Source organism: Chenopodium quinoa, unplaced genomic scaffold (genome assembly GCF_001683475.1).
Source record: "Chenopodium quinoa cultivar QQ74 unplaced genomic scaffold, ASM168347v1, whole genome shotgun sequence".
Taxonomy (NCBI): Eukaryota; Viridiplantae; Streptophyta; class Magnoliopsida; order Caryophyllales; family Amaranthaceae; genus Chenopodium; species Chenopodium quinoa.
The window spans coordinates 6,736,303-6,856,802 of NW_018744239.1; the positions used below are offsets into that span (position 1 = coordinate 6,736,303).

The 120,500-nt window shown below is 37.0% G+C and overlaps 8 protein-coding genes and 1 long non-coding RNA gene across 10 annotated transcripts; 7 read left to right on the forward strand and 2 right to left on the reverse strand.

The window, feature by feature from the left end:
- The first annotated feature begins 47,274 nt into the window (after positions 1-47,274).
- On the forward strand, positions 47,275-62,523 carry LOC110694405 (putative clathrin assembly protein At2g01600). The gene is made up of 15 exons (XM_021871577.1): positions 47,275-47,556; positions 47,655-47,724; positions 47,831-47,928; positions 51,202-51,340; positions 51,464-51,591; positions 54,173-54,265; positions 54,346-54,396; positions 55,618-55,683; positions 55,766-55,831; positions 56,228-56,308; positions 56,413-56,493; positions 56,594-56,779; positions 58,584-58,659; positions 58,759-58,877; positions 61,763-62,523. The coding sequence occupies exons 1-15, from the start codon at positions 47,470-47,472 to the stop codon at positions 62,120-62,122; spliced, it is 1,701 nt and encodes a 566-aa protein (XP_021727269.1). The 5' UTR covers positions 47,275-47,469; the 3' UTR covers positions 62,123-62,523.
- Positions 62,524-63,515: 992 nt separating this feature from the next.
- Positions 63,516-70,754, forward strand: LOC110694408 (putative receptor-like protein kinase At4g00960). Of its 2 annotated transcripts, none has more exons than XM_021871579.1 (6): positions 63,516-63,876; positions 64,030-64,166; positions 64,421-64,631; positions 67,745-67,979; positions 68,064-68,214; positions 70,002-70,754. In XM_021871579.1, exons 1-6 carry the CDS (start codon positions 63,816-63,818, stop codon positions 70,407-70,409), a joined length of 1,203 nt encoding a protein of 400 aa, XP_021727271.1. In that variant the 5' UTR covers positions 63,516-63,815; the 3' UTR covers positions 70,410-70,754. The 2 variants fall into 2 exon arrangements, with proteins under 2 accessions (XP_021727271.1, XP_021727270.1); XM_021871578.1 differs by having other exon boundaries at positions 63,519-63,876; positions 64,027-64,166.
- Positions 70,755-74,697: 3,943 nt separating this feature from the next.
- Positions 74,698-79,886, reverse strand: LOC110694409 (protein mago nashi homolog 2). The gene is made up of 3 exons (XM_021871580.1): positions 79,570-79,886; positions 78,584-78,760; positions 74,698-75,064 (listed from the first exon to the last, which is right to left on the reverse strand). Exons 1-3 carry the CDS (start codon positions 79,783-79,785, stop codon positions 75,005-75,007), a joined length of 453 nt encoding a protein of 150 aa, XP_021727272.1. The 5' UTR covers positions 79,786-79,886; the 3' UTR covers positions 74,698-75,004.
- Positions 79,887-86,774: 6,888 nt separating this feature from the next.
- On the forward strand, positions 86,775-87,494 carry LOC110694330. The gene is made up of 2 exons (XM_021871505.1): positions 86,775-87,095; positions 87,216-87,494. The coding sequence occupies exons 1-2, from the start codon at positions 86,775-86,777 to the stop codon at positions 87,492-87,494; spliced, it is 600 nt and encodes a 199-aa protein (XP_021727197.1).
- A 7,693-nt stretch (positions 87,495-95,187) lies between these two features.
- LOC110694331 lies at positions 95,188-95,907 on the forward strand. Its single transcript, XM_021871507.1, has 2 exons — positions 95,188-95,508; positions 95,629-95,907. Exons 1-2 carry the CDS (start codon positions 95,188-95,190, stop codon positions 95,905-95,907), a joined length of 600 nt encoding a protein of 199 aa, XP_021727199.1.
- Positions 95,908-102,860: 6,953 nt separating this feature from the next.
- LOC110694332 lies at positions 102,861-103,721 on the reverse strand. Its single transcript, XM_021871508.1, has 2 exons — positions 103,406-103,721; positions 102,861-103,342 (listed from the first exon to the last, which is right to left on the reverse strand). Exons 1-2 carry the CDS (start codon positions 103,719-103,721, stop codon positions 102,861-102,863), a joined length of 798 nt encoding a protein of 265 aa, XP_021727200.1.
- Positions 103,722-107,609: 3,888 nt separating this feature from the next.
- LOC110694333 lies at positions 107,610-108,017 on the forward strand. Its single transcript, XM_021871509.1, has one exon. It carries the CDS (start codon positions 107,610-107,612, stop codon positions 108,015-108,017), a length of 408 nt encoding a protein of 135 aa, XP_021727201.1.
- A 304-nt stretch (positions 108,018-108,321) lies between these two features.
- LOC110694410 lies at positions 108,322-111,788 on the forward strand. Its single transcript, XR_002505824.1, has 3 exons — positions 108,322-108,744; positions 109,834-109,895; positions 110,985-111,788. It is a non-coding gene; the product is annotated as an uncharacterized LOC110694410 (long non-coding RNA).
- A 4,500-nt stretch (positions 111,789-116,288) lies between these two features.
- LOC110694334 lies at positions 116,289-118,806 on the forward strand. The gene is made up of 4 exons (XM_021871510.1): positions 116,289-116,384; positions 116,532-116,768; positions 116,822-118,661; positions 118,750-118,806. Exons 1-3 carry the CDS (start codon positions 116,289-116,291, stop codon positions 117,707-117,709), a joined length of 1,221 nt encoding a protein of 406 aa, XP_021727202.1. The 3' UTR covers positions 117,710-118,661; positions 118,750-118,806.
- The last annotated feature ends 1,694 nt before the right edge of the window (positions 118,807-120,500 follow it).

The window sequence follows — 120,500 nt, forward strand, 5'->3', positions numbered from 1 at the left end:
GAACCTAAAAGGTTTGAGTCGTCCGCCTGTTTTTAACAAACAGGGGCACTCAAACCCCTATTCCTACTAGGTAACCTATTGAGTTAATAGCCAACAAACATTGGCAAATCAAGGGGATCAGCCGGCCTCCGCCGCCTGGTACCTCTACTACTCAATCTAGATTGTGACGGAGACTAAGTAACTCCTATGTTAACTTAATAGTCACTCAAACTTAGTATGGAGCCTAAAAGGTATGAGTCGTCCGCCTGTTTTTAATAAACAGGGGCTCTCAACCACTACTCTTGCTAGGTTAACAAATTATGAGTTAAAAGCAACAACATTGGCAATAAAGGGAAACAACCGGTACCCGCCGCTTGTTATCTTTACTACTCAATTCCTTGGCGACTAGGTAATACTCTATTTACTTGGTCAGACCACTTTCCTACTTGGTTAAAATTACAAAAAGACAGGCACGCCTGCCTAAAAAGGATCCAGACAAAATAGTTCGAATACCGATTGAATAAATGGCCGACTGATCGTCTATCCTGGAAACAGGCAACCAGTCGTCCAGGGGCATAGGCGGCGTACTAACTATCCGTACCTGTCTGCAACGTTCGGCCATGTACAACAGTCGGTCTAGTAAACAATGGGATATTAGATATGGAATACTTGGACAAAATTCATTGCAAACAAAAATTCATTAAAAATAAGCCGGTCATTAAAGACCAGCAAAATATTCAAAGCCCCGGCCCCCTGGCCGGGTAAATCCAAAGCAAACGGCACGCAGGCCGTGGAAAGAATACATTAAGCTTAAGAAGGGGGCAGTTCAGTATTAGCAGCTGCCGCCTGGTCAACACTCTTCTTGCTGGACTCGGCTTCAGCTGCATCCTTTTTTGATGCCTTACCCCCAAGTGGCACAAGCGCCACAACCGGCTCCTCCTCCTCCTCCAACGCTTCTCCCAACGCCTCTTCTTCAGCAGCCGTCAGGATCTCTTGATTATATGTTTCCGAACACTGGCGGTACGTTCTTTCCCAAGAGGCAAAGTCGGCATTGGGGAACAGGCGGCCCCAGGTCATGCGCTGGATTTGAGCGGAGTCTTCCATCATCTCCCGGACGAGCTCTTTCTTCTCTTGCTCGGCCTTTTCCGAGAGCTCTTGGGTAAGACTCTTCTCTTGGCTCACCAGGCGTTCTTTTACGCTTGCCAAGGATTTCTCCATGGCTTCGTAAGAGTACATTTTTAGGCGAAGAGGTTTCAGCTCGGCCTTAAGATTTGTGATGGTCGCCTCCAGCTCGTCATTCTTCTTCTGGGCCGCCTCTAACTGAGCCCGAACAGCGGCGGTAGCCTGCGCCTGATAATAAAGAATATCAATGGTCAGTACTTCATTTTGGGCAATTTGAAACATTGCCTTATCACAGTCAGAGGCAGCCATAGCTTTTGCAGCCTTTACCTCCTTGTTCTTCCGATCAAGCGGCTTGCGAAGGCCGTTAACTCGGAGCAGGGCCTAAGTACAAAAAAAAAAATAGGCGTCAGTTTCCAAACAAAAAAGATAACAGGCGTCCTGGAATTCAAATACTCAAAAAGTATACCTCAGCAAGGACCCCTGCAATCCCATCAAGGTCAAGGGTGCCGACACCCCTGACCGCCTCCCTTTCAGATGGAGGAACTACTTTGATCATGGACTTGGCTACCTCTACCAAGTCAGGCCCCTGAGGGCCGGCTGCATCAAGCGTAAAAAAGCAAGTTAGACCTAGTCAAGAAGGAAGCAAGTGTAAAAGTTTTTACAAGTAATTGTCCATACTTCTAGGCGGCCCCGCCGGAGTTTTAGAAGAAGTGGCCGGCTGCTTCTCAGCCGCCACTGTTTTCCTGGAAGACCCAGGAGAGCTTGCAACAGTCGTCCTCCGGGCCTTGGGGTCCGGCTGTTGCGAGGAAGAAGCTCTTGGAGTGCCCGACTGAAAAAAAAAAAAAAAAAAAAAAAAGAGAGTTAGTATATGCATAAGACAACTCCTAAAAGAGGAAGAGTTTCGAAGCCTACCAAGGGTGCCCCCTTGTTGGGGGAGTCGGTACAAGACTGTTGCATGAGAGAGGCCCGCAACATGGCCGCCGCAGTCTTGGATGCTGTTATTTTACTCATGGCGTCAGCTGCAAAAAATAAACAGCAAAGTTAGTAAAAATCCCAAGTAAACAAGGCGTGAAAAAACAGAGTATTTGTCAGGCCGGCTACCTCTAGAGCACCGACTGCTGAGGCCACAGGCGGCCAAAAAGTACTCGTCATAGAGCCACTTGAAGCTCGGGATGCAGTTTAGGGGTACTTGCTCTCGTACCCCTGAAGTAGAGTTCACCCTAGTCTCTACTTTGAAGAGTCCTTTGTCTAGGATCTCTTTTTTAGCCTTTGGGGGAACAGGCGGCATGCTGCGGCCGCCTGCGAGAAGAGGCGGATCCCTATTCCACTTGTTAAAGCGTTTGTTCAGCTCCGTGTCTGAACCCTCGATGATAAGGAAGGTGTTCCGCCAATCCTTCCATTTGTTCGCCTTACCTCTCGTCATGAGGTAGCCCCTATGGCTTGTTAATTGATACCAGCCGGTACCTCCCGACTTAGGGGTCCGGCTGAGATAGTTCATATGGGCGAAAGCCTCAAAGCTTGGCTCCACCCCGTACATTTCGCACCCGGCCACATAGCCGAGTACGTTTACCCAAGAGTTGGGGGCTAACTGCCATAACCCCAAATCATACCCATCTAAAATCCGCTGAACAGCCGGATGTAATGGGAAGCGCAGTCCAGCTTTGATGGCCGCCACATAGCAGCCAAAGCAGCTGTCATCATAGCTGGTACCAGCCGGCCAGACGACAGTGTCTTCTGGATCCGGCACGAACAATAAAAATCCGGGGCCCATTCTGTGGTTAGCTATAAAGCTCTCCACTTTGTCTTGCATGGCTGCGATCCGGCCCCGGGGTACCGTGCAGTAGTAGGGGGTGTTTTCCTCTCTGTAAGAGGCGGACGGCTCCGCCCAATTGCCCCCCTTCTCAACTGCATGAGAGCCTCGCCTCTTGTAGGCGGCTGTTTCTTTCTTCTGAGCCTGGAGAAGCGTGGCCAGAAGAGCTGGACTCGGACATGTCCTCTGACGAGTCCGAAGAGGACGACTCCTCCCCTCTCCCAGAGGGGCCCGCCTCCTCTCCCTTAGAAGGAGCAGGAGGAAAATTAGACATATCAACGGTGAAATGGGAAGGGACCACCTTGACCCCTCCCTCAGAACTGTCGGCTTGGCAGCCGCCTCGTTTCACTTCTACATCTAGCGCCTGGTCAGATGTTTCACTAATGAGCACCCTTTGGGAGGAGCCGTCCGAGTTTGAGATCATAGCAGTCTTTTTTGTTCTGGCCATCACGTTCTGCATAGACACAGATACAGTCGGACTTTGTATAAAGGGCAAAGATGGGTCCAGAAAAGGGCAGGCGGCACTCCTAGTCCTAGATTCAGCCGTCCCCGGTGACCGGCTGATCACTAACTTAGGTCGTGTCGTGTGCTTCCGTGGTGCCATTTCAAAAAATAAAAAGAAAAATTAAGAGTAAGAGAACTGACAGTTACCTGAACGAGTGACGGTTGATGAAGTTCTGAAAATCCTGTGCAGTCGGCTTGTCAGAACAGGCGGTAGGCAGAAAAGGTCCGAAATGTCAGAGCAAGTTCAGGGGTCCGAATGTTCTCGCAAAGTTCTCAAATGTGAAAATGACCGAAGTCATCACTTCCTTATATAGGCAAAGTGAGAAGGCGAAGGGTCGCTTCCAAATTCAAAATTTGGGCGGGAAAATCTCTCGGCCATTTGCAAGGTGACACCTGTAGCAGGCCGTCGCCTGTCACCGTGCGGCACCTGTCACAGGTGACACGTGACCAGTCACGTGCCACCTGTGAGGGGCAAATGATTAGGGGATTTTTATCCACCAATCACCGTCTAACAAGTGGACCAACCAGGTTCCGCCACGTGTCCTCCACGTAGGCCAATAGGAGCCTGCCACGTGTCAATCACAGATACGTCCTCTACGGACCAATTGAGACACGCCACGTGTCCACCCATGCCAAATGGGAAAACCGGCCACCCAGGCCCAACTTCCGAGGGAAGCCCAATCGGCCCTAGGTTTACCTAAACCTAGGATGGGCACGTTTCCCAAGGTTATAAATACCTCCCTTAATCCTCATTAAGGGGGGGGACAGAACAGAAACATTACGGAACACACTAATAACCGGCTGATCTCGCTAACAAAGCAGATTACCTACATTAAACACTCTCACCTAGAGAGACCTTATTACTTTAATTTCCGCGTTAATTACTCCTTAATCAGGTACTAACTTGACCGTTGGAGGCGGAGCTCCCAGGAGTCTCCGTTATTTTGCAGGTACAGGCGTCCGGTTCCAGTCTCGGAATTGTAACTCTCCCGCAGGACATCAGAAAACCCCGAAACAATAATGATAATAATAATAATAATAATAATAATAATAATAATAATAATAATAATAATAATAATAATAATAATAATAATAATAATAATAAATTAACAAAATTGGCAGATATATATTTCACGATCGCTGCCCCCAATCTCATGAAGAAATTGGCAGATATATATTTCACGAAGGTCACTGCATCTATAGAATCCACTTTCTCCTTATCTCCGCGTCAGGTCGCCTTATGGAAGTCCCAGCAGGGGGATCACACATCTGCCTGGTTGCGAGCGGTCTCGATATCAGGTTTGGGTCAGACTATGAATGGTAAGACTTACCGTTGTGTTCTTTGCTACCGGTTGGGTGTTCCCTTGTTCTCCGTTTCGACTTCGTGTTCTACTTGCTCTAGGGTTTTTGATGGGGATATATATGGAGATCATGCAGTGTCTTGTGCTCGGATGGTGGGTATTAAACATCGGCACAACGTTGTTCGTGATACTCTTGTTGATATTTGTTTCCGCTCTGGGATTTCTGCAAGGAAGGAGGTTAACGTTGGGTTGACTGGGGGGAACGACGAGGCTCTTCGACCAACAGATGTGTTGCTTTATTCCTGGGATAGAGGTCTTGATGTATGTGTTAACTTGACGGGGTCTTCTCCTTTGACTCAATCTGGGTTGTCTAACTTTGTTCCTGGTCGTGTTGTGTCGACTGCGGCTCAGCATTGTTGGCTTAACAACTGCATTCACTCACCCCCTTTCACTTACTAAGACACTAGGCAATGCTCTACAGGCTAGCGTACTACAATGCTTTTAAGGTTTATAGACCTGTAAAGTCACTCTGTAGGAGTACGGATAATAGATAGTTTGTTCACGAGCCGTAAAGGTATAGTAAGTAGCTAGGACCAGCGGAACAATGTGAAGGAAGGCTGTTTGCAGCTCTTCTTGCTCCAAGACAAAGGCATAGAGCTGACTGAGTCAAAGATTCAAAGGAGGTCCTCGTGGAAGCGGGACAAGTATGGGGCGCGTTGCAGGGCAATTGGCTATGGTTTTCTTCCTTTCTCCTTTTCTTCATTAGGGGAATTAGAGAAGGATGTTGTTGCGTTGCTGAAGCGGGTTCAGGCGTTTTCTAGGACTCAAGATATTGGTGCTCGTGCAGCTGCTCATATCTTCAACAGGATCGGGTTTGCTATAGCTAGAGGTGTGGGGGCCCAGATTGTATCTCGGCTCCTCACTAATTTCTTGTAAATCAATTGACTTTGTAGGTTTTTGTTATTTTTATAATAATAATAATAATAGTAGTAGTAGTAGTAGTAGTAGTAGTAGTAGTAGTAGTAGTAGTAGTAGTAGTAGTAGTAGTAGTAGTAGTAGTAGTAGTAGTAGTAGTAATAATAATAATAATAGTAATAGTAATAATAATATAACAATAATAATAATATTAATAATAATAATAACAATAATATTATAATAATAATAATATTAATAATAATATCATTAATAATAATAATAATAATATTAATAGTAATAGTAATAATATTAATAATAATATTAATAATAATATTATTATTATTATTAATAGTAATAATAATATTAATATAATAATAATAACAACAACAACAACAACAACAACAACAATATTAATAACAATAATAATATTCATAATAACAATAACAATAACAACAACAACAACAACAAAAACAATAACAACAACAATAATAACAATAAGGAAATTTTGACTTTTACTACAAAAAAATCATGAAATTGTTTTATACCACCAAAATTTCTCAAAAATTTATTTTACCACTAAAAAAAATTCGAAAAATTGTTTTTACCACCTGCCGACTGCCATCAAAAAAACCGTTAAATCTAACGATTTTTACAAAAAATTCTTCGATTTTCGTGCCAAAAACATGTTCTTTAGAGGTTTCGGGGGTCACTTGGGTCTCATGGGTTTGATTTGAGGTCAGAATCAACAAAAATTTATCGTAAATGCCTCGTTTAGCATGTTTTACACAAATCGGGGTATTTTTTTAGTAGGCAAAACGAGGCATTTATGATAATTTTTTGTCAATAATGACCTCAAATTGGATCCAAAAGGCCAAAATGACCCTCAAAACCATTAAAGAGCATGTGTTTGACACAAAAATCGAATTTTTTTTAAATTCCGTTAGATTTAATGGTTTTTTTTTACGGCAGTGGTGATTTTTACAATTTTTTTTGTTGGTAAACTAAAATTTTAAGAAGTTTTGGTAGTAAAAAACAATTTCGTGATTTAAGTTTTTGTGATAAAAGTCAAATTTTCCTAATAATAATTGTCAACCCAATAAAACAATGACGCGTGTCCATATAACACGTTAAACAGGTTACCAACCGGTCATAATTTATTTTAAGCGGATACCCTCTAAAAATTGTATTATTCAGAAATAATTCAAAAGTTGATTTGTTTTTTACGGACCGCACAGGGTTTATTATTCTTTATAATTTTTTGGTGTCGAAATCATTGGGAAGAATGGAGATCCTACTCTTAGCGTAGGTGTGATTCATTGTTTGCATTTTTTTATTGTGCATTTTGTTCATGACTTCTAGCTTTGATTTTTTTTTTATTATTCTGAATTAGTTGTCGTTGTGACATTTAGCATCATTTGATGTTTGTATGTATAAATATGTAATAGTTGGAAAACTAGGATGTTGACTAACCTCCTAAAAATGAAACAAATTTATACAAATATATCCTAAATAAAACCCTAAATGAGTAGTAAGTAAAGGGTTAAACCAGAAGAACGATCAAAACACTATCAAGCTATGCCAACAATGATGATTGTCATTTATAACACTCATAGGGTAGCATTTTAGCTTTATTTCACACCTTTTTGTGGCTTCCTTTCTTAATGATTGCTTAGTTTTGTTCCTTTGTATATAAGTTTCTTTAATTTATTCTTGCTTATTTCGTGTATACGTTCATTTTTATGGTTATTTTCGTCTTTTCTCTTTCACCTGTGTGCTCTTCTCTCATTATTTAGAGGGTCAAAGCGAGGCTCGAGATTTGATATTGATGATTTTTCGGGGTTAGCTTTTAGTTCAACCTCACAAGTACTGGATAATTCAAGAAGCGAAGAGAAAGCAAAATTTCAACTTTTAACTCTTTCACCCCCATGATGCGCTCGATCTCACAGCCTAATTAATGCACCCACATATTGTGCAACTTTTTGGCAAAACATTATGTTAAGCCCCATCGCGCCTAGCACGCGCGAGCAGGCACTCGATGAGCGCACATCCTACAACAAGCTTCAGCGTGCACCAAGTAACCAACATCATCCATGTGCCCAGCAGCACGCTCACAAGAGGAAAGTACAACCCCCGTCTGTGCGCGCGAGACTAGCTGGTGCGTGCGCACGGCGCTATACACCCCTCTTTATTTTGTGCTTTTTTTCTCCTTCTATATATAGGCCTGCCTAACTTTGGGACTAAGTAGATTTTAAGTACAATTTTGGCTTCCTATTTTTAGAGAGAGAAAGTGTCATTCAACATTAATTCTTTAATTTTCAATCAAATTCAAGCTTGAATTTTAAGATCTTCATTTCTAGCGCTCTTTGATAGTAAGATTTCACTTATTTGCTTTAATTTCAGCTATAGCATAATATTTTAGACAATTTTCTATTGATTTGAATTATGAACATGTCATTGATTGAATTTGTGATTGAACTTAGCTTTGGCATGATTATTGAGTACAAATCTTGCTAGGGAAATGGGAAATCATGATTGATAGTGGTTTGATGTAGAATTTTGGATGTTTAATCAATATTTACTATGTGATTAAATGTGATTGGGTGAGGTTTGCTTGTTGATTGTTGGACTAGGATTAGCTATCTTAATTGATGATCATAATAACATGTTAATCTTTGTTTGACATTGTTACACCCAAAAATCAGATTTTTGACTTTTAATTGGCTTTCTTGATTTTGACTAAGTGGGGAAGTTCTAGAGTTAGTGAAGGGTTTTTGGGTTAGTTTGATTAAAACATAACAACCATTAGGTTGATATCACACTAAGGCCCAATTACATTTAGACCGGATTAGAAGGCTAATGGATGATTTCAATTTCAAAGTAGAGTTGGCGCCAAGAAGCATAACCGCATAACAGTTATGGGAGTTAACCATAATCGCTCTATTTTGCCTATAAATAGAAGTGTAGGGATCAAAAGAAGATATCAGCAAATAACTCAACAACAAGCATTTCATTTCTTTTAAGCTTTCTTCTTAGCTTTCGTAGTTTCCCTTGGCTTAGTAGCCAATCGATTGTTTAGTTTATCACATAGCATATATTGAAGATCGTTCTTCTTTTCCAATTGTATGACCATGGAGGTAACCTCTCCTTCAACTTGTACAATTGTAGACCTGACTTTATCTCTTTAATGGAGTGCATTTGTATCTTTTGTCATATGTTCATCTACTCGTTTCTTTGAGCAATCTAACTTGTTTTACTTCTTTTGGAAAAGCTTCCTTATTTGTTTATTTTACGTTAGCAAGGTTATCAATCTTTGAAACCGGTAACTCGAGGGGTAGCCCCCTAATACTTTAGAACAAGATAGAGTATTTAACTTGTTGGTATAGAGCAATATTTACCTCAACAAGTTTTTTGGAGACCAGTGGGAGAATACTAGACTTAATCCATTTAACTCTTGTTAATTTGGAAGTTTTTTCCCATGGCTCCTAAGCGTTCAGCACGTAAAGGAAATAATCAGGAAGATGTTAATTCATCTGAACTCAATCCTGAAACCATTTTAGAGGATCAAACAGATCTAGATAATAGAGAGCATTTTGATAACTACTATTGTGTCATGATGGAAGAAACCGCTAGAGTGGTAACTGTCGAGTTAAGGATTATAAGGTAGATAGGATTATCAATATATTTATGATACTCTGAACGTTACTAACGTGACATTATCAAAAACTGTAGCAACCGAAGTGGTTACAAGGCTTGAACCTTTAGTGGAGAAGCATAACCAAGTTAGTGAAAAGTTGATGAATGTTTTAACCGCTTTAGATAGTGGGAATACTGAAGCAAATCAAAGGGATAACGTCTCTCTAGGACACCCTAGAGTAGAAAATATGACAAGATCTCATGCAAATTCGCCCCCTTTGTCAGGTCCAAGAAACATCTCTCTTATTGGTTCTGATGAGGGGTATAGGAGTCAAGAAAGAATTAATGGTTTAGAGCCAAGTTATGAGTCAGGCTATAACCATAATGGTCATCAGGGTCCATCTTCTTCTTCTTTGCCTTCACCGGTTACCACACACCAATTAACCTCTTAAATGAGTAACATACCTCCTTTAGGAGCAAAGATTGGTGTTAGTTATGCCAACTATGGTATTGGAAATCTGACAAATCCAGCATGCCACACACAAGCTGTTGTATTTGCACAAAAGATGTCCTCTCAACCTATTGGCGTGAATGGTCAACAATCATCCACACAACCTGGGAATTATAATTAGTATCCACATGGATACTCAAACCCTGTCCACCTTACACAAGGTTCCTCATGGAATCAGGGTCAGGCAGTGGTCCATATGGAGATAGGTATCCAGCGATTTCTCAACCAAATCCTAATACTTTAGGAGGGACAAGCGCTGGATATAGGGGTTTCCACAATCCTCAAGGGAATCAATATAATCCTTTTCATATGTAAGATGCACCGGTCCAACAACCTAATGGTCCAATGCCAGGTCAACCTCCACAAATGGGACAGGAACCCCTGCTTAGAAAAGTGGAGGAGATGATCCAGAGGGCTATGGGTCAAAATGGTGGATATGCTAGAAGGAGAACCTGCATTCCATACCCTGAATGGATTGACAGGATGTATCCTTTCCCAAGGGGGTTCAAAGTTCCTGAATTCTCACCTCTCTTCTCTAGCGACTGTACAATGTCTATTGAGGAACACTTGGTTAGATTCAACTGCCAGTGTAGAGAGGCGACAGATAATGAATTCCTTAAGCTTAGAATGTTCTCCAGTTCTCTTACTAGTACTGCCTTTTCTTGGTTTAGCCACTTACCACCAAATTCAATTTAAAATTGGCAAGATATGCAAACACAATTTCTTCGCCATTTCACTACAATTGAAGCAAGGGTCACTATAGGTGATTTAGCCAAGATAGTGCAAGAAAAAGGAGAATCTGTAGGGGATTACATTCACAGATTTAAGAATGCTATGATTAGATGTCACTTAAATATACCTGAGTTAGAATTCGTGTCTATCGCTCAAAAGGGTTTGTCTTTTACTTTTAGGAAAAAGTTTGGAGGACAATATTTCCCTGATTTTGTTGCTTAATCTAGAACTGTAATGGCTTATGAAAGATGTTTAGAAGAAGAGTCTAGATCTAAACATAAATATTATGCTAGTATGGCTGAAAAGTGTAATCAAGAAGATGATATGTATGAGGGGGCGATAACTGAGTTTGTATAGGGTCCTTCGTTTAAGTGTCCTGCTTTAACTAACAAAAAGTTCACTTATCAGAAATATTTGAGATCTGATCAAAAGAGAAAATACACCTTCGATATTAGGAGATGTGATGAAATCTTTGATTGGCTTCTAAGTCATAAAAAGATTAAGTTAACAGGGACGCATAAAACAAGAAGTCCTGATGAGTTTAAAGGAAAAAATTACTGTAAATGGCATGACGCTTTTATTCATAAAACTAGCGATTTCATAATATTTAGTAGAGGTAGGCATGGGTCGTGCTGGCCCACGGGCGGCACGAGCATGGCACGACCCGACACGAGCCCGCCAGCGGCACGACACGACATGGTGACCGAGGAGTGGGCTATGGACCGAGGAGTGGGTTGTGGACCGTGCCGTGAACACAATTTTTAAAAATCGACATGGGCACGGTGGGCGACACAGTAATTTGGTCCGTAGAATGGCCCGCAAGCACGGTACGCGGCACGCGAGGCACGGCCAGGCACGCACGGCCCGTGCAAAACGGCTATATTTCGCTGCTTCTAACAGCCATAAAACGACTATAATAATAAATTAATAATAAAATTAACATAAATAATAATAAAGAGTAAAAGAACTATAATAATAAAAATAAGAATAGTAAAAAGAACAATAATAATATAATAATACAAAAACATAAACATAAATTAATAAAATTATTTAAATATACTCATTTTAAAAGTTGTTCAAAAAAAATAAATATCGATTTTTTTTTAAAAAAAAAATTAAAAATTCTGGGCGGCCCGCTGCCCGGCCCGACACGCCAGGTACGTGGGCCGTGTCGTGCCGTGGGCTGGGGTGTGCCAAATGGTGGCCTGGCACGGCATGGCCCGCCAAGTTGCAGGCACGGCATGGCCCGGCACGAGTCACCACCAGGCACGGCCCGCGGTGGCCCGGTACGGCACGCTGCCACCTCTAATATTTAGGAATAAGATTCAGGATGAGATTGACAAGAAACACATAAATTTCCCTGATGAAAAAGTTAGCTCTTGTGAAGTACAGTCAGAGTCTGCCTTAGAGTCTGAAGTCTATGAAATGAATTGTTTTATGGTAAGTGCTGACATGGATATTGTGCAGGATGCATGAAATATAAAGATTGAAAGAAGTTACTGTTGCAGTTAGGTTGTATGATAGGCTAGTCAAGGAAGGAGTAATTATTTCACCTCAAAGCCAAGACGATGACTATGAAGATATGATGATATGTAGATGGCACTTTAGTTCTACTCATGTTACCAGTGAATGTTTGGCCTTCAAAGGGTTTCTGAATAAAAAGATCAAAACAAATGTAGTGATTGTTTCAGAATAGGAATATCAGGCGATGAAACTTGCTGAATTCAATCCTTAAGGGAAGAAGGACAAAGCTAAGCCCGTTGGGAATGGTAAAAAGACTAATAAGTCACCTGACAAGATGAATAATCACAAACAAAAGGCACATTCTTGCAAAGAAGAAATTCAATTATTTCCCTTACAAATCAAAGCAGTAGAGGGACTTAAGAATTTGAGACACAATCTTTGTCATTCTTGTGCTGTTTTGTTGCATTTTGAATTGGTTAGGACTGAGACCATTCCAAATGATCCCAATTGGATACCTAGACACCAAAGAACTCGCCATAAGAAGAAGACAAAAATCAACAATCTGACTTCTTCTATAAAAAACAAGTTGAGTTTCCCATAAGGTAAATGAAGGAAGGGAAAACTTTTTACCTACAACCAAAAAGGACAACTACGTGAGCATGAAAAAGAGAACAAAAGGAGTGTTGAAAGATAGGGTGACAAAGAATGATAATGTGAAGCTCAAGGAAAAAAGGAAATCCATAAAAAAAGGTAAAATCAGTTAGAAGAAGTTTAAGCAGCCAGATTCAAGCGATGACAGTTTAACTGGATGAAGATGCTTTGAAGAGAGGTGTCCTTAGAACTATTCCATCACAAATTGTCCAACCTAGAGTTGACACAGTGATTGGACAATCAATGGATGGTGAAAAATCTATCGAACTGCCTAGCAATGATATTCAGAATCATCCTATAGTGAAGGAGCTGATGGGAAGCATTCCGGAAAAGGACCTAACTCTGGAATATCATAAGGAAGAAAGCTTAGGTGAGGATCTGATGGCCACAGATCAACCGACATCTGACTTAGTAGACTATGACCTAGAGGGTCTTGATTTGGAAGTTTCAAGATTAGATCTGGAATTTCTTTTAAAGTATTCAGAGGAGGATTGTGAGGCAGATTGCAGTACCGTGAGTTTAACAGTGGAGTTTAGAGCTCAAGTGATGAAGTCTGGTACCAGTTCACGGGTAGATGAAATGGATCAGGCAAAAGCTGCAGGTAAGTATAAACTCTCTACTATATCTGCTAAATTGAATAAAGCAACATCTAGTTCACCTAGTAGTGAAACAGTAACACATGATCAGGAACAGTTAGTCATTCGACATTTGTTAAGGAATTACAATTTTAATAATTCACATAACAAACCTCTTTTTGTGACTGAATTTTGAAGGGTTTGAGCCAGGGAGTATTAGTCGATACAGGAGCCACGATAAATCTGATGCCTTTGTCTATTTTTCATAAGATTGGTAAAAGAAAAAAAGATTTGGCTAGTGTTAAGATTAATATAGCTGGTTTCAATGGTAAGTCTGAACGTACTGAAGGTTTAACATGTATTGAGATCCTAGTAGGTACCACTAAGACTGTTTCAGCATTCTTTATAAAAATAGGAGAAGTGTCTTGTAATGCTATCCTAGGTAGATAATGGTTGCATCAAATGTATGCTATCCTAGGTAGAGAATGGTTGCATCAAATGTATGCTATTCCGTCTTGTAATAATATCATGGAATGGTGACGAATACGAAGTAGTTTGTGCTGATGTAGAAGCTTTTATGATTGATACTAACCAAGATTTTCCCAGGGTTCTTGTGAAGTCAACACCAAAGACAAATGAGATTGTACTCAAACTTGATTCCCAGTCAGTTCCTAAACTGAAGGTGGTGTCAAGTGCAATCGCCAAGATAGAAGAGGCAGATGCAGATGAAGATAAACACAATTCACCTCCAGAGTCTAGCTCTGAGTTTGGAGTACTTAAGATTGGATATGTTTAGTATCTTTTCTTTGTACATTTGTAGTTTGAAAAAATATTATTGATAATTACATAAGAAGCAAATTCAGATCTGGTACTTTATTAGCTCAACAAAATTTATATGCAAGTTATTACTCGCAACATAATATAAAGGTTAACACAAACATGGACGCTCCTAAATGTTTATCTGATTACTCAAACTCTGATGGCCATACTTGATCATCGCCAAACTCGGACAAAGAATTCTATGGTGGAGAAGAGAATGAAAAGGTATGGGCTAAGAGTGAAAATATCAAACAAGAAGTCCATGATTCTCTAGAAGAGGTCAATCTCGGGACTAATGATTATCCTAGATTCACCTGTATAAGGACAAGTCATTATTAATTGACATACTTCACAAATACAAGGATTGTTTCGCATGGGAGCATCACAAAATGCTTGGTATAGATCCTTCTATTATCCAGCATAGGCTTCCCATCAAACCTGGTTACAATCCTATAGACCAAAATCCAAGACGTTTATCGCCAGAATTATTTCCTAAATTAAAGGAAGAGATTGCCAAACTCTTGGAGGCAGGATTCATACAACCCACCAAATATGCAGAGTGGATAGCTAACATTGTTTCTGTAGTTAAGAAGAATGGCAAAATCAGGATATGCATAGATTATAGAGATATCAACAGTGCATCCCCAAAGGATCAATACCCCATGTCTGTAGCAGATATGTTGATAGATGCCTTATCAAGATATGAGTTTGTATCAACGCTAGATGGTTTTGCTGGGTATCACCAAATAAGGATCACTGAAGATGATCGCTCAAAGACGGCATTTAGGTGCCCAGGCTTTTTGGGACTCTATGAATATGTGGCGATGCCATTTGGACTTAAGAATACAGGAGCAACGTACCAGAGAGCTATGAATTTTCATAATTGAAGAAATGATTGGCGACTTTATGGAGGTTACATAGACGATGTTTTGGTAAAATCCCATGACTTTTTAAAGCATTTGGAACATCTAATTCTGGCGTTTGAAAGGATGAGGAAGTTCCATCCAAAGATGAACCCCCTTAAATGTGCTTTCGGGAGTTAACTTTTTGGGATTCCTGGTTCATAAGAACGGCAGTTAATCAAAACAAGGCTAAAGCAGCTCTTGAAGCATCACCTCTAACTAATAAAAAGGAACTCCAGAAGTTTCTAGGGCAGATTAATTATGTTCGAAGGTTTATCACTAACTTGGCTGGGAAAACAAAAGTGTTTTCTCCTCTTCTTAAACTTAAGCAGGGAGGAGAATTCAATGGGAACTTGAACATCAATATGCCTTTGAATAAATTAAGAGGAAACTGGCGACTCCATGATAAGTCTATTTTATTTTTATATTTATTCCCCGTCCCAATGGTCATAATTGTGTTTATTTGAGCTCTACGGAGCTAATTTTATTACTAATATGCGTTTTCTAGTGTTTTCGTAGATTTGGTATTGTTTTATAGGAAATTGCGGATTTGGAGCATCCCAGATTTATTGGAGCCGCTACGAGCATTGGAGTAAGGTCGCATTCATATGACCACATTTCGAAGCCTAGGACCGGTTGGAGTCATCAAATCGGTGATTAAGGGCTCGGCGAAGAAGAAGAGTCTGGAGCAATGGACCATGTATTCAGAACCCAAAGAGGAAATGCGAATTGGGCTAAGAAACGACCCAATTGAAGAAGTCCAAGTTTGCCCGGGAGCTCGCCCGGCAGGGCAAGCCCTCGCCCGAAGGCGTGCTCGGGAGGGCGAGATGGCGCCTAACCGGGCGCGTGTTTTTGAGTTTGTTTAGCACTTTTAATCTTCGTTTTAGCTTAGGTTTTCTGAGTTGAATATAAATACGCTTTTGTTAAGCGAGTTTGGGACCTTCTTTCTCTCTCTCTCTCTCTCTCTCTACTTTTCTCATTAGTTTAATTTCTTAGTTTTTAGTTTTAAGCTTTTAGTTAATACTCTTGATCCCTCTCAACGCTTTTAATTTATGCAATTCTTTACTTCCGTTTAAATTGGTAACGATTTCTTACCCTTGTAATTTCAGTAATTTAATTGCTTTGATTTAATGTGCTTCCTCTAATTGCTTTGGTTAGTTTAGATTTAATTATATGTGAGTAGTTTAATTCTAGGGTTTGTGGGGATCCATAAATAATATGAAGGGGTAGTTTATTGTTGTTGATTGTCAATGCTTGATTGATTTCCTATTGATTGATTTAATGCTATGCAATTAGATTAGGCCTGGTTTAATTGTATGAGTTATGCAATATTGATTCGAGATTCGAGAGATGAGAATTGATGTTTAGGCTTAGTTTCAATAGGCAGGTTAATTTATAAATGGTTAAGTCAAGATTCGAGAGATGTGATTTAATACCGGTAGATTAATTCTGTGATTGTAATACGTAGCGAAAGCCCTTTATGATCTGGTTAATTGATGCATTGATGATTGATTGTTGTGTTTACCCTGTAATATTATTTATTGGTGAACCTATGCCCTAGGCTTTTTATTACTAATTTCCTCCTTTATTCAACTTTTTAGTTTAATTATTTCCTGTAGATTAATTCATATAAAATCCTATTTGCTACTTGATAATTAGATTATATTAATTGATTAGGAATAGAAAGACTTGTTTCCCTGTGGATTCGACCCTACTTCCCTATCTATTTTAATTAGTGGTTTTAGGAATTACTTTTGATTAGGGTATACGACTTTAGTCTGTCAAAATTTGGCGTCGTTGCCGGGGAAACGGTTTTATTTTTTATTTCTAGTTGTTATTAGTCTAGATTATTTTTTTTTTATTTTTTTTATGAGTTGAAAATATCCATGCTTACGCCACTATAAGAATTATATTCGTTTTATGCAGAACCTGACTACTGTTGTTGTCAACGTCTTTGTCGTGAAAATCCTGAATGCCCTTATAGTGAGTTTTTCGTGCGTGCTCCTGATGATTTTAGAGTCTTTCCATTTACATATGATCATATTCGGAAACGATTGGTTGCAAATGAAAGTTACTGGAAGGCTGTTGATGAAAAAGTCTATGGGCACTATAATATGAATGTTATTGAGGAAGAAGAACCATTGGTTATAGAATTTGTGGTTGAAAAATCGTTGGTTGACAAATCGGAGATTGAAAAATCATTAGTTGCAGAAACGGTGGTTGAAAATTCCTTTGTTGATGATAAGCTTATTCATGAGGGTACAATAATTAAGTCATTATTGGATGATAAAGACAAAGACTACCTCCATGTTCGTTCTATTAATTCTAAATTTTTAGCGGAGGAAGTAGAAGTTTGTAGTATATTTTCATCTCTTTCTTTTGATTTTTCTTTTTACCTTGAGTTTTCTTTATGTGCTCCTAATATTTTCTATGTAAAGGTAACTATGCTTACAATTAAGCCCTATCTAGTGCTTAATGAAATGTTTGCAGGAGCGTTTGATAAGTTACTCAAGGCGTTAAATTCTTCCGATTGAGGAGGGATGGAGTACGGTCGAGCGGGACCTTGATAAACTAGCGCTTTGCGGGAGGCAACCCGTATTTTATTGTTTTTTATTTTAGTCTTTTCTAACTTTTGTGTGTTTTCGTTTTTTCTTTTGTTCTTAGAGAGGTAAGGAGAGAGTACCTTATGCTTGTGGGAGTTTGTTTTTGTGCAAATTTTGAGCTAGAGAATAGTTCATTCACGCTGGATTACAAACGGGTCCGACCGGGCGAGAATCCGCCCGACCGGGGGCGAGAGGAAATACGTATACGAGCCAAATTCGCCCGACCGGGCATGAGAGAAAAAAGGATTTTTGCCCAAAATTCACCCGACCAGGCGAACATCCGCCCGACCGGGCGTGAGAACAAAGGTCGAAAAAAGAGTTAAACTCGCCCGACCGGGCGAAGAGCCGCCTGACCAGGCGCATGAGCGGGACAACAAAATGGGCCAACTCCAAGATGCCATAACTTTTGCGTTATTTAGCGAAATTTTGCGTGTGACCTATCCTTGGAAAACTCTTCAAGTCTACTTTCCAATTCAATTGGAATCACTGCATTATAATTTGTATAAAAAAAGTTATGAACGAAATAGTGAGCCTGAATCATTTTTACCTCTTTTCCTTCTAACATTTTGTTTCTTTCTTGTCCAGAATTGTACCAAGGTGATGCATTGCAATGCTTGGGATGGTGGTGGATACGAGTTTGATGATGATGGGTAGTCTCCTGGGTTACTTTCTTCCCTTTGAGCCAATGAGGACATTGTCTGGTTTGGCTTGGGGGGGAATTTCTTGTATATATAGGTTTTCTTTCTTTCCTTTTTCTTTTTATTTTCTTTGGTGTGCTTAGTTTAGTTTTTTTTTTTATTATTGCTTTATAGTTTAGATTTTATTTTTCTTTCTAAAAATAATAAAAAAAAAAATACAAAAATACGATCCAATAAATGATAAATCATGCTTCCCTGTGCCCCATACATGAAAATTGTTTTGATTCTTAGTATATGATGATGAGTATTGTGGATAGGTTAGCCATGATTTGATGTTTGATTGCTTGGATGCCCTAACATGAGTCAATTTTGTCCAACTATTTGTGGATTTGGTGCTTGGCTAGTTGATTTGTTTAGGAATGTGTGTTAGTTCTTGGTATGTCAATGAAGTTGAGTATTGGTTTTTAACTATGAGTAATATTTGTATGACTCATTGTTATGCACATTGAGGTTGACTAAGGCATTTGTTCTCTTAGGTAGCCTTCAGATGAAGTTAGGTACTTTTGTTTCCTTCTTGCTACCCATGTTGTTGCCTTGACTTTTTATTATTTATTTAGCCACATTACAAGCCTATTTAAGCCCCATTGGTTACTAGTCCCAAGCTTGGCTTCGGGGAGCTAATAGTTAGTGAGGTGAGGGAGTTGTAGTGTGCACATAATTTGCACAATGTGGGTGAATATGAGAGGTTATTAATTTGTTCTTTCGATATTGTGATTGGAAAAATAGAAAAATTATTGTTCAAAGTTGAAAATTCCAATGTGAGATAAAAAGGAAAAAAAAGAGCAAAAGAGGATAAATTGTTTTAATGTTCAAGTGTTCTAATTGAAGGTTGCTCAAGAAAAAAAGAGTTCAAAGTTTGTTTATTCACTCTAATTCTCTAATGTCTATTTTTATGAGTGAGATTGTAATAGTTGGGAATTTTTAATATAATTGGATGTTTGGTGAATTTTTGGTAGAGTTGAGTTGTGTTGGAGATGATTTGGTCATTATTTAATTTTGACCTTGGTTTTATTTATTAGGATTTGGCTCCTTTAAGCATGGCTTTACTCTCATATTTTCCCAAATATTTCCTACCTTTTACCCTAGCCTTACATTACAAGCTTTAAAGACATTCCGACCTTTGTGCATAGAGTTGTGTGAATGTGAAATTAGTTGTTTTCCAATGCAAAGAATGATTTGATATATTTCGAGTCGACTACTAGGTTGAGTGCTTGTTTTCTTAAACACACGAGTGTTGTGAGTTTGGGAGGGCATTGTTCACATTTAAAGGGGTTGGATGGAGAGCGATCGAGTACATATTTTACTCGCCACATAAAAGAGCGAAGAGTGCGTGAGCACTAGTCTTGAATTCCATATACACTTGTGGTTCGCTCTACTTGACAATTGTTAGGGAGGATGAGTAGTTGGATGGATTTGATTGGTTGACTTTGATGCATATTTGTTGGATTTGCCTTGAATCGATTGTGCTTGATTTAAATTATTTTTGGGGTGAAGTTTTGGTTATTTATTCATTGCTTTGCTTAGGGACAAGCAAAGGTTTGGCTTGGGGGAGTTTGATAAGTCTATTTTATACATATTTTTATTCCCCGTCCCAATGGTCATAATTGTGTTTATTTGAGCACTATGGAGCTACTTTTATTACTAATATGCGTTTTCTAGTTTTTTCGTAGATTTGGTATTGTTTTATAGGAAATTGCAGATTTAGAGCATTTTCCTGGATTTATTGGAGCCGTTATAAGAATTGGAGTAAGGTCGCATTCATATGACCACATTCCGAAGCCCAGGACCGGTTGGAGTCATCAAATCGGTGATTAAGGGCTCGACAAAGAAGAAGAGTCCGGGGCAATGGATCATGTATTCAGAACACAAAGAGGAAATGCGAATTGGGCTAAGAAACAGCCCAATTGAAGAAGTCCAAGTTTGCCCGGGAAGCCCTCACCCAAAGGCACGCCCGGCAATGTGAGGAAGAAGGAAGAGAGAAGCTGCTCGCCCGAAGGCGCGCCCGGCAGGGCGAGATGGCGCCCGACCGGGCTCGTGTTTCTGAGTTCGTTTAGCACTTTTAATCTTCGTTTTAGCTTAGGTTTTCTAAGTTGAATATAAATACGCTTTTTTTAAGCGAGTTTGGGACCTTCTTTTTCTCTCTTTCTCTCTCTCTCTCTCTCTCTCTCTCTCTCTCTCTCTCTACTTTTCTCATTAGTTTAATTTCTTAGTTTTTAGTTTTAAGCTTTTAGTTAATACTCTTGATCCCTCTCAACGCTTTTAATTTATGCAATTCTTTACTTCCGTTTATATTGGTAACGATTTCTTCCCCTTTTAATTTCAGTAATTTAATTGCTTTGATTAAATGTGCTTCCTCTAATTGCTTTGGTTAGTTTAGATTTAATTATGTGTGAGTAGTTTAATTCTAGGGTTTGTGAGGATCTATAAATAATATGAAGGGGTAGTTTATTATTATTGATTGTCAATGCTTGATTGATTTCCTGTTGATTGATTTAATGCTATGCAATTAGATTAGGCCTGGTTTAATTGTATGAGTTATGCAATATTGATTCGAGATTCGAGAGATGAGAATTGATGTTTAGGCTTAGTTTCAATAGGCGGGTTAATTTATAAATGGTTAAGTCAAGATTCGAGAGATGCGATTTAATACCGGTAGATTAATTTTGTGATTAATTTTATGATCTAGTTAATTGATGCATTGATGATTGATTGTTGTGTTTTACCCTGGAATATTATTTATTGGTGAACCTATGCCCTAGGCTTTTTATTATTGATTTCCTCCTTTATTCAACTTGTTTTAGTTTAATTATTTCCCGTATATTAATTCATATAAAATCCTATTTTCTATTTGATAATTTAGATTATATTAATTGATTAGGAATAGAAAGACTTGTTTCCCTGTGGATTTGACCTTACTTCCTTATCTATTTTAGTTAGTGGTTTTAAGAATTACTTTTGATTAGGTGATACGACTTTAGCCTGTCACTCCACCAGTACTAATTCCTCCTAAACAAAATGGAAAGCCCTTGAGATTGTATCTTTCAACTACCAAGGATTCAATTGCAAGCATGTTAACCCAAGAGAACGAACAGGGTCATGAACAGACAATTTTCTATTTAAGCAGAATCCTACATGATACTGAAATTAGATACTCCAATGCTGAAAAATGGTGCTTGAGTTTATATGACGCTTTCATCAAACTTAATCACTATTTTATGGCTTTCCCGGTGGAGATTATTTCACCAACAGATGTACTCAAATACTTATTAAATCACCCTTTCTTCAAAGGAAGGTTGTGTAAATAGATTATGCATCTATCACAATTAGAACTAACTTATGTGCCTCAAAAAGCCGTTAAAGGACAAGCTTTGGTTGACTTTTTAGCCGACATCCACCTGTGGAGAATGTTATGGTCCAAGAAGAAAAACCATGGACAATGTTCTTTGACGGATCTAGTAGGAGAGAGTCAGCTGGAGCCGGGATTGTGATTTATTCACCCTCTAGTGTAGTGAATAAAATGACGATCACTTTCTCAACTCAATGCACAAATAATAGAGCAGAGTTTGAAGCCTTAGTGATTGGTTTGAGGACTCTAAAAGATATGGGGGTTACAAAGGTCAAGGTGTTAAGCGATTCGCAATGGGGGATAGCCCAAGTAAACAAGGAATACAAAGGAATATCACCTCTGGCGATGACCTTCTCATCTATCATTCAAGAGCTAATTAATGCTTTTGAATTCATCCAAGTCTCTCACGTCCCAAGAGAAGAAAATTGAAAAGCTGACTTTTTGGCACAACAAGCATCGCTACCCGATTCTGAAGGCTTTGATGAATTAGTAATTCACATAAACACATACAAATTGAAACCTTTAGATGAAAAAGTGAAGGCAGAAGTACATAAATATAGTATCCTCGCTCAGTACATAGACTGGAGAGAGTTGATTAAAGAGTACTTGAAAGACCCTTCAAAGGGAAAAGTGCTAGCAAAAGTTAGGCTAGCAGCTACTAAATACTTTCTTATGGGAAGTCAGCTATTTAGAAAGGATCCTCAAGGCATTTTACTTAGGTGCATTAGCACAAATAAAGTGTTAACAATTTTAGCAAGGTTCATCATGGAATTTGTGGGTCACATCAAGCAGGAACAAAGATGAGGTGGTTAATCCATCATATGGGTTATTTTTTTGCCTTCGGTTAGACAAGATTATTTGTAGTATGCCAAAGGCCGTAAACAATGTCAACACTTTAGACAAATAAGTAGGGAACCAGAAATAGAATTGCACCCCATTATCAAGCCCTGGTCTTTCAGAGGTTGGGCGATGGATGCAATTGGGCCTATTAAACCTCCCTCATTTGCTCATCATGAGTTTATTCTGATAGTTACGGATTACTTTACAAAGTGGATTGAGGTTAAGGATTTCAAAAGCCTAAATGCAAGGGCAGTGATCTTATTCTTGGAAGAGAAAATCTTTACAAGACACGGGATTCCAGAATCTATAACTGTAGACCAAGCAACTATGTTTACAGGACATGAGTTCAATTCTTATCTCAAGGAATTTGAAATCCAAAAGATTCATTCAACCCCTTACTTTGCTCAGGCTAATGGACAAGCCGAAGCCACTAATAAAGTAATCTCTAAAGGAATTGCTAAGATGGTGGATGAAAATCCTAAAAATTGGCATGTTCTTCAAGTTCCGCAAGTGCGAAACCTCCGACGGCTCACACCCTCTCTCACCAAACCGGAACCGGCCCCTACCCCGTAGCTTAGACGGAGCTAGACCAAAAATAACTTAGAGTTTACGAACTAAGGTTTTCTCGCTTTTGGAGATCCCTTAGAGTTCACCAACTCAAGAGAAAATCCCAATACCCAACGATTGGTATTTATAGGGAAATGTCCCCAAGATTTCCCATTATTTTTCAATGTGGGATAGTTGGTAAAATGCCAAAAGAAAGAATTAATTTCATTCTAAATTAAATTAAAATGGCAAGGCAATCATTAAACAACAAGTGGCACAAGGTGAGCAAGGGGTAGGTGAGGACCACAAGGGGAGAACCACCTTCCCTTGCTCCCTAAGCACCCTTCACAAAACTAGTGCAATAGGAGGCGGCCAGCTGGCAACCTGCCTTGGGCACCAAGGCAGCAATGTTGGCGCTTGGTCCCTCGGTTGGGCCTGCCCAGCTGTGCCTTCCCGCATCAGCAAGCCACGCATATGCGGGCTGCTTGTTGTTGGGCGCTACTGCTGCACCAACCTCCCTCGCCAGCCCGCACAAGCTGCTGTGCGATGCGGGGTGTTGTTGCTCTTGCTAGGCAAGCAGTCCGGGCTAGCTAGCACTAGCAATAGCTAGAAAGGCCCAGCGCGCTAGCGTGCGACTGGCCATACTAGCCCTGCTAGCACGCGAGCTCGGCCAACAAGCTCCAGCCAGCACGCGCATAAGCTGCTGGGCTTGGGCCTTGCTAGCATTTTAAGCTAGCAGCCCTACATAGCCTAGCCCTCGCTTGGCTAGGCCAATGCGAGGTTACGGCTATGTATTGACTTGTTGTTTGACTGTTTTTTCTGTCTCGTCGATTCCTAAATTCGATTCGACTTTCGACACTCGGCTTCGACGCTCTAAGTTCAAAATCCGACTTCTTACTTCGTAAAATCTCTATCGACTTATTTAATCCTTCGGATTATTTTGTCACCTTGGTTCGGTTACACGATTGGGTGTGACCCGAAGGGTTCAGTCAAGATTAAGTTGTAATATTAATTATACATTAATATTACCGATCGGAACCGGCCTCCAACTAGGCATTCCTTTCACTTGACTTCACTGAATAATTAGCTTTCCTAATTAATTTCGAACCCTCTATCGGAATAATACAATTGTTCGAAGGACACCATTCCTTTCAAGTTGGACAATGTTAAAATATCAAAGTCAAGTAAGAGATTAGACTTAGTACCTTCCGAGAAAGATGAGGGTAATTGCGGACGCCTCTCCGAAGAATGAGAAGGCTGAGGTTTCCCCTCGGTTTCCCAAGGTTGAGGTTGCAACCCCTAGCTGCCTGAGGTGCTTGCTGCTGCTCCCCAGTTAGAGTCAAATCCTCCATATGCAGAGTCGATACTTTATCTCCGGCCGTTTAGTGAAGGGACGACTCTCCCTCTTCGCCCTCGCGGGTTTGGGCCACTCTAGTTTCTTGCGGATCCAAGGACTTGGAGGCCCCACAGGTGCCGAGTGGGGTTGATCTCCTTTAGACTGCTCTATAGCAGTCCGCGACTTGATCTTGGCCGCCAGCAATGCCGAGGCAGTTTTGGCCGCAGAAGTTTTACGAGACTTGGACGAATACCAGCTCGGCAGATTTGGGAAAACAATCCCATCCGAGTAAAAGTTGGAAGGACGCTCTTCCTTGCATAGCAGGTCGGACAAAAAAAAAGTGAGAAAGATAAGTACCTCCTTTGCCACTTCATAGTTCTGCCTTAGGAGCCTGTAGTGTTCAAGTTAGAATTCGGACATGTCCGTCTCGCCCCTCTCTACTCCTTATCCAACTTTGACATGGCTTCGTCTGACAAGAAAAAGAAACAAGAGTTAGAATATATTTCAAATAAAAACTATTCGGACGGTTAAGTCACGAAGCTTTACCTTGGGGCAGTTCTGGTATAAGCCGCACGCTAATATAAATACCGGGTCCCTGAGCCAGTCGGCCAGTGGGATCTAGTTAGACGGCATGGACACCAACTTCCCGCCTCTAAACACCTTCTTGACCTTGAAATAGTCAAGTTGGTACGCATGGTCCGGGTGAACAGGCAGCCTATACGGCTTATGATCCCCCCGTCCGAGCTGGAGGGGCTCGACATTAAACCTGCTCATCCGCAAGTTTAGAGACTGATTGTTGGTCTTGGCGTGATAAAAGCGATGCTTCCAGTCGCGCCACTTGGACAGCTTGTGCAGGACTACTAGGTAGTCTAGACGAGTATTAAGGATGAACCAGTTGTCCGTCTCAGCATTCATCCGCACCATCGAATGCATCTCGCAGAAGACCAGGAAGTTGGGGGTGAAGCCATTCCTAAGGCATGTCGCCAAGTATCCAAATATGTTGGCCCAGCTGTTTGGCAACAACTGAAATAAAGTAATGGCATATTCGTCCAGCAGCTCTTGGACGAATGGATGAAGGGGAAGACGGAGGACCACCTCCAAAGTAGCGTGATACACGCTAAAGCTCTTACTTCTGGGCCCCTCATTTTCCCAGGCGTCCACTAAGCTAGATTGCCTCGGCGGCTGAATGTGATAGTCTCTCCCAAGCTTGAGAAATTCTTTGAACTTCTCAAATTTATCATGAAGGAAGGCAAGGGCTACATCGCCGACTGGGCAGGCATAAGGGTCATTAAAGTTAACCGCATTAGCTTACTCGTCCGCTTGTTCAGCGTCCAGGTTTTCTGCCTCTTTCTCGGCAGCATGTGGTTTGGGGTCCCTAGCCGAACCAAATTCTGAGGACAACACCGTGTCCAATTCAGCACCTTCCGTCGAGCTTCCCTCAGGAATCATTGGGCCCTTTCCTTTGGCCCTCCTCTTCTCCTCAGCGTTTGCCTGATTCCCAAAAGGAGGACCGCCACGAGGTGGCAGGTCGAATGCGTTAGCAACGTCCGCTTGAACATTTGTTGAAGGCCTATTAGAGATACAACTCGGACGACCTAGCTGAGCTGGTGTTTTGGGTTGAGTGTTGTTGGGGATTTTGGTCAGACGATCCTCTTCTGCCAGACCTAGAGACCGCTTGAATTGTAGAAGCATGCCTCTCAGAAGATAGCAGCTCGGACGACATCAAGACAAAGCTGGTTCATTGTGGAAGGCGTTGTTCCAAATTTAAGCCGGACACCCCAGCATCTCTTTCCCTAGTCTCTTTAGTAGAGGACCACGAAGAAGGGTTATGTTGTGTGTTTTGTTCAGACGAGGTGGCAAGTACCTCCACCACCGAACAAGCACTCCCGCTAAAGTCCATGTCCGTGTCATTCAGGTTCATAGGTACTAACGTGTTAACAGGAGTCGCGTCTAGATTTTTGGCCACATCTCAATCGTACGTAGCTCTTGTACGTGCCATGTTCGACTGCAGGGACAGAGAAGAATAGGTGGGGGTGAGTTGATGAAGGTTTTATATCTTCGTCAAGTGCAATTACTAGATATATAATGGATCAAATTATGGAGATAATTAAGTTCGTTCTTTTGGGTCATCGTTATCATAGCTAGAGGTACTAACGATCTTTGAGCTAGTAAAATAGGCCAAAGCCCAACTGAACGAATCCTATAAGGTAACACAAAGGGCCTAGATTGAGCATAGGAGGAAGAGGCCCATGTTGGGCCTCATCCCTCTAGGTGGCCGGCCATATGGGTAGGTTTAGAGGGTTTGGGCTTTGCTTCCTAGTCTAATTATAATATGATTATAAATAGACTAGGTGCCTAAGGTTGAACAGACAATTCAGTGATCATTAGATCAAACCCTAATTAGCAAACACAAGTCAACCCCTCTCAAACTCTCTCCCTCACTCATCCGACCCTCTTGGTGGCACTAGTGTTGTGTGCACGGTGGTGGTGGTTTGTGGTGGTGGCCGGTTGTCCGTAAAGGTGGTGATCGTGGTATTTCCCCTTCATCCGACCAATATAGTATTGGTGGATGGCTCATTCGAATCCCGTGCACTAAGTAGAGGAGCAACTCTTGGGGCTCTATTCTCTCCCTGATTGTAAATCAACTTGCTACTTGGAATTCATGCTTTAAAGGTATAATTATGTGATTCTTGTGTGTTATGCATGCGATCTTGTTTTAGGTGCGTATGAATATGATTCATGAAATTCCGCTTAGAGTACCTAAACCCCTACAATGGTATCAATTAGCCTCTTTCATGAACACGCTTGATTATAATAAAACGATTATTTGAAGTCCATATTGATAATTTTATAATCAATTAAGAGGGAGAATTAATTTAATTATGGTTCAATTATTATATTAAATGTAATAAAATGCTTGGAATTGATTAAATATGATTTAATTATGCTCAAAATACCCTGAGTATGGACCTTTTTTGCCCTATATGGTTCGAATCGAACACCCTAACCTTAATTATTGAATTTTTCGAAAATCATAGCCCTAAATTTTGATTTTTGTGCTTGTTTTTGGTTAAATCCGATTTGTTTTATGCATCATAATTTTAATTAGGTTGAATCCTGCATAAAAATGTTTTGTGTATGATTTAACAATTTAATTTTAAGAGTTAGAATTAAATTGGAATTAATTTTCTTATGAACCCTAACTTTAATATTGAATTGGGATTTAATTTTAATTATTGGACTGATTTAATTTAATTTTCCAAAAGTTGTTTTAATTAATATAAAAAAGGGGAGGTTTAAGTAGCCGACAACCATGGATGGGTGGCGCAGCCACGGTGGCTGCCGACCGGTGTCAGTCCAAGAGGGAGGGTGGGAGGGCAAGTGGTCCGAGCAAGGGGTAGCAGCCGTGTAACAGTGCCACGCTGTTGCCTTGAGGGAGTGGAAACCGCAAGGTGTCCAGCCACGCACGGTGGCCTGCAGCTATAGCTTCTGCTGCTGCTGCTGTCGCTACTGCCGTAAGGCAGTGGGTGTCAGTCAGGCGCCTAGCCACCGGGACTAGCTTCGGCTGGCCAACCAAGGTGGCTGGCGGTGGTACGACTTTTTTTTGAAAAAAAAAAAAATTGTTTTAAAAATATTTTCAAAATAAAATCAGATTTTATTTTGGGATAAAATCAAATGTCAAAAGTTGTTTTTGATGATTATCCATAATTAAAGTTGTTAATTTTGGATAGGATTTGTTAGGATATTTTGAGCAATATTCCAAAAGGATAATAATTGATTTTAATAATGTGATTATCCCATAATTATATTTGAAAATAATTGATTTTAAAATTATTTTATTGGTTAGTAATTAGGATAGAATCTCCTAAAAAAGTTAGGATAATCATGGAAAATAAATATGATTTATCTTTCCATATTAAAATAATATTGATTCTATCTCATGCCAAATTTAAAATATATGATATTTTATAGATGGTAATGAATAATATATGATAGTATCTAATTACGAATTAAAAAATAAGATATTTTAAGAATTGCGTTGCCTAATTAAGAATATTCGATATTTTAGTTTAGGCAAGCATGTTGAGTGATTTATTTTATGACACTTTTTATAATATATGATATTATTTTGCTATACATAGGCTAGTATGGCCATAGATTCTAAATAAGATATGTGCATCGTGATGTATTTTTGTAATCTAAATACGGTTTGCGTACCGTTAAATATTTTTTGTAACTTTTTATTTAATGTAAATAGATTAGTTATTTACATAGTTTAATCCAAAGAAGCCCACAAAGTGAAGGCCCAAAGGACCAAGTGGATGGAGATCCATGAAGGTTCAAGTGGGATCTTTTCAAGATTAGTTTTCTTAGGACTAGGGAGCCATACTATGTCATGTTTTATTTTATGCATTAGTAGATTATGCATGCTAGATTTTATTTATGTTGTTGATGATGCGCTAGAGTTCACTAAATTAATTACTACATAACAAATCTAGGTCCCGGTAATATGGAGATTGCTTTTCCAATTAAAAATCCGACAACCCTTCGATAATTAATGATAGGTCATGCCAAAGCTTGGTGTCATTTTTATATCTGGTAACTTAGGGTAAATCAAGTTTTACAATTTTAATTGGTTATGCTTAACAAGATTACCTAAAGAGTTTAGAATGTTGAAGCAAAGGGTAATAATTGAACATGAGAAGATTAATTATTCAACCAAGAGTTACAAGAGTTGTAATCAGTAAAGAGTTTACTCACCTTGAAAATGTAATGGTTGATAGTAAGGCCAAAGTCCGGTCAATTATTGCACAAATAAAGGATCTTGGAATCACTTAATTCAATTGGGACCATTTAATATTGAATAAAGTGCTTTAGAGTAACCTATTTAATTTGTTTATGGTACTATAATTTTATTAAACATAATTATTAAACATTGCCTTATTCTGCCGTAGATGAATAGCAATTCTAACAACACTACTTTACCACCAACAATGAGAACGAGTCTCAATTTTCTCAACTTCAACGATTGGGAAAACGAACTTAGAAGTGTTCTAAGGAATGAAAAGCTCGAATTTCGTTTAGACTTACCAATCGAGGGAAGATTTAGCCGAAGCATAACTCTTAAGAAATATTTAAGAAATGTTTCAGAATCCAAGACAGTCCTGTCTGTCATATTATCTTCTATTCCGGAGGATTGGGCTAGAAGCTTTATGGACTATGAACCTTATATCCTATTCAATTGCTTACGTGATATTTGCAATGGAATAGCAAAGTCCCATGGTGATGGGAAATTGGATGGAAACGTCGAGGAAATCATTAACATGATTCCCAGAAACAACGACTCCTGGACTGGAAATATTAGGCATGAAACTTTCAAGATTACTGGTGAGATTATTACTAGAAAGCTTATGCCAGGACAGTCAGTACAAATTCATGTGGATATGATGATTCAATTATTCAATTACATGAATATGCTAGGGAGACCATTCCAAGATCATGAGGTTCATGATATAATTCTGCATTCACTGCATGATGGTTTTGATCTTGAGAAACTATCATGTGATGATGAGGATTCTGCAGTCAAGTTAGTTGATTTACTCAAGAATCATGTAGAGAATTATTTGAAAGGGGAATGAGCCATTGCTTCAACAAGGATGTCCCCACTACGATGAAGTGTGAGATAAAGAGTTTCCTAACATTCTTGTTACAGAAAAACATTTTAACTTTCACTTAGGTATGTGATTCCAAGTTGCAGTGCTCACATTGTTTATGTCGTGCAGAAACTGCAAAGAAGTGAAGCTAGCAAGGAAATGGAGCTTGAAGGTGCACGAGAATAGTTCAAGTGGCCAGAAAAGCTTGCAGTTTTAATTTCAGATTGTTTTATGATGATTTTAGAATTATTTCTGTTTTTTGTTGAGACAATTTTTAGTTATTTTGTAAAAATACTGATTTGGTTTACTTATCATGGGCAAGTGTTGATCCATGACAAGTTAATAGTAATAAATTGTTTTCATTTTCTAGTTATGAGTTAATTTTGTTTTATGACATTGATATAAGTAGATCACAAGAAGCGAAAAACAGATGATTCAAAACCAACCTACCTATAACATTGTAGGTTAGGTCTCATAAACCAATCGCGCATCGAGAAATTACAAAAGGATGGACTCTTATCCTCATTTGGGTATGGATCATTTGAGAATTATGAGTCATGCTTGTTAGGTAAGATGACCAAATCACCTTTTACAGGAAAAGGTGAAAGAGCTAGTGACCTTTTGGGACTCATACATACGGATGTGTGTGGACCAATGAGTTCAAAAGCTAGAGATGGATTTAACTATTTCATTACTTTTACTAACGATTTAAGTACATATGGCTATATTCACTTAATGAAGAAAAAGTTGGAATCCTTTGAAAAGTTCAAGGAATTCCAAAATGAAGTACAAAATCAGCTTAAGAAAGCAATTAAAGCACTATGATTTGATCGCGGTGGTGAATATTTGACTCAAGACTTTGATGATCATTTGAGGGATTGTGGAATTATTTCACAATTAACTCCTCTAGGAACACCACAATTAAACTGTATGTCTGAATGGAGGAATCAAACTTTTCTTGACATGGTTCGATCCATGATGAGCTTTACTGATCTTCACATATCATTCTGAGGATATGCATTAGAAACAGCTGTGAACATACTAAACATAAGCCCGTCCAAAGCAGTTGAGAAGACGACATATAAGTTATGGACTGGAAAAGTTCCAAAGTTGTTTTTTCTCAAGATTTGGGGTTATGAAACCTATGTAAAACGTTTACAAGGCAAAAAACTAGGCCCTAAATCAAATAAAGATTTCCTCATGGGTTATCCCAAGGAGACAAAAGGGTATTACTTCTACAATCGCGCGAATAACAAAGTGTTTGTTGCTCGCGATGATGTCTATCTAGAAAGGGAATTTCTTTCTACAAAGCCAAGTGGGAGTAAAGTGGTTCGTAAAGAAATTCGAGACGAGCAACAAATGGATGTGGATAACACCATGTCAGAAGCGAGGGCACATGAGTCAACTAATTTGACAAATCATGCGTCGGAGCAAGCTAATTCAACTAGCGAGACTCCTATCGTCCCATTTGAATCTTCAAGGAGTTCAAGAGAATATTTCTATTGTTTCTCCTGACCCGTCGTAGGTCACTCGGACTAAAAAATAAACAGTTTGTTGATGTTCTATTAACTGAGGATTCCAAAATTTTCCTATTGGAATGTGCGGAACCCACAACCTACAAGCAAGCTTTGGCGAGCCCCGACTCAGAGAAATAGCTTGAGGCCAAGAAATCCGAAATGGACTCCATGTCTAAAAATGATGTGTGGGCTCTATTAAATGTTAGGTTTTACAGTAATTCAACAACAAGAACTACTTAAGAATGTGGGAACAAAACCTAGAAATGAAGTATAATTTCAACTTAATTATACTACAACCAATACTAATCAAAGTATTACAACGAAAGCACCAAAAGATCAATGTATTACAGAAATTACAAAGAAAACACTAATGTGAAAGATACTAAACTTACCTCAACTCCAAGCCTTTAAAGATGAACATGAACATGAGAATACCGATGACCACTTAAGTCTCAAACCTTGATACTCTGTCTTAGGCGTGTATACACTTTCCTAAAGAGGTTAATTTCCCCCACAATGGTGCTTGGGTTCAATCCGGAAATCCTCTTTGAGATACAAAAGACAGCACTTCGTTCTTAGCACAAAGAATCGAAATATAGATGATGAATTCACAAATTTGGCTAAGTTTCAAGAATTTTTCTCACAAAAGTTTGCAAGAAATTTGAGAGAAAATGTGGAGAATTATGTTGGTAAGAATTCTGTAAAATGAAAACTCTATCTTCTTTCGTTAAAACGAAAGATATTAAAAGCCGAGAAAATAACCGCAAAAAACCGCAGACAAAGAAGTAGCGCGGGCGCGACTCAAAGAGGCGCGGGCGCGACTCAAAGAGGCGCGGGCGCGCCTACCCAATTCTGCCAGAATTTTGCATCTTTCAAGAGAGTTGGCGCGATTTTGACGCGGTTTTGTCGCGGGCCGCGCCAACCTTGCGCGGGCGCGCTGAACATTGGTGCGGGCGCTCCACTCTGACTCTCTAAATCATCTGAAATAAATCAAATGATCACAATTCTCTCATACACTCTAAATCATCTAAAAATCCTCCCCCATTTAGAGTGTATATCTTTTAAAACATGCTCCACTTTTATTCACTTAGCCACATCTCATGCATCAATGTTAATGTCCCTTTGAATTAACACCTAGTACAACACACTTAACGATGATCATATCCCATGATTTCCATATGGATTGAATCACACGGATATATCAAACCATTAGAAGGTGAAGTACACACAAGACAAGTCGAATTAATCATCACTTGACACTTTTATACAGCCATGTGTCCGTATCTTTCATAAGTTCATCAAAGTTTATATGTCTATCTAGACTTCTTGAAGCGGCTAAACTTCGAAATTATATAGGTAGGTTCTCATGTACGTAATAGTGCCCTTGTGATAAGACACCTTCATTTAGAGCTTCTCAACTCTAAATCTTTGAGAACTTTAAATTAGACGCTACCTTTCACATCACAAGTAACATAACAATATGGGTCATCAAATATTGCTAACAAACAACAAAAATGCAATTCAACCACATTGAATCTAAGACTTGATGTTTCTTCAAGCGTTAGATTGGGTTTCACAAATTCTTGTTTTTGGACATAAACCCATTCCATTCATAGCAAATATGATGGAATGCCTTGGCATTGCCTTTGTAAAGCAATATGCCAAATTCAACTTTGTTGGAACATAGTCAAGACTTATGACCCCATCATTGATAAGCTCTTTCACTAGGCTATGCCTAAGTGAAATATGCCGAGACTTACCATTGTACACTTGACTATAAGCCTTTATCAACGCCGAATTCGAATCACAATGGATTGCCACCGGTGGCATTGGCTTTGGCAATAAAGGCAATTCTATCATGAGATTCCTCAACCACTCAGCTTCCTTACTAGCTGAAGCAAGAGCTATAAACTTCGCTGCCATAGTGGAATCCGCAATGCAAGTTTGTTTCTTGGAAGACCATGAAATGGCACCTCCCCAAACATGAATACCCAACCACTTACAGAAGAGTCATCCTCTTTGTAAGTGATCCAACTTGCATCAGAATATCCTTCTAAAACTGAAGGAAACCCACTATAAATCAGACCATAGTCTAACGTACCCTTAAGGTATCTCAAGACCCTCCGAATAGCAAACCAATGTTGTACATTTGGGTTACTAGTAAATCTACTAAGTTTCCCTACAGCCAATGCAATATCCGGTCTTGTACTAGTCATGGCATACATCAAGAATCCTATTATCCTTGAATATTCCAATTGGGAAACCATTTTCCCCGAATTCTTAACCAATTTAACATTAGGTTCCATGGGGGTGTTCACGGGACACTTATCAAACATATTAAACCGTTTGATCATCTTCTCAATATAATGAGATTGACTTAAGATAAGTCTTCCATTGTCCCTAATAATCTTGATGCCCAAAATGGCATCTGCCTCCCCCAAATCCTTCATCTGAAAAGATGAGGATAAGAATTCCTTGGTCAATTCTACTTGTTGTAGACTTGTACCAAAGATAAGCATATCATCAACATATAGACAAATGATGACACCATGACCTTTGTCATCAAATTTGCTATATATACACTTATCAGCTTGATTCACTTTGAATCCAAAGGACAAAATCGTGTCATCAAATTTTTCGATGCCATTGTTTTGGTGCTTGTTTAAGTCCATACAATGACTTAACCAATTTACACACCTTATCTTCTTGTCCTTCCAAAACAAACCCTTCCGGTTGTTTCATATACACTTCTTCCTCTAGATCTCCATAAAGGAATGTCGTTTTGACATCCATTTGATGAATCACTAGATTATATACCGAAGCCATTGCAATCAAGAACCTTATGGAGGTAATTCTTGCAACCGGTGCATAGGTATCGAAATAATCAACACCATGCTTTTGCCTAAAGCCTTGAATAACCAATCTGGCTTTAAATTTCACTATGGAGCCACCCGGTCTCCTTTTCCTAGTGAAAATCCACTTGCAACCAAAGGTTTGCAACCGGGAGGTAAATCCTCTATGACCCATGTATTATTTCCCATGATGGAATCCATCTCATCATTTATAGCTTCCTTCCAAAATGCACTATCTTGAGAAGATATGGCCTCGCTATAACTCTTTGGGTCACTATCCACATTGAAACAATATGGAGTAGTAGAACTAAGGACATCCCTAGACCCTTCAACTAAATAAATTATAAAGTCATCAAGAGGGTTCCTAGTTCTTCTTTCCCTAGTATTTCTCCTAACTTGAGGAGTTTCAACTTTCTCATTATCGAATGTACCTTCATGAGTTTCAAGTTGATCATTCAACTCTACTATCTCCCTATTGTTGGCCCTGATCTGTAGATCTTTCGGTCTACTCATTGATGAAAACCGATTTTTATCAAAATTTGAATCTCTTGACTCAAAAACCGAATGAATCGATATATAGTCATATTGTTCTATTACATAGAACCTATAGGTTTTGCTATGCTCATCATAACCTATAAATATGCAATCCAAGCCCCTTTCACCGAGCTTTCTTTTCTTGTTGCCAGGCACTCTTACGATTGCCCTACAACCCCAAACCTTGAGATACTTCAAGTTTGGTTTTCTTTTGTACCATATTTCATAAGGAGTAGATTGTTTTCCCTTAGTGGGAACCCGGTTAAGAATGTGACAGGCTGTCAACATTGCTTCACCCCAGAACCCTTCACTCAAAACAGAGTAAGATAACATGGAATTAACCATTTCTTCAAGAGTTCTGTTGTTCCTTTCAGCTACACCATTTGATTGTGGTGCATAACCCGTTGTAGTTTCATGAATTATACCCAAAGATTGGAAATAAGCCGGATCATAATATTCCCCTCCCTTATCAGTTTTAATTCTCTTAATTAATGATTCTACTTGTAGAACAATTCCCCTCCCTTATCAGTTTTAATTCTCTTAATTAATAATTCTACTTGCAGTTCTACTTCCCTTTTATAAATATCAAACTTTGTTAAAGCTTCATCTTTGGAATGCAAAAGATACACATAACAAAACCTAGAATAATCATCTATAAATGTAATCATGTATCTTTTGTTCCCCAAAGAAGAAGTACTATGAAAATCACACAAGTCACTATGGATCAGTTCTAAAATATTAGAACTTCTCTCAACTCTCTTAAAGGGAGTTCTAGTGATCTTGTTCAGCATGCAAGTAGAACATTTATTAGGAGAAATATCACAAGAAGGTATCAATTCTTGTTTTGACATGAAAAGCATTTTATTATAATTCACGTCCTAATCTAGAATGCCATAAGTCAAACATACTCAAATAAACATGATTATCATTGAAATCAACATTCAAACATAAATTATCCATAACACAACTCTCTCTCAATGAGAGTTTAAGCAAACCATTATCCAAATAACAACAACCTATAAATGTTACACCCTTAGTAATAATGCATCTATTAGCTTCAAATACAAGCTTATAACCAAGACTATTCATGGTAGGCCCAGATACAAGATTCCTACTAATTTCCGGAGCATACAAAACATTCCTAAGAATAATTGTAGTCCCCGAACTAAACACAAGCTCAACTTGTCCTCTTCCAAGAACCTTGATGATAGAGTTGTTCCCCATGAAGAGGTCTTCTACATCAACAACCTTTTGAAAGGTTTTGAACCAATGTTTACTCTTGCACACGTGCCTTGAAGCCCCCGAATCAATCCACCATGAGTCATCATCCTGCACCATAAAAATGTTAGGATCCGTTGCATTTAAATCCATACCAGAATTAAATTCAACCTCATGAAATGGATTACCTTTGGTGGGTGGGTCCTTGCTTTGGGTAGCATGGCCCTCCTTGGCTTTCTCCATTCTTTTCTTAAAAGAAAAACAGTCCTTCTTGCGGTGACCAACTTTACCGCATTCCCAATAAGTAAACTTGTTACTTGTCATTTTCTTTTTGGACTTATTCTTGAAAGAATTATTATTCTTTCTCTTTCCACTAGTAGATGCACTAGCTCTTCCTTCATCTACCATATTAACGGTAGATGTGCTAGGATTTCCCTCCTTAGCACCTTCCATGGCACGAATCCCTTCTTCAATTTGAAGATGGGTGGCCAAACCGGACAATGTCATGTCCTCCTTCTCATGTTTCAAATCATGCTTAACATTCTTCCAACTAGGGGGTAACTTGTCAATAATGCTAGAAACAACAAACTACCATAGATATTCCATGGCTATTCCATGTTGTTCCAAGCTACCATAGATACGTTGCAATTCACGAAATTGGTCCATTATGGACCGACCATCAACAAACTTAAAGTTATTGAAATTGCTAACTGAAAATTTCTTACTTGAAGCGTCTTCCGCCATGTATTTGCTCTCTAAGGACTCCCAAAGCTCCTTAGCCGATTCTACATTTTGGTAGACGTCAAAAAGATCATCCTCCATCCCATTCAAAATGTGACCACGACATATGAAATCGTCGTTGTCCCAGGCCACTTCGATCTTTCTCGAGCGTTCTCCAAGGTTTCACTCTCATGTTCACCAGGCCTTGGAGTACTTATCACATAGGCAACATTTAGAGATGTAAGAAGAAAATACATTTTCTTCTTCCATCTTCTAAATTCAACACCATCAAACTTCTTGAGTTTGACAAAGTTTGTTGTTAATTCCTTCACACTAGACATACTTGATAAATTCTAAGGTTAACCTCTTTAGATTGTTAGGTTTTACAGTAATTCAACAACAAGAACTACTTAAGAATGTGGGAACAAAACCTAGAAATGAAGTATAATTTCAACTTAATTATACAACAACCAATACTAATCAAATTATTACAACCAAAGCACCAAAAGATCAATGTATTACAGAAATTACAAAGAAAACACTAATGTGAAAGATACTAAACTTGCCTCAACTCCAAGCCTTTAAAGATGAACATGAACATGAGAATACCGATGACCACTTGAGTCTCAAACCTTGATACTCTGTCTTAGGCGTGTATACACTTTCCTAAAGAGGTTAATTTCCCCCACAACGGTGCTTGGGTTCAATCCGGAAATCCTCTTTGAGATACAAAAGACAGCACTTCGTTCTTAGCACAAAGAATCGAAATATAGATGATAAATTCACAAACTTGGCTAAGTTTCAAGAATTCTTCTCACAAAAGTTTGCAAGAAATTTGAGAGAAAATATGGAGAATAATGTTGGGAAGAATTCTGTAAAATGAAAACTCTATCTCCTTTCGTTAAAACGAAAGATATTAAAAGCCGAGAAAATAACCGCAAAAAACCGCAGACAAAGGAAGCAGCGCGGGCGCGCCACAAGGCGGTGCGGGGGCGCCACCAGGCCGCGTGGGCGTGCCTACCCAATTCTGTCAGAATTTTGCATCTTTCCAGAGAGTTGGCGTGATTTTGACACGGTTTTATCGCGGGTCGTGCCAACCTTGCGCGGGCGTGCTCAACATTGGCACGGGCGCTCCACTCTGACTCTCTAAATCATCCGAAATAAATCAAATGATCACAATTCTCTCATACAGTCTAAATCATCTAACAGTAAATTGCCTTATGGGATTTAACCCAATGCTTAAGTCTACTTGGATTGTTCTAGTGATTGCTGTATTTTTCGATTACGAAATTTGACAGGTGGATGTCAAAACCGCCTTCTTGAATGGGTTCTTGACGGAGGATGTGTATATAACACAACCCGAGGGTTTTGAGGATCTAAAAAATCCTAGAAAGGTTTGTAAACTTCAGAAATCCATTTATGGATTGAAGCAAGCATCATAGAGTTGGAACATTCGTTTCGACGAGACAATCAAACAGTTTGGTTTCCTCAAGAGAAAAGAAAAACCATGTGTATACAAGAAGTCTAGTGGGAGAAGCCTAATTTTCTTAGTCTTGTATGTAGATGACATACTGCTCATAAGGAACGACATACCAATGCTTGAGGTAGTCAAGGAATGGTTGAAGAGTTGTTTCTCTATGAAAGACTTGGGAGATGCCAAGTACATATTGGGAATCAAGATCCATCGAGATAGGTCTCGAAGGATAATTGGACTAAGTCAAGAGACTTATATTAATAAGATCCTTAACAAGTTCGAGATGCAAGACTCTAAGAGAGGATTTCTTCCTATGTCTCATGGTATTATGCTCAGTAAAACTCAGTGCCTTCAAAAGCCAAAAGAGTTTATTCGTATGGCTAATGTACCTTATGCCCCTGCAATTGGGTCCATTATGTATGCCATGATATGTATAAGGGCGGATATTGCTTATGCCTTGAGCATGTGTAGCAAGTTTCAATCAAATCCATGAGAAGCACACTAGACAGCTGCTAAGTGCATCCTTAAGTACTTGAGAAGGACTAAAGCAATGTTTCTAAATTATGGTGGCGAAAGTGAATTGGTTATCAAGGGTTATACGGATGCGAATTTTCAAACAGACAAAGATGACTTTAGATCTCAATTAGGGTACATTTTCTATTTGAATGGAGGAATAGTGAGCTAGAAGAGTTCGAAGCAAAGCACTGTCGCAGACTCCATGATAGAATCTGAGTATTTGGCTACGGGAGAAGCAGCTAAAGAGGCAGTTTGGATTAGGAATTTTCTCACTGAGCTAGACAGTGTACCAAGTGCTCAAGGAGGAATTGAGTTGTTCTGTGACAAGAATGGCACCATTGCCCAAACAAAGGAGCCTAGGTCACATTACAAATCCAAACATGTTGAGATGAAATATCACCTCATTCGAGAGATCGTTGACAAGCGGGATGTCAAGATCTACAAAGTTCATACGGATGAGAATATCGCTTATCCACTTACTAAACCCCTTCCACAGCCCAAGCATGAGAGTCACACTAGGGCTTCTAGATTGAAGCAAGTTATGTAATTTAAGTTGTATTTGTTTTGAGAAAACTTATTACATAAGTAATACATTAACTTGCAGAATTATGTTTAATCAAGAAATTTTCATTTCTCTTATTTAATTGTGGTTTGATATTAAATAAAATGTCCAAAATAATTATGAATTGATGGGATCATCAAATACGTGATTTGGTGAATGAAACTCCACAGGTGAACTAAATTCATAAATTATTTAAGTTCCTAGTTCGAAATCATTAAATTGGACATAAATGATTTCAATAAATGAACTGGCATGTAAGATTGATTGGATAGCATAGCTTCATGGGCTATATATAAAGGCATAGAGATGCTCGGTCAATCACATGGATATGCATGAATGATGCATGATCGAACTATTGACCTACTTTGAAGTTCAAGTATAGCTTCCGGATATTTTAGTGGATTCCTTTGACATGAGTGGAACACTGATCTCATTCAATGATTGATTTAACTGTGGTACATCATAACGTCTTGTCGTAAAAGGGGACTATAAAGGGTGTTTCCTGATTACTTCAAAAGTTGAGTGGGAGCTTTAGTTGCCACAAGATTGGATTGAGTCTACCTATTTAATTAGGAAATGTGTCATGGCCTCTTGAAGAGGGAGAACTCAGAGAATGCATGGACGCACTCAAATGTATTACTTAGTAATCATTTATTTTGTAATTCTAACTCAGATTTCAAGAAATGATTTAATTTGTAGATTAATATGAACTCGACATGAGATGCAATCATATTATCAAATCGACGCGTATTGACTTAAGGAATTTAAATATTGCATAATTGTCTCAAACAAGTGGGAGATTGAAGGTTTTTACGTCTTTGTCGCAATGACTAGATTGAATAATGCAATGATTTGTTTTTATGGAGATAATTAAGTTCGTTCTTTAGGGTCGTCATTATATCATAGCTAGAGGTACTAACGATCTTTGAGCTAGTAAAATAGGCCAAAGCCCAATTGAACGGATCATATAAGGTCACACAAAGGGCCTAGATTGAGCATAAGAGGAAGAGGCCCATGTAGGGCCTCATCCCTCTAAGTGGCTAGCCATATGGGTAGGTTTAGAGGGTTTGGGCTTTGCTTCCTAGTCTGATTATAATATGATTATAAATAGACTAGGTGCCTAGGGTTGAACAGACAATTCAGTGATCTTTAGATCAAACTCTAATTAGCAAACACAAGCCAACCTCTCTCAAATTCTCTCCCTCACTCGTCTGTCCCTCTTGGTGTGCGTCGGTGGTGTGTGCACGGTGGTGGTGGTTCGTGGTGGTGGCCGGTTGTCTGTAAAAGTGGTGATTGTGGTATTTCCCCTTCATCCGACCAATCTAGTATTGGTGGATGGCTCATTCTAATCCCGTGGACTAAGTAGAGGAGCAACGCTTGGGGCTCTATTCTCTCTCTAATTGTCAATCAACTTGCTACGTGGAATTCACGCTTCAAAGGTATAATTATGTGATTTTTGTGTGTTATGCGTGCGATCTTATTTTAGGTGCATATGAATATGATTCATGAAATTCCGCTTAGAGTACCTAAATCCCTGCAGTTGAAACTCACTAGAAATGGACCCACTCCAAAGAGAAGAAGAGTCGGTTTCGTCCACTCTAGACTCCTCAGTCCCAAGCAAACGGCGGACCTCATGAGGAGAGACGGACAAATCTAAGTGATGTGCCAGTTCGTGTTTAAAAGAAATAAAACAAGTATATGAAAAGAAAAAATCAAAGAAGAAACAAACGATTACCTCTATACGAGTAGAAAACTTGGGGAAAGTTTGAAGATCTTGAAATGGTCCAGTCGCAACACCACAAGTTGACCGGCAAACTCAAAAACACGAACGAAAAACTCAACTACTCAGTGGAGCTCTCGAAAATTGGGGAAGGAAAACACTTTCTCTCTCTAAAAAGCTCTGACTTCTCTCTAGAAAACGCAAGAATCTAAAGTGTTTTTATGAAGTCAAACGATCCATATTTATAGGCAAATTTATGGGGCAAAATGGTAAAATTACTTTTCCCGCCTAGGAGATCAAACGTCTCTTTTTCGAAAAAATTAACCTAAAATCTCAAACGATTATTAAACCGTTCTGTCAATAAAGACGTAGAAGGTGTACGGTTATCAAAACGACACGTCAAAACAAACGACCAGGTCAACGAATTTAAACCGTTGGTCCGAAAAATACGGAGGACAGGTGTCCCACCTGATATTAGGCGGCACCATTTGCCAGTCTAATTCAATACCTAAGTCCAAGTTGAAATCACGCGGATAACCCAAGGCAATTAGCTCGAAGGGATGCTTCCCAAATTCAGGCAGACGGTACAGTCCGCCCCTTTCAACAAAATTGCTCAAATCGCTCGAACGTCTCTAGACGAACAAAAATCAGAGGAGATGGCATGTATAGTACGAGCCACCCCCTCTGAGGGGCAAATGTTTAGGGTAAATTTACCTTAACACGTGGTCCAATCCTAAGGTGACACGTGGCCCAATAAAAGTGCGACACGTGTCCCAATAGGAAGATGACACGTGGAAAAACATAAGGGCACCTGAAAGAGAGAAGGCCTCCTTACATCACGAGGCCCAATTCCCGAGATAAGCGCTAAAACGGCGCCCTCTTAGATTACATGTCCTAACTCGATTGCGCCACCAATCAGCGCCCACCATTCTAGGTCATCAAACCCTAGAGGGCACACATTCCCACCCCTATAAATACCCCAATCATTAATGATGGGAGGGGTGGATGGAGACATATCAAAAAGAAAAGGCATTAAAGTGCTCTAACTTTTCTCTACTTTCTTTCTCTAAATACTTTAGTTTTTTGGATCACTCACTTGACCGTCGAATGCGAATATTCCGTCAATCGAAATATTCGTTGTTTTGCAGGTGTCTGCGGCCTTCTAGACATATTCACGACCTGTATCCCGAGGGAATCCAAAAAACCCAGAAACAATTGTGGTTTTAAAAATACATATTTGGTCTTTTTTGTGGTGCTAAAAATCCAAATTTCCTTTAAGTAAAGTTCATAATTCCAAAGTCTAAAAGTCTAATGATGTTTCCAGACGCAAAATATTTAATACTTGTAAATGTAGAATGTACACCAACCTAGGCCCATTGTATTGGACCAACAAAAAACAGATCTAAAACTACAAAATATGAGGGAATCTAAATGGTTGTATTGGACCAACAAAAAGCGGATCTAAAACGAACATTTGTATCCGACAGTAGTTTTGCCCGTTACAACTGCTGTATTATTTGTAACAAGCATTTTCCTGTTACAATTGGTGGAGTATTCGTAACCCCCACATACATAACATACTAAGCCTATTACAAATAGCATCCTTTTGCTCGTTACTAATGATGATTTTTCCACTAGTGAATGTCGCTTACAATAAGGTGATAGTAAAGCAGAGTAGAAAAAAGAATAGGGCCTAAGGGATAAGTGTACATGATTCATTCATTGGTGTCAACTGGGAATAATGACTCCATATTCATCACTCACTCAACAAAGGGGTTTATAGGGGGATCATTGAATTTGTAGGAAACAATATACCTTGTAAGGTCATCAATTATACATAATTATCAGTTCAATATACAATTAACTTTTCACATATAACCCTAATATCTCCAAAATAAATCAATTTATAAAAACCCCAAATTTACATGAACCCTAACTTAACAACATTAAATTGAGAACTCATACCAATAAAAAGCCAGATTCTCGTTTAATTAGCTTTAATTAGGTCAAAATTACACTTAATTTATATCTCCTAAACTAATTTTAGATTAAATTGAAAAATTTGAGTGATAAAAAGAGAGATTAGGGGTATTCGGGGAAGTTGTTTCATGGATGGCAACTGTATTAGTTTTTTTTTTTTTTTTTTTTTTTAAAAAAAAAAAAAAATTCTCCTTCAAGAGATAGATCCGAATGCCGCAGTCGTACAACATAAGCAATCGAGCACCTGAAAACCACGAATGTTTTAGTCGTCTCCGAAGCTTAAGTTACCACTTGGAAACAGAAAAAATAGAGATAGAAACTAAAACGTTTTTGGGAAAATGCATTGAATATTGTATTGAATGAAACTGTCCCATCACTTAATAGTTGGGGTATCTATAGTGTTTTGGATTTGCATGCACTATGGTTTCCCGCCCGAAAAAGGTGAACCCCTAATTCGCTTCCAATCTATGCTAGACACGTGTCATTGACAACACCGATTTATGAGGTTTTCTCAAGTTTAGGCCTTTACAGCTTTCATAGGTTCCATTATCTTTAGAGGGCTTTCTATTACCACGTGTCACACTCTAATTGATCATTCTAGGCTAATTAGGAGGACACATATCAACATTCATATGGGGCCTGTCCTTGATTGGTCCAGCAAGGGTAATTACCCTAAAGAGCAACCATTAAGTGGTGGTAAATTTAAAACATTTGGCAAATATAAGGTTGTAAATTCCAAAAGGAAAAAAAAAAATACTCCTTTCGTTCTTAATATTTTGCCTTATTTGACTTTTCTTGATCTCCAAGACACATGTTAAAACGGTTTTATCTTCATTTTCATACGTGTAAAAAATTATGAAATACGAGTATATATTAATAAATTATACAATGAGATGGATCCAATAAGATCCCACATGACTATATTATCTTGTATAAATTAATGATATTTTATAGTAAAAAATTTTAAAGTTTGACTTAAATTTTCAATGGAGTTAAAAATTAAGGACGGAGGGAGTATAAGGTAATAAGTATCCAAGTTAGATAAACAAAAGGTGGTAAATACCATTTTTTTTATTAACATTGTAATTATGTTAGATTCGAAAATGTAATGGCACGAGACCTAAACTAGTTTAACCCAAGATGAGTAGAATAATTTAGAGGATGGAGGCAATTTTCATGGTTTTTGATCCAATTGGCTTGGTTAAGGTGTCGCTAATTACACAAACAATTATTAGAGCAAGAACAAAATTTAATTATTTACGATCGGGCATGATACTTTTTTACTTGAGTATAATTGATGATTATTATAAATCGTTGCCTAACCTGATCAGACACCATCTTGGATAAGTATTGATTTTGATGGTTATAGTCAATCATTACAATTAGATATGTGTTGATAATGACGGTTGATTGTCAAACGTCACTTGCTCCTTATATATATTTAACTAGTATTTAGCCCGTGCGATGCACCGGTTAAACTTGTTGGTTATTTATTTTTTTTTATTTTTTTTTGAGGAAGAGCTCCCAAGGAGCAACTAACTTTCATTAATAAACAAATCAGCATTTGAGAGGGATAAAACAGAAGACGGGAAATCCGTTAACCATATACGACTACCAGCCACCCATGGTAAACAATGAGCAATCTCATAGGCAACCTTATTTCCCTCCCTTCGCACAAAACTCCAACTAACATGATCAAGAAAACTACTATAATGATGAATATCATTCAAAATTAACTGGACACTACTACTTCCCTTTTCTTGTGATGAAATTGCATTAAATAGGCTAAGGCAATCACTCTCCACTACTACCCTTTTGAACCCCGATTCTATAGCCAGCTTGACCCCTAGAAACATGGCTTTGGCTTCCCCAACAGCAAGCAACCATCGATCCTCCATCATCCAAGCAGCAGCAGTGAGAGCTTCCCCCCTTTCATTCCAAATTACAACACCTGCACAACACCCCCACCCCTTGCAAACCCCTCCATCAACATTGAGCTTCACCCGACCTGATCTTGGGGCCTTCCAGCGCTGCTTTACACACCTAGAACCCCCCCCCCCCCTTTGCTGACCTCTTCGCTCTTCAGCTCACACATGAGCTTTTTTACATATTCCATTAAACGATTCGATTCGGATCACACTCTTCCTCTTCGGATCACACTCTTCCTGTAGTATAGAGTTTTATTATAGATATACTTTTAATATTTCATATATACAAAATTAATCATACATTTTAATAAATAAAATTCGTTTTAAAAAGTTCTTTAAAATAAGATCCATTTATAATAAATTTAAAAAAAAAATAGAAAATCATTAAATATATATATTAATCAGTAAAAATAATTTTAGTTAGTAAAAATACTTTCACTTCAGTAAAAATAATTTAAGTTCAATAAACAAAATTTCAAGTAAATAATAACATAGATATCTCTGTTTGCAAACAAAACTACAAGAAGTAGACTGTTATATAAATTTTCAAAAAGGATTATATAATCGTATCTAACATACACGCTAAAAGTTTATCGTAAAATTTTATCAACCATCCGAGCATTGTCCGGGCACAAAACTAGTATATATATAAAAGGGAGTTTTTTCCAGAGTTTTTAGAGAGTCACGTAGGATTAAATTTTCTTAACGCGCCATGTAGGATTAAAATTTTTAGTTATAGCCAACTAAATTAGAGATTTGTAATTTCTTTTATAATTGAATAACTTAAATACCACATAAGCAAAATTGGCGAATGAGATTTTAAAGTTTAAATTAATTAAATATAAAATATTACCTTTTGAGATTAGGAATTTAATCTAAATATATAACAAATGAGTGGAAATTCACAATTTATTTTAAAATAAAAATTTTACGTACAACGAATACAATAACAAATTTTATCACATACATACAAAAAATATTTGTTTTAAAAAATACAAACAAACTGTGCATTGCACGGGCTTTATCTAGTTAATATATAAAACTGACTTTAAACATTGAAAAATAAAATAAATGAAATTCCAAAAAATAATTTGCTTTATAAGATAATTAAATTCAAAATAATAATAAATAAAATTTCGAAAACGAATTTTAAAAAACAATATAAAATTATGGGAAATTGAGGGGAAGAGGATTACAATTACAACTAACCTTTAAAATCAGACATACCGTTTGGGTGAGAGAGATAAAGGATTGATTAGATACAAGTGAAGAACTGGGAATCAAATTATTTATAAATATTGAATAGAGAAACTGAAAAGGAAACAACGGTGTTTGGGAATCTTGAACAGAAACAAAAGGGGTTTGATTGAAATAAAGAAGCGTTGTTTGGAAAAAAAATTAGGATAAACCAAAAAAAAAAAAAAGAAAATCAAGAAAAACAGGAAGTGGACACTTATACTTTTAACTTCCTATTTTAAAATATTAGTATAGATTAGTACTAGATTATCCCCGTGCGATGCACAGTTTTAATAAAAAAAATTATAGTGTAGAACTCGTATATACAATGAATCTTTTCAATTTTGTCATAAATTCATTGGAAGGAGATTTCTTAAAAGAAATACAATTTGAATATTTCAGGAAATTTTGGACGTTTGAATATTAGTGTTAAGGATTTAAGGAGAGGGAATGATGGATCATTAAATCAAAAGAAAGGAATACAATTGTTGTTGAAACCATGAAGAACTTACTTTAATAAGAGGTTGGTTGGTTACACAAAGAAAATGGGGGAAGTGGAAAATCACGGGAATTTGAAAATGGATGAGTTGTTCGGTTGACAATAAAAGATGTAAATGAGGGAATTGCAAATTCATGGGAATTGCGACTTCCCACAAAATATGGGAAGTTAATTACTTAACCCCCCCAAGTAAGTCAAAATTCCCATAATTTGCAACTTCCTTCATGCCAACCAAATAATTTTATGCAATTTCCATGAATTTGATGTAGGAATTTAATTCCCATGAAATACAAATTCTTATGAGAAGTAAATTTTCATAGCAACCAAACGACACCTAAATCAACTTGTGCCCAATCAACACTAACACAAACATCAAAGTACTAGAGACCCCAAACCATACAATATACGTAGTGCAATAGCTTATTAGATTCTTAATTGTACTATATTAATTTATTATCATCATCATTATTATTTTTAATATTGACTATTGAATGAAAATTTAAGATGAAAGCAAAGCAATGATGCCATAATTTTTTCTAACAAAAGAAAGCCAGCGAAAAAAAAAAAAAAACCCCACCCAACTCAACCCAACCCAACTGTTCCAGACTACAGACTTTTTTGCTTTTCCCACCTCTTCACCAAAATTCTCTCTCTCTTCAACCTTCTTCTTCATTTTCCTCCTTTTTTTTTCTTCAGTAGCAGATTCATTTCTAGAGAGAGAAAGTCGGCGATCTCTGTGTAGTAGAGAGATAAAGCTTGATAGTAATTATCAATGGCGACTTTAACATGGCGGAAAGCTTACGGTGCCATTAAAGACCACACCAAAGTCGGTCTTGCTACAATTAACAGTGATTATAAGGTTTTTCATTTTCTTCCCCCCCTTTTTTTTTGTTGTAATTTTGCCCGAATTTTCCGATTATTTTGGTCTAACTTTTGCCTATTTTTGTGCGATACTAGGATTTGGATGTTGCGGTTGTTAAGGCAACGAATCATGTCGAGTGTCCGCCAAAAGAGAGGCATCTTAGAAGTGAGTAGAATTACATTTTTTTTTTTGTAATATTTGAAGTTTTTTTTTGTGGTAGATCCGTTTTTAGTGGATTGAGAATTTGTTGATGTTTGGTAATTGATTTCAGAGATTTTGCTTGCTACATCTGCAATTAGGCCTAGGGCTGATGTTGCGTATTGCCTTCATGCTCTTGCTCGCCGACTAGGCAAGACTCGTAATTGGACGGTACTGTCTTAATTTTTTAATCAGTATCATATAATCATCATTTGGTCAAGTATATTTTAATTATTCTTTGTTTGCTTGCATATTTTATGTATTGTTTTATTGGTTCTCGTTTTATGACCATTTCTCTGTAAATTAAGAAATGAATTGATACCTCTTGTTCACTCGGTGATGAATTTTGGGCTGAATCTAATCAGTTCTTTTTGCTATGAATTAGTATTATTGTTGTGGAGACTGAGTTTGTTGGATCATCATATTGATTAGTGTCAATGACAAAAACTTTTACAACATATTATGCGAAAGCCAGGTTTTTCAATGTTGAGAGGTTCTTTTGTTTGCAGGGAGAATGTAGTCACTGCCTTAAAAAGAATTGTAGGATTTGATAGTGTAATGTCTTTTACTCCCTCCGTTAAATATTATCTGCAACTGCAGTACAATTCACGGTTGCCAATGCAATTTTTAAAGGGCAAAGATTAGAGAAAGTTAAGTAACTTGTGTCATGTAATTAAGGTGGAGAGAGAATGTAATCAAGTGGCAAAGATCAGCCAACACCGCCTTCACCAACACCGCCGCCGCCTTCACCAACACCACTACGAACCCCACAAAACCACTACCACCACCAGCCCTAACCACCTCCAACCCAGACAACCCCACCACCCAGACCCACCTCTAACCCAGACCACCCCACCACCCAAACCCACCTCTAACCCAGACCACCCCACCACCTAGACCCACCTCTAACCCAGACCACCCCACCACCCACGCCACCAAGACCCACCTCTAACCCAAACCACCCCACCACCCACGCCACCAAGACCCAACCCTAACTTAGACCACCCCACCACCCACGCTACCAAGACCCAACCCTAACTCAGACCACCCCCACGACACCACCACCACTACGACCCCCACGAAACCACCACCACTACCACCCCCACGAAACCACCACCACTACCACCCCCACGAAAATCGAAATCTTCGAAAATAAAAACCCAGAAAATTCGAAATCAAAACACAGAAATTCGAAATCAAAACCTTGAAAATCAAAACCCAGAAAATTGAAATCAAAACCCATAAAATTGAAATCAAAATTCAGAAAATCGACGAAGAGGAGAGAGAAAGACGAAATCAAAACTTGAAAAATGAAATCAAAACTCAGAAAACGAAGAGGAGAGAGGAAGACGAAATCAAAACTCGGAAGGACGAAGAGGAGAGAGGAAGACGAAGAGGATGATGAGGAGAGAGGAACTGGAGAAGATGAAGGACGAAGAGGATGATGAATGGATGAACATGAAGGATGAACATGGAGAAGATGAAGAGACGAAGAGGAGAGTGAAAGACGAAGAGGAATTGTTGGTGGTTGGGATTGGGAGTGAATGGAGGGATTAATTAAATTAGGGAAATCTGATTAGTTTTAGGTTAATGTGGTTAAATTAAGTTAAAGGCAAAATTAAGAAAATCAGAATTTTTAAGTAAGGGTAAAAATGTAATTTTAAGGGTTTTTGTTTACTAAAAAAAGGAAAGAAAACAGATAGTTGCACATAACCCTGATTGGAGAAAAATGGCAAAAGTTGCAGATAATATTTAACGGAGGGAGTATTATTTTGTTCGAACACTTTTCTTTTTCGTATGTCCTAAATTTATCAGAGTACTTCCTATTTGGAAAATAATCCATTATTACGGCCCCAGTCCTTCTCACATTCTGTTAAAGAAAACCCCTATCTCACATCACATTTACTTTCCTATTAAATAATAATTGATAACATTTCAACAACTTAACACGTAAAACATTCTGCTCTTACAAAATTTTGAACTATTGGCACTCCTTAAGATTTTGCACTGGGTTGTGCAAATTTATTTGTCTGTTCCATTTTGGTGATTTTATCTACTCCTCTATCTTCATGCTTTACTAAGGTTAGTTGGTACCCATGTTGCATTGTGCATGTTCTCTCGTGAGCGGGCTTATCACTTGTCAAAAGAAAATGTGTTGGCCATCTATGGATTATTCAATATAGCCTTTTTCTAAATTTAGCAAATTTATTGTTATCTTAGATATAATTGTTTTTTTCTATTACCAAATGCTTCCATACTTGTCTTTTAGATTGAGTTATTTAATATTGGAATTAAGATGGATTCATTTATTATATTGATTCATCTTGGACCTTTTCTATTCATCCTTGGTTTCACTTTACTTTTTGACGTCAAAGTTTGTAATCTTTGATAGAGTATTTCCATTCATATAAGCATCAAAATTTTAATGTGCGTTGTCTTGTTTGATTTGTCTCAATTAGTACTCTAAGGGTAATAAATATTATTATTCATTGGTATTAGTGATCAAATGTATGAAATGGATATTGAAAAAAAAGGTGTGACCATTATAGTGAAACGAAGGTAAATTAACTTGCGAGCTTTTGGACAATGGATTCTGTGGGCTTTTGTCTTGTATGTAGTAATGGAAATTTAATATTGCTTGTTGCACCACCACTTCATGCTGACCTTCTGATCACAAATAAGGAAAAAAACCACAGTCGCGATTTGTTGATGTGGCATCTCATGGATTCTTGTTGTGAATTGACATAATAGAAATTATTCGACTTTGTCATTAATTGCAGCATATCTCTACATTATTGTTCAAAATATACTTTCTATCTCTTAGGATATTGTTTTGTTGTTCAGTGTGGAGTTGAAGGTGTTTTAACTGTATAGTGACTATATTGTGAGTGTAAAATTTTTGAATTTAATTGCGTGTTGATGTTTAATGGCTTTAATATTGGATTAAAACGTTCGATGCCATTAAATTTCAGTCTTTATTGAAATGTTTAACACTCTATACAAACATACATGGCATGAGTATAAAATGCTATAACCTAAGCATATCATGGATCAACAACTTATCATAGAACGGCATCTTACCGTCTTCATAATACAGGGTCCTTGATTTATCTCCATGGTGCTGAACTGCTGATCGATTAACTAATTGTCATTTCCTTTTGCTTGTGTGCTTTGGGCCCGTGAAACAAAGCATGATCCATTTTTCATTTTTTCTATGCTACATAGCTATAGTTATATATGTGACAGATCTGAACTTCACCACATTTGCTGTATTACTTTTTGTTGGAGAGAATCCATTGATTTGGTTACTGATGAAAGTAATGTGTACATGAATACTTGTCCTGCTTTATGATTTTGTTGGCAGAATCTTAGCTGTATGTTATAGATTATGATGCATAGACTTATGAGGATTCTTATGTTGTTTTTCCCCACCTTAATGAACAGGTTGCACTGAAAACATTGATAGTTGTCCATAGGCTGTTGAGAGAGGGTGATCCAACTTTTAGGGAAGAACTTCTTGGTTTCTCACAACGTGGGCGTGTACTGCAGCTCTCCAATTTCAAGGATGACTCAAGTCCAATCGGTTGTCCTTTAGTCTTTTATCTTTTTCTTGGTTATGCTTGTTCATTTTTACGTGTTCAGTTTGCTGCTCTTTTTTTTCTCCATGTTGCAACATCTTATGTAGTTTTATAATTGAAAATTGCAGCTTGGGATTGCTCTGGTTGGGTTCGTACTTATGCACTTTTCTTAGAGGAACGGCTTGAGTGTTTTAGAGTTCTAAAATATGATATTGAAGCTGAGCGTCTACCAAAACCTGCTGATGGGCAGGAGAAGGTGTGTATTCTTTCATTTTTTCCTTCTGAAATTTCAACTTATCACTTTGTTCTAATTGGAAAATATTAGTATATGTTAGATGTGTTATAGCTGATGGATCCATTACATATTTGCTAGACACTCAAACGCATTGCTGACTTAAAATTAGTTTGCCTGATTAGTTGGTTGTATTTACTGGTAGATTCATGCAAGTGATGCCATTTTATAACATTTATCTTTTTAGAAATTATGAGGCCATAGATAACATCATGCTGTTTAAGAATAGTTGGTGATAGTTTTGAAGCTTGGATTATGAGTAGATGCTACAATGTGCCATGAGAAATGAGGGTTCCTTAGTTTTGCTGAAAGTCTTAGGTTTGTTAGGCGCTAGGCACTTTAAAGGGCATAGGGTTCCTAAAGATCAGATGTGAGGTATGAGATGTAGGCATGCCATTTACATATGAGAATGGCTTCTTTCTTAAATTCGGGATTAATCCTTTTTTATTGTATACTTCCTCCGTTTTTTTTTTAGATGCATCACTTTTTAAAAGTAGAATTTTCTATTTAGATGCATCACTTTCCTTTCTAGTTTTTCTCTCTTCTCCTATCATATGGTCTCTCTTTATTTTTTCTCTTTATCTCTCTGTACTCAAAAAAATTGCCTAGGAGTCCGCAATTACAGAAGTGATGCAACTAAAAAAAATGGAGGAATCATTTTTGTTCTTTAACTATATTCAGTGTTACTAGTAAACTATTGCTGCATATAAAATTTGCATACTACTCAAATTAGTAAGAGAAATTGTGTCTATGGGTTTTGGCTGAATATGACACTTGTCTTCTCCCTTTAGTTAAGAATAGTGAATTGCTATTTGCTCCCAGAGGTTAAGCCGTAATAGGTAACGACTTTGTTGTCCCTCTTCTTCTCTCTCCTCTCCCAATTCACTGCACAACCACCACCTATACTGCTACCTAACCAACACCCCTACATAGGCTACTGCAACTGCCACCAGACCAACCTTTGCTCTCACTGCTACCTGACCAACTATCGTTGCTGCTTCCAGCCTGCCACTGCCACCTGACCAAATATTGGCCCACAACATCACCTATCTAGCCTCCACCACCCCTGTTACCTGACAGAGTGAGTCCTACTTAACCAGCCATCAAGAATCAACCACCCCACTGAAACATCCACAACCACCAAAGCAATCTCCTTAACCATCAAAATAGTGGTGCCTCTGAATTCTGTCTCTTCCCTTGGAGGAGGTGGAATTCAGAGACACTGCCCCGTATTGGTTGTTGGAATTGGCTGAGTTGCGGTGTTGGTCAGGTGAAGCGGGGTTGGCGATGGTAGTTCTGTGGGCTGGGTGGGTTTCTTGGTTAGTTGGTGAGAGTCTAAAGAGGGGAGGGATAAAAATGTCCTTAGACATTGTGGTTTGAGTGATATTCCTCTGGAAATTGCAACATCCTAAGAAAATTTTGTGGAACACTGTAAAGTAGATACGCAATGCTGCCCATGGCTCATGTATTGGTCATACTCTTGTAATTTCTTGGCTTTTTTGTATTTTCAAAGGTCAAAAATAGAGAAAAAAATGACAATGAGGCTGAGAATTGATAAGAAGTCCTCAAAAGCTGGAGAAAAATTGAATTAATGAGTAGAACAGTTGGAAGGGCTGGAAACAAAATAGAATCATTCCAAAGAAGTTAAACTCTCATGGTTTCCTTGTTGTCACCACAAACTATTTTTCCTAGTGCTCTAAACCAGAGGATCTGAAGAAGGGTGGGAATAGTAGATGGGTGAAGACGTGAGGAGGGAAAAAAGTTAGAGAAAGGACAGAAAGTCGGTTATGACTTCGAGAGCAAGCCTAGTATGCAAGTTTCTTTATTTTGGTCCCATTCCTCCTTGTTCACAATAGAAGCATATGTTTTGGAACTTTGCCCATGGCTTACTCTACCCTCTTTCCACTAGGTGAGCCATGAGTGCACAGTGTGGTTCTATGTTACATGGACTCGGGTACCAATGATTGACACGGGAACTTGTCCAAGCGTCTGACTCGGCTATTTTGTGAAAAATATCCATGATTTTGAACTAAAAGTGAAGTATCCAAGTGTCATACCCATGTCCGAGTGTCGAGGGTCCGACATGGGTACTTAAGGTGAAATGAAGAGTCCATGTAACATAGGTGTTGTTCACATCATTATCCTTGCTTTTTCTGGGGTCTTTTTTGCTATGTACTCAGGCCATCCCTTGTGGTGCCCTATTCCTCAACATTCCTTAGGCGCACTTTTTTGAAATTAAGGTTTGAGGAAAGATGTCACCAGAAAGGCAAACTCCCGTTATTGGACCTTCAGCATGGGAAATTGTATCATGTTTTTGTAGTCATAATCTCATATGTGAAGCTAGCCAGGTTTAGCCACAAAATTATTATCAGTAAATTAGTGTGAAATATTATTGTGTTTTATATTGTATAAAACCTTATCTTTTTTTTATTTTATTATTTTATATATATATATATATATATATATATATATATATATATATATATATATATATATTTGTTTGAGAAATACTTGCTTAACTTTGCTGTTTGAATCGTTTTTACAGGGTTACAGTAGAACCAGGGATTTGGATTCAGAGGAACTTTTGGAGCAGTTGCCAGCCTTACAGCAGTTGCTCTATCGTCTTATTGGATGCCGGGTATTTGGTTTCTCCTCTTTTAATTTTCCCCTGATTAATTTTATGTTTAATTTTTCTTGACTTTTTATTTCTCATAACAGCCAGAAGGTGCTGCTCTTGGAAATTATGTGATACAGTATGCACTTGCTTTGGTATGTAAAAACCTATTTATGGATTTTTTTTTTTTGCTGCTTTTCTAAGCTTGATGTGCAGGCTTCTGTTTGATACTTCCATTAATGTAGTTACATTTGTCTGTCCACCAATATTTTGGAATTCTTTTTGTAAATTTTATGATGCTTGAAGAAAATGAGTTTATGGTGGAACATTGGTGTAATTTATGCTTTAGAAGACATTTTGTTGTTTTATGTGCCATTATGCAATTAAATTGAAAATACTCAAAAATCTGATAGTTATTGAGCTTGATTCTCGAACTTGTGGTAAGCATTAACTAGAAGCTTATCACTTGAGTATTCATGAGCTATTCTTAAGCTTTTTTGGATCTAGAATATTAGATGGTGATGTGAGAGAATGAAACCTATGCGAGTTTACATTCGTGACAGTGGTGTTTACAAATTTTGTGGAATAGTCTATTTGAAAGAGGAAATAAATATTGGTAAGAAAAGAAAGCAACATATTTTATTGGCTGCATTGTTGTTGCTTGCTGGCCTCTTGTTTGTAATTTTGTATTACCTGCTGACATGGGCCATATAACTATAGCCCAACCTCTTTATTGCTATCCGGTGTTGGTATCTATATTGTTCACAACATCATGTTGCTATTGTCCTGGTTTCGAACTATATGTTATCATAGCAAAATAATGCTATACGTATATACGTTTAAAGCATTTCTGCAAGTTTCAACATTTAATTGACCTTTACTCTTTGACCTGTATTCTTTGTATCTTTTGTATAATATGGGGCTTGTCTGTTGTTTAAGCGTTTTATGGACATCCATTTTCTGACCTAAGTAATGTTGATGAGTTGGTTAATTAAGAGTGTGTACTAAAGGTTACCTTCTAACTTTTGTTAAGGTCAACTCTTCCCCATCGAGGTTACCTATGAATCTCACCTCATTTTGTTTCACATTCCACCCATCTTATTTAGAAGCCTTGCTCCGGAGATCTGTGATTAGCTGAGCAGTTGAATGTATGACTAGTAATTTGCAAGTTGCTGCACTGTCAGATTTGGGTTCTCAGTTACATATTCCCCCCCCCCCCCCTCTCTCTCTCTCTCTAAATGCTACATATGATTATCTGGTACCAAGATTATTATATGAATTATGGTTGTTTGACTTTTAATCATCTTTGCATTTGACATTTATTTGCTCTCCGAATCATCCCACTTAGAGGAATTATTGGTTCTTTCTTGTTTCAGGTTCTTAAGGAGAGTTTCAAAATATATTGTGCCATTAATGATGGAATTATTAATCTGGTTGACAAGGTAAATTGGATTTTTACTTTTGTCACATATTAAGGCACTTGTGCAAATGAGTCACACTGAATTTCATGTTTTCTTGTGGCAGTTTTTTGAAATGCCAAGACATGAAGCTGTGAAAGCCCTTGAAATCTATAGAAGAGCTGGCCAGCAGGTGATGATAATAGATAGTTACAGCTTCCTAATTGTTATTGTTTTTAGCAGTGCTTCTTAGAGCGCTCTCTCTCTCTCTCTCTCGGATAAAAAATGGTATTATTAATTAGCTTTTGCTGTTTGAACTAATCTTGGGAGCCCGTTGACGTTTTACCTTCTACCATACTATAACTTGTTTGCTTTATGGTTATTATATAGAGGAATGTATATGAAGGGATTAGAGATGGCCAGATGGGTTCGTTTATGAAAATTTCTGTTTGATTTTTTAGGTAAAAAGTAATGACGTAAGTTAATAGATTAAAAATTTGTCAATATAAATGCACTAATTGGGGACTAAGTTCGATTATTTTACTGAGTCAGGTAATATATGTAAAACTATCTTGTAATTTCAATGCAGGCTGCAAGTCTCTCCGAGTTTTATGAGGTTTGTAAAGGATTGGAACTTGCTCGGAACTTCCAGTTTCCTGTTTTGAGAGAGGTAATTATTAATGTTAAGAGGTTTTGTTAAATGTAGTTATATGGGTGATGATTTATTTGATAATGTTAGATATGGTGGATATATGTTCTATCTTACTTTTGCAGCCACCACAATCGTTTCTTGCAACCATGGATGAGTATATCAGAGAGGCACCTAAGATGGTAGATTTGCCAGCACAGCAGCTGGTAAGTTTGACTTCTAAATCACAGATAAATTTTGTATTTATACCCTATTATATATTAGCTTGATATTGGTTAACCTTTTTGGTCCATAATTTTGAATCAGGAATTCCCGGAAAGGCTTCTACTTACATACAAACCTGAGGAAAACTCTCTTTCTGAAGATGATAAATCAACTGTTGAAGATCCTCAACCTGTGGCTTCAGATGATTTGATATCTAGTGCTGAAGCTGCTCCTGCTACTACTGAAGCTCCTCCCCCTGCTATGAGTATGGACTCTGGCGATCTGCTGGTATGTCACTCCTTGATTAGGATATATTTTACTGATGAGATGGCTCCATATGATTCAGTAAAAGTTATTATACATTGTAATTTAAAACAAGTTTTCCTGAGTTTTCATCTATCTTGAGTAAGGTCTAGTTTTTTCTGCACTTTCTTCGTGGAGATAAAGAGAAAAGTCATGTTTGATGTGGAAAATTTGGATGCTTTGGGCTTTGTAACAATTATTAAGTTGTGGGGGAAAAATTGTAGAGCTGTCAATCTCTGACACGACACTACAACACAACCGAAACTGACACAACACGAAGACGAAGTTACAGAGAGAAAATACGAAGTCAACACGACACCAAACCAACCCTAACACGACTTGTTTAGATAAATTGGTCAAATTATGCATTATCCTGCATTTTTACTTAGTTTTGATAGATTTTGTGAACAACACGAAATTGACACGGGACCAAACACGAACACAACACGACATGACTTTTTGACAGCTCTAAAAATTTGTATTCATAATTTATTGATAGTTCCCCTCCCCCCTTTCTTTCTTTTTCATTTTTTAGTGATAGGGTTGGGAGAAAAAGTTTCTAGATTTATCCAATATTAGGGATTGGAGGGGCAACTTTTTTTTTTTTTTTTTTTTTTTTTTTTTCTGGAGACCTTTTTTCTATCTCGGGGGAAAACCCTTTACATTGAAAGCATCCTTTAAAGAGAATAAAATGTTGTGGCAATATAATAAATCTAGAAGCAAACCCACAAAACATTAAAATAAAATTACAAAGTGATTGAATTAGTAAAATTTCAAAAGCTGCTCTTTTGGAGATCTGGTGATTGGTATGTTGCCCGGACTCGTGTACTGCTGTCTGACACGAATACGTGTCCCATCATCCAACTCGTGGTTTTGGCTCAATATAGAAGTTTGAAGTGTTTTGTCCATGTCTGTGTTGAGGATTAGACACATATACTTTATCTAAGATGAAGATTCTGAGTAACATTATATGGTAGTAAAAAACAATTAGTTGCAACCTGAGCAACTCTGAAAGCATCAAAATCACCTCCAAGTGGCTAAGCATGCATGAGTGCATGCCACATACAACTGAAAATCTGTGAAGGATCACCAGTCTAATAGGCTAATAGCTGTTTAGGAGAGCTGGTTTGAGGGGCGGCATTAGTATTGGCACATGAATGGGCTGAAATTGGTGGGCGGAAGTTTTAGTGAACTGTTGATGTATCTTGCCCAGTATTGGACCACCAACACAGTATATATGCTTGACATACGCAAAAACCAGTGATCTGGTGTCAAAATAAAGCTTGAAGAACTTTTTGAGACTAAGGGATAGACTTTTTCACAACCTTGAAAAGCCAAATATGGACAGAAAGTTCCTAAAAGATTGCCAAATTTAAGCAATAAGGGCCAATATGTGGCAGCTTGGATTTCTTTCTTATCATCCTTCCAAAAGAAAAAGAAAACTTATCCTATAATCATATGCAATCATTAATGCTTCTGAAATCATTTTATCAGATGAAACCATAGTGTACACATATATATGGGAAAAAAAGGGATGAGTGGGGATAAATTTGGAATTCAAACCAAAAGAAAAAGAAAACTTATCCTATAATCATATGCAATCATTAATGCTTCTGAAATCATTTTATCAGATGAAACCATAGTGTACACATATATATGGGAAATAAAGGGATGAGTGGGGATAAATTTGGAATTCAAACTAACCTGTACCTTCTCTTATGCAATTGACACCGTGCTATTCTTTGGCTCCCTGATTTTTGCTGTCATAATTATTAGTTTCTGACTGCAGGGGTTGAATGATGTTACACCTGATGCAACAGCCATTGAGGAAAGTAATGCGCTGGCCTTGGCCATAGTGTCATCAGGTAAATTTCTGTGTTTTTTTCTTCTTCCTTAGTGAATTTCTGTTTGTTTCTTTTATTTTCGGAAAACTAATGTCCATTTTTTTTATTTGGAATGAGAAGGTGCTGCTTCAACCTCAAATTCTGGCACTGCTTCAGCCAATTTTGATCCATCTGGATGGGAACTTGCTTTGGTCACAACTCCAAGCACTGACATTTCTACTCATACTGAGAGGCAACTGGTATGTGGTATCCTTCTCTAGCATCGCTGGTTTCTACCGCTTAAAATTTGCATTAACTTGTGAAGGAACAGACTTTTGAGGAAGCTAGCGCAAGTAGTGTGTGGTTAAATCTTATCTAGCAGTAAGAGATAAATCGTGTTTCTCTCTTCATCCTGAAAAGCTATCCTTCTGAGTTCATTGATGATGCGTATTTTGCATACTTTCTCGTTAATTCATTCATATGCTTTTGGCTGAATTCATATTTGTGAATCATCTTGCAATAAGCTAACATCTCTCTCTCTCTCTCTCTCTCTCTCTCTCTCTCTCTCTCTCTCTCAGTGCTTCTGTCTTAGTATGCTCATGTTTCTTGAGTTTGGGATGAATGTCAAACACAAATGTCAATTTTAAAGATTTGGCCTTTAGTTTAGGACATTGCTTTTAACTATGGATATGGTTAAATGGAAGGCAAAATATCAATCCCTGAACATTTTGATATTCTATAAATTTCCGTGAGGAAAAGGATGCGAGTTAAATTACAAATGTAAACTTTTTCTTACAGGTTTTGTTTGCTTGTTTATTTCAAGTTTTGGTTGAATTCTGTTTATGTGGTATATTTCAAGTGTTATTTTCTGTGGTGTTTTGGGTGGTTGCCTTGTGAAATTATAGTCTACTCGCAGAAGTCTAGTAAAAAAAAAGGTAAAATGGAAACTAATAATCCCACCTTTGCCACTTTTGCTCAAAACAATCCCACCTTCAAATAATTTGAAAATAATCCCACCTTTACCCCTAATCTGCTCAAGTCCAGTAAAAAAGGTTAATGTTTTATTTATTTATTTTTTATTTTTTATATTTTTATTTTTACTTTAATTTCTTAATTCTCGCCTCCTACCTCCCACCTCCCTAACCTTTAATGGTAACTCCAATCACCACCACCACCAAACCTCCATTACCACCACCAGACCTCCACCCCGAACTCCCAACCACACCCACTCTCACCTAACCACGAAACCCCCTAAACCGACCACCCAGCCACCCTGAAACCTCCTAAACTCGACACCCCAGCCACCCACGAAACCTTCCCTCTGCTCTGCTTCCCCTCTCGCGTCACCCTCCCCCTGCTATCACGTCAATTTGCGGAAGAAATTGAGTGAATTGTTGCCACCAGAGTTCTAGGAAGTCAGAATTGGGCGTTTGCTTGCTACAATTGATACTTTTGGTGTCGATTTGGTTGTTGTTTATTGGTAGTTTTTGGAGTTGCAAGGGCTGATGTTGTCGTTATTTGGGAGTGGTGGCTGTGAAGATGTGGTCGTTACTGGGCGGATTAGTGGTTGCTCTGTATGTGTGCGAATATTGGGAACGGAATTGGTAGTTGATGGGGTTGAGCAATGCATTGATTTTGTGGGCCGTGATATGGTGGAGGTGCAGCATGTGAGGTTGAGATGGCTACTATTACGGTGTGTGTTTAGTGGTGTTTGGTTGGGTTGTTGTTGGTGGGCAGGAGGGACTGTTTCAGGTGGCGGTTCGGAGGGAAAGGGAAGGAAGGGGCTGCTATCGTTGGCCGGGAAAGGCTGGGGCGGCTTGGGCTTTTCTGGTGGGGTTGGCTGGTGGTGTTACTCCGGCAGGGAAGAAGAAGGCAATGGTGAGGAGTCTGTTTCAGGTGGGAGGATTGGGAAAGGGGTTGATTATTTTTTTTTTTATTATAATTATTTTTGTTCTTTGTTTTTTTATATTATTTTTTTAAAAAAAAAAAAAAGCATTTAGAAGGTGACACGTGGCAAGTCACCTTCTAACTTAGGTTGCCAATTTGACAAATCTGTAAAAGGCTTGTTTTGAGCAGATGAGGGTCAAAGGTGGGATTGTTTGCAGATTTCGAAAAGGTGGAATTATTTTGAGCAGAATTAGCAAAGGTGGGATTATTAGTTTTCATTTTTCCAAAAAAAAAAGGAGAAGATAGGGATGGCTAAATATTCTAATAACCGTTTTTTTGGTTGTATGTTGAGATAAGTAGTTTAAAAGGATTTTTGTTTCAGTTGTGGGACTTCCAAAATCTCTTACCATCCTTCTTATATATTGTAGATAAGATATTGTTGCTAAAAAAAAAAATAGGTATTTTATATGAACACTTCCTTAATATGGCACTATTATACCTCATTTTTCAAATTCTCTATCTGGATTTTATGCTATGATCAATATTGTTTGATAAGTATTGCTCTATCTATTTAGCTTTTGGAAGGAGTGCTCTTTGCTAGAGTGCTTGGGTGGGGATTGGAACCTGGAAGAACCATTTTTCCAATCACTACATTTTCTACACTCAAATTCTATAATTTAGACTTTTCAAACGTGTAATTAGGATTGGACCAGTTTGGCCAGAATTAGATGATGCAAGTATGGAACGTGCAGATAGCTACTAGCCTACTATGGCTGCATGGTTATTTGTCTTTGAAGTACGTGTTTGTGCAAGCTTCTTGTTGAAAATCTTTTCAATTTAATGCCATACTAAATTGAAAGCTGGGGGGGGGGGGGAATTCCTTTTTGTTTATTGATTTTATTATGGTACCTTCCTGTGGTTCTGATTTTTGTCATAATAATACCTTACCATGAATCACCTGACTTGGTTTATCATTAATGATCTCTTTTGCTGTGAAAGAGGCAATTGATAAATGATGTATATTAAGCTAGAGACATTAATTTTTACAATGATTTATGTTAATATATAATATAACGAGGATAGTTCATGATCATTGGATAGGGTAGATTCACGTTTTTGTATGAAAAGAAATGAGTGTGTGTGCATCTTCCTTTTACAATGCCATGTATGAATTTTTATAGCATGATATGTTTTGTTTGTGGAGCTTATACAGTGCTACTGCTATTTGATACCATTGGTAATATATCTTCCTTTGTAGGCTGGTGGATTGGATTCACTCACATTGAATAGTTTGTACGATGAAGGAGCTTATAGAGCCATCCAGCAGCCTGTTTATGGTGTACCATCAGCCCCCAATCCATTTGAAGTACATGATCCCTTTGCAATGTCCAACAACATTGCTCCTCCTGCTGCAGTTCAGATGAATTCTATGACTCAGCAACCGCCACACAATCCTTTTGGTCCTTATCAGGCTCCTTATCATGCACAAGCGCAGACACCTGTGGGGCTTGGGGCACCAAATCCTTTCGGTGACGTAGGTTTTGGACCTTATGCTGTTGCTCCTGTTAATCATCAACAAAATGCTGCTAATCCATTCGGGAATACAGGACTGCTGTAACCCTGATTGGATGCAATTGGCTTTTAGCACATATGGTTTTGGTAAAGTGAGGCTATCAAAGTGATGTTAATATGTCGTAGATTTTAGGTATGAGATGTCCATACGATGAAGGCATTTCTACACTGGATCTTCTTATAGTGTAAACCTATGAAAAAAGAGATTCATTAATCCTACTGATCAAGAATAATAATTTTTATTCTTTCCTATTGAGATCCAAAATATGAGGATTGTATATTTTTATTATATGGGTTCGTGTGTAAAAATATGGTAAATGTAGGGACTCGCCATGGAGTGCTTTGCGAGGTGTAATTTGTATCACTGATACTGCTGTACTTGAAATGTGTTACCACATTCGTCTTTGTTCTGAAATATGCCTCCTTTTCTGTTTGGGATAGGCCTAATCAGTTGTTGTCATTGTAATGTTACGAGTACATGTTCAGTTACTCTCTCTCTCTCTCTCTCTCTCTCTCTCTCTCTCTCTCTCTCTCTCTCTCTCTCTCTCTCTCTCTCTTTTCTCATAGTTGTATCAAAATTGGCAAAACACCATTTTACATCCTGTTGGGGTATTGTCGCCTTGTCGGATATATTATAGTAATTGCAAGCTGGAAAGTTTCTTGTGTTATCTCAAGTCAAAGAGGCTGCTATAGAATTACAAACTACAAAGATTAGGTTTAGTCATTAAATTGTAAATTTTATCATTGATTAGGGTAACCTCAATTTTCAAACTTAACCCATGACCTCCGTGCTTTGCATCTCCTCCGTTCTGGGCAATTTGGTGACCTTTTATACCACTTCACTTATTTATACTCCTATTCTCTTTCCTCGCCACCTTCTAGTTCCATCCAACCTATGATTTTTCTCTTTACCTCTTTTCTTTCCTCCCACAGCATTGGTATCCACCACGTTTCAAATTGGCATAGCTGTTGAAGTCGCTGCCACCGCCATCCCAACATCAGCAGTCCTTGTTCTCTAACAATCCAGCTCAAAAACGACATCATTTTGTCGGATTCAACCTCTATGGCAACGTCGTACTTCGCCATATATTGCTCAAGCAGGCCAAGTGCCATTGCCCTTACCTTTGACACCCATCAATGGGATTTTCCAAATATCATACTTATTCCGTTTTTTTTATTATTGCACCACTTGCCTTATTGATTAATAAGTCCATTACACCCCTTGATATCTTCTATATTATCTCCACCAATGACATACCTCTAAATCCCTCTATATTAGGGTACTTGACCTCTTTTTGTTTGAGGTTGACTTAGTATTACTAGGAATAGTCGATTTTGACGAATTCGCCAATTTCACAACTACTACGCGGAAGATCGCAAGGATGAACAAATCCCACGTGCATTTCTCAATCTACGCGTTCATAACTTGATGAGTACTGCTCTTTCAACACCTCACTATTGTCGTCGCTAACAACATTAATAATTTAGTCAATTTCAATTTCAAGTCAACTCACCTTTTTTTCCTTAAACATCCCCTCTTCTCAATTTTAACAAAAATTAGCTACCAATTTCTATCATCAATTTATTTATTTATTTATTACCTGTGGAAAAGTCAGCCAACTTCTTCCTCAGAAACTTCAGATTTTCAACATACTTTTTTATTTTTTTTATTTTTTAATTTTTATATCTTGAGTTTTATTCCATTTCCATGGAATTTGATTAAATTTCTGAATCAAAATATGAAAGCCAAAGACTTCATCAAGAGCATGATGAATCCTTTTAAATTCTACTCTGACAAAGGTACCCAACAAAAAAAAAAAAAAAAGAAAAATAGAAAAACCCTTTTCTTTATCTTTGTATATTGATTATTAAGATTATTACTTTATAATTTGTGATCATAGCTTGATTTTTAAGTGTTTTGTATGTTTTTTTGAATTGGGTATTTGTTAGAAGGTTCAAAAGAGGCAGATTTGCAGAAGATTGCAGCACAAGAGCAAAAACAATTTTCATATGAGACATTAATCAAAGCAACTGATAAATTTCATTCTTCTCACAAGCTTGGTGAAGGGGGTTTTGGTCCTGTTTTTAAGGTATGTTAATTTTGTTTATTCAAGTAGAAAATTTGGACTAGCAAGTGATCTCGTAAGGGAGTTGTTTTAGCTTAACTACAGGTTTCAGGTTCGAGCCCAGGGAATGAAGCAGTACTCCCCCGGCTCGAACCCGGATCTGGATTACTGAGTGGGATTTAGTTAAAAAAAAAAAAGTATGTAAGGAAATTTTGATTGCTAAAAATAGAAATTTGGTTATACCCAAGTAGTGAATTGGGAAATTTTTGTGGGTGTAGGGTAAATTGTTGGATGGAAGAGAGGTAGCAGTGAAAATGCTGTCACAGCATTCAAGACAAGGGCAGAAAGAATTCATCAATGAGGCAAAGTTGTTAGCTCGTGTGCAACATAGAAATGTTGTGAATTTGTTGGGTTATTGTACACATGGTGAAGATAAACTCCTTGTTTATGAATACGTCTCCAATGAAAGCGTTGACAAGCTTCTATTCAGTAAGATTTTCTGTCAATTTGCAATGAATTGTCTTGTGTTTTAGGCTCCGTTTGATTTAACTAAAAATTATGCAAATGATTTTCATGGAAAACAATTTTTTAAGGAAGAATACAATTGCAAACTAGTTTCTGTTTTCCCTTGTTTGTTTTCTTACATTATAAGTTATGGAGACAAGGAAACTAGGAGTGGAAGGGCGAGGATGATTGGATGAGAGAAAAAAGGTGGTAAGGAGGTGGGAGGAAAATATGGCTTACACTCCCTTTCATTTCGAGAGGAAAATGCTTTCAATCCTTGAGAGTTATTTTCCACCATTGGGAAAATTGTTTTTTTTTTTTTTTTTACCCCTTTACAAACCAAACAAAAGAAAATGAGAGAAAGTGCAAGGAAAAATCATTTTCCTGATCCAACAAAACACTCCTTGATTCTGAGGTAATTTTGTGATGGTTATTGTGGTTGTTAGTTGTCGTGTTACTAGTTCGAATTATGACATTTCTTAACTACATTATGCTCATTATATTTAAAATAATTGTTTGTTTATCTTTACTCATCACAATTGAAGAAGTATTTAGTATGCTTTGAGCAAGATACTAATTTGAAATGTTGGTTGGTATTGCTGATAAATTCAGGAAACTGGAATGTTTTCTTGGACATTCCAATATAGTGCATGTGACTCTTATAAGGAGTAGTTTAGTTTGAGGGAGTATTAATATTATGGCCTTTAAAGGACATACTAATATGGTGCTTGTGGAGTTGGATAGAGCAAAAAAAATTTTAAAAATATTTCTATAGATATCAAGGTTACATATATCTCTCTTGTACAAGCTCCAACTGAAGCAATCTCTGTGAATAAGAGTATAAAATTACAGCAAATACTCTAGTTTTATTCGGCACTAGTAATTGGTTAGGGATGAAACAGCTGATTCTTCCATCATTAGTATGTCGGTAAAACCCATAATCCAGGTAACTTTTGGATACTTGATTTGTTAGGGAAGGAAATACCATGGCTTGCCAATCTCCAATGCTGGACAGATGATGGAATGAATGTATCCAATGTTTCCAAGGTCACTTTGGTTGGTATGTTCTGTTATTGAGCAAAAGGCTTTTTATGAGAGTCGCTTGCCTCTTTTGGGGATTATAAGTGTTTTAAGGATGACAACGAGTTTGATCCATGCTTAGGAGAGCTTATTTGAGATCTTTTGGACCCTGTGTAGAGTTCTCTAAGGTCATCAGGAGGTTGCAGTAAAGGAGTTGTCAGAAGTCAGAACAAGCAAAACATCCTTCAATACACTTCCATAACCATGATATGTAGCATGCAGGAGGTCAGCATGGACACCCAAAGTACATGCTGGGATGCTCATGGACCTGTTTCCTGTTTGCAGCAGGCATTTTTTTTTAAAGACTCGGGTTTTTGATTTGAGCCATCGGATGAAGCTTGTATGGTTCAGATTTAGTGTGAATGAGGTTTTTCTCTCTTCTTTGAGAAGCTAGGCTATAATTATTCCTCTGCAAAGCATGCTCCTTAATTGTCGATAATGTTTAGAATGACAGAACCTATGCTCACGATTCAAAACAACTGGGTGAGCTTATCAATTAGATTCTTGTATCTCTGGTGTTTATCCTGGTTTAAGCATAAAAATTAGTTTTTTTCTTCTATATTGATGAATTATCCATGAATCTTAAACCCTTGAAAAGTTTTCTTAGATGATTACATTATATTATCTTGCTTAGATTTTGTTTAGATAGTTGTTTGACTGCCACACTTTGCTTCTGGGTATTGAATGCAATAATTGCCTTCTTTTTTGGAAGCCTTTGATAATTTTACCTTCAGTTGTATTCACATTTTGATCTTCATCTTTATGTCAAAATCCATACGGATTATACCAATGCAAACTTGAAAGTGCCTCAATGAGAATGTACTTTTAATAAAGAAAATTTTGCAGAGTGTAATTGGTAATTTGCTGATCATTATACTTTTACACCTTTGCAAGCATGAACCCGTTACAAAGTAAATTATGCATAGAGCTTGGGAGAAAGTAAAATATACATTGTTGAAAGCATTTGTGTATTAGATCACATGGCAGTCATTTTGTTAAGTAATGATATAAGGAGACTACTCGGTTTCTGTGCGATACCGAAAAACTTGTTTCTCATTTCTGTGTCTGTCATGTCAGATAGCCTCTCTGTGTACTGAATATTTAAAGTTCTTATGGATCATTATGACAATACTGAACAATGAGAGAAGTGTTGGTAATTGTAGGGGAATTCAGCAAATGATGACAAATGACAAACTTGACCTTATTTAGATTTTTCATTTGTGATTGATCTGGCTGCTGCTGGCATTATTATTGGGGCAAGGAAATTGTTTTAGTGATTGGTGTAGTCGTCAAGCTAGTTTTTCTGACTTTTGCTCCATTTTTGAAATTCTAGGAAATTTATGATTGCTGGTTAGGAAATCAGAGAATTTAGTGATCTTTTGAAGCCTTTTGGATGGTAAAAAGCTGTATTTTGGCGCATTATATGTGTCAAAGACAAGTGAGAGCATATGGTGAGATTTAAAAAAAAAATTTAAAAAAATTCTACCTGTTCCCTTAGGTTGTATTTTGGGGGCATATGATGAGATTTGCAATTTTTTCTACTGGTTCACATACATCCTTCAGGTGGGATCATATGATTAGTTTTGAAAATTTTCTGCTTGTTCACATACAACCTTTAGGTTGGTCAAAGTTTCAAAACTATCATGATATTGAAGTTGTAAAGTTGTGCACTTATGGCATCCGATGTTGTACCCATTGTACTTCAAACATGTGGTCATAATTGAAGCCATGACTTTTGACTGTATGTTATTCTAAGTTCTGTATACCAAATAATTGATCCATAATATTTTCTTCTAATTAGTTTTCTAACATTGTGAAGCATTGCTTTCATAAGTTCCTGACGTAATTGATGAATCCATGCTGAACTAACCTTAACAACTCCCAAAAAGCCATTGTCACTTAACTACAGAATTGCACTTATTTAAATAAAAACTGCTTCTTTTTCAAAAAAAAATAAAAAAAATTGCTTCATTTTATAGCCAAATTAATTGATATAATACTGATGGTGTCTGATACAGAGCCAGATAAGCGTCAACAACTTGATTGGAAAAAACGGTATGAAGTTATAGCAGGTGTAGCTAAAGGATTGCTTTACCTTCATGAAGACTCACATAGTTGCATCATTCACCGTGACATCAAGGCTAGTAATATCTTACTTGATGACAAATGGATCCCTAAAATTGCTGATTTTGGCATGGCTCGTCTCTTTCCTGAAGATCAAACACATGTAAATACTAGAGTTGCGGGTACCAAGTATGTCTTACTATTATAGAGTTGTTTTCTCCCAATGTGGCAATGTTCTTGCTCTCTGACCTGCAGTTTGTTTGATTGAAACAGTGGTTATATGGCTCCAGAATATGTCATGCATGGCCATTTATCAGTGAAAGCCGATGTATTCAGTTTTGGAGTTTTGATGCTTGAGCTGATTAGTGGTCAGCGGAACTCTTCATACAATCTATCCCTTGATGCTCAAAATTTACTTGATTGGGTAAGTTAGTGGTTTTACTAGTCAATCTACTTAACAAATTGTTCTCCCTATGATCCTTAATATTGGTCATTTGTAGTTAGGTATTTTCAATCATATTTGTTGTTAGTTGGATTTAGTATTTATTAAAGCCGTATAAATTAAAAAATGACGTTTTGTAATGCATTCAAATTATCAACTTAACTATGGTTTTGACAGCATGAAGCCATGAACTGACATGTAATTTTATATTGGTAGTACAAAACATTTTATATTTTGGATCAAAATCAATCAACTAAAGCTATTAATATTTTGGATCAGAGGGAGTTTTGGAATTGCCAATTCGATATCTATTAAGGAGTTTAATGAAATATATGGTATGCATTTTATTTTATTATGGGTTATTATGTATGTATGAATCTGTCCCAGTTTTAACTTGTGAATAATTGTATGCTGGGAGTAACTACGATCACGGGATTAAAGTAGAAACTGTTCTTTTTCTTCAGTGACGACGATTAATGAACCTAGGCTTTAGGATGCACCAAGAATTCAGCTGCATGCTCTTGCCAAAATCTGGTAGAGTTTCTTCACGCCCACAAAACCTATTTTTATTCCAGCTAACCTTTTTGGACTTTTCTAGTCAATATTACTCACCAGATGAATCATTTGACCTAAATTTTGTGGAATATATTTTACTAAGTATATATGTTTTATTTTATATCTTATTTGTGACAAAGTTTATTACGTTTTCTCTGGTTTTAGTGAGTGAGTTATTATGTGGGGGTATGTTGGTAGGCGGCTGCCGTCTGTTTTGCATTATTTGACGTCTGCATGATGGTAGGAGAGTTCATCTCTTGAAAAAGATGAGCCCTATTTTCTTAACATGTACTTCATCCGGTTTTTTTTTAATCGAACCATTTGGACTTCTTCACTATCCACACATCCCTCATTAATCATCTTTTGTTTTTTATACGGAAAAAAAGTAGTCGTGGTTTATAAACTTTACTAAAAATAGTTAAAGATAAAAATGTCCAAAGTTTTGCACTGGTGAAACTCTATTTCAATTTTCTTTTTTTTTTTAAAAAAAGGGAAGTATTCTTTCCGTTTCAAGATAATCTGACAAGTTTAGACAATCTAGCAACTATATTTAGTTTTTATTTATTTATTTTATTTTGTGGAAAGGTGACAGGGTGATTTAGATTTGTGACTTTTGTTATGGAATTTTTCCACAAATATCTGTGGCTAAAATTGGACCTATTTGGGTATTGTCAACGTAAATATTATATTGATGGGTCAAGAGTCAAGTGGGGTCTGGGGTTTTACTTGTCAACGTAAAGATTAATCTTAAAATAATGGCCACAAAATTAATTGTCAAAATTATCATTAGGAAGTCGGTCTTTAATGATATGCAGCATCGTACCATTTCGATGTTTTAAGATTGGCTTCATACTGAGCTTGCTAAAGAGTAAGGATGAGTAAAAGACGGGCTGATGAGCTCGAGCTTGTCATTGTAATGTCGTCTATTTCATATTTTTGATGTGTCGAAAGGGCTGGAATAGCAAAGTAAATGGCTAGGCCAAGGTTCTAGACAAACTTGGAAGTGATACCAAATTGTGTACATTCCAGCTACTGTAACCATCATACAATCAGTCATTTGCGGAAATAAAATGTTTACTGCCACCATAATCGTGTATATCCTCTGTTTATTTCTTATATACTGGAAAATGTGGGCAAAATTATAAAGATAACGGTGTAAAAACTAGAATGTTATCTCATGTGTAAAATATAATAGGTAAATTTTGGTTTGGCAGGCTTACAAGCTATTCAAAAAAAGCAGAAGTCTGGATGTTTTGGACCCATCAATAGCAAGCACGGCAGATGCAGAACAAGTAGCTCTATGCGTTCAAATAGGACTGTTATGCACCCAATCAGATCCTAATTTAAGGCCATCAATGCGTCGTGTAGTGGTTTTGTTGTCAAGGAAACCAACGAGCCTGGAAGAACCAACCAGGCCTGGCTTCCCTGGTTCAAGATATCGGAGGTCACGGAATCCAGGTGGATCATCCTCTCATACTGCATCTTCGGGTGCATCTTCCTCAACTAAAACTGATCACACCTCCAGTACGATGAGTGTCACCAACACCACCACCACCACCCATACTGCTAGGAGTCTAGGTTCAGATCCTCGTGGTAAACGGCCTATGAGACAGAGTGGGTAATAATTTTCAAGGATAAATTAGAAGAATGATAAGGAGGGAGTTTGTTATTCTTCTAAAATTTTGTACATAACAATTTGTTTGTATACCTTTTTTTTTTGGTTTTAGGAATGTAAATGAGGATAGGTTGAAGGGAAGGTGGACTATATTGTTCATCGTGATCATCACAAGCTATGAAATTCATTGAATTTCCTTCTTTTTTTTCTTCTAGAGAGAGGTACATAGCTTTTTATTTACCGTCTTTATTTCATATTATTTACAACGATGTAACATAAAGTGTGAGTGAAAAATGTTTAATTGTTGCAAATCATAATAAACGGATGTAGGTATAGTTTGAGGGAAGGTACATAACGAAATTAAATTTGAAACTTGTTTTTTGTTTTCTATTGGTGGAAATTCAATAAAATTCCAAAACTTTAGAGTGGCAGCTTTTATTAATGGAAAATGATATACAAAATAAAGTACATGCTTATCTATATCTACATGTATCATTATCCTTTATTAAAGAGCTAATTTATTTTACATTTTTCTTTATTTAAATGTTTGACAAAAGGTGAACCATAAAAGACTAATAAAATCAAAAACTACTAGTGTAGCTATAGTTTAGTGCATGATATTAAATCTCGGTAAAATTACAGTCACTGACACCAACTGTAGAGTATGTCACAAATAGACACGAACTTGTATTACTCGTTGAATCGACACCAATCTGCCAATAAAAGAATACATTGACACTAAGGCACTAAACACTCGAGTCTACTCCACATCGATCAATTATATAAGGGGGCGTTTGGTTCACAAAGTGGTATGAGTTTGGAATCAGAAATGAAACTAAGGTGGTATGAAGTTGGAACTAAATTCTTAATACCTTGTTTTTGGTTGTTGTCCGGGATGAATTTTTCCTTTTTATTTGATGCCTAAAGGTGTGGTATGAGCCATACCCACATCCCCCTTTTACCTTGTGGATTTGAGGTATAGATTTAGAAATTAGATTTTTCTTTAACAAACATTAGGTGTGTGTTTTTGTAATACCCCGTATTTTTTATGTATTTTATAAATTATTTAATTAATTATAAAATATATTTTTAAAGTACTCAAGTATTTTAATTAAATATTTAAAGGGCTAAAGTATTTAAATTATTGAGTTTTATAAAAGTATAATTTATTTTGGGCTAAACGTTTATTAATCGTTTGAGCTCGTTTAAATAATAGTATGTAAACAATCCTTACATACTCCTTGTGGACCAACCCATTTCATTTAAGTAAACCCAATTCTTTTATTTGAACCTTTGTGGGTCAAATATTTCATAACTAAAGCCTATTTTTTTAAGCCCAACCTAGTCTTTATTCCCTACTCTATAAATACCTCTCAATACCCCAAAATTTTCCCAAACAAGAGATCAAAAATCAGATTTTGGGGTAAGTAATCTTTTTTTTCTTTTCCCTTAATTTTCTTTTCTTTTCTTTTCCTTCTTTTCTTATTCTTTCTTTTTCTTTTTTTTTATGATGTTGTACGTGAGGGTTTTGGGAGAAACAAACCCCCACCTCACGCCACCTTGCACCACCTTGTTGCCGCCTCCAACATCCCGCCGGCGAGCCACCTCCGGCCGCCCAAAAATCGCCGGCAACCACCCCACCGAGACTTTAAGTTGAGTAATTTCTAGCATCGTGGCTAGTTGGAAAGATGATTTAATTAAGGTACGTATAAGAATACGAGAAACTTGATTCTAGGAGCATGTTTAGGGACTTGGGAAAAAAAACCTAGAATCATGCTAGGGAACTTGTGGATTGGTTGACATTGTTTGGTAATGAGTTGATTGATGATAAATGTGATGATTGGTTTAATTTATGTATGAGAAAATTTGCATTGATTTTCCTTATGAACATTATTTTTGCAATAATTTGCAAAGTGAGCTTAGAGGCAAAAATACAAGGATATATGGAATGAATCATTTTAATTACTTATTCATTTGTATTGAAATGGAATGAGTAAAGGAAGAGTTAAAGTCTTATAAGACAAGATTGTGGATATGAGGTGCCTTATGCATTTAAGGTGTTTATACACCGAGGTAGTTAAAGGATGCAATAATACATGTTGTTTGTCACTAATAAATTAAGAATTGAATTGGAAACTTGAATGATTTGTATGATTGATGTATGATTGGTTGTGTTGATTGCATGCGAGTCATCACCTAATCTAAACTGGTAAATCACGTAAAGTGCAAGAAGGATGAGCAATAAAACTCTGGATTTGTGCACATCTAGAGTAATGACAAATAGGGGTTGGGGTTCACGGGGTATTATCCGTGTACTTTTCAGAGGCCGTCTGATCTACGAGTCTCTTGTTTTAAATTCTCTTAAAATTATAATGAGTTAGATGAGATCTCATACTAGCTATGGCCACGGAGTCGCGTTCGTCTGCCATTGGATGTTTATTAATGTCTTCCGAAAGGAGGCATAGGGTTTTCTTATTTAATGTTCCGGAATGGAGCACAGGGGGACAACCCGGTCTATTGCTTAATCCAATCAATTAATGAAGTGGTCAATGCTACTTAAATAAAAACCTTGTAATAAGTAACATTTGAATCATGTGTTCGAGTCAATGGTTATATTGAGTGTATGGAATGCTTGTTAGTATCATGCTAAGGCTCTTTACTGTGTTTCGTAGCTTGTATGTACTCGGCGTTGCTGATGACGTGCTTTTGTGTGTTTCTCTTGGTCATGGCCTTCGCCTTCAATGACCCTGTAATGATACAATTCTTACACTTGTAAAATTGGGGAGCAGATTAACCACAGGTTTTTGCATAAATTGATTTGCATCAGGGTGATGGGATTTGAGTGGAGCGTTGGTTATTCACTTAGCTTATTTTATATCATAAATCGAATTTTATTTTGGTTCTAATTCCATTTACTTTCTATTTTACTGGGTTTGAATAAGGGTCGTCATGGTTCCAACTTGTAAGTCTAAATTTAGTTTTGATTATTAGTTTTGAAACTTACATTTTCTTTTAAAACTAAATTAGTTTTCTGCTGCTGATTTCTGAAACTAGCCTTAACGTTTTAACACGTGGCTGTAGCACACCAGTAATTCTCTCACAAGTTATTAAAAGTATTTACAGGTTACCACAAGTTATTACAGGTTAATACAGGTTTTAAAGAGATAATTATTGGGGTGTTACAGTTTTACTCATTTCAATTGCATACCTCATACCTAAAACTTCTGATTGGCCCCCTAATCCTTTTTTCCAACATGTAAGAACTATTTACAAGCAACATTTTTGCTCTACTTGTGTTCTTTGCACTTTGGTTGTCACACACCATACAAATTTTGTTTTAGATTTATTCCGGTGATTACCTTTGCTTGTAGTCTCCTGCAGTAAGTAAACGAGATTGCAGGAATTTTATTGTTGTGATTCCAATAGCCAAGCTCCTTGGCTTTGGAGAGCACTAGAGTTAAGTTCGCCAAACAATATGAGCACCTTCCTATCCTTTCTTGTCTTCCTAGTCTATGTAGACACCATCCATTTCCCATTCCTTTTGTGTTTTTGTCCCAGGCTCCATCAAGTTGAATTGAGTTCATGGAGCCGAACTAAGAACATCCCATGCTTGCCATGAGAAACCTGGGGGAGCGGGGGTGAAACGGCTCTATATAGGGGAGTGTAAGAACTCTATGTCCATAAAAGCCGATCGGATAAAAGATTCATAAATCCTTAGTGACAAGGTTAACTTTTTCCAGAATTCTGTTTACTAGGACGTTAGAACCTCAATGCAATTATCTCATTTCTTTCTAGCCAAAGAGCTCATGTTTTTGCAACAAGAGTAAGGCTCGATTACTAGTAAAGAGCCGGTTAAATTCTCAAATCCATTCTATAATTGGAATGTCTTCATTTTCTTGTGAGCAGACTCAATAAACCAAACTGACATACCTTTGAAGCTGTACGTGTCCTAAAAAGGAAAACCGATTTAGTTTAGATGTTGAGATAGAGGGTCACCCTGTCTTAAACCACATTTTGGCATGAAAACTGATTGCGTATTTTAATTCAAGTGGACCTTAATAACACACTCATAAAACATTGTGACATTACTGCTCACTCCTAATCTTAATATATACTTCAAAATATCAAATTTTTATATTTTTTTTAAAAAATAAACATAAAGATATTGAAGGTATAAATGTACACTGACAAGAGTGAAAAACAAAAGAAGTATGTATGGTTGAAAAGAAATGGAAAGCCAGCCTCAGCCTCAGCCTCAGGCTATCAATTGCTAAATCAGGTCACGAATTATAATGTGAATGGAGATTGAAACAATGAGTAAGCATAAAAATCAATACTGAATATTCTTTAAGTGCAGAAGTCCATCAAACATTCCTATGAGCTAGATGCAGGAAAAATAAAAAACGAACAAACGAACATCCAAAAATGTCCATCCCAAGTCATACAAGCACCACATACTAAATCCACCAAGCAACACGCCGAGTCCACAAAGTTTCAGTCACATGTGCACACATTTTAATCAGAATACATCTCCAGACGACCACCAAAAGTGATTTTTCTATGAAAACATATATAGCCAAAAATCAAAAACCGCTTCAGATCTCATATTGGCTTGATTTTGAAGTGGAGTGAGATAAGTGAGAATACAAAACACTTCAAGTCCTGCATGAACAATGAGGCAAAAGTTCAGTATTACATGTGTATTGCACAAAGATCACGCACACTAAGGATACATACAAACACAAAGAGTACTGAAAGACAATAAATTGTCCACCAACACAATAGTCAGCATCAAGGTCTTTGTTTGCATCAGACACAAATCATTCTATTTATCAAATGACAAACTTTCTATCCCCAGTCTATACAGAACCAAACAAAAAGTTCACCGTGATTTATCTCCTGCAGGTACCAGATAACTTCATTCCACTAGTACACTCAATATGGTGTTCTGTCCACACAAAATTCATCCCTTGGATTTTTCATTAAACGTACTGGTTACGAAAACTCATCACAGAAGCTGTCTTGGGCAAGGGTAAAAAAGGGGAGGAGGTTGGACCTAACAGCATAATACTTTTTACTTGAGTAGCAGAAACAGACCCAATGCCAAATCATAGTGAAAACACAACAATATAAATGATCTTCCAGGATGAATTCATGACAATGCTCTTGAAAATGCAATAACTATAAGCCTTGAATAATAAGTGAGTTTACGACTTAAAAGCCTATAAAATTTCTTTTTAATGAGCTAGGCCTCACGTGCTGTAAACAACATCAAAAGATAGCATCCCTGAAAAAGGAAAAGAAATGGATCACCATCAAACAGGACTTGCATTGACTTTGAGTCCAAGATATTTGTTCAAGTGTTCTACGCCCCATAATATTTTAATTAAGTACTTAGGTTGGGATATGGTCCCAAAAGAGCCTTACATGCAACAGAAACACTGAAAACTCAAATCACATCATTTGAATATCCTATCTTTCTCCCCATATGGCACCTTCTTCCTACTCCTAACACTTCAATGGATGGATCTTTAAACAGTGGCTTAAAACTAATATGAAATGCAAGGATTTGGTCAGGGACATCATGTAAAATGCCCACAGAAGGGCGAGTTCAGTTTAATCCCCAAACTGTAATCATATTCTTTAACACCGACAGTCTGGTACCATAAATCGAACGATGTAACTTACAGACAGCGGTGGAAAATTTTGTTTCCATCTTATTGTTTCAAAGTCTGGAGGAGTATAATTAAATCCTAGTGTCACCTCTACCCCTTCCATTATCCTCCACTAAGCTGCTACTTTAGTTTAGGAATTTATAGAAGCCAGTGAGTTGTATACCCACCTAGGAATGGCAATGGGTCGGATTCGGGTCGGACTTTACCAGATCCGAATCCAATTCGATTGACAAACGGATCCCATATTTGCCTCCGAGTCCGCCTCCGAATCCGAACCAACCATATCCAAATCCACTCCACTCGCAGTCTTGGACCTCCGAATCCGAATTCGAGTCCGTCAAATTTCAATAACATTTAGTGTTTTTTTAATCCATAGTAACATTGAAGGTATAATAGTTTAATTAAGCACAGGGAAATTGGTGCTAAACAAACAAAAAATATAAAAGTAAAAGAAAAACATGAGCCTAAAAAAATTTACATAATTGAATTTGTTAAATTTACAAACAAACATGTCACATATATAATCAAATCATTGAAATTTAGATCTGAAAAATGAGTATATGCTATTTATGTAAAATTCTAGATCGGGACTTAAGAAGATGGGTGCAATGTATAAAAAGGCTCAAGGCGCACCAAGGCGTTTCGGAGCTCCTTGCATATAAGCAATAAAAAAATTCTGTAAAAAAAACTCTTTGTGCGCCTTAGGGGTGCGCCTAGGCGCGACTCATCGAAGTCGCCTTGCCTAGACCATAAAAAGCGCATGACCTCTAACGCCTTGCGCCTCAGCACCTAGGCGCGCTTTTTCAAACACTGGATGGGTGTTTGATAACTTGAGTCTTCAAATTACGCAAGGTCTCCAGCGTGGCGAAAACTAACTTTATGTATTGATGCTAATCTTATGACTTGTATGATGTTATTGAAGCAAGAGTATAAAGCCCAGATGTTGTAACTTAGTAATGACTAAAGAGGGAAGTTACTACCTTACCAGAGAAATGAATTTGTTGCATTGAAAATGAAGGAGAGAGAAAGAGATGGTGTAAGAGAGCGAAAATGAAAAAAGGAGGAATGAGCGGCAAGTTGGAGTCTTAGAGATTTAGGGTTTTTACTTGGGATTTTATAGCAAGCATTTAACAGCTTTCTACACAAGGTCCGAATCCGATCCAGCTCCTATTTGGGACTCAGACTTTTTTATCAGTTTCGGACTCGGACTTTTCTGCTTCGGATCGAATCCGGATTAAATTGCCATCCCTATACCCACCCCTTTATCAATCCATATTATGGAATATCTTCTTTTCTGGTTCCTGTGATCATGCACACACGCTAAATCCTAATGTGAATGTCGTTTTTGCTGGTATCTTGCGTGATTGAATGGGAGAGTGAAGTAGTAGATTTTACAGAAAAAGTTATGCTCTTAATGCCCTAGCAGCAGAATTATTCAGCATAAGAGCAGGCCTTCTCGCAAAAAGTTTTACTGTACTCCGCATCGGATGGATTTTATCAGATTATACAAATGTGTCCATCTCCTCCAACAACAATCTTTGTTTTATAATAAGTACGGAGTACCACAATATGTCGTATGAAACTAGGAAGCTGATCCAGAACTCCCAGACACTGAAGCTTATCCACATTATAGGGGGAAAAATCAAATTGCATTTTGCAAATGCCATGGCCTAACATCATAGAACTATTTGTATGAATGAGAACAGTGTCTTGCACCAAATCTCTTGCTTTTGTATGGAACTTTATTCAGCAGATTGAGATAGCTTAAGTAGCGGAATTATGTAGTTTGTTAAATCATTAATGCATTGCGTTCCTTTTTACCAAACAAAATAACATAAAAAAAATAAATAAATAAATAAATAAATAAATCAAAACCATCGATTCAGCATAAAGATTCCGCAGTGCAATTGCTCATTCAAACTGTTCTAACACGGCTATATGACTGTATTAATTATAAGCTCTAATAGCTCACAGCAATGCCATATTGTTGCGTTGTTGCTAGGACACCATAAGGACAAAACTTTGCTGCCTCAATACAAAAAGCCTACCACTCCTATTTAAATGCAGCAACATTTCCACTTACAGTCTCCAGTTGGTCATAATCTTACTTATATTTAGCATTGTACCACAATAAGCATACTAACTTACCGGTATTACGTCGAGTTACAAGAATTTAATCATGGCTAGCCACACTGCGAGCATCACGTGCCCTAGTGATGATAAAAAATACAACCTTTCAACATTTGCTTTTTACTTTGACGTTCCATAAACTTCATAGAAATCCATGAACAGCATTCATGAGAATAGAATACATAGAGCAAAATGCAATATACAACAGATTCGAAATTTTAAGTGCCAGAACTAAATAAAAAAAATAAAAAAAACAAAAAGAAACAAGCAACAGGAAGCATATAAACAAAAGACTTCCAAAAGCATACTTCAATGCAGGACTGCCATAATAAAATAAAAACATGAACTAAAATCTAAAGATATCAGAAATACTGACCTGAACAAGATAGTAAAAGATCCGAAGCCCTTCGGGATCTTTACTACTCTGGACATCAACAAGTGAACCAATTTTTGAAGTTGTAAATGAGATATGCTCATTGCCCATCACAATCTCCAGCTCTTGCCTCCCAATAACATCAGGTTCAGGCCATAGGTTATCATCTTCCTTCATAATCTACTTGAACAACATTTTGGAAAAAAATAAATAAAAAAAATACTTCATTAAACTACAAGCACCATGTACTATCTTTTGCCCAAATAGTCATTAATCACTGTGCAAGCAATCTTACACATCTCAAGAATAAAAAAACCCCAACAAAATACATAAGTAACACAATCCATTAAGTTTAAAAAGTGGGTGCTTAATGCATTTACAAACTAAATACATTGACAAAACAAATCCAATAACCTATAAAACCTAAAATAGTTCAACGACCTATAATGTTGCCATAATTGATCCCTTCTACTCAGCGCCGCTGACTTGTTACAAGCGCATTGATCAACTTAACTCCAATCAAAAAGAGTTAAGTTCATAATAAGAAATAAAAATATGACCTGAAACAAAAAGGAATTTACCCAAAACCTGACAAACCTAGCAACCCGTTTGACAATCTAGGTGCAAAATACTTGTATATCTTAACCTCAATAAACCCGTGAAACCAACATGAGGCTTTGTTGTCTTTCTTGTTTGATGCTTTCCATGAAAACAAGTATATTCAAACCATATCAAAGAACAGATTGACCATGTTTATTCATCATTCAGGAAGAAATTACAAAAATTAGGGCTTCCATGAAAATAAGTATACTCAGACCGTATCAAACAACAAATTGACCATGTTTATTCATCATTCAGGAAGAAATTTCTACCATTAGGGCTTCCATTCCGAATTAGGGTTTCAAAATTCCAAAAATTATACTTCCTCAAACAAATTAAAACCCAAAACCCTAATTATTAAGAACAAATAAAAGCGTTAATAAACAGACCTCGCTCTCAGAGATGATGCGACGGCATTCGCGAAGGACTGCAGGAGTGAGGAAGACCTCCTTACGAATCATGGTGTCATTCTTGTAGTTGGAGTTGTTAGCATAACGAAGTTTACCATCAGGGCGAAACTCGAACTCAAGGAATTCATGGCCGAATTTCCCTTTGTGACCGACGTAGTATCGCAGGTAGAACTCTCCAGCTTCTTCTTCTGCCATGGCTGCTGCTTCTGGTGTTGGTTTGTCTCTGAAATTAGAGTTCAAATCAATAAAAGGTGTGATTTTAAGCCAAACTCTTGGCCAAATTGCGTTATTTACAACTGGGAGTAGTAATAAGTAGTAAAGGTAATTTACAACGGGGAGTAGTAAGGAGCAGAGGTGTCTATTCGGATACCTTGTCGGTTTCGTCGATTTATAATGGGTTTAAATGATTAGCGGTTCGATTTGGGTTGGTTTTCAAAATTATCGGGTCGATTAATTTTTGGTTTTTTAAATTGCAGTTTCTAGTCAGGTTGAGTTATAATTGATTCGGGTCATAATCAATTTGGGTTGACATGAGTCGGTTTAAAAATGGGTTTTGCCAATTTAAAGCGGGTTTTGGTTCAAAACATATTGATTCCTAATCGGGCCAGGTTGTAACCGAGCTAGGGCATTATCAATATGGGTTGAACTGGGTTAGTTTGAAAACGGGTTTCAGTTCAAAACAAATCGGGTGAAATCGGGTCAGGTCACCATCAGTTCATGTTATAATTGGTTTGGTTGAACTAGATTGATTTGAAAATGGGTTTCGGTTCAAAATAAATCAGGTGAATTCGGTTTGGAAATGGGTTTACCAAGTTTGAAGCGAGTTTCGGTTCAAATCGGTTAACAGGTTAAAATCGGGTCGAATCATTATTAAGTTTGGTTAATCAGATAATAGGTATGAACGGGCTTTTGGTTCTTATATTCACCTAGTTGTATAAGTGTTTCTTAGCCATTACCCATTGCTTATATCATATGCAATTTTTGTTTCAAAAAATTGTTGCACTCTACAAGTACCTTGTAAAGGGTCCATATTAAAGCTATTCTCTCTGTTTTTTTTTTTAAGTGTTACACTTTGACTGACACATTGTAACACCCCAACTATTCTCTCTCTTGTACCTGAAGGTATCTTAATCAAAACCGTTTTCATCATATACCCCCGAGTTTTTTTTTATGTTTATTCACCATATACCCATAGACTTTTTCAAATACAGCATATACTCCCGAGTTTTCTCAAAAATGCACCAAATACCCTTAGCACTAACAGATGTTAGCTCTATTAGTGTTTAGAGTTAATAATGCCTTGAAACCACCCCAGATCCCTTCCCCCACCCTCGAAACCAACTATCTTTCCTTCCCTTACCCAGAAAACGACTCGAGATCTCCTTTCCCCACCCCAAAACCAATCATACGGAAATGATTCTAGAGATTTGAGATGGTTTCAGGGGCTGGGGAAGAAAGGGGGTGGTTTCGATGGTAAGGGAAGGGATTTGGGGTTGTTTCATGACATAATTAACCAAACTTCATTCATCTTGTATTTTTGTAAAACTCAGGGATGTATGGTGTATTATAAGTCAAGAGATATATGGTGAATACAAAAAAACTCGAGGGTATATAGTGAAAAACTAAAAGCCGTAATTAAAATGTAAGAGAATTACTGACGTGCTACCGCCACGTATTCAAACGTTAAGGCTATATTCAAAATTTAGCAGCGAAAAACTAACTCAGTCAAAATAAAGTTTCAAACCCAAAACAAACATCCAAATTAAGTGTAACTAGAGTAAATCAATCAAACCAAAACTTAAGGAAATCCAATGTTTAAGCAATATAACAAACTAATCAAGTCTCCTGTAACACCCCAATAATTCTCCCTTTTTTGGACCACATACTTTAGATAAAATAGAGGAGAACTATTGACATATTACCGCCACGTGTTAAAACGTTAAGGCTTTATCAAAGTATCGCAGCGGAAAAACCAAACTTAAGTCTTTAAAATAAATAGTTTAGAAAACCAATAAGTCAAAACTTACAAACTGGAACCATAAAGGCCCTTATTTAAAACTAAACCAATATTTAAAACCCAAATCATAAATAAATAACAAAACCTAAATAAGTTCAACACAAAGGACGAATACTCTCAATCACACCAATCCCTTGACAATGCGTATGCCAAATCCCTGAACTTCACATCATCAAACTAACCTGTTGTAATACTCCGTATTTTTATGTATTTTATAAATTATTTAATTAATTATAATATATATTTTTAAGGGCTAAAGTATTTTAAATTAGTGAGTTTTATAAAAGTAAAATTTATTTTGGGCTAAACTTTTATTAATTGTTGGGCTCGTTTAAATAATAGTATGTAAACAATCCTTACATACTCCTTGTGGACCAACCCATTTCATTTAAGTAAGCTCAATTATTTTATTTGAACCCTTGTGGGTCAAATATTTCATAACTAAAGCCTACCTATTTATTAGGCCTAAACCCAATCTCTACTTTCTACTCTATAAATATCCCCAAAACCCCAAAAATTTCCCATACAAGAGATCAAAAAAAAAAAAAAAAATTAGATTTTGGGGGTAAGTAACTTTTCTTTTCTTTTTCCTTATTTTTCTTTTTATTTTCTTTCTTTTTCTTTTTCCTTATTCTTTCCCCTTGTTTTTCTTTTGGTTCATGCGTGAACAACATCATGCAAGCAAGCAGGCTGCTTGCTTTGCTTCCTCCTCGCTGCCATGTCATCACGTTGGCGCCCAGCCGGCGCTCCGACGACCCACGTCGGCAACCACCCCCACCGTGAGCCACCCATCTCTCTCCTCTTGTTTTTTTTTAAAATTGTTTTATGTAGTATGTATTTTTGGGTTTTGATTTTAATTATTGAAATATGATTAGTATATTTTATAATTGTGTTATGACAACTAAAGAGTATAAATTTCAGATTTTGTATGGTTTTAAATTATGATTTTATAAAGTATTAAAAGTTAGGGTTTTAATTATTAAAGTATTGATTTTTAGGGTTCTAACTTACAATTGATTTAGGGGTTTTATATATCTATTGATTGTAAATAATAATAAAGCTTAAAGACTACATTTTTATGGAGTATTAATGAGTTTTTAATAAATTAATATTGCTGGAATTTTATTTTAAGCACTACTTTTGTGTTTTAATAAAAAGGGGTTGATTACCCATAAGTAGGGGAGGTTTTAATTGGTTCTAATATAATTTTCAGATTTATTTGAGGGATTTAAGTCTTAAAAAGTGTGCTGAAATTTTATATAAACACCATGAATGAGGTTTTATTTTGTGATTTTAATTACCCACTTAAAGAAAGAGTTTTTAAAGGTTTTAAACTAAAATTTCAGCTTATTAGAGAAGGTTTAAAGTGTTTAAAAGTTGCTGGAAATTTATGTAATCAAGGAAGTAATTGAGTTTATGTATTTGGTATTATATGAGACTTTAAGTTGAGTAATTTCTAGCAATTGTGGCTAGTTGGAAAGATGATTTGAGGTACGTTCGCATACTTGGTAATGTTTAGGTGTATAGAAGCATGCTAGGCTTTGTTAAATTAATTCCAAGTAGTATCACGATAGGTATTGGATGGAATTTGTTGATTGGATTGATACTGGAGAATGATTTGTGATGAATGAATTATTTATGGTGAATTGGTGATTGGAATTAATTATATTGACATGTTGATTATGAACCATACTTTTATTATTGGCATGTTAGAGAGCATGCTTGATTAAACTAAATGTTTAATTTGGTTTGGAATATGAAAAAGGAATTTTATTATGGTTCATATAATTTTTATTGATGCTATAAGCATGAGAAAGGAGCTATTTAAGTGTCTTAGTACACATGAATAAATTATATTGCGGTGCCTATGTGCACTTAAGGTGTTTCTAACACTGAGGGATAGGATTTGAGGTGCCTTATGCACTTAAGGTGTTTATACACCGAGGTAGTTAAAGGATTCAATAATAAATGTTGTTTGTCACTAATAAATTAAGAATTGAATTGGAAACTTGAATGGTTTGAATGATTGATGTATGATTGGTTGTGTTGTTTTGCATTTGAGTCATCACCAAGTTAAAACTGGTAAATCACGTAAAGTGCAAGAAGGATGAGCAATAAAACTCTGGATTTATTTATGGTGAATTGGTGATTGGAATTAATTATATTGACATGTTGATTATGAACCATACTTTTATTATTGGCATGTTAGAGAGCATGCTTGATTAAACTAAATGTTTAATTTGGTTTGGAATATGAAAAAGGAATTTTATTATGGTTCATATAATTTTTATTGATGTTATAAGCATGAGAAAGGAGCTATTTAAGTGTCTTAGTACACATGAATAAATTATATTGCGGTGCCTATGTGCACTTAAGGTGTTTCTAACACTGAGGGATAGGATTTGAGGTGCCTTATGCACTTAAGGTGTTTATACACCGAGGTAGTTAAAGGATTCAATAATAAATGTTGTTTGTCACTAATAAATTAAGAATTGAATTGGAAACTTGAATGGTTTGAATGATTAATGTATGATTGGTTGTGTTGTTTTGCATTTGAGTCATCACCAAGTTAAAACTGGTAAATCACGTAAAGTGCAAGAAGGATGAGCAATAAAACTCTGGATTTGTGCACATCTAGAGTAATGACAAACAGGGGTTGGGGTTCACGGGGTATTAGCCGTGTACTTTTCAGAGGCCGTCTAATCTACGAGTCTCTTGTTTTCAAATACTTTTAAAATTATAATGAGTTAGATGAGATCTCATACTAGCTATGGCCACGGAGTCGCGCCCGTCTGCCATTGGATGTTTATTAATGTCTTCCGAAAGGAGGCATAGGGTTTTCTTTTATTAATGTTCCGAAATGGGGCATAGGGGGACAACCCGGTCAATTGCTTAATCCAATCAAATTAATGAAATGATCAATGCTATTTAGTGAAAACTTAGTAATGATCGACAATTGAGTCATGTGTTCGAGTCATTGATTATATTGTGTGTGTATAGAATGCTTGTTAGTATCATGCTAAGGCTCTTTACTATATTTCGTAGCTTATATGTACTCAGCGTTGCTGATTGCGTGCTTTTGTGTGTTTTCTCTTGGTCATGGCCTTCGCCCTTCAATGACCCTGTAATGATCCAATTCTTACACTTGTAATATTAGGGAGCAGACTAATCACAGGTTTTTGCATAAACTGAACTTGCATCAGGGTGATGGGATTTGAGTGGAGCGTTGGTAAATCACTTAGCTTATTTCATTTCATAAATTGATGTTATTTTGACTCTAACTCTACTCGCTTCCTAATTTACTGGGTTTTGAATAAGGGTCGTTATGGTTCCAACTTGTGGTCTAAATTTGGTTTTGATTATTAGTTTTGAAACTTACATTTTCTTTTAAAACTAAATTAGTTTTCCGCTGTTGATATTTGAAACTAGCCTTAACGTTTGAACACGTGGCGGTAGCACACCAGTAATTCTCTCACAGGATATTAAAAGTATTTACAGGTTACTACAGGTTATTACAGGTTAATACAGGTTTTAAAGAGAGAATTATTGGGGTGTTACAAAGTGGTATCTCAGAGCTTAGGTTGAGATTTTATTACCACTAAAGCTAAAAACGTGTTTTAAAGTATTTTGTTTTAAACTTGGCCAAGTGCTTATTTAATTAAGTTATTTTAAAAGTGAGTTATTTTAACTCATGTAAATTTCTAGGGCACTACATTTCTATGGAGGGTGTATCGGTAGATCCTGCAAAGATCAAGGCAGTAAGTGAGTGGCCTACTCCTAAGAATGTGACTGATGTTCGTAGTTTCTTGGGATTAGCTGGGTATTATAGAAGGTTTGTTAAAGACTTTTCGAGAATAGTCAAACCCATGACCGCTGTTATGAAGAAGCAAACTAAGTTTGAGTGGAACGACAGTTGTAAAGCAGCTTTTCAAACCCTGAAAGAGCGACTAACCACTGCACCAGTACTAGTGTTGCCCGATGGGAGAGATGGATTCGAGGTATACAGCGATGCTTCAAAGCATGGTCTGGGATGTGTTCTGCAGCAGAATGGGAGAGTGATCTCTTATGCATCAAGACAGTTGAAGACGCATGAAGTTAACTGTCCTACACACGACTTAGAGCTTGCAGCTGTTGTGTTCGCCTTGAAGATTTGGAGGCACTATCTCTACGGTGTCACCTGTAGGATCTTTACAGACCATAAGAGCCTGAAATACATCTTCACCCAGGATCACTTGAATATGCGGCAACGTAGATGGTTAGAGTTCCTCACAGACTACAATGTACACATCCAGTATCATGAAGGAAAGGCGAATGTTGTTGCAGATGCTCTTAGTAGGAAGTCGAGTAATAATGTTAATGCTTTGATTGTGGCTGATGAATTGTGTGAGGAGATGAGGATATTGAACCTTGAGATCGTTCGTCAAGGAGAGTTAGAAGGAATATTGAGTGCTTTGAAGATTCAACCGTCCATATTCGAGGAGATTAAGGAAAAACAAAGGGAGGATGAGTCATTTCAGCGGATTAGGGATAGAGTGACTAGCGGCGCAGAGACCGAATTCAAGATTCATGAGGATAGGAGTCTGAGATACAAGGAGAGATGGTGCATACCGCAGAAGTGTGAGGATATAAAAAGAAGAATCATGGAGGAGTGCCATAACACACCTTACTCAGTTCACGCTGGGGGAGATAAGCTGTATAAGGATTTGAAAGAGTTCTATTGGTGGCCGAATATGAAGAGAGAAGTTGTTGAATTCGTGACCAAGTGTTTGACATGCTAGAAGGTGAAGATAGATCACAAGAGACACATGGGGAAAGTGCAACCATTGGAGGTACCGGAATGGAAATGGGATTCTATTTCTATAGACTTTGTGACAGGATTACCGAAGACTCGCAGTGGGAATGACACGATTTGGGTGATTGTAGATAGACTTACTAAGTCAGCGATGTTCATTCCAATCAAGGAAATCTAGAAAAAGAAGCAATTGGCAAGTACTTATGTGAAGAATGTGGTTCGTTTGCATGGAATTCCCAAGGACATTGTGTCGGACAGGGATTCGCGATTCTTGTCTAAGTTTTGGCAGAAGGAGAAAGAAAACCTTGGGACTACCTTGAAGATGAACATTTTCATCCTGCGACGAATGGCCAGATTGAGAGAACCAACCAAACCATGGAGGATATGTTGCGAGCTTGTGCCTTGGATTTTCAAGGGAGTTGGGAAGATAACCTGCCCTTGATTGAATTCTCCTATAACAACAGTTATCACACGAGTATCAAGATGGCACCTTTTAAAGCATTGTATGGAAGAAAGTGTAGAAGCCCAGTGTGCTGGAATGATTGTAGTGAGCGTGTTACTTTGGGAACAGATTTCATTGAGGATATGGTGAGCAAGGTGATATTGATTCAGTCAAGAATTAAAGCAGCACAAGATAGGCAAAATAGTTATGCCGACTTGAAGAGAAGAGATGATGAGTTCAATGTTGGGGATAAGGTCTTTTTAAAGGTCTCGCCAACAAAAGGCGTGATGCTATTTGGAAAGAAAGGGAAACTAAGTGCTAAGTATGTGGGGCCATATGAGATTCTTCAACGTGTGGGAAACGTGGCTTATTAGTTGGCTTTGCCAATAGAGTTCGAGAAAATGCATGATGTGTTCCACATTTCCCAATTGAAGAAGTATGTGCCTAGTGAAACCCATGTGTTGCAACCAGAAACAATCCAAGTGGATGAATCTTTGACATATGAAGAAAGACCAGTGAAAATCTTAGATCACAAGGTGCAAAGTACTAGGAACAAAGATGTGAAGATAGTGAAGGTCCTTTGGTCTAACCATGAGTACGAAGAGGCTACTTGGGAGGCCGAAGAAGAGATGAGAAAGAAATACCCCGAGTAATTTGATGAGGTGAGTTACGAGGGCGTAACTCTTTTCTTTTAAGAGGGGTAGAATGTAGTGTGATTTCGCGTTTTACCCCATTTATGCCATTTATTGCTTTAAGATTGCATGAACTTGCTTATTATTATCAAGTATTGTTGTGTTTGCATGCTAATAAAGTACGTAAATTTTGGCTAAGTACGAGTTTATCGAGCATGAGCTCAGTTGTTAGGTATATATGATTGAGAAACAAGCAATTTACAGCAATACAAAACGTAATAGTTTTGAGAAATTATGGATTTTGGGTTAAGTTTCGGGGACGAAACTTCTTTTAAGAGGGGTAGATTGTAATCCCCCATATTTTTCTTAGTAAATAATAATTATATATTTTTATGTATACGATTATTTTTAATAATTTTATATGTATATAAAAATATTTTGGAAAGAATTCACAAAATAAAAACAATAACTTATATTTCAATAGCATTTTACTCACTTTGGGCTATGATTACCATTCTAATTCTACAAACATAAAAGATCCCAAACCCTCATTTTTCTAATTAAGTAAACTTCTCTCAAAAACCCTCATACTGCTTCTCCTTATTACTCCCTTTCCCTTGCTTCCCTGCCTCATTCACGAAACACAAAAAAAAAAAATAAAAACTCACCTGCGCTGCTGCTCCACCGCTGCCCAGCCTGCTGCTGCCGCCTGCCCTCAGCCGCAGTCCACCACCGCAGCACTGTCGGGCACCAGCCGGTTTCCCCTCACTTCCCTTCTCTTCTATCTTCCTCTTTTCTTGTTTTAATTTCTTCAAAAATTTAATCTTTATATGAATTATTGATTTGATTATGCATATACATGATGAATATTTCAAATTTATTGGGTTATGTTGCGAAATTGTTGAGTTTATGATATACTAAGTACATGATTAATTTCAGATTTTATTAGCTACGAAATTAGGGTTCAAAAATCGTGATTTTCGCAAAATATAGACTTAAACCATGAATAATTGATTTAACTAATTACCTTGTATTTAAACATGATTCTACCTTTAATTTTCGATGGTTATATGTAATTTTCAGATTTTCAGAAAAGCTGATTTTGGGTTTAAACGTTGATTTTTCATGATTTTGAGCATAAAACGTGAATGATTGACTTAATTACTTACCTTGTGCTTAATTATGATCCTAACCTTAATTTTTGATGAGTATAATAATTTTCAGATTTTTAAGAAAGCTGAATATTTGGGCTCAAAGCAGGAAGATTAAATTATTTAATTATAGTATGTATAAATATGTTTAAATTCAATTACCTTGATTATAAACTAAATTTCAGATTTTAAATTATGTATATGCTAGGGTTTAAGTTGTGAAATTTGAAAGTTTAATTGGGTATTATGAATATAATTGAATTCTAATTATATATTCCAAGTTTAGATATTTATATCCCTATATTCCACTACTAAACTTAAAATTTCAGATTTTAACCCCAACTTTAAATAGCTTTAAATCATGGTTTTATGATGGATTTTCAAGTTCTCAACATACTAACGTGCTATATAACGATTATTTCAAATGAAAATGTTTATGCGGTTGTTTTATGATTGATGTATGATTGGTTTTAAATAGTTTGAATGATTGATGTATGATTGGTTGTGTTGTTTTGCATTTGAGTCATCACCAAATTTAAACAGGTAAATCACGTAAAGTGCAAGAAGGATGAGCAATAAAACTCTGGATTTGTGCACATCTAGAGTAATGACAAACAGGGGTTGGGGTTCACGGGGTATTAGCCGTGCACTTTTCAGAGGCCGTCTGATCTACGAGTCTTTTGTATTAAATTCTTTTAAAATTATAATGAGTTAGATGAGATCTCATACTAGCTATGGCCATGGAGTCGCGCCCGTCTGCCATTGGATGTTTATTAATGTCTTCCGAAAGGAGGCATAGGGTTTTCGTTATTAATGTTCCGGAATGGAGCGTAGGGGGACAACCTGGTCTATTGCTTAATCCAATCAAATTAATGAAGTAATCAATGCTATCTAGAGAAAATTTAGTAATAAGTAACAATTAAATCATGTGTTTGAGTCAATGATTATATTGTGAGTGTATGGAATGCTTGATAGTATCATGCTAAGACTCTTTATTATATTTCGTAGCTTGTATGTACTCAGCGTTGTTGATTGCGTGCTTTTGTGTGTTTCTCTTGGTCATGGTCTTCGCCTTCAATGACCCTGTAATGATCCAATTCTTACAATTGTAATATTGGGGAGTAGATTTATCACAGGTTTTTGCATAAACTGACTTGCATCAGGGTGATGGGATTTGAGTAGAGCGTTGGTTAATCACTTAGCCTATTTCATATCATAGATTGAATTTTATTTTGGTTCTAATTCCATTTACTTCCTATTTTACTGGATTTTGAATAAGGGTCGTTAAGGTTCCAACTTGTAAGACTAAATTGAGTTTTGACTTCTAGTTTTGAAACTTATGTTTTTTTTTAAAAACTAAGTTAGTTTTCCGCTGCTGATCTCTAAAACTAGCCTTAACGTTTGAATACGTGGCGGTAACACGCCAGTAATTCTCTCACAGGTTATTAAAAGTATTTACAGGTGATTACAGGTTATACAGGTTATTACAGGTTAATATAGGTTTTAAAGAGAGAATTATTGGGGTGTTACAAAGTGGTATCTGGGAGCTTAGGTTAGATTTAATTACCACTAAAGCCAATTAGTATGTCTTAGGCGCCTAATTAATTGACTAAGGATTTTGTATTTAAAAGTCAAAATGATTTTAAAATTTAATTGTGTTCGAACCAATTGTTTTAAATGGTTATAAAGTAATTTTGAAACTTGAATTATTTATTTGGTGAGATTTGGGTAGAACTAGAAAGGGAATGCATGCATATTGATTACTTTGCATTTATTTAATTATTTTGCAAGTTGCTTAGTTAATAAATTGTGTGATAGTGTTCTAATTAAATTTCTTTCTTGATGTGTTCATGTTATTCCTTTCGAATGCTTGTTATGTTGGGATAACATAGAGAGATGGATAAAAATATAGCGAAGGTGACTCAGCTTAAGCAAGAAGAGGAGACCGATTACAGCACAAACTCTTGGGATGAGTGGACTTTGCATCCAAATCAAAATGATGAAAGAGAGGTAACATACCAACGTTGGTACGAGTACAGGATGACTAAGAAAAAAGACAGAAAGAAGGCTATTCAGAGAATCCTTAATGAGTTGTCAGATGAAGAGGAGAACTTAGAACCACCAAAACCACAAGTTGGGAAGAGGACTACTAGGAATCTGAATCCGCTTTATAAAGCTGTTATTGAGGACTCCGAAGATGAGAATGACCTTATTTTTGATATTAATACCTATGAGGAAGAGAAAGACAAGAACTCTAATGTGGTCCCTTAAAGATTAGGCTTATTAGAGTATAGCTAGTATTAGTAAGGTTTTGCTATCAATAATGGTTATTAGAACCTCACTTAGTTTTGACTTTGACTATTGAATTTTAATAAGTAGCTAGAGCTACAGAGTTATGGATTGAGATTAATACTTTTATTGGAGATATAATAAGAGTTATTATTCTATTATTAGGATTCCATTTCTGATAATATGTTTGATTCAAGACCAATATAAGTTCTGTGATTACATATAATTTTGAGGAAATTTCTTGTTTATAATTAAGTTGAGTAAGAGTAGCGTGGGATGGGAATTATTTTTCTTAACTTTACTTATTCCTGTGTGTGGATTGTGCTATTATTGTCTGGTTTTACTTGGGACAAAGGGGTGCAAAGACCAAAGTACCCTTTTGAACCAATTTATGTGATAAAACGTAATATTGTGATTGAATGAATGTATGTGCACGACGTTTGAATTTTGTTTAAGCTAGAGTAAACGTTTACCTTCTTACAGGCGTAGAACTAGAATGGCAAATAATGCTGCTTTAGCTGAGGCCATCCGTATGTTAGCTGAGAATTTGAATCAGAATCGAGCTGACCAACCTGATCCCCATGCTGAGATGTTCAAGAAGTTGGCCCAAGTTAGGCCACCAGTTTTCAAGGGAGGTGACGATCCTACCTTCTTGGAAAACTGGGTCCGAGAGTTTGATAAGCTGTTTGTGGCACTAAATTGTCCTGAGGGTATGAAAGTTGATCAGGCTGCTATGTACCTTAAGGATGAGGCTAATATCTGGTGGAGAGATAATGCGGAAATAATTGTCCTGAGGGTATGAAAGTTGTGGCACTAAACTGCATTGAGGGATAAGTTTTACCCCCCATTTTTGAAGAAGCAGAAGGCTCAAGAGTTCATTAACTTAGAGATGGGCCGAATGTCGATTTCGGAATATTATAATAGGTTTATGACCCTTGCTAGGTTTGCCCCTGAGGTTGTCCCGACTAAGGAACTGAAGGCATAGAGGTTTGATAAGGGTTTGACTAAACAGTTGCAGAAAGACCTAGCTGGGAAAGTCTTCAAGACCCTAGATAAGGTGTATGAGAGAGCTTCACACATGTACCATTTGAATTCTAGGGATGTAGGGGAGAGTGCTAAGGTCGGAGAGAAGAGGAAGGAATTTGGGAACTCTGATAACCAGGGTCACTTCAAAAGGTTTAAGAATGGGGGCTCATCTGAGAGGAATAACCAGAATGTTAGCAGATTTCTAACGCTAACAATGGGGAGAGGAAGTTCAACTGCAAGAGGTGTAGGAGAAACCACCCTGGAAGAGACTGTGAAGGAAATTTAGTGACTTGTAGGTTTTGCAATAAGAAGGGGCATAAGGAGTATGAGTGTTACACTAAGCAGAACCAACAAGGAAACTGTGGGAATAGTGGGAGCACCCAGCAGAGGCCCAACAACTTTCATAACCAGGGAGGTAGAGGCAATGGTCAGACTAGGAAGTTCGGGAATGGTAACAGTAATGGCAGCAACAGACCTGGAAATGGCAACAACAACTCAGGCAATGGCAACAATGGTCACCAAGGAAAGAGCAACACTCCTGAGCGTTTGTCTGTGATGAGCAAAGGACAGGCTGAAAGGTCCTCAGATGTAGTCACTGGTACTTTTTCTATTCACTCTGTTTATGTCAAAGCCTTGTTTGATTTCGGAGCAACTTACTCTTTCATCTCTACTTCTGTTGTGCGCAAATTAAACTTATCTGAGTCGAGTCATGTCGATATGTCGGTCAGTCTGCCTACTGGAAAACTTGTTCATTGCAATAGGTTATTCAAATGCTTGCCTTTGAAAATAGGAGAGGCTGTTTTTCCATCAAATCTTATTGAGTTTAACTTGGGGGACTTGGATGTCATTCTGGGGATGGACTGGCTAAGTTTATACAAGGCTAAGATAGACTGTGAGATACATAGAGTGCACCTGAGTGATCCTTTGGGTAAGACGGTGTCCTATAGACGTTTTGGGGAGCCGAAAGGCATTGAGATCTTTTCTGCTCTAAAGGTTAAGAAGTTGGTAAGTAAGGGGTATCCATTGTACTTCTGTTGTGTCCAAGATTTGAGTAAGGGTGAGAATAGGCGGATTGAGGATGTACCCATTGTGAACGAATTTTTAGATGTCTTTCTGGATGAGATTTCGGGGATGCCACCTAAACGGGAAGTTGAGTTTACCATTGACTTAATTCCAGGAGCTGCACCTATTTCTAAAGCACCTTATAGAATGGCACCAGCTGAGATGAGTGAGCTGAAAGTTCAATTGCAAGAGTTATTGGATAAGGGGTTTATTAGGCCTAGTGCATCACCTTGGGGAGCACCGGTCTTGTTTGTGAGAAAGAAGGATGGGAGTTTGAGGCTATGTATTGATTACAGAGAGTTAAATAATGTGACTGTGAAGAATAAGTATCCTTTACCGAGGATAGATGACTTGTTTGATCAGCTGAAGGGGGCGAGTGTATTTTCAAAGATCGATCTGAGGTCAGGGTACCGCCAGTTGAAGGTTGCAGATAAGGACATTCCAAAGACAGCCTTTAGAACTCGTTACGGGCATTACGAGTTTACAGTCATGCCATTTGGGTTAACCAATGCACCTACCATATTCACGGAATTGATGAACCCAGTGTTTCATGAATACTTGGATAAGTTTGTGGTTGTGTTCATTGACAACATATTGGTGTATTCGAGGAATGAGGAGGAACATGCTCAACATTTGAGAACCATTCTGGAAACTCTTAGAAGTAACAAGCTGTATGCCAAGTTTTCAAAGTGTGAGTTCTGGTTGGAAAAGGTTGCATTTCTAGGGCACTACATTTCTAAGGAGGGTGTATCGGTAGATCCTGCAAAGATCAAGGCAGTAAGTGAGTGGCCTACTCCTAAGAATGGGACTGATGTTCGTAGTTTCTTGGGATTAGCTGGGTATTATAGAAGGTTTGTTAAAGACTTTTCGAGAATAGTCAAACCCATGACCGCTGTTATGAAGAAGCAAACTAAGTTTGAGTGGAACGACAGTTGTGAAGCAGCTTTTCAAACCCTGAAAGAGCGACTAACCACTGCACCAGTACTAGTGTTGCCCGATGGGAGAGATGGATTCGAGGTATACAGCGATGCTTCAAAGCATGGTCTGGGATGTGTTCTGCAGCAGAATGGGAGAGTGATCTCTTATGCATCGAGACAGTTGAAGACGCATGAAGTTAACTGTCCTACACACGACTTAGAGCTTGCAGCTGTTGTGTTCGCCTTGAAGATTTGGAGGCACTATCTCTACGGTGTCACCTGTAGGATCTTTACAGACCATAAGAGCCTGAAATACATCTTCACCCAGGATCACTTGAATATGCGGCAACGTAGATGGTTAGAGTTCCTCACAGACTACAATGTACACATCCAGTATCATGAAGGAAAGGCGAATGTTGTTGCAGATGCTCTTAGTAGGAAGTCGAGTCATAATGTTAATGCTTTGATTGTGGCTGATGAATTGTGTGAGGAGATGAGGATATTGAACCTTGAGATCGTTCGTCAAGGAGAGTTAGAAGGAATATTGAGTGCTTTGAAGATTCAACCGTCCATATTCGAGGAGATTAAGGAAAAACAAAGGGAGGATGAGTCATTTCAGCGGATTAGGGATAGAGTGACTAGCGGCGCAGAGACCGAATTCAAGATTCATGAGGATAGGAGTCTGAGATACAAGGAGAGATGGTGCATACCGCAGAAGTGTGAGGATATAAAAAGAAGAATCATGGAGGAGTGCCATAACACACCTTACTCAGTTCACGCTGGGGGAGATAAGCTGTATAAGGATTTGAAAGAGTTCTATTGGTGGCCGAATATGAAGAGAGAAGTTGTTGAATTCGTGACCAAGTGTTTGACATGCTAGAAGGTGAAGATAGATCACAAGAGACACATGGGGAAAGTGCAACCATTGGAGGTACCGGAATGGAAATGGGATTCTATTTCTATAGACTTTGTGACAGGATTACCGAAGACTCGCAGTGGGAATGACACGATTTGGGTGATTGTAGATAGACTTACTAAGTCAGCGATGTTCATTCCAATCAAGGAAATCTAGAAAAAGAAGCAATTGGCAAGTACTTATGTGAAGAATGTGGTTCGTTTGCATGGAATTCCCAAGGACATTGTGTCGGACAGGGATTCGCGATTCTTGTCTAAGTTTTGGCAGAAGGAGAAAGAAAACCTTGGGACTACCTTGAAGATGAACATTTTCATCCTGCGACGAATGGCCAGATTGAGAGAACCAACCAAACCATGGAGGATATGTTGCGAGCTTGTGCCTTGGATTTTCAAGGGAGTTGGGAAGATAACCTGCCCTTGATTGAATTCTCCTATAACAACAGTTATCACACGAGTATCAAGATGGCACCTTTTAAAGCATTGTATGGAAGAAAGTGTAGAAGCCCAGTGTGCTGGAATGATTGTAGTGAGCGTGTTACTTTGGGAACAGATTTCATTGAGGATATGGTGAGCAAGGTGAGATTGATTCAGTCAAGAATTAAAGCAGCACAAGATAGGCAAAATAGTTATGCCGACTTGAAGAGAAGAGATGATGAGTTCAATGTTGGGGATAAGGTCTTTTTAAAGGTCTCGCCAACAAAAGGCGTGATGCTATTTGGAAAGAAAGGGAAACTAAGTGCTAAGTATGTGGGGCCATATGAGATTCTTCAACGTGTGGGAAACGTGGCTTATTAGTTGGCTTTGCCAATAGAGTTCGAGAAAATGCATGATGTGTTCCACATTTCCCAATTGAAGAAGTATGTGCCTAGTGAAACCCATGTGTTGCAACCAGAAACAATCCAAGTGGATGAATCTTTGACATATGAAGAAAGACCAGTGAAAATCTTAGATCACAAGGTGCAAAGTACTAGGAACAAAGATGTGAAGATAGTGAAGGTCCTTTGGTCTAACCATGAGTACGAAGAGGCTACTTGGGAGGCCGAAGAAGAGATGAGAAAGAAATACCCCGAGTAATTTGATGAGGTGAGTTACGAGGGCGTAACTCTTTTCTTTTAAGAGGGGTAGAATGTAGTGTGATTTCGCGTTTTACCCCATTTATGCCATTTATTGCTTTAAGATTGCATGAACTTGCTTATTATTATCAAGTATTGTTGTGTTTGCATGCTAATAAAGTACGTAAATTTTGGCTAAGTACGAGTTTATCGAGCATGAGCTCAGTTGTTAGGTATATATGATTGAGAAACAAGCAATTTACAGCAATACAAAACGTAATAGTTTTGAGAAATTATGGATTTTGGGTTAAGTTTCGGGGACGAAACTTCTTTTAAGAGGGGTAGATTGTAATCCCCCATATTTTTCTTAGTAAATAATAATTATATATTTTTATGTATACGATTATTTTTAATAATTTTATATGTATATAAAAATATTTTGGAAAGAATTCACAAAAGAAAAACAATAACTTATATTTCAATAGCATTTTACTCACTTTGGGCTATGATTACCATTCTAATTCTACAAACATAAAAGATCCCAAACCCTCATTTTTCTAATTAAGTAAACTTCTCTCAAAAACCCTCATACTGCTTCTCCTTATTACTCCCTTTCCCTTGCTTCCCTGCCTCATTCACGAAACACACAAAAAAAAATAAAAACTCACCTGCGCTGCTGCTCCACCGCTGCCCAGCCTGCTGCTGCCGCCTGCCCTCAGCCGCAGTCCACCACCGCAGCACTGTCGGGCACCAGCCGGTTTCCCCTCACTTCCCTTCTCTTCTATCTTCCTCTTTTCTTGTTTTAATTTCTTCAAAAATTTAATCTTTATATGAATTATTGATTTGATTATGCATATACATGATGAATATTTCAAATTTATTGGGTTATGTTGCGAAATTGTTGAGTTTATGATATACTAAGTACATGATTAATTTCAGATTTTATTAGCTACGAAATTAGGGTTCAAAAATCGTGATTTTCGCAAAATATAGACTTAAACCATGAATAATTGATTTAACTAATTACCTTGTATTTAAACATGATTCTACCTTTAATTTTCGATGGTTATATGTAATTTTCAGATTTTCAGAAAAGCTGATTTTGGGTTTAAACGTTGATTTTTCATGATTTTGAGCATAAAACATGAATGATTGACTTAATTACTTACCTTGTGCTTAATTATGATCCTAACCTTAATTTTTGATGAGTATAATAATTTTCAGATTTTTAAGAAAGCTGAATATTTGGGCTCAAAGCAGGAAGATTAAATTATTTAATTATAGTATGTATAAATATGTTTAAATTCAATTACCTTGATTATAAACTAAATTCAATTACCTTGATTATAAACATAATTTTATCGACATTATAATAATAAGTCAAAATCAAATTGTCACATAAAATTTATTACTTTAATTAAGAAAGGGAAAGAGAACGCTAGTAAGCCGGGACTAGTTCTTGTCACCACCTACTTTACAGAGGGTCGCGCGTAACACCAAATGGCCATAAGTTAAACAGAATGTCCCTAGTGTGCACACCCCTCACTAATACCCATTGATTAGGAGGAAGACAAAACAACAATATACGTCAATTTAAACCAACTAGTAGCAACCGTAACTACTAGTGGGCAACCTGTTCTTCACCCTTTCGGGTTTCATTTCCCTTCTTAATTTAATGTACATTTTAATAGATTAAATTGTCCGATCACATTGCACACGAGTATTGCACAGATCAATTTAATCCCAAGTAACAATATTTTAGTTTCAGTACTTTTAAAACAGAGTCATTTTACAAGACATACTAGTTACAACTCGTTTCTCAATAGGTCTTGGAGACCATCAATCACATATAATCAATCACCCAATTCCCAAGATTTTAATTATATAAAACTCATACGATACCAAATAATCAAATTTTCGAAAATATTATACTAGTATACAATTATAGAAAACTAGTATATAATATAATTCCAGAATATCACACGGTTACGCATCCATCACGTATAATTACGTAAGCACATAGTTGGCACACAATAACTTAAAACAATTTCCTAACGGGATTCTAAAGATGATGGACATTGAAAATTACCTTGAATTGCGCGTAAATCTCAAGGTAAATAACCTCCAAAACGCTCACCTAGTAGCCTCCGTCTACAAACAAACAGATAAACGAGTCTAAGTTAGTCTTACGGCATTACTAATTGAAATAGTTAGTCATTAATTAGTTGTTTATAATACCCAAACTCAAAGCCCACTACGAAACTTTTCAATAGAAGGCAATATAGGTGTAAGTGGCTTAAAACATGAATTTGTTTAACTATTAAAACAAAAAAAATCATCATTTTTTTTTATAAAAAAAAAACCACTTTACTAAAATCCTACCACTACCAGAAGACCTGAGATTAGGAGAAAAGAAAGAAAAAAAAAACAAAGTAAGCGACATTGATTTGCAGAAGAAGACAACAACGACAATTGCAATCCACATTTGTATACAATGGATTAAGAAGGTGGTATATTATAGGTTTCCTTGATAATCATCTAAGATGGATGGAAATAGAAGAAACATGGTTTATTACTACACTCAACAACTATGGTTGATATGGTAGCAAGTATTACGAATTAAAGAAGAGTGTGGATATACGGCAACGGTGTTGACGGTAAGGTCTAAAGCTATGGTGGTCTAAGATGGAGACAAGAACAAGATTCAATTTGAGTGCCAAACGTTGGGTTCGTCGACGGAGTTACGGGTTTAGCAATGAAAGGTGTTAATTAAAGACTACTAGCCGAAAAATTGAAGCTTAATTGACTAGTTAAACATCTAAATAAAGAAGGGATTATGAGTTATTTGAGCTCTCATACCTATCAATCAATGGAGATGAAGGGTGGAAGAAGAAGAGTAGTTTTTTTTTTTTTTTTTTTTTGTTTCCCCCGTTTCTCACGGCCTGCAATCTTACAATGTGGGGATTTGGGTGAGATTCAAGTAACCAACTATGATAAGATTAAAGATTCAAATTTTAGATCAAATAGCTTTCAAATAATCAGTTCCTGAATTTTATACCAAAATCAGTTGTTTTTTTTTTTTTAAATCCGAAAATGGAAATAAAAATAACAATTATAAAAAAAATTTATTATTTTTTTTTTATAAATTTGAAAATAATTATAAATTTAAACTGTATACTAGAAAAAATCGTTGATTAAATATAATAAAAAAAATTGGGGTATTACATCTACTCTCCATAAAACGAAAGTTCGTCCTCGAACTTTAAAGTTAGCACTCAAAATTAGGCTCGCACGATGACAAAGCTAAGTTAGTATTACATTCTACCCCCATTTAAAAGTTTCGACCTCGAAACTTAGAGTACCTGTTCAAAAAGTTCTAGGTAGCGCTTTTTCATATCATGCTCGGCTTCCCAAGTTGCTTCTTTAGAATTCTGATTAGACCACAACACTTTAACTATCTTTACTGCCTTATTTCGAGTATTTCTCGTTTTGGTATCAAGAATCTTCACTGGGCACTCTTCGAAGGTTAAGGTCTCATCTAGCTCAATAGTCTCAGGTTGGATAACATGGGTAGGGTCATGAACATACTTTCGGAGTTGTGAAACATGAAAAACATTGTGAACATTGGCTAACTCCATGGGTAAGGCTAGTTGGTATGCCACCTCTCCAACTCTCTTTAATACTTCATATGGCCCAATATATCTAGGACTTAGTTTCCCTTTTCTACCAAACCGTATGACTCCCTTGGTAGGTGAAACCTTAAGTAAAGCCTTTTCCCCGACTTCAAATTCCACTATTCTCCTATTTTGATCTGCTTATGACTTTTGTCGATCCTGAGCTGCCTTCATGTTTGCCTGTATGAGCCTAACTTGCTTCGTTGTTTCTTCAATCATTTCTGGCCCCAAAGTCAAAGACTCACTGATATCACTCCAACATAAGGGACTTCTACATTTTCTCCCATATAATGCTTCATAAGGTGCCATTCCTATGCTCGCATGATGACTATTATTATATGAAAATTCGATCGTAGGTAATCTTTCGTCCCACGATCCACCAAAGTCCATCACACAAGCTCTCAACATGTCCTCCAGGGTCTGAATTGTTCTCTTTGTTTGTCCATCCGTAGCAGGGTGAAACGTTGTGCTAAACTTTAAGATAGTGCCAAATGCTTGCTGAAACATTTCCCAGAACTTTGATAAAAATCTGGGATCTTTGTCTGAAATGATAACTTTAGCAACTCCATGTAGTCTCACAATTTCCTTCACATAGGCGTCTGCCAGCTGATTCACATTCCAAGTGTCCTTTATTGCTATGAATCTTGCTGTCTTAGTTAAACGATCAACTATGATCCAAATAGCATTCTTTGCTGCCCTTGTAAGCGGTAATCCCATCACAAAATCCATAGAGATAGACTCCCACTTCCATCCTGGCACATCTAACGATTGCAGTTTCCCTCCAGGTCTCATATGTTGTATCTTCACTTTCTGACATGTAAGATACTTGGCCACAAACTCAGCTACTTCACGCTTCATGTTCGCCCACCAAAATTATTGCTTAAGATCTTTATAGAGCTTATCTCCTCCCGGGTGTACAGAGTACGGGGTGTTGTGAGCTTCTTCTAAGATCTTCCTTTTGAGATCTTCATTCTTAGGAATACACCATCTCCCTTTGTATTTCACTGTTCCACTATCATTAACATCAAACTCAGTTGTTGCTCCTTCTTCTTTCATCTTTCTCACCTTGGTCAACCACTCATCGAGCATTTGCTTCTCACGAATCTCATCATATATGGTAGGTTTGACCGACATTGCATTCAACTGCGCGTTCACCTGGCCATACTCCATCACTTCCAAGTTCATTTTCCTAAATTCTTCACAAAGTTCCTTGGCTAAAACCATCAAATTTACTGTATGACTTGTCTTCCTACTCAAAGCATCGGCTACCTTGTTCGCCTTTCCTTCGTGATATAGAATCTCTGGGTTGTAATCGGTTAGAACCTCAAGCCATCTCCTTTGTCTCATGTTCAAATGACTCTGTGTGAATATGTATTTCATACTTTTATGGTCCGTATACACCTTACATCTCACACCATACAATTAATGTCTCCAAATCTTAAGAGCAAATACCACAGCTCCCAACTCCAGGTCATGAGTAGGGTAATTCTGTTCATGCTTCTTGAGCTGCCTCGATGCATAAGCTCCCCAACCTTCCCATGTTGCATAAGTACACACCCAAAGCCATTCTTAGATGCGTCACTATACACTTCAAACCCTTCAGTCCCTGATGGTAAGGTTAAGACTGGTGCTGAGGTAAGTCTTCGCTTCAATTCTTGGAAAGATTGCTCACACTTCTCATCCCAATGGAACTTAGTAGTTTTCTTCATCAAATTTGTTAAGGGTTGTGCTATCCTCGAAAAGTCTTGCACGAATCTCCTATAGTATCCAGCAAGCCCTAAGAAACTCCTTACTTCAGTCACACTTGTCGGTCTTGGCCAATAAAAAATAGCCTGGATTTTAGATGGGTCCACCTCAACTCCTTCCTTTGAGATCACATGGCCTAGAAATGCTACCTTCTCTAGCCAAAATTCACATTTTGAAAATTTGGCATACAACTTCTTTTCTCTAAGAATCTCCAACACTTTTCTTATATCTCCTTTGTGCTCTTCTCTATCCCTTGAGTACACCAAAATATCGTCTATGAACACCACCACAACCTTATCCAAATGTGGCTGAAAAGTTCTATTCATGAGATCCATAAAAGCTTCCGGCGCATTAGTGAGTCCAAAAGGCATAACGGTGAACTCATAATGTCCGTATCTCGTGCGAAAGGTTGTCTTTGGTATATCTTCCTCAGCAATCCTCAACTGATGGTATCCCGTCCTCAAGTCAATCTTTGAAAAGATCCCCGCACCTTTAAGCTGATCAAATAAGTCCTCAATCCTGGGCAATGGATATTTGTTCTTTATAGTGACATTATTCAACTCTCGATAATCAATACACAACCTTAAGGTTCCATCCTTCTTCCTCACAAACAAAACCGGTGCTCCCCACGGTGAGACACTTGGCCTTATATAGCCCTTCTCCAACAACTCTTCTAATTGTACCTTCAGCTCTTTCATCTCTACTGGTGCCATTTTATATGGTGCCTTAGAAATAGCTCCAGTCCCAGGCACTAAGTCTATTTTGAAATCCATCTCCCTAATTGGTGGCATCCCTGGGATTTCGTCTTGAAACACATCTTGGAACTCCCTCACCACCGGAATGTGATCTATGGACTTCTCTTCCGCACTCACATCTTGCACATGACATAAGTAAATAGGGTAGCCCTTTCGGATATAAGAATGAATAGTCATGGCAGACACAATATTAATCCCTGTTTTTGACATAACTCCCTGGTAAGAGATTCTATTCCCCCTTGGTCCCCTAAGAGACACCTTTTGGGTATGACACTCAATTCTAGCCTTGTACTCGCTAATCCAATCCATTCCCAATATCACGTCAAAGTCAGTTAAGTCAAACTGAATAAGGTTTGCAGGCAACTCAGTTCCAGCAATGTTAACTGGAATGCCTTGGTATATGGGCTTACAAGGAACTACCTCCCAAGACGGAATTATTATGTTGGTTGACACAAAGATGATGCTTTTAAAGCATGTTTATTCACAAAAGAAGTGGCTATAAAAGAATGAGATGCCCCAGAATCAAAAAGTAAGTAAGCAGGTTTTGAGTTCACGAGAAAAGTACCCGTCACAAGGTTAGCATTGGAGTCAATCTCGCTCTGGTTCATGACATAAATTCTTCCATTACCGATCCTACCATTGCCATTGTGGTTGCTTCCTCCGCCATTGTTGTTGTTTTGTCCGTTCCCTCCTTGAGCATTGCCATTTTGGGCTTGAGAATTGTTGTTATTGAAGCGGTTGTTGTAGTTTAAGTTCCTCCCATAACCACCTCCATTGTTGCCATTGTTGTTACCTTGCCTCTAAGCTTGATTATTGCCATTCTGCTTCTTTGGACACTCAAATTTCTTGTGACCAACCTCCCCACATTCAAAGCAAGTAAGCAAATCTCCATTACAGTTGCGTCCTGGGTGACTCTTGTCACATTTACGACATGGTCGATTGCGAGATCCTTGCCGATTCTGTTGTCCCTGGCCCCGGTGGTTATTGCTTCGATTGTTGTTGTCACGGCCTCCCTGCTGACCATTTCCACCATTCCCATTGCTATTACCCCCGAGCCGTGGTCTCTTATCATACCCTTGATGGTTCGATGAGCTCTCACCATTCCCCTTCCTCTTGTGCCTATCCTTGACCTCCTGCTCGCGCTTCAAAATCCTTTCGATATTGCAAGCTCTATCATAGGCCTCCTTATAGGTAGCAGCAGTACCAGCCCCAATCACCTTCTTTTGGATCCTAAAAGTCAATCCATCTTCAAACTTCTGAGCCTTGGATCTCTCATCAAACACTACATTAGGACAAAACCTAGCATACTCATTAAATTTCTCAGCATACTCCTACACACTCATACCAGCAGTTTGGTTAAACCTACTGAACTCGATGTAGTTCTGTCTCCTGATATGTTCAGGAAAGAAACGATCCTTGATTGCTTTCTTAAAAGCCTCCCAATTAAAGTTCTGTTGAGCTCTTATGGTGGCTCCTTCATTTTCCCACCAAATATCAGCAGCCTCACGTAAATAGAAAGTGGCTTGGTCCACCTTCTGAGCATCAGGGGTACCAGCAGTAGTAAAAATCTTGTCAAAATCACGTACCCAGTTCTCAACCAACATGGGATCTTCCTTCCCCATAAATAATGGAGGTTTCAATGCAGCAAGTTTCTTAGCCATGGCAGCTTGGGGGTCGTTGTCATTGTTGTTGTGGTTGTTGTTGTTGTTCAGCTAGTTTTGCAACAACATTCCAAGGTTCTAGTTCATTTGCTCAAGAGCCCTCAACCTTGCAGCAAGTTGTTCGGGAGTCTCGGCCATTTGTGCAGTTCTTCTCGAACGAGACCTAGTGTAAACGTTGTAATTTTGCATACACAATCTGCACAATTTCAACACTGGTGTTACCACCATACACATTATAACACGACTTATTCAGATCGTGTGAATTGCAATTAAATTAACAATCACATTCTTTCATATAACACATCACTAATACTTATAGACAAGAGTTAAGCCATTTTTAAACCTCGATATCATTCATAGAGTCGACCAATTTCCAAAACAAATAATGCATCAACTTAGCATTAAACTATAGGTTCGCCTATTGCTCTTGTGATTCCACTATAATCCAATTCCTGTCATTACTATACTTGACTAAAGTAAGCACAAGAAAATAAGGGTTTTGTTTTGTACAAGTGCAATAAAAAAAAATGAAATTATACTATTTTATTAAGTTAATTGATAATCATAAAATAAAATATCATAAATATGTTTATCGAAAATTATTTTATTGCAAAATCAAGACAAAATGAAAATCATCTTTAAAGTAGCACACTAACTAGTCTTAATTATTTCGATAAACTACTAGTTGCAAATAAACTAAAACTACATTATAGTTTCTAATCATAATAACTAGCTTTATTTGTAAAAGTATTATAAAAGTATTAGATAAATGCGACTAAAAATTTTCAACCATCATTTTCCCCTTAACTCTCACGAGCTTCATTTTCCTGAGGCTCCTCCTCCTCATCATCATCCAAGTTATAGTCATATTCCCGCTTAGCTTCCATCATTGCTCTCTCCAGGTATTCCATAGTAAGGATCCATCTTCCATTATAATAATATTTATCATTTGGTTGACCTTCAATGTATAAATCAGCATACTTCTTCTTAAGTTGAGAATAGGGTCCCCTCACACATAGTGTGTGTAAGAGAATTTGAGATAGTCTCTCCGGAGTGAGGTAATCGGATTGGCCCTCAAGTACATAGTAATGAAAGTGATCAATGCAAAGATTCAAACGGTAGACATAATGTCGAATGTCTTCATTATACTTCATACGGATCACATAGGGAAAATCGGGTAATACCATTGTACTCTTCCTAGCACTGGAATTTCTTGCCGTTCTACGTTCTCGTACCATCGTCTAAGAAAATAATAACCACATCATAAGTACTTAAATAAGTACTATATAACACATAGATCCCTTATCGTGATTCCCACACTCACGGCTTTCCTAAACTTAAATCAATTTACAAAACTTATATACAAGTTTTAAACCTAAGTCTTTAATTTAATTCATTTTAGTCCCTAAATTATAAAAAACCTTGGCTCTGCATACCAATTTGTAACACTCCCAAAATTCGGGTCATTGTAAACAATAAGAGTAACTCTTATCTTTTCAAAACCGACCATCGAGCCTTGGGAGTGTTACTGCTACACTTATTTTCCATAGAAAACAAGTGCAAAGCAAAAACAAAATACCATTTTATAACTAGGTGATCTAAGTGGCGACAAAGAATTAAATATTCGTTACATCCAAACCGTAAAACATTTTAAAACATTAAATAAAAGGAAAATAACTAAGTTCAGAATTAACTAAATTGTCTTAGCTACGTGATTATTCTAACGTCTCCTCACACGTAATCGAGTACCCTTTTACCAACCTGCAAAATAAATCAGAAACAAGAAAAGAGAGAAACTCCCAAAGTCAGATAAACTGAGTAATTCCAACTCCATCCCGTAAAATAATAATTTTAGTTCGAAAAATATTTTACACAACACAATTTTATCGACATTATAATAATAAGTCAAAATCAAATTGTCACATAAAATTTATTACTTTAGTTAAGAAAGGGAAAGAGAACGCCAGTAAGCCGGGACTAGTCCCTGTCACCACCTACTTTACAGAGGGTCGCGCGTAACCCCAAATGGCCATAAATTAAACAGAATGTCCCTAGTGTGCACACCCCTCACTAATACCCATTGATTAGGAGGAAGACAAAACAACAATATACGTCAATTTAAACCAACTAGTAGCAACCGTAACTACTAGTGGGCAACCTGTTCTTCACCCTTTCTGGTTTCATTTCCCTTCTTAATTTAATGTACATTTTAATAGATTAAATTGTTCGATCACATTGCACACGAGTATTGCACAGATCAATTTAATCCCAAGTAACAATATTTTAGTTTCAGTACTTTTAAAACAGAGTCATTTTACAAGACATACTAGTTACAACTCGTTTCTCAATAGGTCTTGGAGACCATCAATCACATATAATCAATCACCCAATTCCCAAGATTTTAATTATATAAAACTCATACGATACCAAATAATCAAATTTTCGAAAATATTATACTAGTACACAATTATAGAAAACTAGTATATAATATAATTCCAGAATATCATACGGTTACGCATCCATCACGTATAATTACGTAAGCACATAGTTGGCCCAAAATAACTTAAAACAATTTCCTAACGGGATTCTAAAGATGATGGACATTGAAAATTACCTTGAATTGCGCGTAAATCTCAAGGTAAATAACCTCCAAAACGCTCACCTAGTAGCCTCCGTCTACAAATAAACAGATAAACGAGTCTAAGTTAGTCTTACGACATTACTAATTGAAATAGTTAGTCATTAATTAGTTTTTTATAATACCCAAACTCAAAGCCCACTACGAAACTTTTCAATAGAAGGCAATATAGGTGTAAGTGGCTTAAAACATGAATTTGTTTAACTATTAAAACAAAAAAAAATCATCATTTTTTTTTATAAAAAAACCACTTTACTAAAATCCTACCACTACCAGAAGACCTGAGATTAGGAGAAAAGAAAGAAGAAAAAACAAAGTAAGCGACATTGATTTGCAGAAGAAGACAACAACGACAATTGCAATCCACATTTGTATACAATGGATTAAGAAGGTGGTATATTGTAGGTTTCCTTGATAATCATCTAAGATGGATGGAAATAGAAGAAACATGGTTTATTACTACACTCAACAACTATGGTTGATATGGTAGCAAGTACTACGAATTAAAGAAGAGTGTGGATATACGGCAACGGTGTTGACGGTAAGGTCTGAAGCTATGGTGGTCTAAGATGGAGACAAGAACAAGATTCAATTTGAGTGTCAAACGTTGGGTTCGTCGACGGAGTTACGGGTTTAGCAATGAAAGGTGTTAATTAAAGACTACTAGCCGAAAAATTGAAGCTTAATTGACTAGTTAAACATCTAAATAAAGAAGGGATTATGAGTTATTTGAGCTCTCATACCTATCAATCAATGGAGATGAAGGGTGGAAGAAGAAGAATAGTTTTTTTTTTGTTTTGTTTCCCCCCTTTCTCACGGCCAGCAATCTTACAATGTGGGGATTTGGGTGAGATTAAGGTTTGGGATAGATTCAAGTAACCAACTATGATAAGATTAAAGATTCAAATTTTAGATCAAATAGCTTTCAAATAATCAGTTCCTGAACTTTATCCCAAAATCAGTTGTTTTTTTTTTTTTTTAAATCCGAAAATGGAAATAAAAATAACAATTATAAAAAAAAAATTTATTATTTTTATTTTTATAAATTTGAAAATAATTATAAATTTAAACTGTATACTAGAAAAAAATCGTTGAATAAATATAAAAAAAAAATTAGGGTATTACAGATTCAGTCAAGAATTAAAGCAGCACAAGATAAGCAAAAGAGTTATGCCGACTTGAAGAGAAGAGATGATGAGTTCAATGTTGGGGATAAGGTCTTTCTAAAGGTCTCACCAACAAAAGGCGTGATGCTATTTGGAAATAAAGGGAAAGTAAGTGCTAAGTATGTGGGGCCATATGAGATTCTTCAACGTGTGGGAAACGTGGCTTATAAGTTGGCTTTGCCAATGGAGTTCGAGAAAATGCATGACGTGTTCTACATTTCCCAATTGAAGAAGTATGTGCCTAGTGAAACCCATGTGTTGCAACCAGAAACAATCCAAGTGGATGAGTCTTTGACATATGAAGAAAGACCAGTGAAAATCTTAGATCACAAGGTGCGAAGTACTAGGAACAAGGATGTGAAGATAGTGAAGGTCCTTTGGTCTAACCATGAGTACGAAGAGGCTACTTGGGAGGCCGAAGAAGAGATGAGAAATAAATACCCCGAGTTATTTGATGAGGTGAGTTACGGGGGCGTAACTCTTTTCTTTTAAGAGGGGTAGAATGTAGTGTGATTTCGCGTTTTACCCCATTTATGCCATTTATTGCTTTAAGATTGCATTAACTTGCTTATTATTATCAAGTATTGTTGTGTTTGCATGCTAATAAAGTACGTAAATTTTGGCTAAGTACGAGTTTATCGAGCACGAGCTCAGTTGTTAGGTATATATGATTGAGAAACAAGTAATTTACGGCAATACAAAACGTAATAGTTTTGAGAAATTATGGATTTTGGGTTAAGTTTCGGGGACGAAAATTCTTTTATGAGGGTTAGATTGTAATCCCTCATATTTTTCTTAGTAAATAATAATTATATATTTTTATGTATACGATTATTTTTAATAATTTTATATGTATATAAAAATATTTTGGAAAGAATTCACAAAATAAAAACATTAACTTATATTTCAATAGCATTTTACTCACTTTGGGCTATGATTACCATTCTAATTCTACAAAAATAAAAGAGCCCAAACCCTCAATTTTCTAATTAAGTAAACTTCTCTCAAAAACCCTCATACTGCTTCTCCTTATTACTCCCTTTCCCTTGCTTCCCTGCCTCATTCACGAAACACACAAAAAAAAAAAAAAAAAAAAAAAAAACTCACCTGCGCTGCTGCTCCACCGCTGCCCAGCCTACTGCTCCACCACTGCCCAGCTTGCTGCCGCCGCCTGCCCTCAGTCGCAGTCCACCACCGCAGCACCGTCGGGCACCAGCCGGTTTCCCCTCACTTCCCTTCTCTTCTATCTTCCTCTTTTCTTGTTTTAATTTCTTCAAAAATTTAATCTTTATATGAATTATTGATTTGATTATGCATATACATGATGAATATTGCAAATTTATTGGGTTATGTTGCGAAATTGTTGAGTTTATGATATACTAAGTACATGATTAATTTCAGATTTTATTAGCTACGAAATTAGGGTTCAAAAATCGTGATTTTCGCAAAATATAGACTTAAACCATGAATAATTGATTTAACTAATTACCTTGTATTTAAACATGGTTCTACCTTTCATTTTCGATGATTATATGTAATTTTCAGATTTTCAGAAAAGCTGATTTTGGGTTTAAACGTTGATTTTTCATGATTTTGGGCGTAAAACGTGAATGATTGACTTAATTACTTACCTTGTGCTTAATTATGATCCTAACTTTAATTTTTGATGAGTATAATAATTTTCAGATTTTTAAGAAAGCTGAATATTTGGGCTCAAAGCAGGAAGATTAAATTATTTAATTATAGTATGTATAAAATTATGTTTAAATTCAATTACCTTGATTATAAACTAAATTTCAGATTTCAAATTATGTATATGCTAGGGTTTAAGTTGTGAAATTTGGAAGTTTAATTGGGTATTTATGAATATAATTGAATTCTAATTATATATTCCAAGTTTAGATATTTATATCCCTATATTCCACTACTAAACTAAAATTTCAGATTTTAACCCCAACTTTAAATAGCTTTAAATCATGGTTTTATGATGGATTTTCAAGTTCTCAACATACTAACGTGCTATATAACGATTATTTCAAATGAAAATGTTTATGCGGTTGTTTTATAACTTTAAACTAAATTTTCAGATTTATAATTTTACTTTAAAGTGCTGAATTTTTATGCTATAAGCTATACTTATATGATTTTAGCATATAAACTCATAGTTCAAGTACTAAATTATTAACTTTGGCTATTGGCAATAATTTAAGAGCATTATTTCAATGATTTAAAGGATTTTTAAAATAGTTTAGTATTGCTGTAAAATAGTTTGCTTGGGTATTAATTGAGCTATTGTTGTTTTGTTTAGGAGAGGACTTCATAGAAGGTGACTTCTAGCCTTAAAGTGGCCAACCAATTTGTGTACTCAAGGTACGTACAAGTATACGAAGAACCTTGACTTTAGAAGCATGTTTAAGGACTTGGAAAAGACTTAGAATCATGCTAGGAAACTTGTGGATTGGTTGAAATTGTTTGGTAATGAGTTGGTTGATGATCAATGTGATGATTGCTTTAATTCATGTATGAGAGATTGCATTGATTTTTTTCTTATGAGTATTATTTATGCAATACTTTGCAAGGAGAGCTTAGAAGTAAAGCTACAAGTATACATATGGAATGAATCATTTTAATTACTTATTCATTTGTATTGAAATGGAATGAGTAAAGGAAGAGTTAAAGTCTTATAAGATAAGATTGTGGATATGAGGCACCTTATGCATTTAAGGTGTTTAAACACCGAGGTAGTTAAATGATTCAATAATGAATGTTGTTTGTCACCGATAAATTAAGAATTTAATTGGAGACTTGAATGATTTGAATAATTGATTTATGATTGGTTATGTTGTTTGCATATGAGTCATCACCAAATTTAAACTGGTAAATCACGTAAAGTGCAAGAAGGATGAGCAATAAAACTCTGGATTTGTGCACATCTAGAGTAATAACAAACAGGGGTTGGGGTTCACGGGGTATTAGCCGTGCACTTTTCAGAGGCCGTCTGATCTACGAGTCTCTTGTATTAAATTCTTTTAAAATTATAATGAGTTAGATGAGATCTCATACTAGCTATGGCCATGGAGTCGCGCCCGTCTGCCATTGGATGTTTATTAATGTCTTCCGAAAGGAGGTATAGGGTTTTCGTTATTAATGTTCCGGAATGGAGCATAGGGGGACAACCTGGTCTATTGCTTAATCCAATCAAATTAATGAAGTAATCAATGCTATCTAGAGAAAATTTAGTAATAAGTAACAATTAAATCATGTGTTCGAGTCAATGTTTATATTGTGAGTGTATGGAATGCTTGATAGTATCATGCTAAGACTCTTTACTGTATTTCGTAGCTTGTATGTACTCAGCGTTGCTGATTGCGTGCTTTTGTGTGTTTCTCTTGGTCATGGCCTTCGCCTTCAATGACCCTGTAATGATCCAATTCTTACAATTGTAATATTGGGGAGTAGATTTATCACAGGTTTTTGCATAAACTGACTTGCATCAGGGTGATGGGATTTGAGTGGAGCGTTGGTTAATCACTTAGCCTATTTCATATCATAGATTGAATTTTATTTTGGTTCTAATTCCATTTACTTCCTATTTTACTGGATTTTGAATAAGGGCCGTTAAGGTTCCAACTTGTAAGACTAAATTGAGTTTTGACTTCTAGTTTTGAAACTTATGTTTTTTTTAAAGCTAAGTTAGTTTTCCGCTGCCGATCTATAAAACTAGCCTTAACGTTTGAACACGTGGCGGTAACACGCCAGTAATTCTCTCACAAGTTATTAAAAGTATTTACAGGTGATTACAGGTTATTATAGGTTATTACAGGTTTTAAAGAGAGAATTATTGGGGTGTTACAATGACATTTCCCAAATATGTATATAACAAGAATCTAATATATCGTATCACTAATAAATAAAGTCGGTTACGCAGCCAGGTCACGAGACAGCGACAATTGGCATTCTAGATTTTCGCCTAGTGTCGAGCCACGTAAGCGACAAATAGATATTATTGTGATTAGATTAGATGCCACGTTAGATTAGATTAGATTAGATAGAGTTGTTTAGGATAAAAAAGTACATACACATAAAATAATTTATAATTCTTTTGAAAAAAAAATTATCTTTTTATTGACAATAAAATTTTACTTATAGCAACACACCACATATTATAATTAATGTCCAATTAAAAATAGAATTTAACTCCTATACGAATAACCACGTAGTATAATTATAAAAATGGCCATGTATCATTAATTTTTTTTTAGTCTACCATTGATTTATCATCAAAGCTTTTGAATCAGCCATTCTTCATATTTGGTTGTAATATTTTTGTGTATGTTTGTGATTTTATTAATGAAACTAAAGAAGTAAAAAACAACTAAAATTAGGACACAACATAATCTGTACAATACAAGGGAATCTTGAAGTTGATTCAGATCAATGTTAGCAAGGACTTAGAACTTTACAGGTTTTTCACTTAAAAAACGTTTCAATAATTTTTTTTCCAGATCTTGCAGCTAGGCCACGTGACATCGACACTTGACATTCCTGTTTTTCGCCAACTGTCGTGCCACGTAGACAGCAAATATGTATTATTGTAGCACATATGATGCTAAGTAAGCAGAATTTTGGATAATTTTTTTAAAGTAAACATGTTGTATAGAGTTTTATTATTGATATACTTCTAATATTTCATATTTACAAAATTAATCATAACTTTAAATAAATATCCTATAACTTGGTTATATTTCCATCATTGAAAAAAGTTCTTTAAAATAAGATCTGTTTATAATATATTTAATTTATATAATAGAGAATCAGTAAAAATAATTTTTGTTCGATAAAAATACAAATAATTTCAAGTTAATAATAAATAGATATCTATTTACATATAAAACTACAAAAGGTAAACTATTATTTATATAAGCGATGTGATATCTATGTCTAAATATTCTGCATTATCAAAAGGGTTTATATGACTGTATTTAACATTCAAACTAAAAAGTTTATCCTAAAATTTTATCAACAATGCGGGCATTGCCCGGGAACAAAACTAGTATATATATATAAAAAGGGGAATTTTTTCCCGAGTTTTTAGAGCGCCATGTAGGATTTTAATTTTAAAAAATTATTAGAGAGCCACTTAGGATTAATATTTTTAAAACGCTACAATCGGATTATGCCACGTAAGATTAGTTTTTTAAAGCGCTACGTGGGATTATAATAAAAAAGCGCCACGTAGGATTAATAATTTTAAAACGCTACAATAGGATTATGCCACGTATGATTAATTTTAGAGCGTCACATAGGAAAATGTTATATTTTAGCCAATGAAAAAAAAAGAATTGCAATTTATTTTAGATCAAAATTTTTATATTAATTTAAAGATAAAATCAGCACGTTTTTTTGTGGCATATATATGAAGGGGAATTTTTTCCCGAGTTTTTAGAGCGCAACGTAGGATTTTAATTTTTAAAAATTTATTAGAGCGCCACTTAGGATTAATATTTTTTAAACGCTACAATTGAATAATGCCACGTAAGATTAGTTTTTTTAAAGCGCTATGTAGGATTATAATATAAAAGCGTCACGTAGGATTAATAATTTTAAAAAGCTACAATAGGATTATGCCACGTAAGATTAATTTTAGAGCGTCACATAGGAAAAAGTTATATTTTAGCCAATGAAAAAAAAAAAAGAATTGCAATTTATTTTAGATCATAATTTTAAATTAATTATAAAAATAAAATCAGAGTGTTTTTTGTATGGCTGGCCATATCGCGTGGTCGGCTGAGACACACCCAAACACTGACCGAGTAACCCCTGATCGTCCGAGTAACCCCTGGTCGATTGAGTAACCCTTAACCAACCAATGAATTCCTGACCTAGTAATCCCGACCACACAGTGTGACCAGCCACATATGAAACTTTGTGAAATAAAATATTATTTTTTTATATTAAGAATTTTAACTAAATATGAGAAACAAATTTAATAATTCATTTTATAATAAAAAAAATTCAAGTAGTATGCAAGCGAATGTCACAAAGTTTATTAGATAAATATATATTTAGTAAAGTATTTTATTAAAAGAAATACAAACAAACCGTACAATCGCACGGGCTTCATTTAGGGAGAGAGTAGCATTACATTCCATACATTGGACATATCATAAGTCATTATTTTTAATAGGGGTGTCAATTTGGGCAAATGGTTCGATTTCAGGTTTCAGGTTGGATTTAGATTGGACAAGTTATTGATTGTTAATGGTTTCGATAAAACATGTTATTGATTAAATGATTTAATACAATAGAAACACAACACAATCCATCACATAGTAGGTTGAAATTTTGGCAATGTCCAAAATTACATATGTCCATAGGCAAGAAAACAAAAAACTTCATATATTCGATAATAACCAAAACATATACAAGTTAATGTCTTATACACAAACAGGTCACGAAAATTAGTCTAATGTTTTACGGATTAAAACATGCAATTCTCTTCCATTCTCTCTTCTATGCATAATAATCCATTATCCATATTGGAGTTTTAGATATGCGTATTTAACATACTAATCACTTCTCTAATTTTATCGAATCAATGCCTGAATTCAAAATAATTAGAAAAACTATTTCAATTAATTTTAAGATTAAAAATAAATCAAAAAGAAATGCCATGTCATAAAATTCATCCAATAAAACAGGCCTTGTATGCACGTTATGGTAGTCATTTTGTTCTTTTAGGTTTTTAATAATCCTTCCTCCTTTTTCTCCATCAAAAGAAAGGATTTTCAATCTCTTTCAAAAGACAATGATTTTTCAACCTCCTTCAAAAGACAAGGTTTATCTCCTCTTTTCGAGGGAGAAAATTCTTAGTTTAAGGGATTTGTTAAACGTCGCCCGCAAATCTCCACATAAAGCCCACAAATATTTTTACTTTGACTCTTTTGCCCTTTTTCTAATTTTTACCGAAACCGTAATTCACTCTCACGAAGAATGTGGAGCTGGAGTGGATCGCCGAGGGACACCGAAAAGCCGTCATCGTCGCCGGAAAGCGAGATAATCCGGGGGAAAAATTACGAAAAGTAGGGGTGGCGTCTGGTCAGGACGCCGCCACCATGGCTGTGGCGTCCTGGCCAGACGCCGCCACCATGGCTGTGGCGTCCTGGCCAGACGCCGCCACCATGGCTGTGGCGTCCTGGCCAGACGCCGCCACCATGGCTGTGGCGTCCTGGCCAGACGCCACCCCTACTTTTTGTAATTTTTTTTTTTTTGTAATTTGTTATTTTTTTATTTATTTTTTTTCTTTTTTTTTGTAATTTTAATTAAACTTTTTGTAATTTTTTTTAAATTTTATTTAAAGTTTTTGTTTTTTTTAATTAAACATTAACACAAAAAATTCTGATTTAAAAAAAAATATATACATTAGAAATAAAAACATTAACACATAAAACAAAAATATTAAACATTAACAAAAGAATTCTGATTTTCCAAAAAAAAAAAATATTAGACAAAAAAAAAAAAAAAAAAAGTGGTAGGGCGCTTGGCCAGGACGCCCAACCCCTGGTGGTGGCGTCTGCTCCGGCCGCCGGGACCAGGGGGCTGGCGTCTGACCTGGACGCCCAGCCACGGCGGTGGCGCCTCTAGAAAACGCCACAACCGTGGCTAGGCTTCCAGGTCAGACGCCAGCCCCCTGGTTCCGGCGGCCGGAGCAGACGCCACCACCAGGGGCTGGGCGTCCTGGCCAGGCGCCCCACCTCTTCTGGTTTTTTTTAAAAAAAAATTTTTTAAAAAAAAACCCTGCCACCGTGAGCCGTCCTTCCCTCCGCCGCTGTGGCCGCCAAGTCCTTGCCTTGCCGCCTCAACATTGCCGTATTTTCGGGTGATTAGAGTGTGGGTATGGGTTAGATTTTTTTATTTTAGGTTTAGGGCAATAAGGTAAATTCAATATAGATTTGTGGGCTTTATGTGGAGATTTGCGGGCGATGTTTAGCAATCCACTAGTTTAAATCCATGATTGTAGATCTAATAAATTGTTGTGAAATTAATTTATTGGTGAAAATTTATGCGAAATCATTAAGATCATCAAGTTTTCGGATACAATTAGAAGGAAAACTATCATCACAACTACAAATCCAACAAGGTTGTGTTTTTCAACAATATAAATAGGAGATGCTCCACGGTGTAAGATCTACTCAACGATCGTAGTTTTTAGGAAGAAATTATCTCTTTTGTAGATATCATATGACAATGTATTAATCAATTACTTTTACTATGCAAAAAAATAAAAAATAAATAAATAAAAAGTCTACACATTAATCTTTTGGCATTTTCATTTGGCTCCTCAGCATAATAATAAGGGAAATTATCAATGATACCCCCCAGGTTTTGACTTTTATCAATGATACACATCATTAAACTTTCATTATCACCGGTACACCTAAACTTTTCCCTAAATACCTACAGTAACCTTACCGTTAACTAAACGTAAATGAGGCTCGTTTTTGGTCTGACTTCAATTGACTAAAATGCCCCCCCACTCATTAACTCTCCCTCCAAGCCCAACCAACAGCATTAAATACAAAAAAATTGATCATTCATCTTCTTCACTCTCTCCCCTGTTCTTCTTTCTGTAAAACCCTAATTGACGCTGGATTGAAGCAAAATCGTTGGAGATTTAGCGATACTTTGTGGATTTTAAAAGGTTAGTGCTTATTTCTCTCTGGAATTTTGGATTTTTTGGTTTTAATTGTTAGGTTTAAGTTAATGTATGTATACTTGTGTAATTTGTTGGTTATGTATGTATACTTGTACAATTTGTTGGATTTTGCTCTGAATTATTCTCGATTTCCATATGATCATGTTTGCGTGTTAAATTTTGTATTTTTAATTATATAATTTGATGTGAGTGTTTTTGTGTTTGCATGTTGAACCTAGGTTTAAATTTGTGTTGTTCTTGAGTATGTGATGTTTTGGTGTGCTTAAGTTAAATTAGTTTAATCTGACAAGGTTGTGTTAAGATTTAAGTATAAGGTGCATAATGTTGACATTGAAGTTGATCCTGATATTTGCAACCTCATGGATTTGATGATAGAATTTGAAGATAGGTTACAAAAAAAGGGAATAGTTTTATTGAACCCTATTTTTGCTTATGCTTATAAAGGCAAACACTGGCCTATAGATGATGATGGTGGGATAATTAGGATGTTTAGGACCTTCCCTGATGCTGATATTTATGAGATTTTGGTTGGGACTGCTGAAAATTCAACTTTCATGAATGATTTAGTGTCTGAGTTTAGGGGGAAAAAATAGCTGTTGAACAAGCTAACCAAGCTTTACATGAACCACCTCCTCTTAATCAACCACCACCTGAAAATGTACCACCTCCTCTTAATCAACCACCACTTGAAAATGTACCACCACCTCTTAATAACCAAGCTGCCAATCCTTCTGACCAAGCTTCAAACCCTTCTGCTGATGATGCAAACCCTGTTACTCCACTTCCACACCCTTCTAATTATGGAAGGAGCAAGCTACAACCTAGGAGGAGATTGAGACTGACATACCAATCAACTCCTCAAGCAACAACTCCTGAATCTTCTGTTAACCCCTCATTAGAAGAGCTTGCCAGTAGGATTTTAAACTATGACCCAGATGCTACCTTCACTGATGTACATGAGGAGTTTGAACTGAATAGTGCTAACCAGTCTGCAAAAGATTACACTAAGGGTAGGAAGGATTTTGAGAAGTACATGGAGAAGGTTAAGGGTAAGGGTAAAGGTCAAGGTAAGGGTAAGGGTAAGGGTAAGGGTAAGGAAGTAGCTGGTTCTTTTGGTGGTACAACAAAGGGCAAGGGTAAGGCAAAACCCATATGTTCTGGTGGTGAGAAGTTACCCCCATCTCCCATGTCACCACACACTGTTTTTAAGACACTAGCTTTTAGAAGAAGCCCTAGGTTTTCACCAGCACAAACTACTACCAAGCAACCCACTGACATTTTTTCATCTAGTCCAAACACCAGAGGTCCAAATCCAACCACTAACCCCTTGCTTCTTTCTAGAAAAATTCCTAAGAGTACACAAATTAGGAAGGGCATTTGGACTGGTGCTAAGGTCAGAGTCAGTTCTAAGCCAAATGAGGTTGAGAAAATGATAGTGATGTACCAGAAGATGAGTTGTTTGAGATAGGAGAGGTTCCCCACATAAAAGACAATTGGGAGAAGGGTTTTTGGTTTGGTTTTATAGATGATGATGATGATGATGACTACTTTCAGCAGTTGTATGGGCCTGGTGAAATGTATGAAGAGGTGAAATTTGGGAAGATTGTACTTAGATCCTGGATGATTTTCATAGACAAGGCTCATTTAAGGGAAACTTTGAAAGATATGCAGTGCAGGAAGGTTTTGCTTTACATGTTATTGCTGCAGACAACAAGAGATACACTGTGACATGTTATGCACAGTGTTGTGAGTGGAGATTACATGCCAGTAGGTTAGTTGATGGTAAGACATGGGCAATAAAGAAAATATGGCCAGATGTTCATAACTGTAGGGGTTTGGAAACCTACAACCCTATCTGTACTGTGAAGTGGGCTGCTCCTAAGGTGATGGAAGATATTAGGGCTGATCCTGACATTCCAGGCAAAGCATTGAATGAACTCCTATTTTAGAGGTTTGGAATATATATGAAACAAGCTTCACTGTACAGGCTGAAGAGGTATGTCATTGAAAAACTATTTGGTGGTCATGATGAGTCTTACTCTCTTATGCCAAGGCATGCTGACATGATATGCTTCACTAATCTTGAGTCAAAGGAATTTGTAGCTTGGGAACTGAGTAAAAGCATTCCTAGGGTCAATCTGTTCTCAAGTATTTTCATAAGTTTTGCTGGACAATGGAAGGGTTTTCTAGGAGGTTGCAGGCCTTTGATTGGGGTTGATGGGGCACATTTGAAGGGCAACTATGGTGGTATTCTATTGTCTGCAGTTGCATTAGATGGCAACAATGAGATTTATCCAATAACATATGCGATAGTGAGAGCTGAAGACAAAGAAAGTTGGGGATATTTCTTCTGGCATCTTCACAACATAGTCAAGCAATCAAGCAGACAACATTGGACAATTATATCTCACAGATAAAAGGTATACATTTCTTACCTGTTGAATTTAGCTTTTCTGTACATAACTTTTTAGTAATAAACCGAGAGTATTTTGTGGCTTGCACCAACAGGGAGTTGATCTTGCTCTGACACAAGTATGGCCTTATGTAAAAAGGAGGTATTGCTGCAGACATTTGAGCAGGAATTACAAAAAAGAATTCCCAGGTCCTTCGATGTATACTTTGTTCTGGAGGGCATACAATGCAACAAATCAGTTCACCTTCAGAAAAGCAATGGAAAAGTTGCAAAAGGAAGGAGGAGATGATGTTATGACTTGGTTTGCTGATTTAGGAGATCAGTCAAAATGGAGCAAACATAAGTTCGATCCAAATGTGTGCAATGACTCAAACACCTCTAATTTTGTTGAGAGTTTTAACTCCACACCAGGTGTTGACAGGTGCAGACCTGTCTTAACCCTGCTTAAAGGTAATACTTCTACATTTGGCTCATTATTACTTCTCATAAAAGATCAATTGATTTTGTGTTCTAATAATAGTAATTGGCATAATTGGAAGGTATTAGAAGAGTCTGTATGGTCAGGAAGTCTTCAAGGAGTGAGAGAGCACAAAGTTGGAAGGATAATGATTTATGCCCCAATATTGCAAAGCTGGTCAGGGAAATCAACAAAGCAACCTCCACCTGCAGAGCTTTTCAGTCAAGTCCAGGAGAGTATGAGATACATGAGGGGAAGTCCTAGTTTCCTCTAAGTCTCAACACCAAAATTTGCTCATGTGGAGCTTGGCAACTCTCTGGTATCCCCTGCAGACATGCAGTGAGGGGAATGCTCCATGCTAAGGTTGATCTTCACAATTATGTAAGCTCCTGGTATATTGCAAGAACCTATAAGCAAGTTTATAACTATGTTATAAACCCTGTTCCTGATTCAAGTCAGTGGCCACCTGTTGATGCTAACCACCCCCCTCACATTCATCCCCCAAAGATGAAAAGAGGTGTTGGTAGGCCAAGTAGAAACAGGAAGAGAGAAGAGGGTGAAGACCAACCAGGGAAGAGGTCTAGAACAATTAAATGCAGCAACTGTGGGAATTTAGGGCACAATGCTAGAACTTGCAAAGGGGGTTTGACTGGAAAGGAACTTAAGTCAGTTCAGGCCATGGTTGTTAAAAACCCAAGAGTGAGGGATCAATCAAATGCTGCAAGGCAAACTAAAGTGCAGTCCAAAGCTGCAGCATCTGCAACAGAGCTCTCATCATCACAATTGGCAAGCCAACCACAAGACTTGTCACAATCTCAACCTTGACATCTGATATCATAGCTGCATGAGTAGCTCTGTAGGTTTTGATTTACTTTTAACAAACTTATGTAGGTTTTTGAACAGGTTTTATAAGCTTTAAGTACTATTGAACTTGTTTTATTTCATTGTTGAACTTAGTACTAAATTGGCAGCAGTACTTGCTATGACTTTTTGTATGGTAATGCAACATTACTTAATTGCTAGATTGATATATATGAGTTTTTGTATGAAATAAGTTTCAATACTTAATTGCTATTATTTTTGCTCTTAAAAAAAGTACAATTAAGTGAAGAACTTGCAAGATTATACCAAAATACACCACTTTCATTTATTTCAAAGTAAAACACCAACTACAACTTAGTTCATCTATTTCAAACCAACAACTTAAAGGCAACTATTTCAAAACAACAATCAACAACACCAAATACATCACCACATCCAATTTCACAACCAAATACACAAAATCAGCAAATTCATCCGTCTTGTGCATAAACTCTGCAAATTCTACCCTTAATGCTTGTACAGATGCTGCTTCAGCCATGGAACCTTGCCTCCCTCCTATGTCCCTTA

Coding starts and splice junctions, on each gene's coding strand:
- LOC110694405 (XM_021871577.1), top strand. CDS start 47,470: ATGGCGACTTTAACATGGCGGAAAGCTTACGGTGCCATTAAAGACCAC. Junction 56,780..58,583: donor TGGACTCTGGCGATCTGCTG/GTATGTCACTCC, acceptor TTCTGACTGCAG/GGGTTGAATGATGTTACACC. Junction 58,878..61,762: donor CTCATACTGAGAGGCAACTG/GTATGTGGTATC, acceptor CTTCCTTTGTAG/GCTGGTGGATTGGATTCACT.
- LOC110694408 (XM_021871578.1), top strand. CDS start 63,816: ATGAAAGCCAAAGACTTCATCAAGAGCATGATGAATCCTTTTAAATTC. Junction 67,980..68,063: donor ACTAGAGTTGCGGGTACCAA/GTATGTCTTACT, acceptor TGATTGAAACAG/TGGTTATATGGCTCCAGAAT. Junction 68,215..70,001: donor CTCAAAATTTACTTGATTGG/GTAAGTTAGTGG, acceptor TTGGTTTGGCAG/GCTTACAAGCTATTCAAAAA.
- LOC110694409 (XM_021871580.1), bottom strand. CDS start 79,785: ATGGCAGAAGAAGAAGCTGGAGAGTTCTACCTGCGATACTACGTCGGT. Junction 78,761..79,569: donor GCATCATCTCTGAGAGCGAG/GTCTGTTTATTA, acceptor TTGTTCAAGTAG/ATTATGAAGGAAGATGATAA. Junction 75,065..78,583: donor TCTTTTACTATCTTGTTCAG/GTCAGTATTTCT, acceptor TTGTTCATGCAG/GACTTGAAGTGTTTTGTATT.
- LOC110694330 (XM_021871505.1), top strand. CDS start 86,775: ATGGAGGATATGTTGCGAGCTTGTGCCTTGGATTTTCAAGGGAGTTGG. Junction 87,096..87,215: donor AGTTCAATGTTGGGGATAAG/GTCTTTTTAAAG, acceptor GTGGCTTATTAG/TTGGCTTTGCCAATAGAGTT.
- LOC110694331 (XM_021871507.1), top strand. CDS start 95,188: ATGGAGGATATGTTGCGAGCTTGTGCCTTGGATTTTCAAGGGAGTTGG. Junction 95,509..95,628: donor AGTTCAATGTTGGGGATAAG/GTCTTTTTAAAG, acceptor GTGGCTTATTAG/TTGGCTTTGCCAATAGAGTT.
- LOC110694332 (XM_021871508.1), bottom strand. CDS start 103,721: ATGGCTAAGAAACTTGCTGCATTGAAACCTCCATTATTTATGGGGAAG. Junction 103,343..103,405: donor TAGGTTTAACCAAACTGCTG/GTATGAGTGTGT, acceptor GTCCTAATGTAG/TGTTTGATGAGAGATCCAAG.
- LOC110694333 (XM_021871509.1), top strand. CDS start 107,610: ATGCTATTTGGAAATAAAGGGAAAGTAAGTGCTAAGTATGTGGGGCCA.
- LOC110694334 (XM_021871510.1), top strand. CDS start 116,289: ATGTATGTATACTTGTGTAATTTGTTGGTTATGTATGTATACTTGTAC. Junction 116,385..116,531: donor CTCGATTTCCATATGATCAT/GTTTGCGTGTTA, acceptor TAATCTGACAAG/GTTGTGTTAAGATTTAAGTA. Junction 116,769..116,821: donor CTGATATTTATGAGATTTTG/GTTGGGACTGCT, acceptor GTCTGAGTTTAG/GGGGAAAAAATAGCTGTTGA.